Raw genomic sequence first — 144,179 nt, forward strand, 5'->3', positions numbered from 1 at the left:
AGAAAGTAGATTAAGCCTGGTGTTCTTTTGACACTGAAATGGAAAACAAACTTAAGAAGAAAAATATGCCACTTGAAAATCCTGCATAATTTTCTTAAAGTGAATCTTACTAATTTTACTTTTTGACATAATTACAAGATTTTTTTTTGTCACAACCCTATAATCTTTAAGAGGAACTAGATGCAAAACATTTCAGATGCATATTATGGTACCTTTCTAGCTCAGTTAGTCCAACAGTGACCATATCCACAATTAACTCTTCCAATAATCAATCACCTTCCTTGGCAAGGTGTGACCCGAAGTGGGATGATCATTTTTTATCTTGCTCCCTGGACAAAGTGTTCCTGGGTGGAGACACATGACTCGGTTCAGATCAACTACAGTACTTTTGTGCAGTATTCCATAATGAAACTAGGAAAAAGAAGCACTCTTTCTTTTCTGGTCACAAAATAGAATGAATGTGAGCCTGAGGCTTTAATACAGAAGGCAGAAGATTTATCAAGAAAGCTAGCCTGAGAGAGTGACAGCAACACATAAAATGAAGGAATGAAAAGGAGTTTGAGAGAAAGAGAAAGAGACAGATAAATACATATATAGAAAGAGAAGAGCTTGTGAATCTCTAGAATCAGTCATCCCTGAAGTCAGTTGAATCCTGGGGTTTTCTATGATCTGATAGACAATCCTATTTTTATTCATCCTCTTCAGGCTGAACTTTTCCCCTGGTAACAAAAAGTAGTTATAACTGATAGAGTGATCAAGCTATAGTCTCTGTCAGTTTTAGTCTTGTGAAAACCTCATTAATATCAATCACCACATCCTGGAAAAGAGGTTCAGATATTAAACAAGAAAAAACTTTAAGGTAAAATATACAATACTAAGTGGGGACCCACAGAGAATAAAATTAAATACTTTATAAATGAAATACCATAAGACCAGGTTCGATCTGGTCTTACAAATAAATAAATAAATAAAATGACAAGGCAAAATTAAGATGAACAAGGTGAGGATTAGAAGATGTTGACACATCTTATTAAAATAAACTTTTCCCAAAAATCACACATACTCAAGTTGAACCTAGGTTTTATAAAATGATATTTTATTTCTCACAGATATATTATATAAATCCAAAACCATTATGACTATTTTTCACAATGACAAAATCTTACTATTCCTAGTTATTGCAGAGACTATGACAGATACTGCAGATGCTATTCATCCTAGACATAAATAAAACCCACCCTTTTATTCTCAGCTACTTCTCTCTTTCCTGTTTTCTCCTTTCTTAGTTTTATTCTTCTATGATGTGGCAAAATTTTTAATTTGTGGAAGGTTCACATTGTTATATTTTTCTTTGCACACTTGATAATTCACTTCCTCTGAGCACTGAAAAAAAAAGAGAAACAAGAGATTCTTAGTGGATTGTATAGTGAAAAGAAACTGGAAGGAAGGCAGGCGTTGGGTAACTAGAGATTTAAACACTGCTGACTTTAGAAGTATGGTCACCATGGAGATGGAGAGCCCAAATAGCAATGTCAGGTCAGCAAAGTTAGTGTATGAGACCTTAACCACCATTTGAGAGTAAGAGAGAACTGGAGGAAATATGATATTCTAATTTGATTTTCCAAGAACTAAAGTATCATCTGAATAAAATAAATTGAAACCTCTGTCAATCTTTGATTGCAACAGTGCAACATGTACTACATATGCAGGGTGATACAAGAGAACACACATAGTGACAAATCAGAGACCATAAACATAAAAGGTATATTCTCTTCCTAACACTGACCATATTGTATGCAGAGAGAGTAAGATGAGAGAAAGTAGTCCAAAAACTCAAGTAAAAAATGCAGAAATCTAAGATCCTCGGGAAGGAACAAATAATCAAAAATTATGTCTGATAAGAAACAGCACTGATCCAATCCAGTTCTAAGTATATATGATGCTGTCTCTTAGCTCATTTTTGTATACATACACCTGGGAGATATATATGTATATATTTATATATATTTATATGTATATATATATATACATATATATATATATAGTGATATGATGAAGTATAGTCTAGAGTACCAAATTTGTTCACATTGTTGTTCCAGATCTTTAATAGTGTCTTAAGCCATTGCTATAAGCAAAAGATAAGCAAAATCAACATCTAACATGCATTTATTCTAGTCAGGACCTAGTGGATGTTACTCGGGTAACCACTAAAGGTTCAAAATATTTTTACCTGCTGACCTTTGCCCTCAGAGACTCTTACCCAAAATCTTCTTCTGGAAATTCTCTTTCTGATAGCATGCTGGATGTTTTGTTGCCATGTTACCACTTTCCACAAAGGTGTCTGTCATGGTTCCACCTAATATTTATAACTTGAGTAACAGTGTACCTGCTCAGTTGATGCACCCAAATAGATACATCCAAGGAATGGGCAAGTGCATGAGCCCTTGGATTCTAACCTTTATGAGCCAACAACCAGGTTTTATCTGGTGGTCACTGACATGTTCCATTTGAAGTCTTCCACAGAATTCCACAAATTTCCCTGATTTAATTCCCCTCACAGTGCATTTTAATTATACAATCATGTAGATCCTATCTGCACTGAATACAAAGACAATGACCACAGCAGGAGTCAGTAAATATACAGGCATTACTTCAGATAAGAATCCATATTTCCTGCTTCTCAGATAAGCTGCCTTCAGTTCTATACATTGTATGGACTTTGCCTTCTTCAACCAACTTTTTACCATCAACAGGGTGACAGCGATTAGGCTTCCAACAAGTATTATTTCTCTCAGGGATTCCCTTCAGGAAACCAGGAAGCTTATGTTGCTTTAGTAGGATGAGAACCATAGATTCAGACTTTTTTTGTAATAAAAGCTGGCAATTATGGTGGTTCTATCGTCTGCCTCAAAGGCAGGAATGCAACCTGCTTATGGATTCATTTTCCCAACGACACTCTTCAGTCACTGTTCCATTTCCATTTTTATCCACCATTGGATCCATTATTACTGGAATATCTCTCTGACATTACCCAAATATATTTAGTGTTTCAGGTCTCTTACTACATGGATTGCCTTCAATGGTGGGAGCTATTCTCAAGGACAATATTTTCTTGAAGTCACTCTATTAGTTGCTGCCATCAGGTAATTTACAAGTCAAAATATCTAATCCAGTTCTATTTCCCAAGCAAAAGAAACATATTCTGAGACAAGAGGTCAAGGATAAAACAAGGGATTTTCAGACAATAGGCATGACAGAGATAGATCATTTCAAAAATTTCATCTTAAAACAAGTCAGGGAGGAAGAGAACTAGTATGAATTCTCCAGAATATTATGGAGGTTAGAAGAGAGGAGGCAAGACAGTGCAGTCAGTGGGTTAAAGGGCAGTACTAATAACAGGGCAAGACCCACAAAGAGAGAGAGAAGTGCCAGGTACACAAAAGATCCAGGCAGGAAGTCTTAGCCAAGTAGATGATACTTTCAAACTTCTACACCACCAAAAGCATCTACCTGTTTAGTGAGACAAATCCTCTAGGAAGTCATCTGCAGCCCATGACATCTTTCGCAGTGCAGAGAGGATCAGAATATCTTTCAGAGGGTTCAGCTCCCACTCAGAAATATAATTGCTGACCACCAAGATGTCAGAAAGAACAAATCCAAGTTTTCTGTGAACTGCCTCCAGCTGTCATACAGAAATTAAAACACAGGGATTTTGAAATAGTAAAAAAAAATATGGCAATGTAAATTATGAAAGTAACAAAAAGTAGGAGCTTAGCAATAATTTTACTATTGTTACAAAAATGAACATCTGACCCCATAAACACTTTCTGGAAGAACTTCATTTGTCAGGTTCTAATATCACCGATACTTTTCATTTAGAATACATGTAATAGATTCTTTATAAATTAGAAACAAAAATTATAGTTTCTACCTAAAAACTTCTATGAACTTGAAATATTTTTACCATACACTAGAGTCCATGAGTTTCCTGTTTCTCTTTAAAAATTATTCAGAATAAGTAGAGTTGACTAAACCAATGCTTAACTCTTGCTTAGACTAGTTTGTCTCTGTAGACGAACTGCCTGGTTCACAGTATGGCTCTGTCATTTCTTAGCACTGTCAATAAACATTGGAAGTGCTGTATTCTGTGTGCCTTCGCTTTCTCATCTATAAAATGTAGTAATGACAGGATGCATCTCACAAGATTGTTATTAGCATTGAATGAGAAAAATCTATCACATATTTAGTGCTTAATAAATATTAGCTACTATTACATTTTGCAACTGGTGTCCCCATCTCCACCTCACTTTTGACTCTATTGTATTCTGCCCACATTGGCAAACAGACTAGTTTCTGTACAGTATAATTTTGAACATATTGCTACCCTTTCAAAAAATTGCTATGATTCCCCACAATACACAAATTAAGTAACATTATCTCATGCAAATATTCCTTTCTCATTTTATCTCCCTCTGAAAAGACCTGGCCACCAACCAAATTGAGCAAATTCATGCCTCCAGGCATGATGCTCCTCCATGATTTCTCCTCCATTGATATATTCACATTCCCCCTATTTGTCTCTTCACTTCTTAAAATATTTCTCCTTGAAAGCCATTTCCCAGTGCCACCTCATTGGTGAAATCTTCCCACATGACATTTTGCTCTAAACTTTGAAGGTACTTTGTTTTTTATTCATTCCATGATATCTCTTACTTAATCATATCATATAATTTTGTCAATTTTTTCTTATCCCACTCTCCAATCCTCTCACCCCACTTATGAAATGATAAACTTAGTGCAGGGGAATTGTTCTAATTATCTGGTATCTAATTAGAGATTATCATACCAGGTTGATCTTAAAGGTAATCAATAATAGACTTGATTCAATTAAATTGTAATGAATGAAAATTATTCATCAGTGTCACTGTAAAGATTATATAGATATAGATATAAAGACACATATGTCTTGTGTACATTTTGTTACGCCACCTGCAATTCCCCTCAGTGCTTGACAAGGATTCCGCTGAGTAATAAAGATGTTTGCAAAGTCTCATCTCCTTGGGAATTCGGTTGCGGGCTTTCCTTCCTTGCTTGCTTAATATGTGTAGGTTTACTATTAATATTTTATGTGTTTTCCCTGAAAATAGGGGTCTTAAGAGAACCAGGGTTAGAACATAAAAACCAGACTTCTAATGGAACAGTGATTTCAGATTTAGTCATTTGCTATGAAACTCTGAGTAACCAAAATTGTTATAAAAAAAAATACAAAAGCAGATTCTAGCTGCTGATCCCCTGTTGACTACTCTCAGATGACCTGAAACATGTAGGCAAATAATTCCAACCCCATCTGGAAGGATTAACAGGAACAGAAGAAATAAAGGGTTCCTCAATGTTTAGTTCACACAGTATAAGATGATATCATATATTTGTTACCTTAAAATGTCTAGCATTTCTTAACTACAGCAGTAGTCACACATTTATTCAACCCTACTGAGCTTGCTTTAAACTTTATGATTAGTTAAATATTAATATGTCTTATTGTTTAGTTATAGGTTATCACAAGTAAACAATTACTAGAATAATTAGAATACTTCATTGTCTAGTCTAGTAATGATCATACAAAATTTTTTGTTTTTCTCCTTGTGACCTTTTCCTGTTCTGAAAAAACATGTGTAACTGCCTACTTTTTAATGTATAAAAAGCTGGCTGGGAAAAATAAAATTTAGAACTTAGCATCCATTCCTTGAGTTTGTGTTGCTTTGTTCTCCACCACGCCGATGCCTACTCCATCACCTGAGACCACCATGACCCCTGCTAGGGCTGGACCCCGGCAACATTTACCTTTTAAAAGTTGGGAAATGAGTCCTAAGTACCTAAGAAGTTATTTTAATTCTTCTTAAACTCAGTATATGTCTATTTTGTTTTTATATAAGCAATGTCATGTTATCATAGAGACATATCCAAAAACATGTGTTTACATGAAGCATAATTTATTACCTTGAGTTTCACAGGCACACAGCTATAGATGTCTGGAAAGTCACCTACTGTAATCAGATCCAAGCAATCCACATGAGTGAGCAAAGCCATCTGTACCACGCCTATGTCAAACAGATACTTACTGTTTTTATCATTACACACAGTGTCAGTATTCTTAAGTTAATCTACTGTCAACCAGATCATAAGTTCCCCATGGAACAATTTTAGATTTGGGAAGTTGTCCCACATCCACCCCTCAAAAAATATTCTTCTGGACTATTCATAGTACCTAGAATTTCTCTGACATGGGAAGTCCCTTTCATTGCATTCCATGATAAGAAATGAAGATTCAAATAAAACCACATCATGGGAAAGGTAAGTAAAATTTATGCTACAATATTACTAACTAATTTTATAGAGGAAAAAACCAAGGGCTCTAATGAAGGTGATAGGGAGAAGAGACATTTAAGAAGGAGACAGACTGCATTAGGACTTCATAAATAAACTGTTCCTGCCTCACAATTTTAGCAAGCACCTCTTCATACACCACAGTTGTAAGATTTTAAATTTAAGTGGGCAGATAAATCAATCATTTCCTGCTTCTAACTTGATCAAATTTGTGACACACTGCCTCATTCCCACTCAAAATTGGTAAGGCCAAGAAAAGTCAAAGTGGGGCATCTTCACTCTCTGATCCTTTATTTTTCCATTCTCCAGTCTTTCTGCTTCCTCTTCCTACAAACATTTTACTTTTCTGATTCTTTTTCTTTTTCTTGCTGTTAAGTAGTAGTTAGTAATGAACATGAAGTAAAAAGCAAGGTCACAGATGTTTTTCAAATTGCTTTTTTTTTTGCTTTCTGGTGCCAGGGATCAAATTTAGGGCCTCACACATGCTAGGAAAATACCACTGGGCCACATTCCCAGCCCCTTTAAGTTACTTTTAAAGTTTCCATAAATTCCTTCCAAGGAAGATGTGTAAGCAACTTGTAGCAGATAATTTGTAGAAAAACATTACGATGCACAGACCTTGAGAATAAGCAAACAGAAGCAAAAGGGGCTAATTGGGGAGCTAACTAGGGAAACATCAGGAAAGAAAGATTAAAGGGACTAACTCTTGACAGGGTCCACTGAAGTCAGGGTAAAGCTAGGCATTATGGTCACAAGTATCTCTCTATATTTCAGAAGGGACATTTCTTTAGTAACACAGACACAATAAGGTAACTCCTGTCCAGTCACTGACCCCAGCATCCACATTAACATAGGATCAACTATAGGATGAGACCCCTGAATAGGATGACCACAATGACAATTCCACAAAGAACCAAGTAGGGTTAAAAATTCCATGCCCTGAAGAGAAGGAGGAGTTGAACTCCTGATTGCCAAAGAGTGCACAAGGGAGACCCCAATATGTGTGTGTGTGTGTGTGTGTGTATACTGATTATATTGATCAAGAAATTGAGGCAAAGAGAGATCATGAGCCAGGAGAGATTCAAATTTGTAATTACTTAAGTCCTTCATCCTACCATACCCGCAACACATTCTACAATAAACTCTAGTCAATTACCCTTAGTAGCAAAGTAGAATGAGACTCACCACATTTTATCACCTCCCTTTGAATTTTCTTGATCTTTGCTACCATCTCAGGAGAGAGTTGTTCAACAGAGCTGGCATCAAACACAAATGCCACACAGTGGATTCTGTCCTTCAGTGATGGGGAATGAATGTAGTTAGGATGCCTTGATGTGATTGGTTCCATGGAATCAAACTGTAAGGCAGAAATAAAACAATGTATTAATCAACAAATATTTATGAATATGTGCTATGCACCAGGAACTGTACAAGTGAACAAAACAGTGAACGAAAGAGACAAATCTCTAATATTACAAGGCTAACTATCATGGTCATTTTTTCAAGTAGCTAGCTGCTCTTTCACCTCATCAGATAAGCTTCTATGTGAGCAAGGGACATGCAATCTGAGGGCTAGAAAAAGGCAGTTAGTCTAGAGAAAGCATTCTAGACAGAAGAAGCAATGTGGGGAAAGATGGATATAAAAGAATTCACAGAAAGGTAGTATGATCAGGCAGACAGTAAGGAGGGGAAATGATTCAAGATGCGATGGATGTCTTTACTCTTGAACTAGCAATTGCTCTGCTGGGATGTCCCACAGGTAAGAGTAGTAAAATGCATATACAGATAGACAGGCTGTTCACCATAGGACTATTTGTAGCAGTAAAAATCTGATATATGCATAAAATATAGTGTTCCACCACTTCTCTTAAGAAAAGGAGAAGCACAAAGCTATATGTATTTTCTTAAATATTAAAGAAATAAACTATAAATCTTGCATGTTTACTTACAGAAAGAGGGAAAAATTATTTAAAGGGGCATGGAAAGAAGATAGATTCCTTGAATACAAAGGAAAGAACTTGCTATTTCAACAGTTCATAAAATAGACAAAAATTAATGCATATTTCTGAGTTTTTCCCTTTGCATCACTATCCAATCTGCAGATATGGGGAAGTTTGTCTTTTGTATGTGAAATAATGAGGAAAAACAAAAACAGAATATCACCATTTTCACACCCTCATTAATAAATGGATATAGGCATTGAGCAAGGATAAATAACATTAGAGAAGCAAGAAAACCCAAAACATGCATGTCCTCCTAGAAGCAACCACCATCTATGAAGTAGGATCCGACTCAGAATACATCTCCATATTCAATTGCCAAATGATCAGAATCTACAGAAAATAAAGGACTATGTAAAACTACCCAGAGGGATATAAAGAGTAGAGTTCAGACTATGTAGATGTCTACAGTACGTCCAACCAGATATCTTAAAACAAATTTTAAGGGGAAAAAAAAAAAACATGTAAAGACAGAATATATAGGCTAAAAGAGATGGAATACATTTGAGTTATTTTTCAGAAAATCTGTTTAAAATGCCTGATACTGGGCTGGTCTTGTGGCTCAGTGGTAGCATGTGTGAAGCACCAGGTTCGATCCTCGGCACCATATAAAAATAAATAAATAAAATAAAGGTATTGGGTCCATCAATAACTAAAAAATGTTAATAAAATAAAATATAAACAAAATGTCTGATACTTTTATAAGACTGCTGAATATTAAGCAGTATTTGATGAGGAACAAATGAACATGTTAGATGTGATAAGGAACTTTGTCTATGTTTAAGGAATGATATATACCCTTATGTACAAATTTATTTCTATGCTTATAAATGTATATTCAACTATGGATAAAGTATTAGAATTTCTGTGATTTGCTTCAATATAATACAGGAGAAAAGAAGATGAGTAAACACAGATGAAACAAAATTTGGATATGAGTCAAATTATTTGAAGCAAAGTACCTGGTATTCATTAATCCATTTTTTCTACTTTCTTGTAAGTTTAAAATGTTCTATAATAAAAAGTTTATTTATTAAAAGAACACTTCAAATGAACCTAAACAGTACCTACAAGTTAACCCTATTTTAAAGAATGAAATAAATTTGCACAAACAGAAAATTAAGTCTATGTTTCTGAATAGATACACTGAATATGTAAATATATGAATAAACTTTCAACATGAAAATGTTAATAAAATTTCAGTCAAAATAACAAATCAAGAACAAACAAACAAAACACAAGCATGTTTATTTCAAAAAGAATACATGTGAAAATTGTCAAGGAAAATAAAAGCCATAAATAAGTAATAAATGTGACTTATCCATTAATTTATCAAGAAACAATTGACTGCTATGGTAATTAAAAATTAAGCAATATGGAAAATTAAAATGATAACATAAAGGAATAGATAAATACATCAATAAACAAACCAGAGAATAAACAAACAGATCCCTATACATATTTGGTAAAGAAAAGATACAAAAGACATTCAATGAAAGATGTTGCCAAGATTGTACATTTGGTTCAAGGAAAATTAATGATTTATGCAAGATCTCAATGTTTATGAAGATGAACTTGATATTTTTAAAAAATACAAAAAGACAACATGATTCTGTAATCTAACTCTTCCTCTGACCTTGTACACTGACAGTGCTCAGCATGAACACCCTGAGAACATAAAAATGAAAGACACACACCTTCTTTAGGTGGGGCTACTAATGAAATTACTATAGAGTGGTGGCTTTGACAACAAATATTTATTTCTCACAATTCTGGAGATGGTGAAGTCTAATAGCAAGGTACCAGAAGATTTGATGTCTGGTGATGTTCCTCTTCCTGGTTCACAGACAGTTGCCTTTGGCTGTATCCTTGAAAGCAGAGAAGATGTCTCCAATTGTCTCCCAAAGGCCCCACCTTCAAACTATCACTTTGATGATTGGGACTTCAACATACGAACTTTGTGGGGGTGGGGGACACAAACTTTCAGTCCTCAGCACCCAGTGCTGAGGTGCTCAAAAAGGCATTAGAATTTCTGAAATTACTCAACTTATAAGCTTCTACACTGGCCCCAGGCTACCTACCTTCAGACTTTTGTTACATAAGAAAAATTACCTTATGGAAAGTTGAACAGAATTTATGGCTATTATGAAAGCCATGACAGAAAGTCCTTTGAATTATTTTTATTCTTTGTAAAATTTACCACCAAAAATGAACAAAGGAATTTTAGCAAGTATATTTTCAAAAGATAAGTGCTGGCGCGCTAAGTTAAAAGAGACTGATGTCATGGATAGTGCAAAAATACACATTTTAAAAATCAGTTATAATTTCTTAATGATTAGCTAAATCTTACCTGATATCTGTCAGGAATGTGGCCTTTCAAGATGTAGACTATGTCTTCCACACATAGGCCTGACTTCTCACTCAGCCCCAGAGAGTCACACAGAATAAAGGACAGGCATCGACCACCATTCCCATCCTTAATGGAATACGTCCTGTACTAAAAAGGAATAAATAAACTTCAAAAATACATTGTTTGTTGTAAACTGAGATAAAGTCTACATGGGATGAAGCTAATCTGCAAAAGGCTTTTCAAAAATAACTCCCTGAACAAAGAAGAAAAGTCTGGGTAGCCTAGAATATACTCACCTTCGTAGATATTCCAGTTGGGTCAGAGCCCACCAGAGCCTGATTGGTCACATGGCCTCGAAAAACAGATTTCACTGAGTTGATAAAGCTAGATTTCCCAGCTCCAATTGGACCGAGCAGCAGAATTCTTATTTGGTGAACCATTTCTTGATTCGGCTCATAAGTATTCATTTCAGACAGCAAGGTCCTCCTGAGTCTATTTAAACACAATTTTTTACAGCTGACTGAGGTTAGGTCACATGAGTTTACCGTAAATTTTCACAGAATTAATTTGTTTTCATATGTATATTTTTTATTATTAGCAGTTTTCTTCTTGCATACAGACATAAGACTACACTATTTTAAATCCTGTTGTAAAAGAAGAAAAAGCAAAAATAACACTTGAAACTAAATTCAGACATAAAACTTTTCAGACTCAAGCTAAAAGACCATATTATCATTAGGATTAAACATCAGCTATTAAACATGAAGATAAATAAATCAATAAAAAACTTCAAAAATCACAATATAATATGTAACTTTTGAAGTTCATGGAAGTAAAGCATTTCTAACATGTTCTTATAGGTTATTAATAGATTTTCTCTGACAACCGTTTCTTCCACAGTAGTTCTCTGAGGTAAGCAAAAACAGACATTCCATCAAGTGATTTTTTTCAAGTATATAACAGAATTTATTCTCTCTACTAATGTTCTTTGCTTTACTAAAGCAAAATTATTTCACAAATAAACTTTTAATCTATTTTTGACAATCTGCAGATTATCTGTGATAATCTGTGTTGCCATTTTTTATTGATGGAACCTATCATAAAATAAGTAAAAAATAATGAACAGAAGAGTAGAATGTTAAAAACATTAACTTACTTAATGACTCCTTCTTGCTTTCTTTTGTCCAATAAATCTAGAGGAAATAAAGAATAATGTAGATTATGAATTGTTAAATGACTGAATGAATATGAAGGAATTCACTAGGGACAAATGCATAAATCGCCTTGCCATCAGAACAGTGCAGTATGGTAAAAAGCAGATTGAGGAAATGCTGGCAAATCTCATTAACATCATCTCCTTTGCAAAGAAAGAGAGCTAGGGGCAAGTTGGGCACTGGAAGACTGGTGTCCTCAGATCCTTCTTCACCCAACTGCTCATCAGCAGTGGGCAGTTCATTCTAACATGGACCTTGCAGGTGGGGGTGCATTCTGAAGCTAGAGCAAGAGGAATGTAAAGGTGAAGGAAAGACTGGGATTGCTCTAAGGTATTTTCCTTAAAAAAATCCAACAAGTGTGAGAAGATAATGCACACAGACACTCAAATAGGAAAGAAAAAAAATCAGATTTTTTTTCAAAACCTGCTATCAACAATTGGAGCTCTAGGACTGTCAGGTCAGTAGACTTTTTTCCCTCACTCCAGTAGAAGAAAAGACAGGCCCAGTGATGTAGCAATCAGAGCACAGCAAGTGGTTGGGGTGTGCAGAGGACTTCATCCAGACCCCTGAGTTTCAGACTCAGAGGTTTTGCTTCTCAGAAAGAGACACTGTTTTAAAACTGGGAGGATTAGGTTTAGAGATACTGGCAATCCTCTGAACTACAGAAAAAGAACATTATGTGGAAAACTTACAAATATGGCCACATGTAAAGTGACAAAATAAACTTTATTAGATTACTAAAAGTTGAAATCATAGACTTCATCAGTGACTATAAAAACTGAAGAAGAATAACTATTGACACAACTTCTTGGGATTTTACAAAACATTTTCTTAAATAAATATAATAACCAAAAGAAATGTAAAACCAAAATTATAAATACATATCAATTCACAACAGGAACACCTTCTGTCAACTTTGTGATAAAAATACATTTCATTAATGACAAGAAAGAAGAAAAGTTTTGAAAATAGAGCATAGGAACAGAAAAAAATAAGGGAACAAATCTTAGGAATATAAAAACGAATATTTAATAAAGAAATTTTAAAACTTGAAAAAGGTTAATAGTTAATATGATGATTATTTTAAAATGTGAAATAAATTACTAATGTAATCAAAGAAAGTCAAATTCACTAGATGTTGTACCACCACCCACATATCAAAATAGTACATTTTAAAACTGTTAATATGAAGCACTGGAGAAGATTTGAAGTACACAGAAACTCGCATATACCATTTGTCATAACAGAAATAGGTACAACTACATTGAAAAATTTTGTCAGTTTCCACTGAAGGTGAACATAAGTATATGTTATATAACCTTGTAATTTCATTCTTGCATTCTCTGAAAATATGTATAGGTGTGAATCATATCCAAGAGTATTTATAGCCCTGAACTGGAAAACTCAAATGTTCATTAACAGAAATTAATGCATTAAAAAAATTGATGGATTCATCACAATGTACTCTGTGAAAACGAAAAGATGAAAAGGAATAAATGAATGTACAATAAGGATGACTCACCATGCAGAGATAGAGTTGGAACAGCTGAATTATGATGCCTTCACTTACTGTGCTAGGGAATACTCTCAGGGAAAGAAAAAAAGACAAGTGACCTAGATCAATCTCCTTATAAACATGCTTAAAATTTTACGTCCTGGTAAATAACCTAATGATATTTGCTTCAAGGAGGAGTACCCACCTTTTGAGTATCCTTAAAGGATGGCAAAGAATTTCATACAGTAAATAAATGAGGCACTCATGGATTTACAGGGTATACCTTACTGGACAATGCCATGTAAGGTTCCACAATCTTACCACTCTCCCATGTGTAAGGTGGCCCATAAACTTCATTTAACAATCCTGGCCATTCTTACTTTAAGGACCACGATCACCCAGTCCCCACCACTTCTGAGACACCTGCCATGCCCCATGCCTACTCAGCACTGGAGTTGCCTGGGCTGCAGCTCCCCAGTGTGTTTGGAGGCTGGTGCAGACATTTTGAATTAACCCTGAGGGCATGACCACCATCTCTGGTTAGAGCAGCTCCTGTCCTGACACACCTACAGGAGACTGGAGGCCTTTTAACAACTACCATGCTCGCATGGAGAGTCTGAGGACTGGAAGGTTTGCTTGGTGGTTGACTGTGAACAATAGATTTTTTTTTTAATTTTTAATTTTTCTTTCTTCTTTTTTTTCTCTCACTCTATTTTCTTTTATTCACCTATTTCCTCAGAGTCTCTCCCTTTTCTCATGCTAAACACCAACTTCTTTTGATCCCACTCTCATTCTTCCCTTGATCTGGTACCTCTGTTTACTCACTTCTTATCCCTTAACGGTTACATCTTACACCCCTCTCCATCCTCTTCGTCCACCACTAGAAGTTGTAGAGTTCATTGCAAGCCTATTGGCTATACTGTAGATAATAAACATACTCATCCTATCTGTTTATTACAATACTGTTAACGTCTTTATAGGGATTATCTGCTGTAGGGTTGCATATTGTTTATATTGGGTGCTGCTAATATTGACCTCCCCCTCAAAGGAGAGGTATTGGAAACCTGCAGGGCCACAATGAGCCTACAGGGGGGAAACTGCAATACCTCAGATTTTCACCACTAGGGAGGAATATACACAACACGTAAAAACATGGAAGAAAGTGTCCTTAACAAACCAAGATGCTATATTGATAGAATCCAATGACAGCATGGCAGTAGAAATGACAGAAAAGGAGTTTAGAATCTACATAATTAAAATGATCCATGAAGCAAAAGATAAGAGAGCAAACACAGGCAATGCATGATTACTCCAACAAATAGATAAAAGAACAAATGCAGGAAGCAAAAGAGCACTTCAATAAAGAGAGATTCTGGGAAAAAAAAAGAAAAGAAATACTTGAAGGAAACAATAAACCAAATTAAAAACTCATTAGAAAGCATCACCAACAGAATAGATCTATGGAAGACAGAAGCTCAGACAATGAAGACAAAATATTTAATCTTGAAAATAAAGTTGACCAAACTGAGAAGATGAACAGAACCTCCAAGAATTTTGGGATATCATGAAAAGAACACATTTAAGAATTATTGGGATTGAGGAAGGCACAGAGATACAAACCAAAGGAATGAAAATCTGTTCAACAAAATATCAAAAAATTTCCCAAACTTGAAGAATGAAATGGAAAAAAAAAAACTACAGGAGGTTTACAGAACACTAAATGCACAAAATTACCACAAATCCACACCAAGACACATTATAATGAAAATAGCTCACATACAAAATAAAGATAGGATTTTAAAGGCTGTGAGAGAAAAGCATCAGATTACATATAAGGGGAAAACAATATGGATATCTGCAGATTTCTCAGCCCAGACCCTAAAAGCTAGAAGGGCCTGGAACAACATATTTCAAGCTCTAAAAGAACATGGATGCCGAACAAGAATCTTATATTCAGCAAAACTAACCTTCAGATTTGATGATGAAATAAAATCTTTCCACCATAAACAAAAGTTAAAAGAATTCACAAATACAAAGCCTACACTACAGAACATTCTCAGCAAACTATTTCATGAGGAAGAAGTGAAAAACAACAATACAAGTCAGCAAAAGGAGGAACTACCCTAAAGGAAAAGCCAATCAAAGGAGAAACCAAGTCAAGTTAAAAACCAAAAATAAGCCAAAATGACCAGGAATACAAATCATATCTCAATAATAACTCTAAATGTTAATGGTCTAAACTTATTAATCAAAAGACATAGACTGGCAGATTGGATTAAAAAGAAAGACCCAACAATATGCTGCCTTCAAGAGATTCATCTCATAGGAAAAGACATCCACAGATTAAAGGTGAAAGGATGGGGGGGAACATATCATGCACATGGACTCAGTAAAAAAGCAGGGGTCTCCTCTGTCCTCATATCAGATAAAATGGAATTCAAACCTAAGTTAGTCAAAAGGACAAAGAAGGACATTTCATCCTGCTTCAGGGAACCATAAACCAGCAAGACATAATGATTTTAAGTATTTATGCCCCAAACAATGGAGCATCTATGTACATCAAACAACCCTTCTCAATTTCAAGAATCAAATCAACCAAAACACAATAATACTGGGAGACTTTTACACACCTCTCTGATCACTGGATAGATCCTCCAAACAAAAACTGAACAAAGAAAAACTACAGAATTAAATAATACAATCAATGATATGGACTTAATGTACACATATAGAGCATTTCATCCATCATTTAGTGAATACACTTTCTTCTCAGCAGCACATGGATCCTTCTCCAAAATAGACCATATGCTATGCCACAAAGCAGCCATTAGTAATACAAAGAAGAGAGATACTACCTTGTATTCTATCAGACCAAAATGGAATGCAATTAGAAATTAATGATAAAATAAAAAACAAAAACTACTCCTACACCTGGAGACTAGATAATATGCTATTGAATGATGCAATGATAACAGAAGACATCATGGAAGAAATAAAAAAAATTCTTAGATGTAAATGAGAATAACACCGCAGCATATCAAAATCTCTGGGACACTCTGAAAGCAGTACTAAGAGGAAAGTTTGCATTGAGCTCATACATTAAAAGAACAAAAAGTCAACACATAAATGATGTAACATTACATCTCAAAGTCCAAGAAAAAGAACAGATCAACACCAAAAGTAGTAGAAGACAGGAAATGATTAAAATCAGAGCTGAAATCAATGAAATTGAACAAGAGAAACAATTCAAAAAATTGACAAAAATTTGGTTCTTTGTAAAAGTAAACAAAATTGATAAACCTTTAGCCACACTAATGAAGAGAAGGAGAGAGAAAACTCAAATTACTAGAATTCATGTTGAGAAAGGAGAAATCACGACAGACACCATTGAAATACATAACATAATTAGAAACTACTTTGAAAATCTATACACCAACAAAATAGAAAATATCAAAGACATTGACAAATTTTTAGAAACATATGATCCTCCCAAACTGAACCAGGAAGATAAACACAATTTAAACAGATCAATTTCAAGCACCGAAATAGAAGAAGCCATCAAAAATCTACCAAGCAAAAAGCCCAGAACCAGATGGCTTCTCAGTCAAATTCTGTAAGATCTTTAAAGAAGAACTATTACCAATACTCCTCAAAGTATTCCAGGAAATAGAAAAGGAAGGAACCCTTCCAAACTCATTCTATGAAGATAGTATCACCCTGATACCAAAACCAGACAAAGACGCACCAAGAAAACTTTAGACCAATATCCCTGATGAACATAGATGCAACAATTCTGGCAAATCACTAAAAAAAAATATTAAAGATAGTGCACCATGATCAAGTTGGGTTTATCCAAGGGATGCAAGTTTGGTTCAATAAACGTAAACCAATAAAAGTAAATCATCACAACAACAGACTTAAAGTTAAGAACTATATGATTATCTCAATAGATGCTGAGAAAGCATTTGATAAAATATAGCACTCCTTCATGCTTAAAACACTAGAAAAAATAGGGATAGTCGGAACATGCCTGAACATTGTAAAGTCTATCTATGCTTATCATCGCCCACCGCCCACGGAGGCAATGATAACGCATACGCTTCTTTTTCACAGGAACAAAAAGCCCAAAAGACAAAGACCAACGAACAATGAACAACGAACAACGAACAACGACCAACAAACGACGACCAATGACCAATCCTTTATTCGAGAAAGTGTCTGGGTTATATAGCAAGTATAAGCCAATCAGAGTCAGTCTGAGATATTAGCCTATCAAGGATCAGTCTCTAGGCAGTTACAAGAATCACCTCATATACAGCAGCCAATCAGAGTTACTTCCTGAAACTTGTTTATGAGTACGGCTTATTCTGGCAAGCTGCCAGGTGCCATCTTAGAGATCAGGCCAGGGTGCGGCTCTGGGGCCCTCAGAGCCCGCCCCTGACATATGCTAAACCCACGGCCAACATCATTCTCAATGAAGAAAAACCAAAAGCATTCCCTCTAAAAACTGGAACAAGCCAGGGGTGCTGTCTTTCACCACTTCTTTTTAACACTGTTCTTGAAAATCTAGCCAGAGCAATTAGGCAGACCAAAGAAATTAAAGGGATATGAACAGGAAAAGAAGAATTCAAGCTATCACTATTTGCCAATGACATGATTCTAAAAGGATCCAAGAAACTCCACTAGAAAACTTATAGAACTAATAAATGAATTCAGCAAAGTAGCACGATACAAAATCAATATGCATAAATCTATGCATTTCTATTCATAAGAGATGAAATCCTCTGAAAAAGAAATGAGGAAAACCACTCCATTCACAATAGCCTCAAAAAAATAAATAAATAAAATAAAATACTTGGGAACCAATCTAACAAAAGAGGTGAAAGAACTCTACAATGAAAGCTACAAAAGACTAAAGAAAGAAATTAATGAAAACCTTAGAAGATGAAAAGATCTCACATATTCTTGGATAGGCAGAATTAACATTGTCAAAATGGTCATTCTATCAAAGACACTATACAAATTCAATGCAATTCCACTTAAAATCACAATGACGCTCTTCATAGAAATAGAGAAAGCAATCATGAACTTCATCTGGAAGAATAAGAGACCCAGAATAGTCAAAGCAATCCTGAGCAGAAAGAATGAAGCAGGAGGTATCACAATACCAGTCCTTAAACTATACTACAGAGCAATAGTAACAAAAATGGCATGGTATTGGCACCAAAATAGACAGGCAGACCAATGCTACAAATAGAAGACACAGAGACAAATCCACATGAATACAGTTACCTCATACTACACAAAGAAGCCAAAAACATACAATAGAGAAAAGATGGCCTGTTCAACAAATGGTGCTGGGAAAACTGGAAATCCATATGCAGTAAAATGAAATTAAACCTCTATCTCTCACAAAACTCAACTCAAAATGGACCAAGGACTTAGGAATTAGACTAGAGACCCTGCACCAAATACAAGACAAAGTAGGTCCAAATCATCATCATGTTGGTTTAGGATCAGACTTAATTAACAAGAATCCCAAAGCACAAGAAACCAAAGCAAGAATCAATAAATGGGATGGATTCAAACTAAAAAGGTTTTTCTCAGCAAAGGATGCAATCAATAATGTGAAAAGAGAGCCTACAGAGTGAGAGAAAATCTTTTCCACATGTACTTCAGGTAGAGCATAAATCTCCAAAATTTATAAAGAACTTACAAAACATTGCACCAAAAATACAAGAACCCAGTCAAAAACAGGTCAAGGAACTGGACAGACACTTTACAGAAGATGATATACAGGTGATTAATAAATATATGAACAAATGTTCAACTTCTCTGGTAATTAGAGAAATGCAAATTAAAACAACTCTAAGATTTCATCTCACTCCAATTAGAATGGCTATCAAGAACACAAACCATAATAGATGTTGGTGTGGATGTGGGGGAAAGACGCACTTTTACATTGCTGGTAGAGTTGCAAATTGGTGCAGCCACTCTGGAAAGCAGTGTGGAAAATCCTCAGAAAACATGGAATGGACCCACATTTTGGCCCAGGTTATCCCATTCCTTGGTTTATACCCAAAGGACTTAAAATTAGCATACTACAGTAACACAGACACATCAATGTTTCTAGCAGTTCAATTCACAATAGCTAGATTGTGCAACCAACCTAGATGCCCTTCAACAGATGAATAGATAAAGAAACTGTGGAATATATACACAATGGAATATTTTTCAGCCATAAAGAAGAATAAAATTATGGTATTTGCAGATAAGTGGATGGAACTGGAAAATATTATGCTAAGTGAAATAAGCCAATCCCCAAAAACCAAAGGCCAAATGTTTTCCCCGATAAGTGGATGATGATATATAATGGGGGTTGGGGAGTAGGGTGAGAGAAGAATAAAGGAACTTTAGATTTTGTAAAGGGAAATGAGAGGAAGGAGGGGGTGGGGTATGAAAGATGGTGGAATGAGACAGACATTACCCTATGTACATATATGATTACATGAATGGTATGAATCTATATCATGCACAACCATAGAAATGAAAAGTTGTACTCTATTTTTGTACAATGAATCAAAATGCAGTCTATAGAAATAAAAAATTTTAAAAAGATGCATTAAAAAAAAAGAAAGTATTTCACAAGTACAGAAAAATAAAAAATAAAAAAACTCATGTCCGAGTTGGGAAGGAAGAATCTAGACAGGCACACAGAATACACAGAATATACCAATACTGTTTCTCCCTTCTTTCAGATTTTTGATTGCCACTATCTTTGGAATTACAAGTACAGCTTCATACTGGGTAAGATATCTGATTTTTAAGTCATATTTTTTTTCAGTGCAATTCCCTGTATTAGCTCAATCTCACAAATATAACATCAACTGAAGGGGCCAGAAACAAATGAGCACATAATCTGGTGGAGTTCTGTATACACATTAAAAAATAGGAACTATTAATTAATGTTAATATGACAGAATAACAGTTGCCTTAGGCAATAAAGGAAGAACTTGTAAGGAGTGATCTAAACTAATGGTAATATTTTATTTCTTTATCAGAGCAATGGTTATGGAAGGGAGTTCTGTTTGTAGGTTTGTCAGTTGGTACACTTATCAATTGAGGACTTCTTTTTATATGTTGTATTTCAAAAAATGCTTATTTAACTGATCCAAGATGACCAAAATCATGATATATCCAAGTTAATTTACCAGCTTTTTAAAAAAATTAAATGTTTGGAGCAATCAGTACATAAAAGACTGAATCACTCACAGGGAAACAAAGAAGTAATAATAGACAAATTTGACAAATAATAGAAAAATAATAGGCAAAAAGTAATAACAAACAAATCACTCACAGTGAAACAAAAAAGTAATGATAGATAAAAAATAGACAAATTGACAAAAGTAATAATAGGCAAATTCCCCTGCAACATCAGTGCAGTGGAAATATTATGATTACCCCCCAAAAATAAAAAGTGATACAAGAATTATGAATTCTATATAGTCATTCAAATATAATCACCACAAGCAATTATCCTGGAACATGTAAATGCTCAGGAAATATCCTCCCCATTGTATCTTCTTTTAAATGGGTAGATATACATATTTCATATGATAAATGGCCAATAAACGGAGAATGCACATAGGCTTGTTAGTGATCAGGAGGATAAGAAAAATGAAAATGAGAAACCATCCTTTGACTATCAATCAGCAAATGTTCTTAAGTTTGATAATATCAAAGACTGGCAAGGAATCAAGGAAACTCATTTTCATAAAACCTTTGGGGATGGTATTGACAAATGAAACTTTTGAAAGCAACTATCCAAATGCAAATGCACATAGTCCTTAAACAGAGATGCCATTTCCAGAAAGGCACCATAAAAGTAATATTTTTTTGAGCACAAGGTTATCTACATAAAGATAGTACAGGAGCATTGTTTATAACAACAAAAACTAGAAAAAACTTAAATGTCCTTTAGTAGAAAAGTAAAGAAATTAATTACCATCTTTTGGATATGGTGGAAAACTCCACCTGGGAAGCAACCTAAATGTCCATGATTGAATGAATCAGTTTTAAAGTGTGGTATATACACACAATGGAATATTATTTAACTGTAAAAAAGAAGGTAATTCTGACATTAGTGACAACAGGTATGGACCTGAAGGTTATTATGCAAAGTGTAAGCCAAATAGCAGGACAAATACTCATGATCCTACTTATATGAGGAATCTAAAATAGTCAAATTCATAAAAGCTGAGAATAATGGCTGTGGATGTCAGGGCCCATAAAGAAAAGAGAGAGGGAGAGATGCAGACTAAAAGATAGTTTAGTTGTGCAAAATATTTAAGTCCTAAAGGTCTACTACAGAGCGTAATGCTTATAGTTCATGATACTGTGTAGTACACTTAAAAATTTAAGAGGGTACATCTCTATATACACACACACATATGTATGTACATATATATATATATACACATCTCCATGGTTGAGTGATATATATATACATATACATATACATATATTAGAATAAAAAGCTAGGTAATGCTTTTTCTTGCTACCCGCTTACCTTGTGTTTGTTCATTTCCCATGTTATGTTAATAAGAAAAATCAATGTGAGCTTTGTGAGCTTTTGGAAGTACATGGGTCTATTTGCAATATTTAATGGAAACTATATTGGATTTTTCATCAGATTGAGAAGTATGTATAATATATACATATACACACACACACACACATTTCTTTTTTAATAATCATTGTTTTTTAGCAAGCAATTTGTAGCCAGATTTCATTGTGGACTATCTATCCAGAGAACAGGGCAAGTGAAGAGGTCACTTCTCCTTAAGGAGGCAGATCAACTGGAAACCTACAAACATAAGGAGAAGAAATCTACATAGAATTGGATCATCTGATTAAACCTACCTTCACATCGAAAAACTTCGCATTCCTGAAAGGAAGCAGTACAATTTTGAGGTTGTCCAAGTTCTTCACTTACTTTTGAGCTCATAGCCACCACTTTTTCGCATAGATATATCCAGAACCCAGCAGAAGGATTCTTAAAATCCCGATGTTTTCGATTGAAGACTGTTAATGGCGCATACCTGTCATAGAACAATATCTCTGGTGTATGTGATCCTATTTTATATTCCAAAATCTCAGTCTCTTGAAGTGCAAAAAGAATGATAGGAACTTCCCTGTTTTCCTGGTAACCGTGTTGCACGTATGCTCCAGTAACATCATTTTCACTGTAAATCACTATTATTATAGGTCCTTGGTTACAGCATTTCTCAAACAAATTCTTAGTACAGAATTCATGGACACTAGCCTTATAAAGAAGGCTAAACTGCTTTCCTCCAAAATGATTTTGCAGTCTCTTTTCTTGCAACCACGTCAAACGAGTTGTCAGAGCCATACTTCTCAATCTGATGAAAAATCCAATATAGTTTCCATTAAATATTGCAAATAGACCCATGTACTTCCAAAAGCTCACAAAGCTCACATTGATTTTTCTTATTAACATAACATGGGAAATGAACAAACACAAGGTAAGCGGGTAGCAAGAAAAAGCATTACCTAGCTTTTTATTCTAAATGATTAGTTTTAGAAAATAAAATTGATTGTTTAAGCAGCAATTTACCTGTTAGAAGAGCCTGCAGGAAGAATGCTGCTCTCACCAGAAGACAAAGCAGGCACAAAATGGGAGGAGTAAAGGTTAGGCAGCAGCAGCCGTGCAGTTTCAGAGACTTAGGAAAGGAAACTGAAACTCAGCAAGCCCCGCCTAACTGGCTGCATGCCTGCTCCCCTCAGTGAAGGACCCTTAAGTGATCCAGTGCATTTAGACAATAAAGTTAGATACAAATAATATTAGGAAAACATAGACATTGATAGAAGAGGGAGGAAAACATATCAGTTCACTGATAAAAGTTTTTTTGTTTTTTTTTTTTTGTTTTTTTTTTTTTTTGTGCTGGGGATTGAAACCAGGGTCTCATGCTTACAAGGTAAGCACTCTACCAACTGAGCTATATCCCCAGCCTGATCTAAGAATTTTTTAAAGAAAATTCAACCAGTTTCTGCATAGGGACATGTAAAAATTGCCTCTGTTCTACCTCCAAATTACATCTCAAATTCATCCACTTTTCTTGTCTTTGCTATTAATTTACTCCAAACTAGCATTCTTCCTTCTGTAAATTACTACAATAACCTCCCAATTCAGTCCTCTGCTTTTCTGCTGTCACCTCTCCAATTCATTTTCCTCCCCACAGCAGATTTGTAAGATATAAACCAAATCACGCCAATTTCACACTGAAGTCCCTTTTCTAGCTTCACATTGCTGAGGGTCACAAATTTGTTTAAGGACTGAATGCAACCTGCAGATATGTTCTGTGGGACCAAAAGTTCCCTTTAAAAAGTCGAAATGTGTATGCTTTACATCATTAGACAGCCACTCTCCAGTTCTCTGTTGTCCACACAGATCCTTTACTGTTTTATATGTGACTGGTTCTAGCAAATTTAAATTACTTGCTGTGCCCAGAAAAGAATATAAGGTCTTGACCCTACTAAAAAGGATAACAGTATCAAAAATATATATTTTAACCCACTTGTGGATATTATTTACTTAGCTTTAAAAACACCCTAAATTGTTAGATACTTCTTATTTGCCTTGTATCTCACTTATATTTCAGTAACGTATGAGTAAGATACTAACATCGTTGCCAGTTTTCAAAAAAATAAACAGAATCTTGGAGTTAAATGATTAAATAAAAATCACTCAGTTACTAAATTTCACAGTCAAGATTTGACAAGAGGTATAATGGATTTACATTTGTGGAAACATTTAATTATATACTTTCAAGGTGTGCAATTTACTGCATGTTAGTTGTGCATTACTACAGGTTTAAGAAAAAGAAAAAAACCTCCACACTCTTCAAACAACATATTACCTTGTTTCCCTGTATTGTAAGGAATTTTGTAATACAATTAAACTACTTGGCCATGGCAATTAAACTAAAGGCAATGGTATCCATAAATATACTTTTAGAACGTACTCTGATCACCATCTTTTCACTTGAGTAGAAGCCCCTTCCCAAAGTCACTGCTATAAGATGAGCTATGCCTTAAAAGATGATTACTCATCAACTCATCTCTGAAGTATCTGGGGCTGACTTGTGTCCCTCCATCAAATTTTTCATTATTTTCTAATTATGGCCTGCCTTTTTCTAGGAGAAAGCAGCATGATTGTCCTTAAAACTATTCTTCTAAAGAAGATATCGGCTTACATATTATTATGGTTTGGATGTAAGGTGTCCCCTAAAGGCTCATATGTGAGACAATACAGGAAGGTTCAGAGAAGAAATTGGGTGTGAGTCTTAACTCAGTGAATTAATCCCAGATGGGATTAATTGAAGTGATAGCGGGTGGCTGGAGGAGACTGGAATTGAGGCATGGCTTTGGGGTATATATTTTATATCCAGAGAATGGGAACTCTCTCTCTCTCTCTGCTTCCTGATGATGTGAGCTGCTTCCCTCTGCCACATTCTTCCACCATGATGTTCTGCCTCACCAGGAGCCCCAAGGAATGAAGCTGGCCTTCTAAGGACTAAGACCTCTGAAACCATGAGCCCTCAAATAAACCTTTCTGACTTTACAGTTATGCTGGTCCTGTCATTTAGTCACAGCCGTGAAATAGTTGAAACATGTATCATCCAGTACGAGTCCTCATTATTTTATTGAAGTAGAGGCTAGGCAAGTTTGTACAAAGACATGAACTTCTATCAGAAACAATCACTTTCTAACAACACAACAACCTATCCTATCCACCCACACCTCAAAGGCTCCAGCACTGATGCTTAACCTGTTTCCACATTATCCTTCTAGTTTTAGGATGATATTCTACCTTGCACCATACTTGCATTTTATCTACTATGTCCCTTAGCAGTATTTTAAGAAGGAATTTGGTGACTTAGTTTGATATTAAATTTTGTAAAATTTCAAAACTCCTGGGGAGCCTCTAAAATGTGGCCAGGTGATAAATTCCATCATCCCTGAGAGTGGCAGGGAAAGATTAGAGGATCCACAAAGTTAGGGAAGGTCCCCTTCCAGATAAAAGAGAAGTTTCTCCCTTTTTAAAGCCCTCTCTCACCAAACTTTTCCATTTAAATTCCAAATGGACATTTAATTCCACTGCATACTTATATGTTCCTAAAGCATTATAGAGAATCCTTTGCTCCCATTTTCCTTCTTAACACATGAAGGAAACAAGTCTCCACATTCATGCACCCAGATACTGTGGTTCGTGAGGACAGTGCCTCAATGTTTCTTCCTCTTGATCACTACAGTACTTCCTGCTCTTTCTTTTCAGAATCCCTATCTCCTACATGAAATTGCTCCACAGCTACCCTTAGTACAGAATAAAGAAACCCCACCTTCTGTCCAGATGTTTTCCTGGTCTACCTCGTTCACATTGTGGAACCATAGTTAATCTTCAGACACCCTCATTCTCTCCCAAACAATAGGGCTATGCCTGTTCCCCTCGCCCTCTCCCCATCATATGCAGACAAACATGCCTTACACGTTAGATCTGTTCTTCTTACATACACATCATAACTATTCAGGTTGCCCTCTGCTTTTATTCTCAAAACTTACTTCAAGCTCTAATCCTCAATTTCTATGAACCTCCTATTTCCAGACCTTGTTTAAAAATCTCATCTCTTCCTTTGGATCATGGTTCCCAAACATTCACTTGAACACAACTTCACCTGTAGTGGTACTTTGAGAACATTCATTTTCTCTTGCCTATATCTAAGAAATTCTTACCCTCTTAATACCTCGAACTACCCAGGAGAGAATAATCCTGATTAAAAGTAAAGTAGATTGTTAGAATCTAAGTAACCATTGATTCAAAACATTTTTTTAAATATAAGAGCAAGCCTGTTCAAGAGATCACAAGTCCTGCAGATGGGAGCTATTTGTGCAAGTGTTAAGTTTTGAACTTCAAAAAAGAATAAACCACTTGTTGAAACCCTGCTTATGCTGTGACTTTCCCACATTTCTTTCAATGCTTAGAGAAGAATTCTTACAGGAAGAACAGTGAGGGTATGCACAAAGACGCACACATGAATCTTTATTTTTCACTGCCAGCATCAAGGAAAGAAAACTTTTTTCTATAATTTGTATGAGGGATTTAAAAAAATTAAAAACTATGTACTCATGGTTATAAACCAAAATGTACTGTACTATACAGAGAAAGGGAGCAAAAAACCAAGTCCACCCTTCCCACAGCTACACCACTCTTCTATCCATCCTGAGGCTTTCAGCAACAGATTTCCCTCCTAAGAGCCAAGGAGACAACCTGCACAAGCTTGTAAATGATTCGTCTTTAAAATGTACTTAAGTGGAAGCTTTAATAAAAAGAGGGGAAATAGACTTATAAGCTGTCTTTTTTTCTAGGTGACCTTGTTTAAAGGACTTTCACAGGCTGGGATATGCTCAAGATGTGACGGGCCTGGTGTTTCCCTCCCTGTCCTGTTTTTGTTTTTTAACCACCAGCACACTATAATATGGGAAACTGAAGCAGTCCCTTCCAGAACAGCTTGACCAGCTTTGTGAACCCATGGCATCTGAAGCTGAACTAAGGATCCACCTGAGTTTCTCTTTCCCTGCTTTTTGCTTGATGCCACTTTAACTGTGGACTTTCAAGTCAGCCTTCTGCCTTTGAGAAAGTTCAAGGACTATGGTCACTTCTGTCTACCTTATCCTGCTCCTTGGTAGTCTGCAGTAGTCACAGCCTTAGCAGAGCTGGGTTCCTGGTCTCTGCACACAGACTTTTTGGATGATTTAATTTTTCTAAGATCATAATACAAACAGTGATCAGCTGGGTTTTGGCCAGGGAGTTGTCTTTGTGGACTCTGTCTGCATGGCTTAGTAGTAGAAGGTTTTTTGTTTTGTGTTTTATAATTCATTCTAACCAATGAACAAGTACTTATTGACTAAAATAGACAAATAAATAAAAGAAATTTGAAGAAGAGAAGGCTTATGAAACTTCACAGGTAAAAACATAACTGAAAACTGTCTTTGGGATTTGTTTTTCTTTACTGATAGTCCTAATTTTGACAACTACCAAGAGGACTTCAGACTCATTTGAGGCACTTACATAAGACAACAGTCTTATTAACTTAACCCTGGTAACTTTATTTGTTCATTCCACTTTGGACACATAACTAGGATGGTTTGGAATTCAATTAAAATCAGACATGGTATCATTTGAGGAAGAAACTTTATTTTTTCACAGAGAAAAAATCCTAACTTGTTAAGAAATACAGGCTTTTTAATTTATATTCAATTATTTAGAGACATTCATATTTTCATGTGAATGAAAATTATCTCAAATATTCAAAGACAAGTGAAACTCTCCCTTTGATATTTCCATTTGCTCTCTTCAGCTTTCCATTCTCTTGGCCTTCCCTTCTATATGGAGAAATATTTTAAGTATATGTTACTCTGGAGAGGATGGGAGAGAAGAGTTACAATGGGTATGCTTGTTATTATCAGGGACTGTGCTCTAAGCTCTGGGAATACAAATACAAACAAAACCCAAATCCTGTTTCGCAAAGAACTCACAATCTATTTAGGAAAGCAGATAGCTACCTAATCATTTTATAATCAGTATTCAATGTATACAGCGCTCATACAGAGTAAAATAAAGTGCTGTAGATGAATAAGTAAGGATTTTGCATGGAAAGGTTGAGAAAGATGTCACAGACACTAAATTGTAAATGGTTCAGAAATACAGAGCATAGTTTGTGATAGGACATATCTTGGGCCACCACTTCTCAAGGGTTGACCTATGGGTTTGAGGAGTGACTGATCCTAGGAACCATCCATTCGATGTTGTCAAGGGCAGAAGGCAAATCGGGAGCAAAAGCAGAGGCTGAAGGAGGCCATGAACAGATGGACTGAGGCCGTGAACAGATGGAATGATATCAACTGTCATCTGAAAACAAAACAAATGAGCAGAAATGAAGCATATATTCAAACACAACTGTCAGGACCAGGCAGACAGGCTCCATCCACCCTAGTGAAGTATAGATTAGGATTTTTCAAAAAGCACAAGTGCTTTATGAGAGGAACAGAAAGAGGCCAGATTACCAGGCAAGTCCTCCAAGAAGTCATCTGCAGCCCGAAGCATCTGCCTCAGTGCAGAGAGGATCAGAACATCCTTCACAGGGTTCAGTTCCTGCTCTGAAGCATAATTTCCAACCATCAAGATATTAGAAAGAGGAATGCCTAGCATTTTGTTGATAAACATTACCTGTGGAAAAACATTAAAGAAGCATGTCATATTTGAAATTTGACTGAATTTTAAATATAATTCAGGAAACTGGAAAAGCTATAGCTTGATAAATTCTCTTCAGAATGTAATTATAATTCAAATAATTATTGTTTTAAAGAAGTAGAAAGTTGAACGAGCCGAACAATTGATCCAATACTTTGCCTCTGAATATGTTGTGTGGACACACACACACAGTATGACTGTGATACTTTACTATAATATCCGATTACAAACAGCATTTTTTACCTGACTCTGAGAAGTCATCTTTCTTGTCATGTTTAAAAGGTTGTTTTGAAGAACTTCATCACAATTATTCAATTTAGTAAACAAGGCTACATGTGCTACACCTGTATCGAACAGATAAATCAGTTATTTTATATCATAGCAACATATCAACAAGGTAATTAAATTGTGTGAAAGTCACTCTATATAAAGTGATTTTAAGAACTGGAGAATGAAATATTCCAAGTAAATCTCACTATGGAGCCTGAATTTCTTCTGATAGAGAAATGCTTTTTCTTCTAACATGAAAGATCCATTTTTAAATACAACTACATTTGCACTAAATGTCTTAAGACAGTCAAGGGGGGAAAAGTGGTTGCTGTACTCTGAGAACTAAAAAAACAAATTTAAAAAAAATGAGAAAAAGAGAAAGTGAGAAACACTGTGTGACCATTCATCAAAGCAAATGCCCTAATGTCCCAACGCATTCTGCCTCAGATCAGAGACTGGAGAAATAATTCGCCCTTGGCTTCTAAACTTATCAAAGTTCTGTTTTGCGAACAACTGCTTCCAAGGAAAAAAAGATGAAATCAAGGTTTCCAAGTAACAGTCAAATCTCAACATGTCCTGAGATCCTTTACCAGAGCTTTTAGAAATCTTGTGTTTCTGAGTCCCATTACAAAAATGACTGCCTTCTATAGTCTCCTTATACAAGTCCCAGATATCTAACTAGCAAAGTTATCAAATTCTTTCCATTAAATGCAGCTAAAGATTCTGGGCAGCATACATAAATCAAAGACAAAACTAAAAGGTGGAGAGAAGATACAACACTAGAAAGGTTGGGAACAAAGACACATTATGGAGGTGGCTTCCCTAGGTTTTCTTTTCACCTCATACATCCCAGATTCCCTGTTGGAGAAACCCACAACCAGGAAAGGTGAATTAGAACTGGAATTTAAAAAAAAAAAAAAAGAAAAGAAAAGAAAGAAAGAAAGAAAAGAAAAATCTGGTCTTTCTAGCCAGAGCTTTAAAAAAAGGCAACCTAGCAAGATAGAGTACTTTCTTACAATGATCACACTACCCAGCCAAGTACTACAGAAATAACCTCAGCCCTACCCCATGCAACCACTTTAGTGGTGTCAACACAGGCTATTGGGGATTTTGGACATCTACCACACTAGCAATAATGAATCACCCTTCTCTCTTTCTCTGGCAGTGTTGGGGGAGGCCAAATGACAAGTTTCAACTTTAATCACCATTTTCACAGTCTTAAAAAGTCTCCTTTCCCCTGGGATGGAGATCATACAGGGAGAAGTAACAAAGTGCCCTGTCTCCAAAAAGACCTCATGGTTAACCTGTACTCCCCACCCCACTGGTGTCAAAAGGGTCTGCTAAAACACAAGGTCTAAGTAAGATCCAGAGCCCCATAACATAACTTCTAAAGTATCCAAAATACAATTAAGAATCATTTCTCACAAGATAAACCAGGAAAATGTCTACTTGAATGAGGAAAACTAATCAGAAGATTCTGATACTAACCAGATGAAAAAGATTTTTGAATTATTTGGCTAGAATTTTAAAGCACAAAGACATACTTAACCAAATAGGAATGCACTTGAAACAAATGAAAAATAGTGTCAACAAAGAAATAAAATACATGGGAAAGAACCCAGTGAAAATTATAGACATGAAAAATAGATAACCAAAATTTTTTAAAACGGATGGTCAAAAGCAGAATAGAGAAGACAAAGAATCAGAGAATATGAAGATATATTAATAGAAGTTACCCACTCTAAAAAATAGCCAATAGAAAAAAAATAAATATACAGTAGGACTATGAAAAAAAGATCTAGAATTCATGTTATCAGAGTTTCAGAAGAAGAGAGATGGCACAGCCAAAAATAATTATAATGAAAAAAAATTTTGGCTGGGAGAAATTATTTGCAAATCATATGTCTGACAATGTACTCATATCTAGAATGTAGAAATATCTTCAAATTCGACCAGGAAGAAAAATAAAAAACAAAATTCAACAAATAATTCAATCTAAAAATAGGCAAAAGATATGAAGAGACACTACTGATGAAGAAGATACACAGAAGAAATAAGTACATAAAAAGATATTCAATGTCACTAGACAAATTAGAATGAGATACTACTATAGACCTATTAAAAGAGTTAACATTGTTTTTAAAATTAGAAACAATATCAAATACTAGAAAGAATGCAAAGAAACTGGATTTCCCATACAGTACTGGTGGGAATATATATTGGTACAGTTTCTCTTGAGAGTAGTTTGGTAAAATTTTAGAAGCTAAACATACACTTACTATATCTTACTCAGCAGTCATACCCTCAGGGATCTGTGCCAGATAAATGAAAATGTATGTCTACAAAAAATATGTATAATAATGTTTATAGGACTTATATTTGCAAAAACTAAAACTGGAAGTCATCAAAATATATGTTGATAGACAATGGTTAAATAATTTGTGGTATATCCATACAATGAAATATTAGTCAGCAATAAAAAAAGTGAACAATCGATACATGCAACATTTTAGATGGACTTCAATGAATAGTAAGCCTAGTCAAAAAGGTTGACAGACTATGATTTCATTTAAACAAAACTCTCAAATGACAAAAGATAGTAGTGGTTGCCAGTAGTTAAGCATGGTGAAGAAGTAAAGAGAAATGTTTGTTTTGGGTACCAAGGATTGAAAACAGGGGTTCTTAACCACTGAGCCACATTTCCTGTCCCCCATTTTTACTTTTTACTTAGAAACAGGGTCTTGCTAAGTTACTTAGGGTCTCACTAAGTTGCTGAGGTTGGCTTTGAACTCTTGATCCTCCTGCCTCAGCTTCCTAAGCCACTGGGATTGCATGCATGAGGAAAATCTTTATAGTGAAGGAATAGTTCTGTATCCTGATTGTAGTGATAATTACATACATGAATTATCTATACATGAATCTATACATGTGATAAAATGATTTAGAACTATGCATTTTACCTAGTAATAATGTCAGTTTCCTGGTTTAGATATTCCTTATCTACAGTCACATATCATGGGTGACCCCCCAATCAAGTCACAGAAAAACAACACATCAAAAACAACTACAGTCATTCTAAAGTTCTTAAGACTAATATTTAGGACTTTTCTTTGACAAGCCTTTGAATGAGCTCTACCTACTCTTGCCACCAAACCCAGAGCTCAGGAAATTGGTAAAGGGTATATGGGACTTCTCTGTACTCAATTTGCAACTTTCTGGACATATAAAGTATTCCAAATATGAAAAACTCTTGATAGGGTGAGACTCACCACAGTTTAATACTTCTTCATGAATTTGTTTGAGCTTTGCTGCCATTTTAGAGGAGAGATTGTTAACAGAGTTGATGTCTAAGACATAAGCCACACAGTGAATCCTGTCCTTCAGTGATGGAGAGGTGATGAAGGTTGGATGTTTGGGTGTGATTGGATTACAGGGATTAAACTGTTATGGAAACATATAATAACATTCAAAATTCAGCCTCCACCATTGAAAATCGCCACCACTAAACTCCAACATGAAATTATCCCTCCACTGCCCCAGTTATTCCTATCTCCCGCAATTAGTCATACCCCTCTCATTCCTCCTTTCCTCTGTGAACATAATGTCATTATATAATTCTTATACAAAAAGAACTTCTCCTTTGTTAAAAATGATTATTATCCACTGTATGTATCACAGGCAAGTATGAAGAATGCTTTAGGAAAAATTAACTTAAAATTCTAGCCTCTGGAAATAAATGCCATTAACCATACCATTTGAAACTCCTCTTTAAACATTTTACATGTTGAAATGGACTAAAGGATACAGATAAAAAAAGAGACAAAATATGTCTAAAAATGTAATTATAATTAAAATGCTATAATTTCTTCGAATTTTGCAGAAGGGAAATACACTGAAGTGAAACAAAAGAAATATCAACTTTCAAATTAATGACTCCTTATCATGAGACAGTAATCTTTCTAATATTAAGAAAAAAGATTACAAATCATAGAAGTTTGAAAATGTGTTGGGTTTTGACTGTTATTTCATAACTAGGCTGAACTGACTGACTCACTGATACACAAAATGGTTAGTCAGCATGCTCACTCTCCCTACCTGCTCTGTTCTCTTCCCTGAATCTTTAGATCTCCTTTTCCCTGACTAGATTGAGAGCTCCTTGAGAAAGTGAATTGTTTATTTAACTAAAGCATAGTTTATTTAACTGCTATTTTCAGCGTCTCTCTTCATGTCTGGCAAAAATTAGATTTTTAATACATAGTTTTTGAATAACTAGATGATAGATAAAGTTCCCAAGCAAGCACGACTGGGAGGCAAAGAGGTCACTATTTAGAAATTGAGGCTGATTCTGTCACACAAAATGAAATACAATAAAGGTTAACCTTTCAGAATGTTTGCAGTGTATCATCTCACTTCATATTAACAGCCATCCTATGAAGTGGACACAATTTCATACTTTTAAAAAAAGTAAGACGTGGAGAGACTAGTATGTCACTTGCTGGTGGGTACCTATCTAATTAGCAGCAGAGCCAACCTTCATATCTAGGTTCGTACTCATAAATTCTAAGCGTTTATGGTTTAATATTTCAACATAGTGAGGTTAATTATTTAATACATTGCCCATACAATTAAAAAAGAACAAGAGATTAAATTACAATCTTACTCTTGATTTACATAACTAAAGAGTGATATAAACAATATCCCCATGACCTTTTCCTGGAATCCAGAGGAGTAGAATTTTGCCTTGTGGCTTTATTTCTCAATGGTATAGACAAAAATAGCAGTCACCCTGCTTTTCTTACATGAGTGCTTATTCATTTAAAGCGGTCAATTGATAGTGGAACCACGTTATGACAGTTGAAATTGTCTTATGGGGTAAAAGTTCAATGAGTACTATTAATGAAAATGGTTTGAAACATCTTGTAATTAAAGAACCCTTACTTGATATCTGTCTGGAACACAGCCTTTTAAGATGTAGGGTATGTCATCCAGGCACAGTCCGACATCATCTGTCTCATCCAACCCCATTGAATCACACAACGTAAATGGAAGATATTGTCCATATTTTCCATTTCTAACAGAATACATCCTGTACTGTAAAAAGTCATGTGTTAAAGTTCATTGTTTAACTAACATCCAAGACAGAACAATAGGAAGAACAGATAGTGTTAACACCATGGTCCTCAAACATTTTGGTCTCAGAACCCTATCAGAGTCTTCAAAAAATACTGAGTATCTCAAATGTGAGGCTCTATCTATAGATATTGGACATTACTAGGAATTAAAATTGAAAAAGTTGTTTCTTTTTAAACAATAGATAAAATTTTAAGTACTTATCTTGTATGACATGATGTTTTGAAGTATATCTACACTGTGGAATGACTAAATTGACATATACATTGTCTCATATCATTATTTTTTGTGGTGAGAAATTTTACATCCTCTCAGCATTTTTTAAGAACAAAACATTATTGACTGTAGTCACCATGCTGTATGACAGATCTCTTGAACTTATTTCTCCTAAGCTAAACCTTACATCCCTTGTCCAATACACATCCTTCAACCCTGTCAAACTACCTTGGCCCTTGGGGACCAATGAATCTATCTACTTCCATGAAATCAACTTTTTCAGATTCCATATCTGAGTTCACATAGTATTTCTCTTTTTGTGCCTGTCTTTTACTTAATATAATGTCTTCTAGGTTTAACCACTTTGTCACAAATGACAGAGTTCCTCCTTTTTGATCCCTGATCAATATTCCACTGTGTATGTATTAACATTTTCTTTCTTCATTCATCCATCGATGTAAACTTAAATTGATCTCACATCTTGCCTATTGTGAATAATGCTATAATAAACAAGGGAATATAGATGTCTCTTTAAGGTATTGATTTCATTTCTTTTGACTATACACACAGTAATGGATTTGCTGGATTATATAGTAGTCTCATTTTTAGGGTTTTTTTTTTTGAGGAAACTCCACACTGTTGTCAATAATAACTGAACATTCCCACCAACAATGCTTAAGTGTTCCTTTTTCTCATCTTTACTAACTCTTGTTATTTTTTGTCTTTTTTGATAATAACCATTCCAATATATGTGAGGTAGTATCTCATTATGCTTTTAATTTATGTTTCCCTGATGATTAGTGATGCTGAGCACTTTTTCATATATCTGAGAGCCATTCGAGTCTTCTTTCTTTTCAAAGAAATGCTGATTCAGGTCCTTTGCCCATTTTGTAAAGCTGTATTTTCTTACCTTTGAGTTAATTTGAGTTTCTTGCATAATTTTAATATTAACTCCTTTTCAGAAGTGTAATTACTAAGTATTTCTCCCATTCTATAGGTCCTGTCTTCACTCTGCTGATTGTTTCCTGTGCTGTACCAATGGTTTTTTAGTGTGGTGCAATTCCATTTGTCTATTTTTTTTTTTTTTTTTTTTTTTTTTTTTTTTTTTTTTTACCTGTTGCCTGAGCTTTTGGTGTCTCATCAAAAAAAAAAAAAAAAAAAAAAAAAAAAAAAAAATGGCTATCCAAACCAATACCAAGAAAGTTTCTCCCATGTTTTATTCTAATAGTTTCACAGTTCGAGATTAAACATTTAAATCTTTAAACCAGTTAAAGTTCAATTTTGAATATGGTGTGTGAAAATGGTCAAACTAAATTTTCTGCATTGTTCATACAGTTTTCCTAACATGATTTATTAAAGAGACTGTCCTTTTTCTATGGTATGCTTAGGACACCTTTCTTGAAAATCACTTGGATATATATGTGTGGACTTATTACTGGGTTCTGTATTCTTTTTCATTAGTCTATGTGTTGATTTTTATGCCAGTACCACATTGTTTTGTTTACTATAAATTTATACTGCATTTTTAAGTTAGGTAGTATAAGGCCTCCAACTTTATTGTTTTCTCAAGATTGCTTTGGCTACTTCAGATCTTTCATGATTCCACTTATATTTTAGATTTCTTAGACTCCTGTGAAGAATGTACGTGTCTAGGTACATGTTATAAGGACTGTATTGACTAAGTCACTATGGGTAGTATAGCTATTTCAACAATATTAACTTTCCAATCATAAACACAATTTATCTTTCAATTTATTTGTCGTAATTTGTTTCATCACTTTTATAGTTTTCAATATAAAGATCTTTCACCTCCTTGGTTATATTTATTCCTACATTATTTTTAGTAACTGTTGGTTAGGATTGTTTTCTGGATTTTTTTTTTCAGATAATTCACTGTTAGCATGTAGAAATTCAACTTATTTTTGTTTCTTGATTTTGTATCCTGAATCTTTACTAAAATTCATTCATTAGTTCTAACAGGCATTTGGGTAGTTTTACCAGGTTTTTTATATATAAAATAACATCATCTGTTTATAGGAATATTTAACAACTTACAAATTTGTATGCTTTTTGATTTTCTATCTTGTCTAATTTCTCTAGTTGGGAATTTTAATACTATGTTTAATAAAGAAGTAGGTTGAGTAAGTAGATCAAGTAAATAGATTTAGATTTTTCTAAATCTTAAAGGAAAATCTTTCAACTATTCCACATGTGTATGATGTTAGCTGACTTTGTCATCTATGGCCTTTACTATGGTCAGGTACATTCCTTCTATACCTAAATTACAGTTTTTATCATAAAAGGATGTTTAATTTTTGTCAGATGCTTTTTCTGCATCTATTGAAATTATCCTATGGTTTTTGTCCTTCATTCTGTTAATGTCTCAGGGACACCCATGCATTCAAAAAATTCACTTTAAGAACAACTTTAACCAAATCTTCTTCCTAGATAAACACATTCAACCTGTTCCCAAGAATGTTTTTCAGAAGACCTCTGACCATTTTTTATTATTTGTTATTTAGACAGATACATTTCCAACATAGGCACAGAGACGAAGAATTTGGAAAGAATTAAAAAGAAAAAAAAGGTTTCTTAGAGACTCCAGACGCTTTATTCACAATTTTTCCATTAGAGACAGCACTGTTATATTGCTTCTAAACCAGAAAGTACAGAAACCTTCTGTGACCGACTGTAGTTCCCCACGAAGTCAAAAGCCCCCACTGTCTCATTAAATACCTAGGAATAATGTCACTGAGATTATGATCCTGGAGAGCAAGTCTTACTGGTTGCTCAGCATGAAAGGAATTGCATAAAACATTAAAGTATATTGTAAAACTTCAGGGACACCAATATGCACTTTCATAATTTTATTGACCATTAATTTGTTTCCTTTACAACTTCAATTATTCAAAGAGAAGGGTCTCCAAGCAATAAAAATTCTGCCTTATATTCCTTTAGGTTATATAGTATTTGGGTTTCATTTAGAGTATAGGATCTAACTCTTCTCTTGAAACAATACTTTTGGGATTTTCAACTTATAAAGAAGGAAGAAAAATTATTTTCTGAATAATACCACTATCAGAGCATCTATCACATTGAATAGTACTTATTTGTTTATTACCTGCTGCATTCTCAGATCCTTGAGCAAAGAGACCAAATATTATTTCATATTTAATTCTCTAATTCCATCTCAATATTTAGCAAAGAGAAACATTTCAATTAATGCTTAATGAATTGAATTTTTGCCAAAGTATCTTATCTTGGATTCTGAAATAAGGCTGATGTATTAAAATAAATCTGCTCCACAGATTCTGTATTAAAAGAATCTGGTCAACATCAAGAAAAACTATGTGATTCTTGAAAATCCTAGAAAATGCTTCAATTTATTGAGTGAAACACAAACACAAAAGCTTAATGTTGACAATGCACAACATATTTCCCATCAAATAATATTATAGTAATCATAGAAAAATGCACCCCAACTATGAAATTTTCTAGTCATTCTATTCCCTTTATTAGTTTTTGTTTGATTTTATAACTTAAGCATAATAAAGAAGTTTCTAGATAAATGTCACACCCGAATTTATAAATCTTTAGAACAATGATAAAGATATCTATATAGATATATGTTTATATTTATATGAGTACATGTTTCCTTAAATACATTTGTTTGTAAATAAGATCATTTTTAAGGAGCATAGATAAATTTATCCCTTGAAGTATGACTTACCAAAGTGAATTATTTTGTTTTCATGACCATTTCTTAAGACCGAACTTACATACTAAAAAAATCATTGTATTATATTGTATTGTTTAGTTTTGTAGTTCATTATTTTATTACTAAAAGAATAGAAAAGCATTTCAATGGAGGTAAATCATCTGGGACAGGAGTAAAAACAGACATCAAAAATAATAGGCAAATATTTCCATAGTTTTAAATTTTTGCTGTTTATACAATAAACGTCAAAAAGGCATTTTTCCTTTAATTTCTTCTTGCATCCATAAAAAATCAAAAGTGTCTCTGGATAAAATTACTCAGTGGAGACAATTCTGATTCAACTTTTACTCCTATTTCACATTTGATTCAGCATGTAACTATTGGTAGATTAGGAAGAGACTTGAGAGAAAACAGCAAACAAATGAATAAATCTACTAATTGTAACTAATAAATGAAATCCTTAGGGGATTCTGAAGTAACTTACCTGTTCAGTAATACTAATGTTATCAGACCCCACTGGGGCTTGGTGAGTTATGTGGTCATGGAAAACAGACTTCACTGAATTGAAAAAACTGGATTTTCCAGAACCAACTGGACCCAGGAGGAGAATACGGATATTTGAAACCAAGTCTGCATGTGGCTTGTAGTCTCTGAGGTCTGCTAGGAGTTTCCTTCTGTGCCTATTAAAATGTGGTAGTTAAAAAACAACAGCCAAACTTCATGAAGAACAGCTTCCCCTTTCTTCCTTTTTAAGGCTTGTTTTCATTGCTTACTTAGTACTTTGATAGTAACAGCCTCTATAAAATGATATTAAATATCTAAGATTAGGTATTCAGTGCTTAAAAAATGCATTTATCTCTAACACACACATTAACCAGCAACCAAACCCTTGTTACACTATTAACCTGAGACCACAAAAATACAAGAAATATTAAAAACACTGAAGGCGAGTTATTATTTTCAGTAAAATATATCCCATTAAGGAGAAATCAAAATAAAATTTATGTAATGTAGCTATCTACAAAAATTGGAGATATAGAGCTTAGTTTTAATATTAACTAAGTTTCCCCAAAATGAATTTTCATAAAGAGAGGTTTCAGAAGAATTACCTAAAGTGATCATCCAGATTTTACTTGGAAAACTTTGAATCTAATAGGTACAGAGTGAAACATGAAGTTAAATTGATCAATAGTCATCACATGAATTTTAGATGTTTCATAGTTGGTAATGGTTTTGTTACTGATGTTCTAAGCCACCTTGAATATCTTATGTCTATAACATTATAATTTTTGTCATTTGAAGTGATATAATTTTACATTTTTACTATTTCATTATCAGTAATACAATTAGTATTTCATTATACAATTAGTCTAAATAAAATAAGTGATAGGCTAAGAACAAAACATACTGTGTGGCTGTCATCATCATCTTTATGCAGTCTGGATCATCCTTAATTCCTATGGAAAGTAAGCAGAGGATAAGCTTTCAACTTGAATGTTCATATGTGGGTAAGTCTGCTTCCTAAATAGGACACTGAATCTGTTTGTGTAACCCTAAGCTTTTCAGTTAGGAATCAGGCCTGACAGCATAATGAGAAGAGAAGCAAAGTAATTCTCTCTGCACTTTGAATCTCTCTGAAAACTCTTTAGGCATAACTGTGCCTAAAGGTCCTAAGTCTGATTTCAGGTCAGGTCATATGTCAAAATACACCTGCTCTAATGTCTAATAGTAATTCTCTCTCTCTCTCTCTCTCTCTCTCTCTCTCTCTCTCTCTCTCTCTCTCTCACACACACACACACACACACACACACACACACAAACACACACACACACACAAACACACACACACACACACACACACACACACACACACACACACCTTCTCCTCCACCTCTATCTATATTTCTGTCTTTATCTCTGTCTCCACACATATACTTCTTAACTTTTCAAAGCAATCTGTACTCTCTGAGTAATAAACTCAAAATCTTCATGTCTCTTGGGTTTCCTTTTGGAGTTTATCAAAGTATATCATCTGGTATAATATCAGATTATTCCTCTCACTTTTCCTTGGTCTTGTAGATCGATCATAACCTATGAACAAAAGACTAGAACCAGAATGTAGGACGTAGAATTAACTAGTATAACATACCTTCAACTCGAAAAACTTCGTATTCCAAGAATTGAGAGGAAGGGTAAGATTGTATTCCTAATTGTTTCACTAACAAACGATGTAGACTAAGTAGATTTTTCTCTGGATAGACAGAGAAGTTCAGCCCATCAGATGAAGAAAATTCCAGGCAATCACTAGTAACTTTCATTAGACTGAAAAATGAAGTTGGAATTTGAATTACAGTACCCTTCCTTTGAAGTGAAAAACAGAAGGAAATGTGTGCCTTTTCAAAATCGTCAGCTATAGTAGGAATATGACCAAGCATTAGAATCCCAACAGTATCTTCCCGAAGGTAAATCATTGTCATAGTGGATCCCTGCTGACTGCACCTCTGAAACATATCTCCAATGCCATAGCCATGAACACTGCCCTTATAAAGAAGACTCAGAGAAGCATTTCCAAGAAGATTCCGTAAACTCTTTTCTTCAAGCCAGGTCAATCTGGGTGTCACTGCCATTATCCTGTATCTAAAGGGAAAACAAATGACAGGTTGAGAGACTAGCATACCCTAGAAGTTTAAGCACAGATTTCTTTTTAGTTGCATGAGATCTTTTTTTCTCTGACCCAATTAAAATACACTATTAATACCATAGGCATAAACATAGAGTATAATAGATGGGTGTAAAAAAATAATTTAGAAATAAAAAGGTTGTTAACATTTTGGGGAAGGGGTACTGGGGATTGAACTCAGGGGTAATTGATCACTGAGTCACATTCCCAGTCCTATTTTGTATTTTATTTAGAGACAGGTCTCACTGAGTTGCTTAGTGCCTCAATTGTGCTAAGGCTGGCTTTCAATTCACGATTCTCCTGTCTCAGCCTCCCAAGCCGCTGAGATTAACAGGGGTGCACCACAGCACTCGGCTTGTTAACATTTTAACATCAGTTGGTGAATAAACTGAAAAATGAGATAAATAACAAAAGAATAATCAATTAAGAGTCTACAAACCTCATTTTTGTTTCTTCTTTTTAGATATACATGACAGAAGAATGTACTTTGACATATTATACATACATGGAGTGTAACTTCCCATCCTTATGGTTGTACGTCATGTGGAGTTAACTGGTTGTGTATTCATATATGAACATAGGAAAATTATTTCTGATTCATTCTATTGCCTTTTCTATTCCTAACTCCTCTCCCTTCTCTTCTTTCCCCTTTGTCTAATCCAATGAACATCTATTCTCCGCCCCCCCCCCCCCCCCCCGCACTTTGTGGGTTAGCATCCACATATCAGAGAGAACATTCGGCCTTTGGTTTAGGAGAAGTGGCTTATTTCACTTGGCACAATAATCTTCCATCCCATCCATTTACTGGATAATTGTTTTCCTCTTTATGACTGAGTAATATTCCTTCGTGTGCACGTGTGTGTGTGTGTGTGTGTGTGTGTGTGTGTGTATCACTGTTTTTTTTTTTTATCCATTTACCTGTTGAAGGGCACCTAGGTCCGTTCCATAGCTTAGCTCTTGTAAAGTAAGCTGCTACAAACACTGACCATGTCACTCAATTATGCTGATTTTAAGTTCTTTGAGTATATGCTGAGGAGTGGGATAACTGGGTCAAATAAAAATGGTTAGATGTCATGAAGTAGGGGGCAATGCCTTAAACATATGCACAGGTCAGGCCAAGAGCGTCTTCCATCCTTGTCAAGGGGAGTGCTAACCTTACCTCCTTTCATACAACACTACAAACTTCTTAATGAACTAGGTAGCAAATACTTTAGGCTTTGTGAGTCATATAGTCTGCCACTACTCAACATTGCCAGTGTACAACAAAAGAAATCACAGACAATGTGTGCTAAGATTTGGATATGATTTGTCTCAAGATTTATGCATTGAAGTTTTGTCCTCAATATGGTGATGTTGGCAAATGGAACCTTCAAGAGGTGGGACCTAGTGAGATATTGATAGGTCATTTGGGAGCATGACTTCATAAAAGATTAAGGTGTCTCTTATGGGACCTCGGCTAGTTCTCATGAAAGGGTTTTTATAAGAGCCTGAGCTGGCCCCATTCAGTTCTTTTGGCTTCCTGTTTAGCCGTGTGATCTTTTCTCCACACATATGCTCTCACAACGTTCAATCCATGTGAGGTGGACATGACGCATTCAAGAGACCCCTCACCACAGCCAAGCATTGACAGCATCATACACTTAAACTTCTAGAACTGTGAGCTAAATTAGCGACTTTGCTTTATAAAGTTAACCTGTCTCAGCATTTTGTTATAGTAACAAAAACAGACTAATACAAAAATTTTAAAAATAGACATGGCCATATCCCAAAAAAACTTTCACTATAAAAACAGATGGCTACCAGGCATGGTGGTGCACACGATAATCCCAGTGGCTCAGGAGTCTGAGGTAGGGGGTCTGCAAGTTCAAAGTCATCCTCAGCGACTTAGTGAGGCCCTAAGCAATTTAGTGAGACCCTGGTCTCAAAATGAAAAAGGGGCTGAGGATGTGGCTCAGTAGTTAAGCACCCCTCAGTTTAAGTTTCAGTATCAAAAAAAAAAAAAAAGATAGCTGAAACACATTCCACAGTTTATCAATCCATTAATTAGAAGATAAAACTGAAAAACTTATACAGAAAATAGCTCACAAAGAAAAAATAAAATATGGAAATTGTTAACAGATAGAGAAATCCCACTGTGGCATACTAAACTATTAACAGTCATTTAAATGCAAAAAAAAAAAAGATAGAAAAATAGGATAGAGTGTAAAAATACACATATTCAAAAATATTACAGAACTAACAAGACAGGGAGGAATTATGTGACTTCTAAGACTTGGAGAAGTTAATAGAGAGAGGTAAGATGGGCATTTGAGAGCACATTTTCCTGAGGTGCGTCTGTTAACTTTAGAAAAGTCACCTGAGAAATTAAGCAAAGCTTCTGCTAGACTCATAAGCTAGGAGGGAAAATACTACTTCAGTGTGTAGCAAGGAGTGGATCTTAGGAACCTTTCCCCAGACCCAGGTTGTGGATCAGAATTCTGAAGAGTTACAGGGAAGAAGTAAGGGTGCACTAGAAACAGACTTTATCTTCCCAAAGTCCCAGACTTTGTTTGCATTAAGGTGAAAAAGAATTTAGAGTGTCAAAAATTTTCATGGCAAAATCAAAATAAATCTTATCTGGATGAAAAGAACATATTCCTATCTTCATATTATTTCTATATTTTTCAAAACACAACGCCTCACACTTTACTTTATCGTAAACAAACTGAGAAACAGGAAACATAATAGAAAACCAAGAAGAAAAAACAAACAAGAGGAACAAACCCAGACTGATAATGGGGTTATCCATAGAGATTTAAAAACTACTATGGTTGGGAGGATCTGGATAAAATGATAAAATAGAAGTATCCTTCCCGTTAATCTGTGGGGGGAAAAGTCAAGGAAAAAAAAAGAAGAAACTTTACGCCAAGCAGAGGAAGAGAAGAAGAGCTCTGGGAATTAAGAAAGAGGCAACAAGAAAAAGAAGCACACAGAAGCAGAAAGACAATTCAGAGAAAAGTACAAAGGAGTCCCCAACTCTGACTCCAGCTCCTCAGGGGCAAGGGAACCCAATGCTGCAACTACGAGATTCTCTTTGTACAGGTGGTGGTGTTACCATGGTTTGTCTGATGTGAGTAGTTTTGGGTATTGAGCCCTCCAGAGAATTCTGCTCACCAAGAAGACCTTTACATAAAAGTGGAAGAGATTCATTCCAACAGAGACACAAGAATGTGTTTGTATGAAAAAACAAAACAGCATGACTTCTCCAAAGGATAACTCTTCAGCAACTGAACCTAAAGACATCAAAATGAATAAAATTCCACAGAATCCAAAGGATTGATTTTCAAAATGAGCAGTGACTTCTAAGAGGATACAACGGCTGAATGAATTAAGGCACAGAATACAGAATATGGAAGATCAATTCAACAAAAAGAGGTAGAGATTCTGAAAAAGAACCAAACAGAAATCTCAGAAATGAAAAAATAAGCCAAACAAAAATTCCTGTGAAATTTAAATACTTGAGTAGATGAAGTGGAATAAAGAAGAGCAGGGTTTAAAGATAAGGTTGATGAATTATCACATTTTGACATTAATGAAGAAAAAAACAAAAAATTATAAACAAAACACATATAAGACCTATGGGACAAATTAAGAAACCAAACCTATGAATAATCAGTTTAAAGGGGAATCATCCTAGATGCCCACCAACAATTGAATGGATAAAGAACATGTGGTATGTATACACAATGGAGTATTATTCAGCCATTAAGAAGAATGATATCATGTCATTTGCAGGAAAATGGATTGAACTGGAGGTCATTATGTTAAGTAAAGGAAGCTAGACTCAGAAATTTGAGTATTACATGTATTCTCTCATGTATAATCTAGACTTTTTTATTGTAAACAAATGGGATACATGTTGTTTCTCTGTTTGTTCATGGACTAAAGACAAACCATTTGTGTAATCATAAATTTACATAGGATAATGTTGTTTGATTCATTCTGTTATTTTTTCCCTTCCCCCCTCCCCTCCCACCCCTCTTTTCCCTCTATACAGTCCTTCCTTCCTCCATTCTTGCCCCCCTCCCTAACCCTAACCCTAAACCTAACCCTAACCCTAACACTAACCCGTCCTACCCCCCATTATGTGTCATCATCTGCTTATCAGCAAGATCATTTGTCCTTTGGTTTTTTGAGATTGGCTTATCTCACTTAGCATGATATTCTCCAATTTCATCCATTTGCCTGCAAATGCCATAATTTTATCATTCTTTATGGCTGAGTAATATTCCATTGTATATATATGCCACAGTTTCTTTATCCATTCATCAATTGAAGGATATCTAGGTTGGTTCCACAATCTGGCTATTGTGAATTGAGCAGCTATGAACATTGATGTGGCTGTATCTCTATAGTATGCGGATTTTAAGTCCTTTGGGTATAGGCCAAGGAGTGGGATAGCTGGGTCAAATGGTGGTTCCATTCCAAGCTTTCTGAGGAATCTCCATACTGCTTTCTAGAGTGGCTGCACTAATTTGCAACTCCACCAGCAATGTATGAGTGTACCTTTTCCCTCACATCCTCGCCAACACCTATTGTTGCTTGTGTTCTTGATAATCGCCATTCTAATTGGGGTGAGATGGAATCTTAGGGTAGTTTTGATTTGCATTTCTCTTATTACTAGAGATGTTGAATGAAATAATATCAGAAAATTTCCCAAATCTGAAGAATGAAATGGAAAACCAGGTACAAGAGGCTTATAGAATTCCAAATATACAAAATTACAATAGACCCACAGCAAGGCACATTATTATGAAAATACCTAACATACAAAATAAAGACAGAATTTTAAAGACTGAGAGAGAAAAGAATCAAATTACATTCAGGGGGAAACCAACAAGAATATCAGTAGATTTTTCAATCCAGACCCTAAAAGTTAGAAGCCTGGAACAACATTTACCAAGCTCTGAAAGAAAATGGATGCCAACCAAGAATCTTATACCCAGCAAAACTTACCTTAGGATTTGATGACGAAATAAAATCCTTCCATGATAAACAAAAGCTAAAAGAATTTACAAAATGAAAGCCAGCATTACAGAACATTCTCAGCAAAATATTCCATGAGGAAGAGATGAAAAACAACCATGCAAATCAGCAATGGGAGGAACTAGCCTAAAGGAATAGCCAAATAAAGGAGAAACCAAGTCATGTCAAAAAACAAAAATGAGTCAAATGACTGGGAATACAAATCATATCACAATAATAACCCTGAATGTTAATGGCCTGAACTCATCAATCAAAAGACATAGACTGGCAGATTGGATTAAAAAGAAAAATCCAACAATATGCTGCCTGCAAGAGACTCATCTCATAGAAAGATACCCATAGACTAAAGGTGAAAGGATGGGAAAAAACATACCATGCACACGGACACAGCAAAAAAGCTGGAGTATCCATCCTCATTTCAGATAATGTGGACTTCAAGCCAAAGTTAGTCAGAAGGGATAAAGAAGGACATTTCATATTGCTTAAGGGAACCATAAATCAGCAAGACATAACAATCATAAATATCTATGCCCCAAAGAGTGGCTCATCCATGTACATCAAACAAATCCTTCTCAATTCCAGAAATCAAATAGACCTCTAGATTTTAAAAAGATGACATGAAAATAGAGAACTATTAAGGAATGGGAAAAGTATCTGGTCTAGAGGGGAAGGGGATCAGAGAGAGTAACAGGGAGAATAGATATGATCAAAGTATGTTATATGTGTGTAAGAAAATGTCACACAGAAACCCATTAATGTGTACAATTATACATGATAATAATTATGATTTAAAAGTTACTGTGGCTGGTGTGTTCAAATAATTATGTGATGACTGTATAATTGACAGTAAAATTAAAAAATAAAAATAAAAGAAATTCTGAATTTAAAAATATACAATCAAATTAATAATTAATATAATTCATTTAACTTTAGAATATGTGATTAAAGATACCTATTTCTCAACTAAAGCATTGAGGCCAAAAGAGAATGAAAGAGGACAAGGCAAAAAGGACTAAAGCACATGTTAAAATTGGTTAGGATATGTAAAACTACAGAACATGAAAAAGACAAAGCAAACATAGGGCAAATATTCACATAGGGCTATGATCCCCCAAAAGCAATCAAATCTCAAAACAGTCAAAGCACATAATTTTGAATAAGGATATAAGAAATCAGAAAAAAGATCATAATTAGTATAGCTGCCTATACATTAAAAAATAAGGTATACTTTAAAATAATCCATTAGTGAAATAAATCTTAATGAAATTAAAATAAAAATATCATTGTCAACACTTATAAAATGAAGCTAGAACATGATATAAAGTTATATATCTTTAAACAGATGTATTAGAAAATAAAAAAGGATGAAAACAAATGATATAAGTTCCTACTTCAAGAAGTCAGAAAAAATACCAGTTGACCCAAACAAGGTGGGAATAATTAGCAACTATTATAGATTCAATTCACCACATTGCACAAGACTGCTAAATAAAATGTGCTACAGTTTCAATGTGTGTTACCAAAAGCATGTGTTGGAAATTTCATCCCCAATGCAACAGTGTAGGGAGGTGGGCCTAATGAGGAATATTTAGGCCATGAATGAATTAATGCTGATTATAAAATAGTTTCAGGTCAAGGGGTCAATCCCTTTCTCTCTCTCATAAATGGCTCTTGTCTTTCCACCTTCTACCATGGGATGACATGGTGAGAAGGCCCTTGCCAGATGCAGACGCCATGACCTTGAACTCTCTACCTTCCAGAACAGTAAGAAATGAATCTCAGATAAAGAAAATGTGGTGTGTATATAGGATGGAATACTACTCAGCTTTAAAGAAGAATGAAATTATGGCATTTGCTGGTAAATGGATGGAGTTGGAGAATATCATGCTAAGTGAAATAAGCCAAACCCCCAAAAAACAAAGGCTGAATGTTTTCTCTGATATGCAGATGCTAATTCACAATGGTGGGAGGAAGGGAAGAATAGAGTTACTTTATATTAGGTAGAGGGGAGGGAAGGGAAGGGAAGGGGTATGGGGATAGGATGGATAGTAGAGTGAAACAGACAATATTACCTCATGTACATATATGATTGCATGACTGATGTGATCCTACAATATGTACAATCAGAAAATGAGAAATTACACTCCATTTACGTATGATCTATCAAAATGTATAAATGCATTCTACTGTCATGTACAACTAATTAGAATGAATAAAATAATTTTAAGAAAAGGAATAAATCTCTGTTCTTTATAAACTACCCTGCCCCTGGTATTCTGTTTCTTGTATTTTGGTTTTGAGTTTTTTTTCTTTTTCTTTTTCTTTTGTTTTTTGGTTTTTTTTTGTTTGTTTGTTTTTGTTTTTGTTTTTTTTGTTTTTTTTTTGGTGGTTGTTGTTTTGGTTTTTGATACTGGGAATTGAACACAGGGGTACTTGAGGACTAAGCCATGTCTCCAACCCTTTTTAAATTTTATTTAGAGACAGGGTCTCACTGAGTTGCTTAGGGCCTCACTAAACTGCTGAGGCTATCTTTGCTCTCATAATCCTCCTGCCTCAGCCTCCCAAGCTGCAAGGATTAAAACTGTGTACCACCACTACCAGCTGGTATTCTGTTTTAACAGCACAAAACAAACTAAGACACAAGGTCAATATGCTAAAATTACCCCTATTTCTGTGTACCAACAGCAAACAGTTTTACATTAAAAATGTTAAGTACCATTTACATTACTAAAAAAATAAACAAATCTAATAAGGCTAAAGAAATGTTTTAAACATGTATAAGGTCTCCACACAGAAAACTATAAAATGTCACTAGGCAAAATCAGATATAGCATAAATAAAGGCCTTAATGTGTTCATATAGTAATAGATTCAATGTTAAAATCTTAATGAGATTTTGTGGACATTTATAAGGTAATTCTAAAATTTTTGTGGAACTAGTGCTTTGTCAGATATTTCCTTTGTAATCTCAAAAAAAAAAACAATTTAAAAACCCAGTTTTGCAAAAAAAATTACATCTTTGAGTGACATATAAGCAATCTAATGCTGAAACTGTGATCCAGTTCAAGGTAGGTAGTTGTTTAAGCAGTATCTGACAGATATCACTGTAATTCCTTCAAATTTCAAAATATTCCTTGGTACTTCTGTGAGTTTGATGTGATTAAAGTTTAAGTACTATCAGATTAAGAAAAGACACCTATGAACACAAAAAGCACTACATATGAAAGAAAAAGATAAAACTTTCATTACATTAGAGTTTACATGTTCTCTCCATTAAAATATTCAGAGGGTAAAATGGCAAAATATTATGTGAAAGAAAATATGTTTGCAACCCAAGTGACTATAAAGATACATATTTGTAATACATCCCTGTATGCATGAGTATGTATGTATAATATAATCATAAATCAATAAGCAAAAGAGACAGCTCACCAGAAAAATGGTAAGAAATTTTAAGATACTTTGCAAATGACCAGTGAATATGAGAACAATGACCCCATTAGTAATTGGGGAAATGTGAATTAAAAACAATAATATATCAAGAAATGATAGAATTTAAAAGACTAGCAAGGTCAAATACAGATATGGACTTGAGGAATTGGAAAATTCCATGCACTACTGTGGAACATATTTTGTTAAATATTCATATACTCTATGCTATGGCTTAGTTTGAATGCATCCCCTAAGAGTTCACGTACTGGGAGATTGGGCAGTGCAGCAATGTTAAAGGTAGTAAGACATTTAAGAGATGGAGCCTAGACCCAAAATAAGGGAAGATCAATAGAAGAGTAATCTACTGAATGAAAATCAAGACAGAATTAAGTGAAGCAAAAAATAAAAATGGCAGGAAACCACAAACACATATCCATACACTGAATGTAAATGGCCTCAAACCCCAATTTAAGGACACAGATTTGCAGAAAAGATCAAAAACACAAGATCCAACTAAATGCTGTTTGTAAAAGACTCATCTTATAAGCAAAGACACCCACAAACTGAAGGTAAAAGAATGAGAAAAATATTCCCATAAAAATGGATCCCCAAAATAAGCATGAGTAGCTACTCTCATACCTGACAAAGCAGATTTCAGGGACAAATTAATCAAAAGAGACAAAGAAGGCGACTATATCCTGATAAAGAGAACAATTCAAAAAGAAGATATAATGATAATAAATATTTATGCCTTAAATGCAGTACACCCAATTATGAATTTTTTAAAAAATTTCTTGACATTAAATCTCAAACAGTTCCCAATATAATAAAACTAGGTGATTTCAAAATACCCAGTAGACATCAACAAAACATAAAATTAAGAAATATGAGGTAGGCCGGATCAGCCCACAGCCACTGGGCAAGATTTCAATGCTGGGGAAGTAGGCCCAGAGAACTGGGACCAGACTAGTTGGGCCCCAGCCCATAGTCTAGTGCTGTTGTGACTCACTATCTGTCAACATGTGGAGGAACCTCTGTCCACTAGCAGGGAATAAACCCTACCTGGAGTCCACCATCCCTAGAGGGGCAGCATAATTTTGGGGTCACTGCATTATCAAGTTCCTCCAAGACTTCAGGCCACTGAAGACTAGGAGAGAGGAAGATACATGAACAATATGAGAAAAAAAAGGGAAGAAAGTGTCCCAAACAAACCTAGATGCTACATCAATAAAATCCAATGACAGCATGGCAGAAGAAATGTCTGAAAGAGAGTTCAGAATGTACATAGTTAAAATGATCAGAGAAGCAAATGATGGATAAGACAGCAAAGGCAGGCATTGAATGGTCACACCAATCAATGGTTAAAAGAGTGAAAGCAGGAAGCAAAGGATCATTTCAATAAAGAGAGAGATTCTGAAAAAAAATTTTTTTGAAATGAAGGAAACAATAAACCAAGTTAAAAACTCCACAGAAAGAATAACCAATAGGATAGAACACCTGGAAGACAGAACCTCAGACATTGAAGACAAAATATTTAATCTTGAAAACAAAGTTGACCAAACAGAGAAGATGGTAAGAAATCATGAACAGAATCTACAAGAATTATGGGATATCATGAAAAGGCCAAATTTAAGAATTATTGGGATTGAGGAAGGCACAGAGAAACAAACCAAAGGAATGAACAATCTATTCAATGAAATAATATCAGAAAATTTCCCAAATCTTAAAATGACATGGAAAATAAAATACAAGAGGTTTATAGGACACCTATGTACAAAATTACAACAGACCCACACCAAGGCATATTATAATGAAAATACCTAACATACATAATAAAGATAGAATTTTAAAGGCTGTGTGAGAAAAAAATCAAATTACATTCAGGGGGAAACCAATGCGGATATTAGCAGATTTCTCAACCCAGACCCTAAAAGCTAGAAGGGCCTGGACAACATTTTTCAAGCTCTGAAAGAAAATGGATGCCAACCAAGAATCTTATACCCAGCAAAACTTACATTCAGATTTGACAACGAAATAAAATCCTTCCATGATAAACAAAAGCTAAAAGAATTTACAAATACAAAGCTGGCACTACACAACATTCTCAGCAAAATACTCCATGAGGAAGATATGAAGAAAAACAACGTAAGTCAGCAAAGGGAGGAACTACCCTAAAGGAATAGGCAAACAGTGGAGAAAGCAAGTCAAGTTAAACACCAAAAAAAAAAAAAAAAGCCAAAATGACCAGGAATATAAGTCACATCTCAATAATAACCCTAAACTCATCAATCAAGAGGCACAGATTGGCAGATTGGATTAAAAAGAAAGACCCAACAATATGCGGTCTTTAAGAGACTCATCTCATAGAAAAAGACATCCACAGACTAAAGGTGAAAAGATGGGAAAAAAACATATCATGCAAACATGGACTCAGCAAAAAATCAGGGTTATCCATCCTCATATGAGATAAAGTGAACTTCAAGCCAAAGTTAGTCAGAAGGGATAAAAAAGGCATTTCATACTGCTTAAGGGAAGCATAAATCAGCAAGACATAACAATCATAAATATTTATGCCCCTAACAATGACCCATACATGTACGTCAAACAAATCCTTCTCAATTCCAGGAACCAAATAGACCACAACACAATAATACTAGGTGACTTTAACACACCTCTCTCACCACTGGACAGATCTTCCAAACAAAAATTGAACAAAGAAACCCTAGATCTCAATAACACAATCAATAATTTAGAGTTAACAGACATATATAGAATATTCCGTCCATCAATGAGTGAATGCACTTTCTTCTCAGCAGCACATGGATCCTTCTCTAAAATAGACCACATGTTATGCCACAAAGTTATCTTAGCAAGTACAAAAAGAGAGAGATCCTACCTGTATTCTACCAGAACATAATGAAATGAAATTAGAAATCAATGACAAAATAAAAAACAGAAACTACTCCAACAGCTGGAGATTAAATAATATGCTATTGAATGATACATAAATAACAGAAGACATCAGGGGGGAATAAAAAAATTCTTAGAGGTAAACGAGAAAGATACAACATATCAAAATCTCTGGAACACTATGAAAGCAGTACTAAGAGGGAATTTCATTTCATGGAGCATATTCAATAAAAGAAGAAAAAGTCAACAAATAAACGACCTAACACTACAGCTCAAAGCCCTAGAGAAAGAATAACAGATCAACACCAAAAGTAGTAGAAGACAGTTAAAATCAGAACTGAAATCAACAAAATTGAAACAAAAGAAACAATTGAGAAAATAGACAAAATAAAAAGTTGGTTCTTTGAAAAGATAAATTGATAAACCCTTAGTCACACTAACAAAGAGAAGGAGAAAAAAAACTCAGATAACTAAAATTCAGGATAAAAAAGGAAATATCACAACAGACACGATTGAAATACAAAACATAATTAGAAGCTATTTTGAAAATCTATACTCCAACAAAATAGAAAATGTCCAAAACATCAACAGCTTTCTAGAGACATAAGATCCACCCATACTAAATCAAAAGGACATACACAATTTAAATAGATCAATTTTAAGGAATGAAATAGAAGAAGTCATCAAAAGGCTACCAACAAAGAAAAGTTTGGGACCAGATGGATTCTCAGCCTAGTTCTACAAAACCTTCAAAGAAGAGCTCATTTCAATACTCCTCAAAATATTCCATGAAATAGAAGAGGAGGGAACCCTTCCAAACTCATTCTATGAAGCTAATATCACCCTGATATCAAAAATCAGACAGAGACACATCGAGGAAAGAAAATTTCAGATCAATATCCCTAATGAACATAGAGGCAAAAATTCTTTTAAAAATTTTAGCAAATTGCATACAAAAACATATTAAAAAGATAGTGCACCACAATCAAATGGGTTTTATCCCAGGGATGCAAGGTTGGTTCAACATCCAGAAATCAATAAATGTAATTCACCATATCAACAGACTTAAAAAGTCAAGAATCACATGACTATTTCAATAGATGCAGAAAAAGCATTTGATAAAATACAGCACCCCTTTAAGCTCAAAATACTAGAAAAAATAGGGATAGTAGGAACATTCCTCAACATTCTAAAGACTATCTATTCTAAGCCTATGGCCTATATCATTCTAAATGGAGAAAAACTGAATGCATTCCCTCTAAAAGCTAGAACAAGGCAGGGATGCCCTCTTTCTCCACTTCTATTCAACAACGTCCTTGAAATTCTATCCAGAGCAATTAGACAAACCAAAGAAATTAAAGGGATACGAATAGGAAAAGAAGAACTTAAACTATCCCTATTTGCTGATGACATGATTCTATATTTAGAGGAGCTGAAAAATTCCACCAGAAAACTTCTAGAACTCATAAGTGAATTCAGTAAAGTAGCAACATCAACATCCGTAAATCTCCTGCATTTCTATTCATAAGTGATGAATCCTCTGAAAGAGAATTTAGGAAAACTACCCCCTTCACAATAGTCTCAAAAAAAATAAAATACTTGGGAATCAATCTAACAAAAGAGGTGAAATATCTCTACAATGAGAAGTACAGAACACTAAAGAAAGAAATTAAAGGAAACCTTAGAAGATGGAAAGATCTCCCATGTTCTTGGATAGGCAGAATTAATATTGTCCAAATGGCCATACTACTTAAACTGAGTCATGAAGAAATAGAACATATGAATGGTGAAAAACAAGGAAGTAGATTGAATCAGTAATAAAATGTCTCTCAACAAAGAAAAGTCCAATACTAGATTGTTTCTTGACTGAATTCTACCTAAACATTTATGGAAGAAAGAATACCACGTCTTCTTAGAATATTCCAAAAAATTGAAATGTAGGGAGTGTTAGGGTGGGCTCAGGTGACTGGATGGGGGCAGGGCATCAAGCAGCCTACTGGGCACTGAAGACCAACCAGACACCAAAGATAAGCCCTAGTGGGGACTCCCACCTGCCTGCCACTCAGCAGGATCCCCTGCCAATCCCAAAAGGACTCTGATCCCTGCAGGGTCTCTGGCCAACCACAGGAGGACATATCCACCCTCGAGCCTTCCCCAGCCTATCCCAGACTACAAAAAGGAGCCACCTTGGTCCTCTACCCAGTCCTCACCCTACAGGACCGGTGAACCTCACCGAAGAGCTGTCCCAATAAAGCTCTTTTTTAATGACATCTGTCCTGTTTGTTCCTCGGATACCTTCCTCTGATCAGGTTACCTCCATCTGATCTTACAGGGAGTACTTCTAAATTCGTTTTGGAAGTCCAGTATTGCCCTGATACCAAAGTCAGATAAGAACATTATAAGAAAAGAACAGGCCTATATCCTGTATGAACTTATAGGCAAAAAGCCTCAACAAAATACTACCAAGTTCAATTTAAATCACACTGAGAGACTCATTCATAATGATTAAGTGAGATTTGTTATGGGGACGTAAGTTATTTTAACATATACCAATCAGCAAATGCAATATGACCAACTCAATGGATATAGAAAAGACGTGACAAAATTCAGTATCCCTTCATGAGAAAGCTCTTAACAAATTAGGAATGTGCTGTACTTATTAAAGGAATGTATTATAACACAATAAAGGCCATATATGACAAATTCATAACTAACATCGAACCCATTGGCAATGTATTTTCCTACTGGGAATCAAACCCAGGGCCTTGCACATGCTAGGCATGCACTCTGCCACCTACCATATTACCAGCCCCTCAATGGTCAAAACTTGAAACCTTTCCCCTAAGATCAGGGGAACGAAAAGGATGCCTCTTATATTCATGAAAATCCTAACCATGGCCATGGCAAAGAAAAAGAAACAAAAGTCATCCATATAGAAAAGGAAGAAGTAAAATCAATTGTTTTCTGATGACATGACTTTATAGCTAGAAAATCCTTAAGACTACACCAAAAAATTGCTATATCCAAAAAACAAATTCAGTAATTTTTTAGGCTTATAAGTTATCACTCAAAAATCTGTTGAATTTTTATACACCAACAACAAATTATTCAAAAAGAAATAAAGGGAGGAAACAATACCATTCAGAATAGCATAAAAATAAAGGAAAATATGTAGGACCAAATTTAACCAAGGAGTTGAAAGTTCTCTACACTGAAAACTGTAGAACACTGTTGATGTTTTTCATAGAAATAGAAGAAAAGACCCTAAAATTCACATGGAAACACACTAGACCCCAATAGTTATAGCAATCTTGAGCAAAAAGAATAAAGTTGAGGCATCACATTTTCAGCTTAGAGCCTTCTTGAAAATGATGTCATATGCTCCAAACTTCATCTTTAAATTCAGTGAAAATCATTTAAATACCCAAGAACATGCTTTTTATTACATATAATAAGATAATCCTAAATTTCACATGATGTTTCAGGGGGAAAAATGAATAACTACTTTTAATAGTTTGAATAATATAAAATTATAATAGAATATTACAGTAGCACAAAGGTAAACAGCTTTGTCACTGACCAATTTCATAACCTGAGGCCCTGGGAAACAAAGCTAAATAAGTCTCACGAGCAGAAGCATTAATTATAGTGATGTGCAACTCCAGAGAAGCAAACGTGGGACGAGCAGGAAATGGAGAGAGTGAGGACTTAAACAAGTCCAATCAACATAACTGATTAGTAATTTTTCTTTCTCTCCTTTCTTTCTTTATTTTTTATTTATTTATTTATTTATTTATTTATTGGTACTGGGGATTTAACCCAGAGATGCTTTACTACTGAGCCACATTCCAAGTCCTTTTTTATTTTTTATTTTGAGACATCTTTATTCTATAAAGATTATCCATCAAAAAAAAATTTCTTGAAGGAACTAAGGAAACCATAAACAATATAGTAGAAAAATCAGTCAAAATAGGTGAAGAAGAAATTCACAGATGAGGTCACTCAAACAAGCTCTAAACATAAGGAAAAGATGTTCAATCTTTCTTGAAATATGAGACTATAAACAAACAATAACAGGGTATCATTTCACATCAAAACAAAGTCCAGCAATACCAACAGTTGACCAAGATATGAAGAGTCCAGAATGTTAACACTGTCCTGATGACTATATGCAGTTTGAGAGAAGTGTATTCATATCAACATAGGTCATGACAACATTTGAAGGTTGGGCATATGAATTTTGACACATTCACACAGTGAAATAACAGCAAAGTGATTGAACTAGCACTATTCATATTGGCATAGATGAAGTTTGAACAGTTAATTTTAGTGAAAAAAATAAATTTATGAGAAACAATAAAATACAATTTTTATAAAGTAGTAACACACTATGTAATACTAAATACACACACACACACACACACACACACACACACACACACATCACACACACAGCAAAAGTATAAGAATAAGCATGACAATAATTCACACCAAAATCTAGATGTTCCTCTCTAGGAAGGGAAGAGGAGATGGTACAGGAAAGATTCAGATTATTTCAACTTTATAAAGTAACAATTTTTCTAAGAAAAAATCTATTCTAATTAAATAAAGCAAAACATTTAAAATCTGATAGAAATGTATGAAGATGACACTAAGAGTTTCATTTTTCTCTGTAGTTGTCACTGTGTGAAATTTTCATTAAAACAAAAAAGCAAATGATAAAGAAAAAGAGAATCCTTAGCAGCAATTTCACCCTGAGATTCCCTCAAAGAAAAGCAAGCAGGCTGTTTTCTTCACATAGCTAGGAAACAGAATGGCTGGAGGTCTCCTACCTGAAGCTGAGAGTAGGATCTCAGCTGAGTGTGAAATGGAAGATTAACTGTTTTGTCTGAGTTGTGGAGCAGACACAGTGTGGAGACAGGAGGCTCTTTGGAGATCCTTTGCTTCAGAGAGACCAGGAAAGGAAACTGAAACTTAAAGCAGTAAACATTCAGCAGGCAGCATGCCAACTGCCAGTGAGTTTCTTTTTCCTCAGAAAGAAAAAGAAGCAGTTGATGAAAAAGAAACAACTTCTCACTGAGCACTTCCAAAAGATCTTTAGTCCCCAGGAAACCCTCACATAGGCAGACATGCATGAAATGGCAATGGTTAATAAAAAAATTTCAGTAGTAGCCTACATTTCTTGCACATTTACCTATGCAACTGGTACTGCACAATTACATGTCTTTTCCTACTTTCTCCTCAGAATAACCTCATACAATGAACACTATTAATATCCCTGTTTCTCAAAATACAAAAATGAGGCTTAAGGACATCAAGCAACTTTGCCCAAAGTGATTTAGACGATAGAATAGTGGAGCAGACTGGAATCCAAAACCAAGTCTTCTTTTGTTTGAACAGACGATGATTCAGCTTTTCCCATGTTCTGTGCACAGAGTTCATCTTCCAATTTATATATTGACTCAGTCAACACTGTTCCAGACCCTGGGGAAAAAGGTAATGGTGAGTGAGATAAAAACAGGCATGCTCAAGAAGAAAGCTGTACACTCAGGAGATAGATACACAGGCAATTACAGTAGTATGTTGAGAACTACATGAGGAAGAAGGACTAGAGTCTCGGGGAGCCAGGAGAACAGCAGCCTCATCCAATCTTAGCACACTAGTGAAAAGTCTGCCAGCAAATCAGATTTTAAACTGAGGCATGAAGCGAAGGCAACTGAGTGAAAGCAGACAGTGGCTGTCCTCAGGATGCTCCCAGCATTTTAATATCTGAAATGGAGTGAGCGCATCGTCATCACAAGTAATGAGGCTAGGGAGGTGATCAGAGCAAAGAGGTCTCAAAAGTCTTGTTAATTAAGTTGAATTTTATGATGAAGACAATGATAAGTTATTATTGTTAGCACAAAAAAACCAGGCAGGACGCAAACCTCACGAATCATTCCAGATGGAAGTTTCACACAGGAACAGGTGATGTAGGGATGAAATGTCATCCATGGACCCACTTTCCTGGTAGAAAATGAGCCACTGAACAAAGAAAGGGACTGGGTATATGTAAGTTATTGTGAGGGGTGGTCTAGTTGTTGGTGAAAGGCCCCAGCTCCATGCCTTGAACCCTGAGTCGGGGCTAAGCCCCGCTCCCGTCCTTGACGGATAAGGTCTCCAGGCAACCGCACATTCCTCGGACAAATATCTCTTAACAACCTTGGTAAGCACAGGGGCCCAGCAGTCCTGTTTGTCTTTGAGACAGTTAGCAGCACAGATACCACCATGCTCTCAACAGCACGCCCTGCCCGGAGGCCGTTACACTGATAAGCAGGAACCATGAAGATGTCAAGCAAAAATTTCCAGGAACATAGTACGAAAAACAACCTTACCCTTTAGGTGACCTATGTGCTGGATTCAAAATAGCCAATAAGAAACCTGTTGCTTACCACGCGCGTGAAACCTGCCCCTTTACCCTATAAAAAACCTGTACCCCAAAGCCCGGTGTGCCAGTTCACCGAAGCTCCAGCTGAGGTTATGCTGAGCACCCGCAGGCACCTGTGTATCAATAAACAGCCTCTTGCTATTGCAGCCAGTGTCTTCGCGTGATCTTCCTTGGACAGGGGGACGGAGGGTCTTTCATCTGGAGGTCCCACCAAGATTTGTGTTCTTGCTGCCCCGAATCCCTGCCCAAGGAACTTCTGGAAGAACTACTGGGAGGTAAGCTGGCCAGCTCGAGCTCCTTGTCTTGTCGTGTTGTCATATTTCGTGAATCTCTGCATGTCTGTTTCCACATCTCTTGAGCGCAGCGTTAGTATGATCACGCGTGGTCACTTTGTAATTTGGGCAGCCCGAGAAGGAGTTGACGGACTCAGACTTCTCCCCTGCCACCCTGGGAGACGTCCCAGGGGACCTAGTACCCGATTCTTCGGGATTTGTTTTTTGGCCGGAGGGACTTACGCTCTCCGACACCACTTGGTACTTTCGGTTTGTGCCGAAGACGCGCAGCGTTTGTAATCTGTTGTCTTGTCTTTGTTCTCTTGTGCCTGTTTCTTAACTTCCTTTCCACTAGCGAGACTGAAATGGGGCAATCCATGGTAACCCCCCTGAGTCTCACCCTCGACCATTGGCAAGACGTCCGGAACCGTGCCAGCAACTTGTCGGTCGAGGTCAAAAAGAAGAAGTGGGTAACCCTATGCACCTCTGAATGGCCAACCTTCAACGTAGGCTGGCCCAAAGAAGGGTCTTTGCGACTCTGTCGCATTTGAGTGACTCTCACATCTGGGCACTTTTGCGCTGCATCTGAGCAGATTCTGTGCTGCATTCGGGTGACTTGTCGCATCTGGTTAACTCTTGGCCCCATTTGGGCATTGTGTTGCGCCTGGGCAACTCTTTGATATAATTGGAAATTGTTTGTTTTTATTGACAAAGTACCAGCTAGCCAATTTTTGATTTAGCGCGCTACGTGTCTGTCTGTTTGTGTATTGTACTATATGGTCTTTACTCTTGCCTTCTATTAAATTCTTCATTGTGTTAATTCGATCTTAGGCTTGGGGATACTCATTGCAGGGTACTTTACAGTCCTTCTCCTTGTTCCTGAGAGATTTGTTTACTCCAATCCCCCTAGGCAGAGAGCTCAGCAGCTCCATTCCTCAAAAGTAGTAAGAAATAATGTTTTGTGATTTTCTGCATTCAAACCTAACCTGATTTCTCAACCAGGAAGAAAAAGGGTTAAAAAGTCCTGGGTGATCCTCCCTCCCCCTTGCCTGGCCTTGCTGAAGCCTGCATTGGAATGTAGGCTGCAACGGTCTCAGCGGGAAAGGGAGGTAACCTGAAGATAAGAAAAAAGAAAAAAAAAGGTGTCCGTTTTAAACTTCTGGGCTGCTACACAGAACTAACTCATTCTCTAGGATTCTTGTTTTGTTTTGTTTTTCTCTAATGTTGTATTTTTGAGCTCATAATTTTGATCCTGCATACCTAGGTTAATGATTTTTTTCTTTTTGATCAGTTCTATTTTTTATTCAACTAGAGTTCTTGAACATCTGTTACATTGCAATGGAGATTCACCTATAAAGTTACAAGGCCTTTGATTTTGTGTTATTTGTATGTCGTGCTGTCTGGTGTCATGTTTTGTCTGTATCAAAACTGAGCGCTCCTAAAATTAAAATTTAAAAATGGATCCAAATACTTTTAATTCACGTGATTTAAAGGTTCAATTCAAATTAGGTAAACTAATGAAAGTAAAATGTCTTTGAAAATAACTCGCAAGTCTCTAGGTGGTCAAGCTAATAAAATATTGATGTTAATAAAATGTCTAATATCAATTGTTCCTAGGACTTTTCTTCAACAGGAAAGAGACAGCAAATACTGTTCAGGACACTTGTCTGCTTTCTTGGTTTTTACAGAATAAGTGAATTAGAGTTAACATGTATGGGATTACTCAAATGTGTTTGTTGGTGACATTTGATTAATTTGCAAAATTAAAATGCTCATTGTTAAATAACATCAAGTACTCTTAACTTCTCAAATTCCATGGGGCATCATACTTAAACATTATTGGTGTTTTCATAGGTTGGTAAATAAAAGGGTTTAAACTTGCTTTGTGTCATCACTAAACTAAAAACAAGGTTACTAAGAGTTATGTCCTAACAAGTGGAATTCTATATACAAAGGGTCCCAAAAGTGTCAACTGTGTTTCAATTAGAGTACTATAAACAACAAAATATTTAATCTTATTAAAATAGAGCAATTTATCTAAATTCAGAAATTTCATAAGAGTTGTTTCAGAATGTGAACAAAAAGGGGTCAACAAATAGGAAAGAGAAAATAAAAGGTTCTGGGTTTGGAAATATATTTAATAAAAAGGAAAAGAAAATGTTTCTGGGTAAGAAAGTGCCTGTGTGATGGAATACATGAGGGTCTAAGTAAGTGCTAAGAAAGTCTGTGTGTAAGTAAAGGGCAAGTTTCAACAAGTCTGTGTGTAACTAAGTTGGTTGTGTGTATGTGAGACAGCTAAAGCTATTAAAGGTTTTTCCTAAGGTGAAATACTAATGTGTTGATATAAACCAAAGCTTAATCTATATGGTAAAATGGCAAGGATTTCTTAGAAACACTAATTTACTCTTAACTTTGTCTATTAAGTTTTATTCTTTAGAACAATTAATCTTAAAGATTGGGGTTTATCCAATTATGGTTAAACAACTGTTAGAGTATTGTACTGTGTTACAGAGTCTACATTTTTCTTAAAAAAACTAAATTTGGTAAGAAAAAAGTGTCAAGGTAATTGTGAAATGGTTTCTAGTTGTGTATTAAATGTGTTCATATTTTCCAGGTATACAAGTTTTTAAAGCAGGGAATTTATCAAGCTGCTATTCTCCAGATTAAACTTGTCTGTAATGGTAATCTTAAACTTATAAAGAGTAAATTTTATTGGGGATTTATTTCTATCATTTAATGTTCTATTATAGGACCTGCTATCAATGGGGTACGTGTAAAATTTGTTACTTTTTACACTGAGATAAAGAACTTCAAATATAAATGTATTTATAAAAGTTAGAGCCTGATTTGTTTAAAGGTTCATATTGTAGAAGGTGAAAGCATTTTGCTACACAAAAGAAAAGTTAAAAGCTCTCTCAGCCTTTCTTTGATTGATTCCTGTTTTGGATATAATGTTAGACTGTGTTAACTAATGTTCATATGGACCTAGAAATCAATATATGTAAACTTCTTAAATTGACATTTAAGAAAGAGTATAATGCACTATAGCAAAAATGGGACAACAATGACTGAGATTGGGGTCCCTGACTTCATGACTGTAGCATGCTTGGTGCCTGGGAGTGTTCCTGTGTAGGAGCACAAGATGCCTAACTGCTTTGGCAGTAACCTCCCTGGGGAGGCTCTGTACAGGAGTCCTATCAGCTCTTACATTGATATCAGGCACACAGCTCTTGGGCAGAAAGAAATTGTTTTGCTAGATAACCAGTGTTTCATCAGTTCCCTTCTCTAGTTCCTGCCCACCTTACAGTAACTTTGGACAGTGGACTTCTTTGAGAGCTACACAGAGTTCCTAACATTGCACTTTGCAGTTGTGGGAAAAAGTTATGTAGATGGTCTAGTCTCTGTAACTCTCCTGAAAACAAAGAATAATGCTTACATAGTCTTTAACTTAATAATAAGACATGTATAAATGTTGCTAACATAACTCTTTAGATGTACATTTCCATCAGAGAACAGAGCTCCATCTGATCTCAGCTTAATCTTCAAAATCTGTGTTTATAAACCTTTATTTTCTAATACTCCTTTGACCCTCACTGAACTTGAAAATTTGGTCATGCTGGTCATGGCAAAAGGGGCAAAAATTAGTTTTAGGATTAGAACATTTTACTTAAGACTTGTGAAGAGCCCTGCCTTACCTGAGATAAGGCTCTGTCTCACCCTGCTACATGTTAGAATGATTCCAAAGTAAGCCAGATTTTAACTCATTTAAAGTTGTGCTCAAAAGTTTGATGTTTGTTGTAAAGATTACTGTGATCTCAAACAGGGTATAAAATGTAGAACTCAGCCAAAATTCAAGATAACTATTATACAAGCTAAATATGTTTTTACTCTTGCTAATTTCATTTTGTAAAACTGTTACCTATTAATGTTTTGCAGAAGTAGCTGCTTCAAGAACACGCAACCTAGGTAACTTGTGATAATAAGCCATCACCTAACAGATAGTGGTAACAGATACCAGAACAGATAGTGGTAACTTCCAGAACTAATGCAGACTCCAGTTAGATAAAAGGGTAAATAACTGTAAAGTTATGGACATTAAAGTTAAAGCCCAGTACTCTTACTTTATGACTGGTGAGACTGGCTTGCTGGATGATTAAGATCAAACTTAGAGATTGGAATTAAATACAGAAGGCAAGATAGGCCAGTATTTGGATCTTTTGTCCTCAGTCAGCCTGAACCCACGAACAAGAGAACTTCTCTAAGGAGCTTTGCAACTCTGTGTCACACAACCTCCTGATCGAGGAGATTGTTGAGACTAGAGGATGAGAATCGCTCAGTGCATCTGCTGCAGAGGAGGGACATGGAAAAAGGGAGACATCCCTTAATGCTTCCAAAGGAAGTCACCTCATCAAGGAGACCCTGCCTAACCAATGGCACTGGTGGAGCTAAGAAGCTGCCCTTAAGTTCTCTACAAGTGGCCCCTGTGGGAACTCAGCTGACTCTTTAACAAGACAGGAACCAGGTCAATTTGACCAGCTTGATCTTAGACACCCAGCAAAACAGTTAAAACCAAAATATAACCATTCTTGGGCATTTAAAAGAAATAATAGTTAAATGTAACTTAAGATGTACACTTGTATTAGCCCACTAGAATAAAGACTGGAAGCTACAAATGAAAGAAAGATTCTTCAGCAAATGTGCCTGATAACTATCAAGAGAAACTGCCAGAGTCAGAAGTTTTTAGTCAGTTTAAGGCCTGCAGACCTTCCTAAGCTACACAGGTAGACTTAATCTATGTTTGCTCGTATGATTACCTAGCCCTAAGTAACAGAAGTATAGAGCTCCCTACTAAACACAGGTTATACCAATAAAGGGATATTTTACAAAATCAGATGACTTAAGTAGCTTAACTATATTTTCTGGGGACATCTATGACATTAAGAGTTAAATGTTGTGTTTACGTTCCTGATAACCTGGACAATGTTAAAGTTCCCAAATAAAGGCCTTGTCCTCTCCAGCCTTTTGCTAGGCCTAGTTATGGGAACAATTTCTCAGTTCTTCCACCTCCTGGTGAGAGACTGACTTCTGTCATTTTCATGATACTCAGTGGCATGTTCCAGATGCTGCAACATTTACTTCGTACTAATCTCATTTCAGTACTCATGTCTTTTTGTTCTTCTATCATAGAAGCACCCACCCCCAGATGACTTTACAACCTGCTCTTCCCCAACCAGACTTCTACCTTGGACCCCTCGATTGACCCGATTTTTTAAAAAAAAAAGAGGAACTCCAAACTGCTTGCCCCTCACTGCCCCCTTTCAGCTTCGAAGCAGCCAGAACGACCGACGCCCCCTTTTCCTTAAAGCAGTTAGGAGTTCCTATAGCTAAAGGGGGGAATGAAGCCAGAATTAAGGACAGGTAGTTAGTGTAGAAATAGGGAATCGGGTCAATTCGAGGAAATGAAGCCATGAAGCCATCTGCCTTTGGAAGTTGGAGACTGCCCCTGAAAAAATGGAATGTCAAGGATCTCCGGAGCCCATTGACTACCAAATTCACCTGCCTTTATCAAGGAGTGCAAGCATGGAGCTGCTAATTATTAATGCCCCCTGGGCCCTTACCTGCCTGAATCACCTCGGCCCTCCCCCTGCCCATGGTTTCTCAGTAATGCAAAACCAGGCCTAGTCACGTAGGCAGGAAGGAAAAAGATAAGGGGGAAGAAAATTGGAGAACAAAAGAGACTTTAACCTATAAAAGATGTAGGGTGCGCTCACTTCTTGGGACTTTTAGAACATCAGCATAACCGAGGCAGGATGGACAAATGGATATAGGACTCTATCCATGATAAAGAAAAAGGGGGGAATGAAAGGCCCCAGCTCCATGCCTTGAACCCTGAGTCAGGGCTAAGCCCCGTTCCCGTCCTTGACGGATAAGGTCTCCAGGCAACCGCACATTCCTCGGACAAATATCTCTTAACAACCTTGGTAAGCACAGGGGCCCAGCAGTCCTGTTTGTCTTTGAGACAGTTAGCAGCACAGATACCACCATGCTCTCAACAGCACGCCCTGCCCGGAGGCCGTTACACTGATAAGCAGGAACCATGAAGATGTCAAGCAAAAATTTCCAGGAACATAGTACGAAAAACGACCTTACCCTTTAGGTGACCTATGTGCTGGATTCAAAATAGCCAATAAGAAACCTGTTGCTTACCACGCGTGTGAAACCTGCCCCTTTACCCTATAAAAAACCTGTACCCCAAAGCCCGGTGTGCCAGTTCACCGAAGCTCCGGCTGAGGTTTTGCTGAGCACCCGCAGGCGCCTGTGTATCAATAAACAGCCTCTTGCTATTGCAGCCAGTGTCTTCGCGTGATCTTCCTTGGACAGGGGGACGGAGGGTCTTTCAGTTGGGGAGGTTGGAAGTGACTGAATGGGGGCAGGGCATCAGGCAGCCCAGGCGTGCCAAAGAGCCACCAATCAGAGGCCCACAGATAAACCCTAAAGGCGACTTGCACCCACCTGTCACTCAGTGGGATCCCCAGCCAATTCCAGAAAGACATGGGTCCCAGTAGGGTCTCCGGCCAACCACCGCAGTAAGACACATCCACCCCTGAGCCTACCACTCCCACCAACTCAGGGTACAAAAATGCTGACCCAACAGAACCCCAGCCTGACTTCCCAGGCCCTTTACGTTGGTGGACCAGTGAACCTCGCCCGAGAGCTGATCCCAATAAAGCTTTGTTTAGATGCTTGTGGTCTGATCCCCTTTTGGCCAGCATCCAATCATAACTAGTGAGCATATATATTTTTCTTGGGCACTCAGAATTTTGTGGCCTGTTCTATCAAGCAGTGAGTGTGTCAGTTTGAGGGCTTTGGAATTTAACCTTCGGGGTGGAGGGTCTGCAGACAACCTCTGGAGAGGATCTATTTTTGAAGGGGATTAATGCCTTCTAGGAACTGTCACTTTAGCGGTGATAAAACACTTCCTCCCTGTCTGCAGTTGGCATCTGGAAAAACTTTGTCTGGGGAGATGAAGGCTGTCAGTGCATGGCCTTCTTCTTCATCCCTTTTCCCAGGCCACATTATCTTGGGGATTTTTCATTTTCCATATCTAATGATTATGACTGTAAAACAGAGGAATGGCTTGATGGAAATGGAATGTCATAGAAGGGTGTGTTCATTTTCTCTTACTTTGTAAAATTACCACAAACTTAGAGACTTTAAAAAAACTGAAAGTTATATATCGACCAGTTTTCATGGGTCAGAGGCAGGTATGACTCTGCTCAGGGTCTCTCTTTCAAGGAGTTGCTACCGTGGTCTCTTTGAAGCTCTGGGAATAATCTGATTCCAAGCTCATTCGGATAATAGAAAAAATTCATTTTCTTTCACGTATGAGAAACGTTTCCTTGCTGCCTGTCATCTAGAACCATTCTAAGTTCATGGATGATGCTCCCAGTTCCTTAGCAATGGCCTTCACACTTGTTCAAGGCTCACCCAACATGGCAGCAACAGAATCCTCCAAAACCAGCAGCAGAATCTCTCTGCCCATCCCATCCCCCACCTCCCTCCTCCTCCCCATCAGATTTCCCTTAAGATTTGAGTCTTTGCCTTCAGGAAAAGCTTCATTCTTTTAAGGGTTCACCTGAATCGATCAGGCGATAATTTCTCTTTCGAAAAGTCAATAAATTAACCATACAAATGATATATCACCATATGCAGATCTCTCCCACTCTATAAAGAAAGAAATTATAGGACATCGATCATTGGTGGTGGGTGGGCCTTCATATGTAATTTTGTCTGAATTTTTTTTACTAAAAAGGGTAAACCTGGAGTGAAGAGAGATAAATTTTCAACATTTTGCATTTGCGTATTTATTTATTCATCCATCCATTAACTCATTATCCCTATATTTCTTTTTTTTAATTTGCCTGTACTTTTTTTTTATTGTAAACAAATGGGATACATGTTGTTTCTCTGTTTGTTCATGGTGGAAAGGCATACCATTTGTGTAATCATAAATTTACATAGGGTAATGTCATTTGATTCATTCTCTTTTTTTTTCCTACCCCCAACCCCTCCCACCCCTCTTTTCCCTCTATACAGTCCTTCCTTCCTCCATTCTTGCTCCCCTCCTTAACCCTAACCCTAAACCTAACCCTAACGCTAATGCTAACCCCTCCCACCCCCATTATATGTCATCATCCGCTTATCAGCGAGATCATTTCGTCCTTTAGTTGTTTGAGATTGGCCTATCTACTTAGCATATTCTCCAATTTCATCCATTTGCCTGCAAATGCCATAATTTTATCATTCTTTATGGCTGAGTAATATTCCATTGTTTCTATATATACCAAAGTTTCTTTATCCATTGATCAATTGAAGGGCATCTAGGTTGGTTCCACAATCTGGCTATGGTGAATTGAGCAGCAATGAACGTTGATGTGACTATATCTCTCTAGTATGCGGATTTTAAGTCCTTTGGGTATAGGCCAAGGAGTGGGATAGCTGGGTCAAATGGTGGTTCCATTCCAAGCTTTCTGAGGAATCTCCACACTGCTTTCCAGAGTGGCTGCACTAATTTGCAACCCCACCAGCAATGTATGAGTGTACCTTTCTCCCCATATCCTCGCCAACACCTATTGTTGCTTGTGTTCTTAATAATCGCCATTCTAATTGAGGTGAGATGAAATCTTAGGGTAGTTTTGATTTGCATTTCTCTTATTACTAGAGATGTTGAACATTTTTCCATATGTTTGTTGATTGCTTGTAGATCTTCTTCTGTGAAGTGTCTGTTCATTTCCTTAGCCCATTTGTTGATTGGATTGTTTGTATTCTTGGTGTAGAGTTTTTTGAGTTCTTTATAGATTCTGGAAATTAGCGCTCTATCTGAAGTATGAGTGGCAAAGATTTTCTCCCACTCTGTAGGCTCTCTCTTCACATTGCTGATAGTTTCCTTTGCTGAGAGAAAGCTTTTTAGTTTGAATCTATCCCAGTTGTTGATTCTTGCTTTTATTTCTTGTGCTATGGGAGTCCTGTTAAGGAAGTCTGATCCTAAGCCAACAAGTTGAAGATTTGGACCTACTTTTTCTTCTATAAGATGCAGAGTCTCTGGTCTGATTCCGAGGTCCTTGATCCATTTTGAGTTGAGTTTTGTGCAGGGTGAGAGATAGGGGTTTAATTTCATTCTATTGCATATGGTTTTCCAGTTTTCCCAGCACCATTTGTTGAAGAGGCTATCTTTTCTCCATTGCATATTTTTCGAACCTTTGTCTAGTATGAGAAAATTGTATTTATTTGTGTTTGTGTCCATGTCTTCTATTCTGTACCATTGATCTACCTATCTATTTTGGTACCAATACCATGCCGTTTTTGTTACTATTGCTTTGTAGTAGAGTTGAAGATCTGGTATTGCGATACCCCCTGCTTCGCTCTTGCTACTGAGGATTGCTTTAGCTATTCTAGGTTTCTTATTCTTCCAGATGAATTTCATGATTTGTTTGCTGTATTTCTGTAAGGTACATCATTGGGATTTTAATTGGAATTGCATTGAATCTGTATAGCACTTTAGGTAGAATGGCCATTTTGACAATATTAATTCTGCCTATTCAAGAACATGGGAGATCTTTCCATCTTCTAAGGTGTTCTTTAATTTCTTTCTTTAGTGTTCTGTAGTTCTCATTGTAGAGGTCTTTCACCTCATTTGTGAGATTGATTCCCAACTATTTCTTTTTTCGAGGCTATTGTGAATGGGGTAGTTTTCCTAATTATTCTTCCAAAGATTCATCACTTATGTATAAAAATGCATTAGATTTATGTGCATTGATCTTATATCCCACTACTTTACTGAATTCACTTATGAATTCTAAAAGTTTTCTGGTGGAATTTCCAGGTTCCTCTAAATATATAATCATATCATCAGCAAATAGGGATAGTTTGAGTTCTTCTTTTCCTATTCGTAGCCCTTTAATTTATTTGGTCTGTCTAATTGCTCTGGCTAGAGTTGCAAGGATGATGTTGAATAGAAGTGGTGAAAGAGGGCATCACTGCCTTGTTCCAGTTTTTAGGGGGAATGCTTTCAGCTTTTCACCATTTAGAATGATATTAGCCATGAGCTTAGCATAGATGGCCTTTACAATGATAAGGAATGTTCCCACTATCCCTATTTTTTCTAGTGTTTTGAGCATGAAGGGGTGCTGTATTTTATCAAATGCTTTTTCTGCATCTATTGAAATAATCATGTGATTATTAACTTTAAGTCTGTTGATATGGTGAATGACATTTATTGATTTCCTGATGTTGAACCAACCTTGCATCCCTGGGATAAAACCCACTTGATCATGTTGCACTGTCTTTTTAATATGTTTTTGCATGCAATTTGCTAAAATTTTGTTGAGAATTTTTGCATCGATGTTCATTAAGGATATTGGTCTGAAATTTTCTTTCCTCAATGTGTCTCTGTCTGGTTTAGGTATCAGGGTAATATTGGCTTCATAGAATGAGTTTGGGAGGGTTGCTCCTCTTCTATATCATGGAATACTTTGAGAAGTATTGGAATGAGCTCTTCTTTAAAGGTTTTGTAGAACTCGACTGAGAAACTATCTGGTCCTGGACTTTTCCTTGCTGGTAGGCTTTTGATGACTTCTTCTATTTCATTACTTGAAATTGGTCTATTTAAATTGTGTATGTCCTCCTCGTTCAGTTTAGGCAATTCATATGTCTCTAGAAACCTGTTTATGTCTTCAAAATTTTCTATTTTGTTGGAGTATAGTTTTTCAAAATAGCTTCTAATTATGTTTTGTATTTCAGTCGTGTCTGTTGTGATATTTCCTTGTTCATTCCGAATTTTAGTGATTTGGGTTTTCTCTCGTCTTCTCTTTGTTAGTGTGGCTAAAGGTTTATCAATTTTGTTTATTTTTTCGAAGAACCAACTATTTATTTTGTCAATTTTTTTTGTATTGATTCTTTTGTTTCAATTTCATTGATTTCAGCTCTCATTTTGACTATTTCCTGTCTTCTACTACTTTTGGTGTTGGTCTGTTCTTCTTTTTCTAGGGTTTTGAGCTATAGTGTTAGGTCGTTTATTTGTTGAGTTTTACTTCTTTTACTAAATGTGCTCCATGAAATAAATTTTCCTCTAAGTACTGCTTCATAGTGTCCCACAGATTTTGATATGATGTTTCTTTGTTCTCATTTACCTCTAAGAATTTTTTAATTTCCTTCCTAATATCTTCTGTTATCCATTCATCATATAATAGCATATTGTTTAATCTCCAGGTGTTGGAGTAATTTCTGTTTTTTATTCTTTCATTTATTTCTAACTTCAATCCATTATGATCTGAATGAATACAAGGTAGTGTCTCTATCTTCTTGTATTTGCTAACATTAGCTTTGTGGCATAATATATGGTCTATTTTAGAGAAGGATCCATGTGCTGCTGAGAAGAAAGTATATTCCCTCTTGGTTGGATGGTATATTCTATAAATATCTGTTAAGTCTAAATTATTGATTGTGTTATTGAGATCTATGGTTTCTTTGTTCAATTTTTGTTTGGAAGATCTGTCCAGTTATGAGAGCGGCATGTTAAAATCACCTAATATTATTGTGTTTTAGTCTATTTGGTTTCTGAAATTGAGAAGGATTTGTTTGACATACATGGATGAGCCACTGTTTGGGGCATAGATGTTTATGATTGTTATGTCTTGCTGATTTATGCTTCCCTTAAGCAGTATGAAATGTCCTTCTTTATCCCTTCTGACTAACTTTGGTTTGAAGTCCACATTATCTGAAATGAGGATGGATAACCCAGCTTTTTTGCTGAGTCCGTGTGCATGGTATGTTTTTCCCATCCTTTCACCTTTAGTCTATGGGTATCTCTTTCTATGAGGTTAATCTCTTGCAGGCAACATATTGTTGGATCTTTCTTTTTAATCCAATCTGCCAATCTATGTCTTTTGATTGATGAGTTCAGGGCATTAACATTCAGGGTTATTATTGAGATAAGATTTGCATTCCCGGTCATTTGGTTCATTTATTTTATTTTATTTATTTATTTTTTTGACACACCTTGGTTCCTCCTTTATTTGACTGTTTCTTCAGGATAATTCCTCCCTTTGCTGATTTGCTTCTTTGTTTTTTATCTCTTCCTCATGGAATATTTTGCTGAGAATGTTCTGTAATGCTGGCTTTCTTTTTGTAAATTCTTTTAGCTTTTGCTTATCATGGAAGGATTTTATTGTATCGTCAAATTTGAAGGTAAGTTTTGCTGGTATAAGATTCTTGGTTGGCATCCATTTTCCTTCAGGGCTTGCAAAATGTTGTTCCAGACCCCCTAGCTTTTAGGGTCTGGATTGAAAAATCTGCTGATATTCTTATTGGTTTCCCCCTGAATGTAATTTGGTTCTTTTCTCTCACAGCCTTTAAAATTCTGTCTTTATATTGTATGTTTGGTATTTTCATTATAATGTGCCTTGGTGTGGGTCTGTTGTAATTTTGTGTATTTGGAGTTCTATAAGCCTCTTGAACTTGATTTTCCATTTCATTCTTCAGATTTGGGATATTTTCTGATATTATTTCTTCAAATAGATTGCTCATTCCTTTGGTTTCTTTCTCTAAGCCTTCCTCAATCCCAATAATTCTTAAATTTGGCCTTTTCATGATATCCCATAGTTCTTGGAGATTCTGTTCATGATTTCATACTATGTTCTCTGTTTGTTCAACTGTGTTTTTAAGGTTAAATATTTTGTCTTCAATATCTGAAGTTCTGTCTTCCAGGTGTTCTATCCTATTTGTTGTGCTTTCTATGGAGTTCTTAATTTGGTTTATTGTTTCCTTCATTTCAAGGATTTCTGTTTGGCTTTTTTTCAGTATCTCTAACTCTTTATTGAAATGATCTTTTGCTTCCTGTATTTGCTCTTTTAACTGTCAATTGGTGCTATCATTCAATGCCTGCATTTGCTCTTTCATCTCATCATCCAATGCCTGCTTTTGCTCTTTCATCTCATCGTTTGCTTCCCTGATCATTTTAATTATGTACATTCTGAACTCTCTTTCTGTCATTTCTTCTGCCATGCTGTCATTGGATTTTATTGATGCAACATCTAGATTTGTTTGGGGCATTTTCTTCCCTTGTTTTCTCATATTGTTCAGGTATGTTCAGGTATCAGTGGACCGCTGAGATATTGCAGATTTCCTCTATTGACTTATAATGTCCCTGAAGATTTCTAGTATACCCCCTCTTAGCCTTCAGTAGCCTGAAGTCTTGGAGGAAGTTGATTATGCAGTACTCCACAATGAAGCTGCCTCTCTAGGGGTGTTGGCCTTCAGGTGGGGTATATTTCCTGCTAGTGGGCAGAGATGCCTCCACGTGTTGACCAATGATCATCCAAAGGGGAACTAGGCTGCGGGCTGAGGCAAGGCCTGTTTGTGCCTGTGTCTCTGGTTTTACCGTCCTTGTGGGAAAACCTCATCCGGCGGGGAAGACTCACCTGGTGGGGAGGTCTTGCTGGTCAGTTTCCCTCCTAGAGGTTCCGCTCAATCCACAACTACCTCCTGGGCTGGGCAGTCTTCCTCTGCAATGTTCCCAGGGGCCTGGACCTACCTCCTGGACCTGGAATCCTCACCCTTCACATAGAAGTCTCCTTAGGCTGCCCCTCCTCAGAGAAGCTGCCTGCAGTCCTAGAACCTTCACTCCGCCCCTCAGCTTGTCTCTGTGCGGCTCTTCCACCAAGAAGCCGCCTAGGTCCTGGGACCCTGCTCTGCACCTAATCGCCTGGCTATGAGGCCCCTCCTCTGAGCAGCCACCTGGAGCCCCATACAGTCACTCCGAGTCCCAGCGACCCATTGCACTCCTCTTCCTCCAGACAGCCATTCAGTGTTCCGGTGTGGTTGCTAGGAGTCCAAGCAACTCACTGCGCACCTTCTCCTCCTGATGGTCGCCCGTAGCTCTGGTGCAGCCGCTCCGAGACCAAGTGACCCGCCGTGCTCATCCTCCTCCTCTGGGCAGTCCTGGTTTTCAGGAGCGGTCGATCTGAGTCCAAACAGCTCACTGCGCAGCTCCTCCTCTGGGCAGCGGCCCAGAGCCCCAGTGGGTTGCTCCGAGTCCCAGCGAAATGCTGAGAGGCCTCCTCTCCAATGCTCCCAGTTGTCTGAGTTCACTGCTCCAGCGGGGGGAGGGGTGTCTCTTTGGGCAACTCTACTTCACAGAGTTCCCTGCATTCTGGGACTACCGCCCCATCTGGGATGCCTCCCCAACGGGAGAGACTCACCCGGCGGCTTTGAGTTGGTCCCAAGTCTCTCAATATTTCCTCTTCTTGAATCCTGAGTCCTGGAGCAACATGAAATGCAGCTACCCTCTAGTCTGCCATCTTGAAACCTCTCCAGTCTATGTCTTTTGATTGATAAGTTCAGGCCATTTACCTTCAGGGTTATAATTGTGATATGATTTGCATTCCCAGTCATTTGACTCATTTTTGTTTTTGACATGATTTGGTTTCTCCTTTATTTGGCTATTCCTTTAGACTGGTTCCTCCCGTTGCTGATTTGCATTGTTGTTTTTCATCTCTTCCTCATGGAATATTTTGCTGAGAATGTTCTGTAATGCTGGCTTTCTTTTTGTAAATTCCTTTAGCTTTTGTTTAACATGGAAGGATTTTATTTAATCGTCAAATCTGAAAGTAAGTTTTGCTGGGTATAAGATTCTTTGTTGGCATCCGTTTTCTTTCAGGGCTTGGTAAATGTTGTTCCAGGACCTTCTTCTAGCTTTTAGGGTCTGAATTGAAAATCTGCTGATATTCTTATTGGTTTCCCCCTGAATGTAATTTCGTTCTTTTCTCTCGTGGCCTTTAAAATTCTGTCTTTATTTTGTATGATAGGTATTTTCATAATAATGTGCCTTAGTGTGGGTCTGTTGTAATTTTGTGTATTTGGAGTTCTATAAGCCTCTTGTACTTGGTTTTCCATTTCATTCTTCAAATTTGGGAAATTTTCTGATATTTCATTGAATAGATTGTTCATTCCTTTGGTTTGTTTCTGTAAGCCTTCCTCAATCCCAATAATTCTTAAATTTGGCCTTTTCATGATATCCCATAATTCTTGCAGATTCTGTTCATGATTTCTTACCATCTTCTCTGTTTGGTCAACTTTGTTTTCAGGATTCAATAATTTGTCTTCAATGTCTGAGGTTCTGTCTTCCAGGTGTTCTATCCTATTGGTTATGCTTTCTATGGAGTTTTTAACTTGGTTTATTGTTTCCTTCATTTCAAGGATTTCTGTTTGTTTGTTTTTTCAGTATCTCTAACTCTTTATTGAAATGATTTCTTGCTTCCTATATTTGCTCTTTTAACTATTGATTTGTGCGATCATTTGATGCCTGCATTTGCTCTTTCATCTCCTCCTTCAATGCCTGCATTTGCTCTTTCATCTCCTCATTTGCTTCCCTGATTGTTTTAATTATGTACATTCTGAACTCCCTTTCTGACATTTCTTCTGCTGTGCTGTCATTGGGTTTTATTGATGTAGTATCTAGGTTTGTTTGGGACATTTTCTTCCCTTGTTTTCTCATATTGGTCAGATATCAGTGGGACTCTGAGATATTGCAGATTTCCTCTATTGGCTTATAGTGTCCCTGTAGATTTCTAGTATATCGCCTCCCAGCCTTCAGTAGCCTGAAGTCTTGGAGGAACTTGATAATGCAGTGCTTCCAAAGAAAGCTGACCCTAGCCCACTACTGGCTCTGGGACTTGGAGCTGGCTCTGTGCAGAAAGGTTCTCACTGGGCGGTCTGCTCCGAGAAGCTGGCCGTGAAAGGAACCTGCCGCCAGAGGGAGCAAGGCTGCCTGGGGAAGTCTCTGGTTGCCCTGCCCTGGTCCCTGAAGCTGCCTGTGGGTCGGAGCTCGCCGCTGGCTCCGGAACTTGGAGCTGGTTCTGTGCAGAAAGGCTCTCAGTGGTTGGCCTGCTCCAAGAATCTGGCCATGGGAAGGAGCCCACTGCTGGAGGGAGCAAGGCTGCCTGGGGAAGACTCTAGCTGCCCTGCCCTGCTCTGAGAAGCCACCCATGCCCGGGCCTGCCACCGGGCTGAGCTTCAGCCGGTGGGGGAGACTCACCCCGTGGCTCTATGTTAGTCCAAGTCTCTCAATGCCTCCCCTTCTTGAATCCTGGGTTCTGGAGCGACAAGAGATGCAGTCACCCTCTAGTCCGCCATCTTGGATCGCCGGTCTACTGCTTCTTAAAGGTGGGTCGCTTCTTAGAGGTGCAGGGTGCGGCGTGCGGCATGCAGCCTACGTCCTACAACCTGCGACCCCCGCAGTCTATGGTCTGCAATCTGGAGGTGTCTTCTTAGTCCCTCGTTCTGCGATCTGCAACCTGCGTTCTGCGATCTATCAGAGGTGCTGCTTATCCCCATTATCCCTATATTTCTATAAAAAAAAAAATTGAGCACATGTATGCCAGATTCATGCTAGACTCTAAGGATATAAATCAACATAGATTCTACCCTCATTAAAACAACCTGAAGATAAGCTACGTGAGGCAATATCTGCACCTAAGTATAAGATGAAATGCAATAAATAATTCAAGGCCGAAACTAAACCATCATTCAGGTTTTAAAATTTTTTCAATTATTGAACTGTGAGCAATAAAATACGAAAAAAATCATGTACTGAAATGAATGAACGTGTACTGAAAGAATCCCAGGATGAATTGATGTCATCTATCCTGGGTTATTAGTTGACACACCTGTCCTTCTGAATTACTTATAACATGCTTATAACATACTTATAATATTTGCTGTGTAAATCTGTTTTTAGCTGCTATAGTTAAAAATATATAAAGTACATATATGCACATTTATGAGTATATTGATATTTTCACAAATAAAACTTAGAGAATGTCATTTGTTTCTAAAGCAATAAAGTTTTGTGAAAAAATATATGGAAGATGTTTAATTACAAAAAAATAATGGAAAATGAGAACATTTGAAAAGAGGACATTCCCATTTCTTAAATCCTGGATTGATGGCAACAACAAGTGAAAATCATTCTTGATTTCAAAGCCTTTGACCCTGATTTCAGGCCTTAAAGACTGCAGTGGCAGGAAGTATGCTGTCAAATGAGATGCTCCTGTACATGGATAGAGGGGCAACCTCTAAAAGTCAGGAGCATCCCCCTCACCCTACGGCTAATGCAAGAGCCAAGCTTCTCCTCCTTCCTAACTCTTACTGTTCTTCAACCTTGAAGTCTGGTTTTCAGTATGGCTTTGCCTCAAAGGTTACATTTTCCTCCTACTCATTTTTCTTTCTCCTCTGATGGTTCTTTCCTTTTGTATTTTCTGATTCCTCAACATTTTTCCTTCCTTGGATTCCTTCCTTCTCCTCTAGAGTTGGTCTTCTCTTCTGCCTGTTATTCTCTAGCTACTTAATATTTTGAAAATAAATTAAATCAGCAGATGAATGAGAACTTAGAAACCTCTGAGACTGAACAAGAGCTTTGGCATGACTATTTTGACATGGCCCATTTTTCTGAAGGGAAAGTAGAGTAGAGAACATTTAAAGAAAACTATTATTTAGAAAAATATGCCATACCATTTCTCAATTACTTTGAATTATAAAGGAATCTGGCAAAAAAGTAAAGTGGGACTCTATAATTATTGAAGCTAGTATGTGATAAGTATAAAATGCTATAGTTACAATATTTTTCTAATACTGAGAAATGTAGAAATAACCTTTAATATGTAACTTCCATGTGGGTATTTCCTCCAAGGAAATACTTTGAGTTTAAAATTTTAACTATGGGACATTTATCAGGCCAGAGTTTATCACAGCCAAAAATTTGAAGTTACTCACATAGGCTGTTCTTCCTGAAGGGAAGTATCAAGTTTAAATAAGTTCACAGTTCATCTATAGTACAGAATAATATGAATCAATAAAACTGATGAGCTAAATATTTAATCACAAGGAAAATATTCATTTTATTATTAAATGAAAAAATCATGTTTCATGATATGTTCAGTACGATCTTGAACATAAAATAGGGAAGATAGATTTAGAGGAAATATGAATTCCTTTCTTCCAAGCCAAGTGTTTAAGTCATTATTTTCACTAAATCAATTAAGTTCAGTTCTGAACCACCTCTGCTCAGATGCTGGGACTTTATTTGGAGTTATTTGGAGTGTTCTCAGTTTTCAGAATTAGACCAAGGACATCAAAGTCCTGGAAAAGGGCAGTATATGTCTAGCAGCACATGGGGTACACATGCTAAGCAATCCATTCCAGTAGCTAGGCCCTTCTCCCTTGTTACCTGGACAGACCTAGTTCTACCTCTTTTTCTCTCTCTCTCTCTCTTTCTCTTAGATAATAAACATTCACTTTTATTTTTTTTTTTTTGCAGGACATTTTTTAGTTTGTTCTTTATAGTTATACATGACAGTAGAATGTATTTTACATTCATATATACATGGAGTATAACTTATTCTAATTAGGATCCCATTCTTGTGATTGAACATAATGTGGATTTATGCTGCTCATTTAACATAAGAAAGTTATTATTTCTCTTGATATTCCGGTAATACATTCTTGTCCTTTAAGTCAGTTGTAATTGATTATTGTTGTCTCAACAACATTAATACCTGTCTTCACTACTCTATCAATGTGCTCACATCCTGGGTAATTTGATTCAGTCTTATTACTTTCAGTACTACATATGTTAATATATCAACATGCCCAAATTGGTTTCTCCAGACCTGGCTTTTTGTCATAATCTCAGATTGCCCACTGATATCTCTGTTGCATGCCTAAAAGACATTTCCATTTTTAACTGATGTACAACAGAACTTGCTGCTGAACATGGACTCATTTTCCCCCAGTATTCTATTACCCATTTTAGTAAAAGACACCAATATCCACCCAGTTTATTTAATTAAATCTGAAACATTTTCCTTGATTTCTTGTTTTGCCCCTACACTTAAACTATAAGCAGAACTGTCACTATAATGTTATTTTTTCTCTTTAATATCTGTGGTCTAGGCTATTACCTTATTTAGCCCAAATAGTAAAAAACTCTATTCTGATGTTTCCACTATCTGTTGTTGCTTACAAAATACTCCTAAAACTTCATAACTTAAAACAACTTATAATTTCTCAGGACTCTATAATTTCTGCATGACCATGAAGTGCTTCTGTTCACATGCTGCTGGCTGGGATGTGGGAAGCTGGAAGGTCCGGGACAACCTCACTCCCAAAGCTGAAGTTGGAAGTTGTTCCTGGTTACTGTCCAAGAGTCCTCCTGGGGTTGTGGTTGATTTGCACAGACATGGCTACTTACCTTTTTTACAACTTAATGATCCAAAATTCCATATATTTTTAAAGATAAATAAAGTTTATAAGCTCTTAGCAAGACATATAAAGAGAACGTAAGAGAGGGAGGGAGAGAACAAGAGAAAGCGAAATATGAGTCACCAATATTAAGTGTGAAGGAACTGACATCACTAAAGATTGCAAATTAATGCAGATAATACTAAGAGGTTTATGGAAAGATCGGTAACAATATGTGTATGTAAAAAAGGTGAAAATTGTCTTAAAAAACAATTTAAAACCACTATTTAAAATATCCCACAAAAAGACATGAACAGGTAATTTGTTTTTAAGAAGTTATAAAAATGTCCATTAAACATGTGAAAAAGAGTTCAAACATCATCATAACTACAGAAAGGAAAAAATAGAAAGCACTGTTATACCATTTCTAGCCCACCAAACTGGACAAAATATTAAAATATAACATTCTTCTGTTAGTGAAACTAGGAAAAAAACAGGCCGTCTTATACATATTACTGGTGGAAATGGCAAATTGGTACAGTATTTCTGGAGGGAAACGGACTGATATTCAGAACTATATGCCCTTACATTTTGGTTAACAATTTCACTTTCAGGAATCAACCCTGAAGATACACCTCCAAAACTACAAAGGACTGGGATGCAGCTCACAGGTAGAGCATTGTCTAACATGCACAGACCCAGGGTTTGACCCCAGCACCACAGAAACAATAAGTAAATGAAGAGAGAAAAAAAGGGGGAGTCTTTTCTCTATCAAAGAAATTACAAAGAAGAGAAGGGAGAAGGCTAGCATGAATCCTGTGATGTTTTATTGAAATTGCAGAAATTGGGATAAACACATATGCAGATAAATACAGAAATAAATGTTGGCGCATGTGTACATGTGGATTAGTGTAAAAACATATATTCCTAGATCTGCCCACTGAGCAAGTTGAGGAGCAATGACATTACTGTAGCAGTAGGCACACTTAGTTCTCAGATCTTGGTTTCTAAATATCTGATTTCCGGTAAACAAAACCAAAACTCCTTGGAGAAATGCTTGATTTCTGGTCTGGGACAGGAAAAATGCAAGATACTTGGAATATCCTCTGATACCAGAAAGGAAGGAGGTGCTGGATAACAAATGGGGATATATCCAAAGGTACAAAATGTCCAAAGCTAGAACAATTTGAGAAATAAAATAAATAATAGCATTGGATAATAATCCAGAAAATAAAATAACTCCATGATTAACTAAGTAAATAAATGATTGAGAAAATACAGTTCTAAATTCCAAATTAGTAATGCAGAAATAATAAAGGAAGTAGAAAACCAATGTTAGATCACCTCCATAGTAATAATGTTGCAGACAAGATCACGAAATGTATGCTAAAGTTATTAAGTTAGAGAAAAATTAGGATATTTACATAATTTCAAAGAATCTCCCCCAAAATCTTTTTTTAATTTCAAAGGAAAAAAATGGCAGTTTTAAAGTGGATGAATCCTAAGACATTACCAGGATAGACACATTGATGTCATACACTTCTAGTTATCACACACTGAGAAGGGGACATCACTTCTGAGGTATCTTGCGGAAAATGCATAACCTCCACCCAATCATGAGAAAACTTCAGAAACACTGAAATTGAAGGGCACTTTACAAAATAACTTACCTGATTTCTTCAAGTGTCAAGGATGTGAAGGACCAGTAAAGACTGTGGAACTGTCACAGGAGAAAACCAAAAGAATAATTAAATACAAAGTAAGACTGGATGCTGGGACAAAGGACCTTAATAGAGGATCTAATGCCATTTGAATAAGATATGTAGTTTAGTTAATAATATTATGACAATGTTAACTTTCTGGTTTAGAAAATTATGCTATGATCTTGTGAAATATTACATTAAGGAAAGCTTGGTAAAGAGTATACAAAAGTTTTCTGTCCCATGTCTGTCATTTTTCTGTAAGAGTAAAATTACTGCAAAATAAAAATTTAAAGGAAAGACTTCTTACAAAGAAAGCCATCAACAGGTGTCTTGTGAATTCTTCAAATGTTAGAGAATAACACCAACCTTCCACAAAATCTTCAAGAATACTTCCCAGCTCTTCAGAACAAGTTTATCTACAGACACAACTTGAAAAGGACATGATGAGAAAGGGAAACTGCAAGCCAATAGTAACACATAAAACAATATTAAACACAGTATTACCAAATCAAATCTAGGAATAAATAAAAAGGATAGAACATTTCAAAGACTCAAGTTCATTCCAGTAATGTAAGGGTGTTTTTACATTATAAAAGCAATGTATTTTGATAAATTAATAAACAAAAAAATAAAAACATGAAAAATACCAATGAGGAGAAAACATCTGATAAAAGTTGACACTCATTCATAATTTAAAATAAATAAAACCTTAAACAAACTAGGAATAGAAGAACATTCTTTAAACGTATCAAAAGTATCTGATAATATATACGAATGAATGAATGAATGAATAAAAGTCTACAGCATGCATAATATAATGATTTAATACTAAAAAAAAGATTTTCCAAGAACAAGAGCGTTTACTATTACCAGTTCTATTTTACATAGTCCTGGAGGACTTGGGTGTAGTCATACAATAAGCCAAGATATGGAAATAAAAGATGACATAAAAATTAGAAAGAAATTAGTTATTTGCATAAATGTGATTGTGTATATAGAAAGAACAGAAGAACTAAAGAAACACTATCAGCACTAATATTTAAATTGTTATTGGATAAAAAGTAGTCAAAAATCAAGTACATTTTTACACAAGAACAACTAGTAAATAATAAAATGTTAAAATACCATTTATAATATCATGAATGTACATCAAAAACCTTGGAAATAGATCTATCATATGATGTATAAGAATAAAATTAAATTTGAAAATATGCCACTATCCTGGATTAGAAGACTATTATAAAGATGTTATATTCAATTTTCTTAAATGAGCAAAGGGCTTGAGTGGATATATTTCCAAAGAAGACATACAAATGGCCAATGGGTATATGAAAAGAGGCACATCATCTCTAATCATCTGGGAAGAAAAAACAAATGGAAAACCACAATAAGATATCACTTCACATCTGTTAGAATGGCATGTTCATGTATGTATGGCATGATCATATATGTATGTATATATAATATATATGTATGTATATATAATATATATATATGACAGCAAATGTTGGTACACATGTGGAAAGGTTGAAACCTTTGCACAATGTTGGTAGATACACAAAATGGTGTAAAACAGTGTAGCAGCTTCTCAAAAAATTAAAATTGGAACTTAATATATGACCCAGCAATCCTACTTCTTGGTATTCACTTAAAAGAATGGAATTCAGAATCTCAAAGGGCTCCTGATCATTGTGACACTGTTCACGTTAGCAAAGATGTGGAAACAATCTAAACATGCACCAAATAATGACAAATAGATAAAAATATGGTATGTGTATAGAACTCATTATTTCAGCATCAAGAAAGAAGAAAATTCTGCAATCTCGAACAACATAGATGAAACTTGCATGTGAAGTATTTAGTAAGTCAATCTCATAGAAATGAAGAATAAATACCTGGGACTGAAATAAAGGGGAGAAGAGAATTTGCAAGTTAACAGGCATAAAATTTTATGGAGGAAAGATGAAGTTCTAGAGATTTGCTCTATGATATTGTGTCTGCGGATAATACTGTATGCTTTAAAATTTGTTGAAAGAGTAGATCTTATCTTGTGTTCTTACCACAATAAAATAACTTTAAGATGATGCTATTTTAGCTCAATTTTAAAAAGCTATACAGTAATTTGAACAGGGAGAGCTTAATATAAAGAATTATATACAATAATTGGGGCTAGAGTAATATGAACTGACTAGAAGTAAAAAGAAAAGCTGGTAGATAACAGATATAAAGATCAGACTTCTCCTTGTGATGATAAAGAACACACAGGAAATTGTCCTGAAGGGGCTGATACCCAGACCTTGAGTATGGCACAGAAGCACTTGTGGGACTGCAGTGGTGGAAATCACTAGAAAACCACCCACTAGGGTGCTGGGAAAAACTCCTTAGGGAGAACTGTCTCACAGGAGTCCCACTACTACAAAACCTCCTCTGGAGAGACCATGAAGGCTGCTGGGTGCATTGACTCCTCCAAACTGCAGTAGGTCAGCAGTAGCATTGCTGTGCCTGCTGCAGGAGCTGGACCCACCCTTGCTTCGGAACCCGCAGAACCAGATAGCAAAACCTTTCTCTTGCAATGTCTCTCCAGTGCCCTCTACTGACGAAGTTTAACTTAACACTTAAAGGGACCTCTTCCATTTTCAAAGTGGGCAAGAAAGGCTGGAGTCTAGACCTGAGAGACAATAAATTGATAACTGGAATAGAAAGAGGAGAAGGAGGAGAAAGAAAAGGTTGAATAAGGAAGAGGAGGAGGAGAAGAAGAAGGGGGAGGAGGAAACTAAGGAGGAGGAAAGCAGATATTATTATAAAACTATTATAAGGGCTGGGGATATAGCTCAGTTGGTAGAGTGCTTGCCTTGCAAGCACAAGGCCTTGGGTTCAATCCTCAGCATCGCAAAAAAAAAAAAAAAAAAAAAAAAAAAAAACTATTATAAAACCATTATAAGTGCTATTATCTGCAAGTTTACATCCCCCTAAAATTTATATGTTGAAACCTAATTCCCAGCATGATGACCTCTGGGGCGGGCCTCTTGGAGATGATTAAGGTCATGGGAAACAGAGTTCTCATGAAGGGGATCAGTATCCATATAAAAGTCTCCAGAGAGCTGCCTTCCCCTACCACCATGTGAGGACACAGCCATCTGTGAACCAAAGAGTGTGCCCTCATAAGATGCAAAATCTGTTAATTGAATTCCCCGCTTGCAGAGCTGTGAGAAATAAACTTCCATTGTTTAAAAGATACTCAGTGTTTGAAGTTTTGTTGTAGCAGCATCAGTGGACAAGACCATAAGACAGTGTGTTCTTGAAGCAAAGAGAGAAAACTTGATCAATCAAACAAAAAATGTCTAGAGACAGACTATGTACACACACAAGCCACCCGATTGATGAAAAACACAATTCTGGTACATATTGGAGAAAAATTGTTAAATAATAAATGATTCTGGGTCATTTGATAGACATAAAGAAAAATTCATTTTGGCCCCTACTTCATAACCCAAAATAAATTCCACATGTATTGCAAATCTAAATGTGAAAGATAAAAACAATAACACTTTTTAAACAAAATATATGGACATGTTTCTAGACCCTGGAGTAACCAAAAACGTATGCAATGCAAAAATAAATAAGATGTAAATTATAAATAAATAAGAACAAGGAAGCAGCAGCTGATGCAAGTTTGACTCTTCTTGAATGGTTTTTTTTTATATTTTTTTTTTATTGTAAGCAAATGGGATACATGTTGTTTCTCTATTTGTACATGGAGTCAAGGTATACCATTTGTGTAATCGTAAATAAATTATATTAAAATATAATAAAGTGAAAAAATATCAAAATTAAAGTCATCTTATGAAAATAAACCCAACTAGGAATAAAAAGTACATCCTACTAAATTGAAGATATTTTCAATCCATTTAGTATTCAATAGAGAACTCATGTCCAGAATATTTAATGGACACCCACAAATCAACATAGACACGCAATAGAAAAATTGGTACTTTGTATATGACCAGCAGACACACACACAAAAGTACTCAACTCCATCAGTCATCAAAAAAATGAAAACCTAAACCACAATGAGATACCACTATTCACTACAGACTGACTAAAATCACAAATGACAACCATATGTTGGCTAGAATGCAGAAAAATGGAAAGTCAGATTATGGAAGTTAAATTGATTCAACTGTAATGGTTAATTTGAATTGTCAACTTAATTGGATTAAGAGATGCCCATGATTAATAAGGCTTCTGGGTGTGCCAATGAGTGTTTTTAGAAATGATTGGCATGTGGGATAAACTGAAGTGGAGACCCTCCCTAAGCATGGGCAGTACTGTTCAATAGGATGGTGGCTTGGATGAAATAAAACTTGGAAGAACAAGGAAGCAGCAGCTGATGCAAGTTTGACGCTTCTTGAATGGTTCTTTTTTTTTTATATGTTTTATTTTTTTTATTGTAAACAAATGGGATACATGTTGTTTCTCTATTTGTACATGGAGTCAAGGCATACCATTTGTGTAATCATAAATTTACATAGGGTAATGTTGTTTGATTCATTCTGTTATTATTTTTTCCCTCCTCCCCACCTCTCCCACCCCTCTTTTCCCTCTACACAGTCCTTCCTTCCTCCATTCTTACCACCCTCCTTAACCCTAATCCTAAACCTAACCCTAACCCTAACCCTCCCACCCCCATTATATGTCCTCATCTGCTTATCAGCGAGATCATTCGTCCTTTAGTTTTTTGAGATTGGCTTATCTCACTTAGCATGATACTCTCCAATTTCATCCATTTGCCTGCAAATGCCATAATTTTATCATTCTTTATGGCTGAGTAATATTCCATTGTATACATATATCACAGTTTCTTTATCCATTCATCAATTGAAGGACATCTAGGTTGGTTCCACAATCTGGCTATGGTGAATTGAGCAGCAATGAACATTGATGTGGCTGTATCTCTGTAGTATGCTGATTTTAAGTCCTTTGGGTATAGGCCAAGGAGTGGGATAGCTGGGTCAAATGGTGGTTCCATTCCAAGCTTTCTGAGGAATCTCCACACTGCTTTTCAGAGTGGCTGCACTAATTTGCAAACCCACCAACAATGTACGAGTGTACCTTTTTCCCCACATCCTTGCCAACACCTGTTGTTGCTTGTGTTCTTAATAATCGCCATTCTAATTGGGGTGAGATGGAATCTTAGGGTAGTTTTGATTTGCATTTCTCTTCTTACTAGAGATGTTGAACATTTTTCCATATATCTGTTGATTGCTTGTAGATCTTCTTCTGTGAAGTGTCTATTCATTTCCTTAGCCCATTTGTTGATTGGATTATTTGTATTCTTGGTGTAGAGTTTTTTGAGTTCTTTATAGATTCTGGAAATTAGCACTCTATCTGAAGTATGAGTGGCAAAGATTTTCTACCACTCTGTAGGCTCTCTCTTCACACTACTGATAGTTTCCTTTGCTGAGAGAAAGCTTTTTAGTTTGAATCTATCCCACTTGTTGATTCTTGCTTTTATTTCTTGTGCTATGGGAGTCCTGTTAAGGAAGTCTGATCGTAAGCCAACAAGTTGAAGATTTGGACCTACTTTTTCTTCTATAAGATGCAGGGTCTCTGGTCTGATTCCGAGGTCCTTGATCCATTTTGAGTTGAGTTTTGTGCAGGGTGAGAGAGAGGGGTTTAATTTCATTCTGTTGCATATGGATTTCCAGTTTTCCCAGCACCATTTGTTGAAGAGGCTATCTTTTCTCCATTGCATATTTTTGGATCCTTTGTCTAGTATGACAAAGTTGTATTTATTTGGGTTTGTGTCTGTGTCCTCTATTCTGTACCGTTGATCTACCTGTCTATTTTGGTACCAATACCATGCCGTTTTTGTTACTATTGCTTTGTAGTAGAGTTGAAGATCTGGTATTGCGATACCCCCTGCTTCGCTCTTTCTACTGAGGATTGCTTTAGCTATTCTGAATTTTTTATTCTTCCAGATGAATTTCATGATTTGCTTGCTGTATTTCTGTAAAGTACATCATTGGGATTTTAATTGGAATTGCATTGAATCTGTATAGCACTTTTGGTAGTATGGCCATTTTGACAATATTAATTCTTCCTATCCAGGAACATGGGAGATCTTTCCATCTTCTAAGGTTTTCTTGAATTTCTTTCTTTAGTGTTCTGTAGTTCTCATTGTAGAGGTCTTTCACCTCTTTTGTGAGATTGATTCCCAAGTATTTTATTTTTTTTGATGCTATTGTGAATGGGGTAGTTTTCCTAATTTCTCTTTCTGAAGATTCATCACTTATGTCTAAAAATGCATTGGATTTATGAGCATTGATCTTGTAACCTGCTACTTTACTGAATTCACTTATGAGTTCTAAAAGTTTTCTGGTGGAATTTCCAGGTTCCTCTAAATATATAATCATGTCATCAGCGAACAGGAATAGTTTGAGTTCTTCTTTTCCTATTCATATCCCTTTAATTTCTTTGGTCTGTCTAATTGCTCTGGCTAGAGTCTCAAGGACGATGTTGAATAGAAGTGGTGAAAGAGGGCATCCCTGCCTTGTTCCAGTTTTTAGGGGGAATGCTTTCAGTTTTTCACCATTTAGAATGATATTGGCCATGGGCTTAGCGTAGATGGCCTTTACAATGTTAAAGAATGTTCCCACTATCCCAATTTTTTCTAGTGTTTTGAGCATGAAGGGATGCTGTATTTTATCGAATGCTTTTTCTGCAACTATGAAAATAATCATGTGATTCTTAACTTTAAGTCTGTTGATATGGTGAATGTTCTTGATTGCTGTTGCGATGCCTGAGGATATCAGTCTCTCGCTTCTTCACTCTTCCAAAGCCGACTCTGCCAGTGAGTCTCCAGGGAGTTTCCAGAAGCCTTGGTCTCAGACTAGGGTCACACTATTTGATCCCTCTTGTTCTGAGGCTTCAGCCTCTTGGACTGCACAGCTACTGGTTTCTTCCAGCTCTCCAACCTGCAGACGGCCATGGTGGACTATCCAGCTTCTGGTCAGATAAACCAATCTACTAAATCCCCTTCTTATAATTATACTTCCTGTTGATTCTGTTCCTCTAGGGAACCCTGACTAATCCATCAACTATTTTAAGCAAGTGGACAATATCAATGAAAGCTGAACATGTACCTAATGACCCAGAAATTAGTTATACTTGTGTATACTCATATAATGTTCATTACAGGATGTGTACAAAGATGTCCGTAGCACAACCATTCACAATAATCCCAAACTGAAAACTACATGAATTCTCATTAACAAAAAAGTAAATATACTATAATATATTCACATTCAGTACTAGAGAGCAGAGAGAAAAAAATGAACTATACATGCAATATGTGTAGACAAATCCTACAAACACAATTGTAAGTAAAAGAAGTCAGATGAAAAATGATTGCATACTCTATATTAATTGTAAAAGTTCAAGCATAGTCAAAACTTATGTACAGTGTTAAAAAATCAGAATAGCAGTTGCCCTAGTGGGGACAGTGATGAAAAGTGAAAACAAAAAGAATGATCTGAATTCTAGGAATAATCTCATTTATTCTTTCCTGGGTGCTGGATACACAGGTGTGTTGGATTTACAATAGCTTTTGGAGCTATACAGTGATGGTTTGTATATTTTTTCTGTCATATATAATTCAACAAACTGTATTAAAAAGAGAACAGAAAAGCAAACAAAACTAAACATGATCATGTCAAATTAGTGAATGTGGAATTAAGATTCAAGTATACTAATGTCTAAGATAAGAAAAATCTAAGTTTTGGTTTAAGTCACTTGGAATAAATGTTCTGCCATGGGGAATTCTCTTGCTATACTCCTTTATTTGCAATGATTATATTTTTAAATTCTGTCATTCTATCTATTGTCATTCAAATGCAAATGTCTGATGCATTTTATCTATTAATTATGGAAAGGCATACTCTGCTAAAAACCGTCATCTATGTAATATAATATAAATTATGAAACTTTTCCACAATTACCCTGAAAAAGGACATCCAATTGGAAAATATTTCTCCAAAAACTGTTATCAGGTTGCTAGAAAGTGCATCTTATTTTAATAGGTCTCTTATAATTCCTTCCCTTTGTTCTGATCGTGCCTCTTGGACCAAATTTCTCTGTTTTGGGCATAGTATAGGGCCAGTGAGGGATTTTTTTTTTAATCAGCTATAGCCTAATATTGACTATTCTTAAACTGACAGTAGGATAACACCCAAATGTAACTTTTTCTGAATGTTATCATTTTTAAACCTGTTGTAAAAATCTTCATTGTGGGACCCATTTTATCTCTACTAACTTCCTCATTTAATCTCTACTAACTTTCCCATTTAATCGCTACTAACTTTCTGTTAAGTGTAGACCATCATTTCATTCTATCACAATATTTTAACCTGTTATCAAACTAGATTCTGCAAATGTTGAATTACACAAAAATGTATTGAATGCTTCCTACTTCGTAAAGCTACTAGTACATAGTAGAAACTCAATAATCTTTAATTCAATACAATAATCGAGAACAGAGCAAACTGAACCCAAATGTTTGTAAAGTTAATTTATATTTTTCTATCTTATCCACATATGCCTTAATTTTCTTTCTTTTTCTGAATTAATATATTCCATGTCTATAGCATTACCCAAGTCTTTACATCTATCAAAATCTACTTACAAAGAGAATTAGGTTATTCTGGCAGAACCAGGTTTTAACTAATTTATAATAGTGTTATGATCCTTACTTTCCTTTGTAAACTTATTCATTCTTCATTCATTCACCTGTTCAACCCCAGAGCTGCAAAGGCCCCAGTATTCCAGTATACTGTTTTCTGGCTATTCCTTTTTTGTTTGTTTGTTGTTTTGTTTTATTTTGTTTTGTTTTGAGGTAGAATGTCACAAATTTCCTGAGCCTGGCCTTAACCTTCCAATCCTCCTCCTTAAGCCTCACAATTAATTGAGATTACAGTCAATATACTGTTTTCTGATCTTTCAGAAAGAAGCTGGAAGGCTCAATGAAGACAGTTTATACTTCATGTATGTATAATATGTCAAAATACACTCTATGTCATGTATATATAAAAATAACAAATAAAAACAGAGTTTGGACATTTCTTTTCTTACATAATAAAATGGAGGGCTGGGATGAAATGGAGGACCATTTCATGCCTATGAGCAGGGATTTTATATATATATATATATATTATATATATATATATAAATTATTTTATATATATATATATAAAATTGAATAAAAGGGAAGTGATTGATTTCCACTCTCCATTTCCTTCATTATCATTTTCTGGAGTCGTTTTATGTATTTATTTTTTTAGAGCATTGAAATATTTTTATAACATTCAAATAGCAAATACATACTATTTCATATTTCAAAACAAGAGTGAGCCTTAATGAAATTTTATATATATATATATATATATATATATATATATATATGGCATATATATATGGTAGGTTGCATGCCCACAGTGCAGACAGATTTCTTTTTTTTTTTTTTGTAAACAAATGGGATACATGTTGTTTCTCTGTTTGTACATGGCGTAAAGGCATACCATTTGTGTAATCATAAATTTACATAGGGTAATGTTGTTTGATTCATTCTGTTATTTTTTCCCTTCCCCCCCACCCCTCCCACCCCTCTTTTCCCTCTATACAGTCGTTCCTTCCTCCATTCTTGCCCCCCTCCCTAAACCTAACTCTAACCCTAACACTAACCCCTCCTACCCCCCATTATGTGTCATTATTCACTTATTAACGATATCATTCTTCCTTTGGTTTTTTGAGATTGGCTTATCTCACTTAGCATGATATTCTCCAGTTTCATCTATTTGCCTGCAAATGCCATAATTTTATCATTCTTTATGGCTGAGTAATATTCCATTGTATATATATACCACAGTTTCTTTATCCATTCATCAATTGAAGGACATCTAGGTTGGTTCCACAATGCAGACAGATTTCTTTAGATGTTTAATGAGTACTTTTTTTTTTTAGTTTACAACCAAGTTGGGTCTGCTTTGATACTCACTCAAAGATTGAATAAAAGGGAAGTGATTGATTTCCACTCTCCATTTCCTTCATTATCGTTTTCTGGAGTCGTTTTATGTATTTATTTTTTTAGAGCATTGAAATATTTTTATAACATTCAAATAGCAAATACATACTATTTCATATTTCAAAACAAGAGTGAGCCTTAATGAAAACTATAGACATTTATATATAATACAAACTATATGCATTTATATACCAACTTTGAAGAAATCTCTATTCAAGTCTTTTCCCTTTTTAAAAATAGATTATTTGATGCCTGTATAGGATTTCATGTTATCAAATGCACAATCCTATGTGATTGTGGGAGAAGAGCTATTTTGGAACTCTCCATCTTTTCCACTCAATCTTACTATTTTACCTGTGGGTGTACACTCAGGTGGGCTAACATTTTGTTCTTAGATTTTGGTTGTTGTTTTTTGGTTTTGACATCATTTCTGTATTTATTTATTGTCTTCAGATAAAATTGTCTGATGAACTCTACATTTTTATCAGTTCTTTTTAGTTATTCACAGGAGTAGAATCCATTTGAATATAATTATACAAGCATGTATGCCAAGAACAAGAAGTTCTCCTAGGCACTGACTGGTGTTTACCCCAACACCACCAAACATACGTGGAATGCCTGCAAAGTGCTAGACACTTCCTAAGAGTTGGGGATGGAGCCTCGAATATGACAAAGTTTCTATTTTCATAAAGCTTCACTTTCAGTGTGAGAAAAAGAAAAATTAGTGAACAAATTAGCAAGATAACTTCACCTAGTGAAAGTTCTGTTAATGTAATAAAAACACACTTATATGGTAGTTAGAGAAAGAAAGAATACTTTATTTAGAGTGGGCAGGAAAGACCTCTGAGGAAGAATCATTTGATTTGAGACTTGAATAATGAGGAACTAGCCATGAAAATGATCCCAAACAGGGATTCAGGAAGAGAAAACAGTAATCAGAAATACCTATAGGCAGCAACAAGACTAATGAGCAAAAGGAAGACAGCCAAATATAGAGAGAGCAGCCAGGGGAGAAGTGGGAGATGAGATTGGTAAGATTGGCAAAGACCAGACCACATACAGACTTTCAGAACATGTCAGGGAGTTTTCATTTAATTCCAGTGTAATGGGAAGCCACTGATGATTTTCAATATAAGAATGATATGATATAGTTGATAGAACTAAAACGTCACTGTGGATGCTGGGGAAAAAAATGGGTTACAAGCTATGGAGTAGCAAGTGGATGGTGATCCAAGTGAGTTATAATGGATGGGCCTATAGTGGTGGTGACCAGGATTAAAAAAGGAATGAGAAGTTGAGATTGGGTGCCTTCAGGGTGGTATGGCTGAGAAGGAGGATCCAGAGGGAGGGAGAAGGGATGGGAAAGAGGAAGAACTGCATAATGAAATTGACCAAATTATGCTATGTGCATACATGAATATATTATAGTGAATTCTACTTTTATATATAACACCAATTTATAAAAACAGTAAACAAATAGAAGGAATATCAGAAGAGTAGAGGAAGGAGATCACAGGGAGGGAAGGGATAGGGAAAGCATTGGGGATTGAAAGGGAACAAATTATGCTATATGCATTCCTGAATGTCAAAAGAACTATGCTATTACACATAACCATAGTGCACTAATTGTAAAAAGTTTGAAAGCTTTAAACTACCAAAAATAAATGGAAAAAAAGGAGGTTAAGCCAGAAAAAGTTGCTGGTGACTTGTACATGGGACTGGAAGGAAGACAAAAACAAAGAACAAATTCTAAATCTTTAGCTGAAGCAAGTAGTTCTACACGCAAGCTACATTTTCTGAAACAAAGGGAAACAGTAAGGATCAGATTTGGTCCAGAAACCCAAAAGATCCATTTTGGAGATATAATTTTAGATGTTAAATGACATATGGTGTGTTTCTTAGTTGGTTCTTGGAATATGAAAGTTCAAGAACTCCTTAAGAGTACCTGTGCTTTCATGATGTATCTTCCCTTCCTCTCTCCTTTCCTTTGAGGTACTTTTTGAAAACTCCAATGGAATCCCTCTACCCCTACAACCTAACATGCTGTAAAAGAGCCAATATTTACACATGGTGTATTTATCTCATTTCTCTCCTCAGAGAGTAATTAAGTTGTCAGGATCAGGAATTGTTTCTTGTCCACTTTTGGACTACTTGAGCCAATGTTCACATTTATGCAAAACTGATTACCTGCACAGATATTATGCAAATAAGATAGTATTTAACAAACATTTTTAAGCCAGATCAAAGGCCAAAACTTTGACAAAATTTTTATAAATCATATAGCCATTGTTTGCCTGACTTACATTTGTTTTCTTCACTAATCTGATACTCCAATCAATCGTGCAGGTAAATGGATGGAGTTGGAGAATATCATGCTAAATGAAAGAAGCCAACCCCCAAAAAACCAAAGGTATAATATTTTCTCTAATAGGTGGATGCTTATACATAACAGGGAGCAGGGGGCAGGGCATAAGTGAAGAATGGAGGAATGTTGAATTATATAGAGGGAAATGAGGGAAGGAAAGATAGTGGAATGAGACAAACATCATTACCTTATGTACATTGTAAGATTACATGAATGGTGTGACTGTACATCATGTACATGCAGAGAAGTGAAAAGTTGTACCCCATTTATGTACAATGAATCAAAATGTGTTCTGCTATCATGTATATCTAAATAGAACAAACAATTTAAAAATGATTTAAAAAAAAAAAAAAAGAAGGAAATCGTTTCTCCCAATCTCACCATTATGAAGACAATATTGTGCCACTATGTGCCCTAGATGCCAGGGGAAGAACTACACAAAATGTTTGCCCAGCTGGGTTTAGGGCTTGTTTTGGTGCCATACCTTCTTTCTATGCCCCTAGTCCTACCTTTTGGAATGGGAATGTCTACTCTGTGCAATTACATATTGGATATATGAAACTTGATTTTGGTTTTTACTGGAGCTTACAGTCAAGAGTTTGCCTTGAGTTTCAGATGAGACTTTGGACTTGGACTTCGGGCAATGCTGGAATTATTAAGATTATGGGAACTCTTGGAAATGGAATACATATATTTTGCATTTTAAGATAGGCATGAACTTTTGGAGGTCATAGGCAGAGTATTATGGTTTGGTTATGAGGTGTCCCCCCAAAGCTCCTGTTTTCAAGCGGTGAGACAATTAGATTATAACAGCTATAACCTAATTAGTCCATTCTAGTTTCACTGGCGACTGTAGGCAGGTGGGTGTTGCTGGAGGAGGGAGTTACTGGGGGCTTGCCCTGGAAGGGCTCATCTTCCCTGAAGCCCCTTCGCCAACCCCTCTCTCTTTGCTTCCTGGTCACTATGAGCAGAGCAGCACTCCTCTGACACACCCTTCCTCCATAATGCTCTGCCTCACCTTGTGCTCACAGCAATGGAGTCAGCCAGTCATGGGCAGAGCACCTGAAATCATGAGCCAAGAAAAGTTTTTCTTCCTCCAAGTTGTTCTTTTTGTTCATTTGTTTTGTTTTGTGGTGCTAAGGATTAATCCCAGGACCTTGTGCATGTGAAGTAAGCACTCTACCAACTGAGCTATATCCCCAGCCTTATCAGGTATTTTAGTCACAGTAATGGGCAGCTGACTAACACACAAATCTTATGTTAAATAACCTTTGTAAACTAGTTTGATGAGCCTCTGTGACTTTCAGAAGAATACAAAATTCATTAAGCCCTGCCTGGGCTCTACCAGACTCTCCAGACTCATTTTTGATTACATCTGTACAAGCTCCAAAGACACAGCTCTTTGGCTTGTGGTTGTATAAAGAATAAAGCAAGTGAAGCAAGCTAATGTTGATAAAGTCACTGCTTCCTTAGCCTAACTTATAAAACCCTGGTCCCTGTGATAATTTGTGTGGAACTGAGGGCGCTGTGGAATGAATACATTGTCCATCCAGCTACCTCTGGACAAAACACCCTAAGGGAGAGAAGGTGTTCTTTTCTGGAGCAGCATCATTAGGAAGACAAGCTGCCATTTGATGAACAGCACATAAACATGATGGAACAGAGATGCCGTCTGTTTATCCTGGTGCCACTGAACACTTCCTGGAGTAGTGCCATGAGGGAGAGCAGATGCTACTTGGTGACACACCATGAGGGATGCAGGCCCTCCAGTCCAGCCATCACCACTGGACTCTCTGCTGAAGTCTCCTGTCCATCCCATTACCACTGGACCCTCCCTTCAAGTATCTGCCAGTAAATCTCATGCCTCAGTACTCCCATCTCCAGGTGTCTTCTTTGGTCTCCTGGCAACCTAGCACAAATAGGCTGTAGACAATACATTGAGTAATACCAGTAGATAAGAAAGGTTATTCCTACTTTATATGTGAAAAAATTGGTTTCAGAGAGTTTAAATAATGTTCCTGAATGTGAACAAATCCAAGAAAGATACAGTTATGTTAATAAGTTTCATGCTATCTAAAAAGTCAAGGACAAATTAATTTATGCTTAAAACTAATAGATGTTATTAAATTAATAATATCCAATATAGGCTTAAAAATTTTCATTGTGTTGTTTAATCTTATGAAAGGAATATTCACCCCTCAGTTGTCACAGCTTAATGATTAATATATGGCTTTTAATGCTAAGAGATTAAAAGAAGTTGAGCAAATATTTATTAAAAGGAAAAGAAGGATCAGTGTTTCACATAAAGGTGATATTATGTTACAATTTATATGGGTGATTAGTGCAGTAAAATTGAGCTCCTGTTTGGAAGAACACAATGCAGGGATCCAGAGCTAACAGATGTTGTTTCTATTAATGTATCAAAAGCCCACTCATTAACTTAAGCTCTCTTCCACCACCAAATCGTTATGCCTGATAATTTCCTCAGAAATATAAGAAGTTATTATTTGCCTTTCATTATCTATGATCTTAGTAAAGCTGAACTCAAATGAAGTGTGGACTTCTCACTGAGGAACTTCATTTTAACTAAGATATCTGGTCAAGACCACTGATATAATGCATTTGGGGAGAGTTTTAAGGCTTTGCTTTAAGATATTACAGAAAAGGTGCTGATGCTTTAAGATATTACAAAATAGGTGCTTATTTGAGTGCTTACAGTGAAACTGCAAATTATATCCACCTTAAGAGTTAATAAACTGCTTTCCAGAACTTTGAAAGAGCTTTGCAAATATTAGCAGACTTATGTATATAACATTCTATGAATGAAGTCATTAAAGGTAAACAATATCGCATATTAATATCACACATTTATCTTTGTGTCTATGATTATTAGAGGAATGAAATGAAAACCAAGCAGCTAAATGATACATCAAACAGTGTTTGGTAAAAGTAACAGAGTCTACAGTCTGAAATCTAATTCAGCCTTTGCCATTATAAAATGCTACTTAAATACTACTCATAAAATATAGGTTGAGAAACTGGGATGAATGGAAATATTATTTATTATATAAATTATATTATAACCATTTTTAATATCATTGGCATGAAACTTACATAGTATTTTTTGAATTAAAAATATCACTTAGACATGTTACTATATCTGGTTTCTCATTATTTAGTTCAGGAATTTCTTACTCTTATCTCAAATGTGCTCATCTTGCTTTTCATGGATTATTGGTTTTCCCTAACAAGTCAGTTTTTAAATTTATCCATTTCCTTGTTATGGTTTGGATATGAGGTGCTCCCCAAAAGCTCACATGTGAGACAATGCAAGAAGGTTCAGAGAAGAAATGATTATGGTTATAAGAACTTTAACCCAATAAGTGAATTAATCCCTGGTGGAATTAATTGAGAAGGAAGGTGGGGTGTGGCTGGAGGGGATAGGGCATTGGGGACTTGCTTTGGAGTATATATTTGTGTCTGGCAAGTAGAGAGCTCATCCTGCTTTCTGATCATCATGTGAGCTATTTCCTTCCACCACACTCTTCCACCATGATGTCCTGCCTCACCTCGACCCCCTAGGAATGGAGCCTGCTGTCTATGAATTGAGACCTCTGAAAACATGAGCCCTCAAACTTTTCCTCCTCTACAGTTGTTCTGTTCAGGTACTTTCATCACAGTGGCAAGAAAAAAATGACTAAAACATTTCTGTTTTTTCATTTTCTGAATTTTTAAGTTTTTTTTTTTCTTTATACTCTTTTAATGTAGGAGTCATTCTTATGTGATAGGAAGCCAGTTTCTTAATTGTTTTCTGCTTCCTGAGTGTATAATTTTGGGTTTCTTCCTCTGAGGTTTGGGAATGAGATTATTTTTGCCTTTCCTGCAGAACCTTCCCAAAAGTTCAGAATGATTTCAAAAGTTTTCTTTGTTGTTTATTTTCAGATTTCAATGGTTAAATGCTTAATTTAATAATTTAAAATTTTATCTGAGTAATTTAAATATCTAAGGTCTTGAATTGAGTAGCTCTTTGGGTACTTATCCTCTTGATATTACGGAGCCTCATTTTTATTTTCTCTAAGGTGAAGTTGAGTTGAGATTTTATTTCACATGCAATAGTGATTTAGGTGAGTGTACTAGATAATTTAGTTCTTCAATGTATACAAATTTTAAAGTATTTATTTTGTTATCGAATCATCTGGCCTTTGTGTGTAATTTATTTCATTACTTGAGTCTATATCTATTTAAAACTGAATTCACATGGTTGCCTCCAATTGTAACCTACTACCATATAGAATTTAGTTTACTGTTTTTTCTTTCCATACTTATGAATCTTTTATCTAACAGTGAGAAAACTGGTTCCTACTATCCATAATGTAGGGTTTATTATATGTGACTCAATGTAGTTACTCAATCTCAAAGCATGTATATAATTCAGCTCCCCATGTACCAGGTGAAAACTTGGCCCAGGATTCCTTGCTGTGCCTGATTTCCTGCTAGACGTGCTGGCTAAGGCCATGGAAGAAGGGGAGGAAGGAAATAGAAAGAGAAAATTCAAGAAGCTTGGCTGGAATGCCCTGCTCCTGTACACAGATTGTGTGTGTGTGTGTGTGTGTGTGTGTGTGTGTGTGTGTGCACGCGTGCCCGCATGCTTGCATGCTCTTTTTATCTCTTGGAAAAGCCCATGTTTGGCTAATGACACCTTCCTATACCATCTTAATCCCAATCCTGGAATCATATACAGATCTTGGGTCATTTCTCATCATATAGTAGATATGTTAGCACTTTGTCTATAGTTGGTATCAAAAGCAGATAAGGGGGAGTTTCAAGATGGCAGACTAGAGGGCGGCTGCATTTCACGTTGCTCCAGGACGCAAGATTCAAAAGAGGAGATAGTGAGAGACTTGGGACCAACTCAAAGGCGCTGGGTGAGTCTCTCCCATTGGGGAGGCGTCCTGGATGGGGCGGTAGCCCCGGAAAACAGGGAACTTTGTGAAGTAGAGTTGCTCGGCGAGACGCCCCTCCCCCCACTGGAGCGGTAAACACGGACAACTGGGATCGTCCTAGAGGAGGCGGCTCAGCACAGCGCTTGGACTCGGAGCAACCACTGGGGCTCTGGGCGGCTGCCTGAGGAGGAGCTGTGTGGAGAGCTGTTTAGACCCAGAACGACCGCTCCTGAACACCGGGAGGTTGCCCGGAGGAAGAGGAGAAGTGCGGCGGGTCGCTTGGTCTAAGAGTGACTGCATCAGAGCCACAGGCAGTTGCCAGAGGAGGAGGCGAGTGGTGAGTTGATTGGACTAAAAGCGACTGCTCCTGAACACGGGTGGCCTGCCTGGAGGAGGAGCGTGATGGGTCACTTGGTCTCAGAGCCACTGCTCCTGAATACCCGGGGGGCTACCCCGAGGAGGAGGAGGAGGAACAGGGCAGGTCACTTGGACTTGGAGTGACTGCCTAGGGCTACGGGCGGTTGGCGGGAGGAGGAGACGCGAAGTGAATTGCTTGGGCTCCTAGTGACTGCATTGGAAACCCGGCTGCTGTCTGGAGGAGGAGGTGTGTGGCGGGTCTCTGGGTATCGGAGCTATTGTACGGGGCTCCAGGTGGCGGCTCAGAGGAGGGGCTGCATAGCCAGGCAATTAGGTGCAGAGCAGGGTCCCAGGAGGTAGGTGGCTTCTTGCTGGAAGAGCCACACAGAGACACTCCTGGGGGCAGAGTGAAGTTTCCAGGACTGCGGGCAGATTCTCTGAGGAGAGGCAGCCTAAGGAGACTCGTCTGCGAAGGGTGAGGCTCCCAGGCCCAGGAGGTAGGTCCGGGCCCCTGGGAACATTGCAGAGGAAGACAGCCCAGACCAGGCGGTAGTTGTAGATTGAGGGGAACCTCTAGGAGGGGAACTGATCAGCAAGACATCCCCACAGAGTGAGTCTTCTCTGCCGGGGGAGGTTTTCCCACAGGGACTGTAAAACCAGAGACACAGGCACAAACAGGACTTGCCTCAGCCCGCAGCCTAGTTCCCCATTGGATGACCATTGGTCAACAAGTGGAGGCACCTCTGCCCACTAGCAGGGAATATACACCACCTGAGGGTCACCATCCCTAGAGAGGCAGCTTCTTCGTGGAGCTCCGCATTATCAACTTCCTCCAAGACTTCAGGCTACTGAAAGATAAGAGGGGATATACTAGCAATCTTGAGGGACATTATAAGTCGATAGAGGAAATCTGCAATATCTTAATGACCCACTGATTCCAGAACAATATGAGAAAACAAGGGAAGAAAATGCCCCAAACAAATCTAGATGTTACATCAATAAAATCCAACGACAGCATGGCAGAAGAAATGACAGAAAGGGAGTTCAGAATGTACATAATTAAAATGATTAGGGAAGCAAACGATGAGATGAAAGAGAAAATGCAGGCATTGAATGATGAGATGAAAGAGCAAATGCAGGCATTGAATGATGAGATGAAAGAGCAAATGCAGGCATTGAATGATCGCACCAATCGACAGTTAAAAGAGCAAATACAGGAAGCAAAAGATCATTTCAATAAAGAGTTAGAGATATTGAAAAAAACCAAAGAGAAATCCTTGAAATGAAGGAAACAATAAACCAAATTAAGAACTCCATAGAAAGCATAACCAATAGGATAGAACACCTGGAAGACAGAACCTCAGACATTGAAGACAAATTATTTAATCTCAAAAGCAAAGTTGAACAAACAGAGAAGATGGTAAGAAATCATGAACAGAATCTGCAAGAACTATGGGATATCATGAAAAGGCCAAATTTGAGAATTATTGGGATTGAGGAAGGCTTAGAGAAACAAACCAAAGGAATGAAGAATCTATTCAATGAAATAATATCAGAAAATTTCCCAAATCTGAAGAAGGAAATGGAAAATAAAGTCCAAGAGGCTTATAGGACTCCAAATACACAAAATTAAAACAGACCCACACCAAGGCACATTATAATGAAAATACCTAACATACAAAATAAAGACAGAATTTTAAAGGCTGTGAGAGAAAAGAACCAAATTACATTCAGGGGGAAACCAATACGGTTATCAGTAGATTTTCAATCCAGACCCTAAAAGCTAGAAGGGCCTGGAACAACATTTTTCAAACTCTGAAAGAAAATGGATGCCAACCAAGAATCTTATACCCAGCAAAACTTACCTTCAAATTTGATGATGAAATAAAATCATTCCATGATAAACAAAAGCTAAAAGAATTTACAAAAAGAAAGCCAGCATTACAGAACATAATCAGCAAAATATTCATGAGGAAGAGATAAAAAACAAAGAAGCATATCAGCAAAAGGAGGAATTACCCTAAAGGAACTGTCAAATAAAGGAGGAACCAAGATGTGTCAAAAAAGAAAGAAAGAAAGAAAGAAAATTTTAAATATGAGTCAAATGACCGGGAATACAAATCATATCTCAATAATAACCCTGAATATTAATGACCTGAATTCATCAATCAAAAGACATAGACTGGAAGATTGGATTAAAAAGAAAGATCCAACAATAAGTTGCCTGCAAGAGACTCAACTCATAGAAAGAGATACCCATAGACTAAAGGTGAAAGGATGGGGAAAAACATACCATGCACATGGACACAGCAAAAAAGCTGAAGTATCCATCCTCATTTCAGATAATGTGGACTTCAAGCCAATGTTAGTCAGAAGGGATAAAGAAGGACATTTCATACTGCTTAAGGGAAGCATAAATCAGCAAGATATAACAATCATAAACATCTATGCCCCAAACAGTGGCTCATCCATGTATGTAAACAAATCCTTCTCAATTTTAGAAACCAAATAGACAATAACACAATAATACTAGGTGATTTTAACACGCCTCTCTCACCACTGGACAGATCTTCCAAACAAAAATTGAACAAAGAAAACATAGATCTCAATAACACAATCAATAATTTAGACTTAACAGACATTTATAGAATATACCATCCAACCAAGAGCGAATACACTTTCTTCTCAGCAGCACATGGATCCTTCTCTAAAATAGACCATATATTATGCCACAAAGCTAATGTTAGCAAATACAAGAAGATAGAGACACTACCTTGTATTCTATCAGATCATAATGGATTGAAGTTAGAAATAATTGAAAGAGTAAAAAACAGAAACTACTCCAACACCTGGAGATTAAACAATATGCTATTATATGATGAATGGATAACAGAAGATATTAGGAAGAAATTAAAAAATTCTTAGAGGTAAACGAGAACAAAGAAACATCATATCAAAATCTCTGGGACACTATGAAAGCAGTACTTAGAGGAAGATTTATTTCATGGAGCGCATTTAATAAAAGAAGTAAAACTCAAAAAATAAATGACCTAACACTATAGCTCAAAGCCCTAGAAAAAGAAGAACAGACCAACACCAAAAGTAGTAGAAGACAGGAAATAGTTAAACTCAGAGCTGAAATCAACGAAATTGAAACGAAAGAAACAATACAAAAAATTGACAAAATAAATAGTTGGTTCTTCGAAAAAATAAACAAAATTGATAAACCTTTAGCCACACTAACAAAGAGAAGACGAGAGAAAACCCAAATCACTAAAATTCGGAATGAACAAGGAAATATCAAAACAGACACAACTGAAATACAAAACATAATTAGAAGCTATTTTGAAAATCTACACTCCAACAAAATAGAAAATTTTAAAGACATCAACAGGTTTCTAGAGACATATGAATTACCTAAACTGAACGAGGAGGACATACACAATTTAAATAGACCAATTTCAAGTAATGAAATAGAAGAAGTCATCAATAGCCTACCAACAAAGAAAAGTCCAGGACCAGATGGTTTCTCAGCTGAGTTCTACAAAACCTTTAAAGAAGAGCTCATTCCAATACTTCTCAAAGTATTCCATAAAATAGAAGAGGAGGGAACCCTCCCAAACTCATTCTGTGAAGCCAATATTACCCTGATACCTAAACCAGACAGAGACATATCGAGGATAGAAAATTTCAGACCAATATCCTTAATGAACATCGACGCAAAAATTCTCAACAAAATTTTAGCAAATCGCATACAAATATATATTAAAAAGATAGTGCACCATGATCAAGTGGGTTTCATCCTAGGGATGCAAGGTTGGTTCAACATCAGGAAATCAATAAATGTCATTCACCATATCAATAGACTTAAAGTCAAGAATCACATGATTATTTCGATAGATGCAGAAAAAGCATTTGATAAAATACAGCATCCCTTCATGCTCAAAACACTAGAAAAAATAGGGATAGTGGGAACATTCCTTAACATTGTAAAGGCCATCTATGCTAAACCCATGGCTAATATCATTCTAAATGGTGAAAAACTGAAAGCATTTCCTCTAAAAACTGGAACAAGGCAGGGATGCCCTCTTTCACCACTTCTATTCAATATCGTCCTTGAAACTCTAGCCAGAGCAATTAGACAGACGAAAGAAATTAAAGGGATATGAATAGGAAAAGAAGAACTCAAACTATCCCTATTTGCTGATGATATGATTGTATACTTAGAGGAACCAGGAAATTCCACCAGAAAGCTTTTAGAACTCATAAGTGAATTCAGTAAAGTAGCGGGATATAAGATCAATGCACATAAATCTAATGCATTTTTATACATAAGCGATGACTCTTCAGAAAGAGAAATCAGGAAAACTACCCCATTCACAATAGTTTCGAAAAAAATAAAATACTTGGGAATCAATCTCACAAAAGAGGTGAAAGACCTCTACAATGAGAACTACAGAACACTAAAGAAAGAAATTAAAGAAAACCTTAGAAGATGAAAAGATCTTCCATGTTCTTGGACAGGAAGAATTAATATTGTCAAAATGGCCATACTACCAAAAGTGCTATACAGATTCAATGCAATTCCAATTAAAATCCCAATGATGTACCTTGCAGAAATAGAGCAAGCAATTATGAAATTCATCTGGAAGAATAAAAAACCTAGAATAGCTAAAGCAATCCTTGGCAGAAAGAGTGAAGCAGGGGGTATCGCAATACCAGATCTTCAACTCTACTACAAAGCAATAGTAACAAAAACGGCATGGTATTGGTACCAAAATAGAAAGGTGGATCAATGGTACAGAATAGAGGACATGGACACAAACACAAATAAATACAATTTTCTCATACTAGACAAAGGGGCCAAAAATATGCAATGGAGAAAAGATAGCCTCTTCAACAAATGGTGCTGGGAGAATTGGAAATCCATATGCAACAGAATGAAACTAAACCCATATCTCTCACCATGCACGAAACTAAACTCAAAATGGATTAAGGATCTCGGAATCAGACCAGAGACCTTGCATCTTATAGAAGAAAAAGTAGGTCCAGAGCTTCAACATGTCGGCTTAGGACCAGACTTCCTCAACAGGACTCCAATAGCACAAGAAATAAAAGCAAGAATTAATAACTGGGATAGATTCAAACTAAAAAGCTTTCTCTCAGCAAAGGAAACTATCAGCAATGCGAAGAAAGAGCCTACAGAGTGGGAGAAAATCTTTGCCAATCATACTTCAGATAGAGCACTAATTTCCAGAATCTATAAAGAACTCAAAAAACTCTACACCAAGAATGCAAGTAATCCAATCGACAAATGGGCTAAGGAAATGAATAGACACTTCACAGAAGAAGATCTACAAGCAATCAACAAACATATGGAAAAATGTTCAACATCTCTAGTAATAAGAGAAATGCAAATCAAAACCACCCTATGATTCCATCTCACCCCAATTAGAATGGCGATTATCAAGAATACAAACAACAACAGGTGTTGGCGAGGATGTGGGGAGAAAGGTACACTCTTACATTGCTGGTGGGGCTGTAAATTAGTGCAGCCACTCTGGAAAGCAGTGTGGAGACTCCTTAGAAAACTTGGAATGGAACCACCATTTGACCCAGCTATCCCACTCCTTGGCCTATACCCAAAGGACTTAAGATCAGCATATTACAGAGATACAGCCACATCAATGTTCATAGCTGCTCAGTTCACAATAGCCAGATTGTGGAACCAACCTAGATGTCCTTCAATTGATTAATGGATAAGGAAAATGTGGTATATATATATATACAATGGAATATTACTCAGCCATAAAGAATGATAAAATTATGGCATTTGCAGGCAAATGGATGAAACTGGAGAATATCATGCTAAGTGAGATAAGCCAATCTCAAAAAACCAATGGACGAATTATATCGCTAATAAGTGGGATGACACATATAATGGGGGGTGGGAGGGGTTAGTGTTAGGGTTAGAGTTAGGGTTAGGGAGGGGGTCAAGAATGGAGGAAGGAAGGACTGTATAGAAGGAAAAGAGGGGTGGGGGGGAAAGGGAAAATAATAACAGAATGAATCAAACAACATTACCCTATGTAAATTTATGATTACACAAATGGTATGCCTTTTAAACCATGTACAAACAGAGAAACAACATGGATCCCATTTGTTTACAATAATAAAAAAATAAATAAATAAAAAAAAGCAAATAAGGACACATCAAGGAAAGAAAACTATAGGCCAATATCCCTGATGAACATAGATGTAAAAATCCTAGATACCATATTAGCAGCCCACATTCAAAAACACATTACGAAGACTGTACACCATGATCAAACTGGTTTCATTCCATGGATGCAAATTGGTTCAACATACATACATCAATAAATGTAATTCATGACATAAACAAAATTAAGAAAATAAAATCACATGTTGTTCTTAATCGATGTGGAAAAAGTCTTTCACAAAAGTCAGCACTCATTCATGTTAAAAACACTAAGAAACTAAGGGTAGGGAATTTACCTTAACATCATAAAGGCTATATATGACAAACAAAAGCCTGAACCGGGAACATGGAAAAATTGGAAACGTTTCCTCTAAAATCAGAAACCAAATAAGGATGTTCACTCTCACCGCTCCAATATAGTACTTGAAATTCTAGTCAGAGCAATTAATCAAAGAAAGAAAGTAAAGGGATATAAATAGGAAAAGAAGTCAAATTATCTGTTTGCAGATGACATGATCATGTACTTAGAGGACCCAAAAAAAAAAAAAAAAACCCACCAGAAGATTTCTAGAGCTTAAGGATGAACTCAGCAAAGTAGAAGAATACAAGGTCAACATAAAAAAAAAAATAGCTTTTCTAAATTCTAATAACAAACTCACTGAAAAAACAATCAGGAAAACAATACCATTCATAATAACACCCCCACACACAAATAAAGTACCTAGGAATAAATCTAACCAAAGAGATAATCATTGATCAAAGTGCCAAAAACATACGTTGGAGAAAAGATAGTCTTTCTAATAAATGGTGCTAGGAAAACTGGATGTCAATGCATATAAGAATGAAACTAGATTCCAATCTTTCACCCCACCCAAAAGTCAACTCAAAGTGAATTAAAGACCTAGGAATTAGAGCGGAAATTTGCAACTTATAGAAGAAAACATAGAGCCAATGCTCTGGCATACAGGTACAGGCATCTTCTTCTTTAACAAGACTCCTAAAACGCAAGAAATAAAACCAAAAATCCATAAGTGAATGGCATCTGTTTAGTTGAGGAAACAAGAGTGTGATGATGGGGCTTAGCCAGCCAGACTTCTGACAGAGGATTAATACTCAGAATATGCAAATAACAAAAAAAAATTTACACCAAAAAAAAAATCAATAAATGATCAATGAGCTAAACAGACATTATTCAAAAGAAATACAAATGGTGAGCGGGCAGAGTGGTGCCTGCCTGTAATCCCAGAGGCTCAAGAGGCTGAGGCAGGAGGATTGCAAGTTCAAAGACAGCCTCAGTAACTTAGTTAGGTCCTTAGCAAACTTAGTGAGATGCTGTCCCTAAATAAAATACAAAAGAGGGCTGGGGATGTGTCTCAGTGGTGGAGTGCCCCTGGGCTCAATCCCTAGTTCCAAAATAAGAGAGAAAAGAAAAGAAAAAGAAATACAGATGGCAGACAAATACACGAAAAACTGTTAAACATCCTTCCAAATTAGAGAAATGCACATCAAAATTACACTGAACTTTCATTTAAGTCCAGTTAGAATAGCAGTCATCAATAATACAAATGAAGACGCTGCTCCCAGACGCCGCTGCCATCACCCAGAGGTCTTCTCTCGGGTGCAGCTGCCCATGAGGTGCTGCCACAGGCACTGGGAGGTCTTTTTTCTGGGCTTCGCTGCGGCTGCAGACTCTGCTACCATAGACACCGCCGTGGTTGCCTTGAGGTTTTCTCTTGAGGCACAGGTGCCTCTGACGCCGCTGCAGCAGGTCTTTTCTCTGGACTCTGCTGCTCTCTGCAAAGCCAGCAGGGATGCCCACTGCCATCTACACTGCTGCTGCCATGTAGCAGAGGTCACCTGGAGGTCTTCTCTCTGGGTGCCTCTGCAGCTGCAGCCACAGCAACCTCCCTGCCACTGCCACTGACCCCCCACCTGTTGCCAACACCACCAACCCACTACAGCTGCTGCTGACCTGCTGCCTGCTGCCACCAACCCCCACCACTACTGCTTCCACCATGACCCAGAGGTCCTAGGCCAGGGAGACTCCAGGTTTGGTTGCATGCAGCAGTATCCATCTTGAGATGCCAGCCAAGGCCTGGGGGATTGGGGTGCCAACAGATTTGCTGCTGCCACCATCTTGGCATGCAATCGCCCCTGTCTGGGGTTGCTGACCAGGACTTGGAGATTCAGTGTCAGGGTGCCTGCAGCTTTGGCTGCACCTGGGGTCTTCTTCCTGGGAGATCTGGAGGCTGCCATCCAGTGGCTCTTTCTCAGGATTACTCATCTCTGGTGGTCTCTCTTCAAATTTTAGCAGCATTAAGATCTTGGGACTGCAATGTGGCCAAACCCAGGATGTCTGAAGGTCAGGTCAGTGGAATAGTGGGTCTGCCAGGGCTGATCTGGGCCAGGCAATCTTGTGAGAAGTCAGAGACAGGGCTGAGAAACTCAAATGCTGAGAGAAACAGTTTTCAATTTTCCATAGAGATTTATTTTTATTTTTTTCTTCTCTAACATCTCTCTCCACCATATTTGGAGCAAGATATTTTTCATGCATCACTTTGTTGAGGATGGTGATATATGCATGGTGTTTTGCAGTTCTGTTGTATATTATTATATATTTAATTTTTTCCTCTTTGTATATATTCTTCCTTTCACTTGTCTGTTTTCCTGGATTCCCTTTCTGCCTTTTCTCCGCCTAAAACCAATCTCTGTTGGTTCCTCCTCCACTCTTCCTTTGGATTTTTACTTCTAGCTTTGCTCTTTCTTTCTCATGAACATCATGTCCTACATTAGTCTGTTCTCTCTTTGTCCACCACTTGAAATTTTAAACCCTTTTAGCAAATTTTCTCTTTATTTTGTAGACAGTTATTGAACCCTTCATTTCTGTTTATAGCAAGAAAGCAGTAGACACCTCCGTGAGAGCTAGATTTAAGACCATATTTTGCTTACACTGGGTGCTATTGATGTTGTTCTCCCTTTTAAAAGTGGGACACTGGAAATCTTCATGGACAATATAGGTTTACAGGGTAGAATCTTTACTGCCTCTGATTCACACAACTAGATGAGAAAACACACAAGCAACATGAAAAACAAACAAAGGAAAAAAGGGCCCAAAACGAACCAAGATGATCCAATAAGGGAATTCACTGACAATATAGTAGAAGAAATGTCTGAGGAGGAATTAGAATGTACATGGTTAAACTGATCTGCAAAGTAAAAGATGGTATAAAGAGTGAAATCAAAGAGAAAATACAGGAAGCAGAAGATCACTTCAATAAAGAATTAGAGAGTGTGAAAAAAAAAAACAAGCAGAAATCCTTGAAATGAGGGACTCAATAAACCAAATTATAAATTCAGTGGAAAGCATCACCAACAGACTAAATCACTTAGAAGACAGAACCTCAGGCAACGAGGACAAGATATTTAATATTGAAAATAAAGTTGATCATGCAGACATGATGGTAAGAATACATGAACATAACTTCCAAGAATATGGGATAACATGAAAAGACCAAACTTAAAGAGTTATCAGGATAGATGAAGGTATGGTGATACAAAACAAAAGAATACACAATATTTTCAGTGAAATAATATCAGAAAATTTTCCAAACCTAAAGAATGAAATGCAAAATCAAATACAAGAGGCTTACAGGACCCCAAATGTACAAAATTACAGCAGACCTACACCAAGGCACATTATAATGAGAATAATTAAAAGCAGAATAAGGATAAAATCTTAAAGGTTGTGAGTGAAAAAGAACAAATTACATAGAGGAGGAAACCAGTTTGGATCTCAACTGATTTCTCAACCCAGACCCTCAAAGCTAGGAAGTCATGGAACAACACATTTTGCGCTCTGAAAGAAAATGAATGCCAACCAAGAATTTTATATATAGCAAGATTAAGAATCAGATTCGAAAACGAAATAAAAATCCTCCATGATAAACAAGAGTTAAAAGAATTGACAATTAGAAAGCCTGCACTACAAAACATTCTCAACAGAATAGTCCATGAACTGAAAAAAAAAAAAAAAATGAAAATCAACAAAGAGAGGAACTACACTAAAGGAATAGTCAATCAAAGGAAAAACTAAATCAAATTAAAAACCAGAAATAAACCAAAATGTCTGGGAATACAAATCATATTTCAATAATAACCTTGAATGTTAATGACCTAGACTGGTAGATTGGATTAAAAAACAAGATCCAACAATATGCTGTCTCCAAGAGACTTACCTCATAGGCAAAGACATCCACAAACTGAAGGTGAAAGGATGGGCAAAAACATATCACTCATATGGATTGCATAAACAAACAGGGGTTTCCATCCTCATATCAGATAAAGTGGACTTCAAGGCAAAGTTAATTAGAAAGGACAAAGAAGGGCATTTCATTCTACTGAAGGAAATTATACATCAGCAAGACATAATGATTGTAAATATCTGTGCTCCAAACAATGGAGCATCTATGTATATCAAACAAACTCTTCTTAATTTCAAGAATCAAATAGACTATAACACAATAATAATAATACTGGGTGACTTTAACACACCTCTATCACTACTGGATAGATCTCCCAAACAAAAACTACATAAAGAAACTATAGAACTAGATAATACAATCAATAATTTGGACTTAATAGAAATATATAAAATATTTCATCTATCAATGAGCAAATACACATTTTTCTCAGCAGCACATGGATCCCTCTCTAAAATAGACCATATCTTATGATACAAAGCAAATACAAAAAATGGAGCAATACTTGCATTCATAATTAACTGAAATTAGAAATCAATTATAAAATAAAAAATAGAAGCTACTCTAAGACATGAAGACTAAATGATACACTACTGAATGCTAAATGGATACTAGAAGAAATCAAGGATGAAATAAAAAAATACTTAGAGGTAAATGAGAATACTGATACAGCATACCAAAATCTCTGGGACACTATGAAGGCAGTACAAAGAGGAAAGTTTATTGCATTGACCTCATTTATTAAAAGAATAAAAAGTTAACAAATAAATGACCTAACATTACAACTCAAAGCTCTAGAAAAAGAAGAACAAATCAACACCAAAAACAGAAAATAATTAAAATCAGAACTGAAATCAATGAAACTGAAACAAAAGAAACAATTGAAAAAATTAACAGAACAAAAAGTAGGTTCTTTGAAAAAATGGATAAAACTGATAAACCCTTAGCCACACTAATGAGGAGAAAAAGAAAAAACCCAAATTACTAAAATACATGATGAAAAAGGAAATATCACAAGGGACACAACCGAAATACAGAAGATAAATAGAAACTATTTTGAAAATTTATACTACAATAAATAGAAAATATTGAAGACATTGACAAATTTCTAGCCATATATGACCTACCTAAACTGAATCAGGAGGTCACACACAATTTAAACAGAATAATTTCTAGTAATGAAATAGAAAGCACCATCAAAAAGCCTACCAGTTAAGAAAAACCCAGGACCAGACAGATTCTCAGTTTAGTTACAAGACCTTCAAATAAGAATAAACAATGATACTCCTCAAACTACTGCATGAAATAGAAAAGGAGAGAAGCCTTCCAAACTCATTCTATGAGGTTAGTCACCCTGATACCAAAACCAGACAAAGACACATCAAGGAAAGAAAAATTCAGACCAACATCCCTGATGAAAATAGATGCAAAAACTCTCAATAAAATTCTGGAAAATTGCATACAAAAACATATTTAAAAGATAGTGCATCACAATCAAATGGGGTTCATCTGAAGGATGCAGGGTTGGTTCAACATATGGAAAACAATAAACCTAATTCATGGTATCAATAGACTTAAAAACAAGAGCCTCATGATTATTTCTATCAGAAAAAGCATTTAACAAAATACAGCACGCCTGCATGTTCAAAACACTAGAAAAACTAGGAATAGTAGGAACATACCTCAACATTGTAAAAGCCATATATGGCTTATGTAAAAGGCCAGCATTATTCTAAACAGAGAAAAATCAAAAACGTTCCCTCTAAAAACCGGAACAAGACAAGGATGCCCTCTTTCACCCTTTTATTCAACATTGTCCTTGAAACTCTAGCCAGAGCAATTAGACAGAAGAAATCATTTAAAAGTATACAAATGGGTAAAGAAGAATTCAAACTATTACTATTTGCCAATAACTTGATTCTATATTTAGAAGATCCAAACATTCAACCAAAAAACTTCTAGAACTAATAAATGAATTCATCCAAGTAGCAGGATATAAAATTAACAGCCATAAATCAAATGTGTTCTTATACATCAGTGTCGGGGTTTCTGGAGCCTCGGGCATAGTCAAGATGGCGCCTGGCGCTGGGCCAAAAGCGGCTAGCTATACAGTAAACAACCAGCAAATTCTGATGAGTGATTAATTGATTAGAGCATGCCTCCCTCGCGTAACTGTTCTATGCCTGCAGCTGTCCGCGCGTTTACCTCGTGTACTCTCCCCTGATTGGTTGAAGTGTATATAAGCTTGGCGTCTTCCTGGGGGAGGGGGTTATGCAGAAGAGAGTGCAAGAGAGAGGTGGAAGGTGGTCGCAGAAGCAGATGAAAGCAGGAGAGTGCAGAAGCGGCCGAAGCAGGCGAGAGCAGAAGCTGAGGAACGGATGGGGAAACGGAACGAACAGAGCGGAAGAAGCTGCGGCGACGGCGGCGGCGACGGCGGCCGCGGCAGCAGCGGGAGCGGAGCTGGAAGGAGGGAGTACGCGGGAGTGGAAGGAGCTGGGAAAAGGGAAGCTGAGAGTGCGCAGAAGCTAGGGGTAAGAGAAGCGTAGGAAAGAAACCGTGCACAATAAACTTCTGAAGCTTCAGACGTATGTCGTGTCTTTCTGCGGCCAGAAAGGGACGCGATGGGACGCGATACATCAGTGATGAATTCACTGAAGGAGAAATTAGAAAAACTATTCTATTCACGGTAGTCTCAAAAAAAAAAAAATATCTGGGAATCAATGTAACAAGAGGTGAATGACCTCTACAATGAGAATTACAGAACACTAAACAAATAAGTTGAAGAAGACCTTAGAAGACAGAAATACCTCCCATGCTCCTGGACAGGCAGAATTAATATTGTCAAAATGACCATAATACCAAAAGTGTCATAGAAATTTAATGTATTTCCTATTAAAATGCCAATGACCTTCTTCATAGAACTAGAAAAAGCAATCAAGAAATTCATTTGGGAAAATAAGAGACCCAGAATAGCCAAAGCAATCCTTAGCAAGAAAAGTGAAGCAGGAGGCATCACAATACCAGACCTCAAACTATGCTACAGAGCTATAGTAATAAAAATTACATGGTATTGGCACCTAAATTGATATGTAGACCAATGGTACAGAATACAAGACACAGAGATAAACCCACATAAATACAGGTATCTCATACTAGACAAAGGTGCCAAAAACATTCACTGGGGAAAAGATAGCCTGTTCAACAAATGGTGTTGGGAAAAATGGAAAGCCACATGTAACAAAATGAAATTAACCCCTGCACGAAACTCAACTCAAAGTGAATCAAAGACTTAGGCACTAGAACAAAGATGCTGTGCCTAACAGAAGAAAAAGTAGGCCCAATCCTTCACCATGTTGGTCTAGGATCTGCCTTCCTTAACAAAACCCCTAAAGCAGAAGAAGTTAAATCAAGAATCAATAAATGATAGGGATTTTAAATACAAATAATAATTAATGCTGGCAAGGAGTACAATTTTACATTGTTGATGGGGTGTCAAATTGATACAACCACTATGGAAATCAGTATTGAAGTTCATCAAAAGACAAGGAATGGAATATGACCCAGCTGCTCCATCCTTGGTATTATTTACCCAAAAGAACTAAAGTCAGCATACTATAGTGATACATGCACGCCAATGTTTACAGAAGCACAATTCATAATAGCCAAGTTATAGAACCAGCCTAGGCTGAATAGACAAATGGATAAAGCAAATGTGGAATACATACGCAGTGGGGTTTTACCCAGCCATGGAGAAGAAAGAAATTATGTCATTTACTGGTAAGTGAATTGGAACTGGAGAACATCATGCTAAATTAAAGAGAGAGAAGAAGAAAAAAAAAGGCCAGACACAGAAAACCAAGGGTCAAATGTTTTCTCTCATATGCAGATGCTAAAGAGAAAAAAAAGGAATAAAAAAGGGATCTCACAAAAATAGAAGAGAGATCAGTTGAGTAGAGGAAGAGAATCGGGGTGAAGAGAGCAGAGGAAAGAAGGGAGAATTACTGGGGAATGAGATTGATCAAATTGTTATGTGCATGTATAAATACGTCACAGTGAATCCAAATATTATGTATAGTTATAATCCAGAATTAAATGTCATAATTGTGTGACACTTAATCATAACAGAGTTGAAATTAGCTTGACCTGTTTGCTAAAGTAAGAAATACATCTGCTTGGCCCCCATTGCTACCTAAAGCATGGAATAAACTGAATAAGTGTTGCTTTTTTACCAAGGGTCACAGACAAGATTCAGAGTGATCTGTACCCATTTGTCAACTGTTCATTGAGTAAAGTTGATGATTTGTCCCTAATCATAGACTCCTGGAGTACTTTGCTATTAGAGCTGATTATATAGCAAAAATAATTCTTCCCATTTATGTTTACCCACATGTAAACACTCAATTAAATTTTAGCTGTACTTTGTTCTAGTTCCTTTATGTCAATCTTCATAATTTTATTTAAACTAAACTAACCTACCTAAAATTCATATAGATAAGTAAGGAACTAATATTTCCATATGAAGTTGCTACTACAATATTAAAATATTCATCATTTCCCCCACCGTCTTAATGCACTAAATCTAACAGATACTTGATATATATAGAATATTTCTGAAAATACCATCATATCTCATCATTCTTGGCTATCCTGTATCATATACAGGGTCTATTTACTTGAAGCTAACCCCATATAACATAAAATTAACCATTTTAGAGTATGCAATTCTATTGCTTTTAGTATATTAACAATGTGACCTGTGTTTTGCTCTTAAGGTTTCAGATGATTGGATGAGACCCACCCATATTATCAAGGATAATCTCCTTTAATTCACCTAATTGAGCTTGTTAATTAAACTTATAAAATACTTCTCAAGGTTTGTTTGTTTGTTTTTTTAAGCAAGGGCATTTTATCAGAAATGTTCAACTGAGAAAGGAGAGAGATGAAACCTACAGTGAGTGCCTTTACTTTCTACTCCTTCCTCAGTCCACCTGTAATCCTGTCACTCAACTAACAGGCTCATGGAATACTAGTGGGGACAGAGTGGACAGAACATCTAAAGGAATATCCTTATCATCCTGTCAATCCCATTCAGCTTTTAGCAAGGACATGCCAGCACTTCAACATTTTAAGAGCACTCACTTCCAAATGCCATACACTGCTTTAAACATCATCATATTAAAATGTTTACAATAGTTCTTATTCCAACCTATGATTATCTTCTCTTCTCTTTCCCTTCTGCTCTTACATCTCCACATTAAATAGAATTTAAAACTTGCATTAGCTGTGTGATATAGAGTCTAAATACTATCGAGTAACATATCAGATTCATTAATGAAGAAACCAAACATTTAAAAATCAGTAGGGGGCTAGGGTTGTGGCTCAGTGGTAGAGCACTTGCCTGGCCCGTGTGAGGCACTGGGTTCAATCCTCAGCACCACATGGAAATAAATAAAATAAAGGTATTGTGCCTATCCACAACTGAAAATATATCTTAAAAAAGCAATGGGGTAGTACTTGCTAAAATTAATTTATAACAATGATTTTGATATTAGATTTTTACTTAAAAGGCATGCAATGACTGTTACTCTGGGTACTGCTCTTGGAAGAAAGTTATTTTCTCAGATAGTTTCTGAAGGACCATTTGTCACCTGAGAGTGAGAATATATTTATATTTATATTTGAATTCATACTGACATTAAGAACAGACCAGAATTTCATGGAGTTGTCACTCAGATTAGGAGGTTGTAGTATTCTCCTTATTGGATCTTCCCACCAAATGAGTACACCTTGTCTTCCAAGGGTTTCAGGGCCTTCCAACTCTCCCTTGACCAGGGCTAGCAGAAACTGGCAAGTGCCCATACTAACCTTATTATCCTTCCTTCTCAGAATAGATTCTTATATGAGCCTGCTGTCACCTGAGATAAAAGAATATGCTGCCTACAGGGGTCTCTCAGCCATGCTTCGAATGGATGAGAAAAGGGGTTAACTGCCAGAGGATGGTGTTGGCTATTTATCAATCAATTACCCATAAACTTATCTAATCAATAAACACACAAAAGCCAATACCCTTTTTACATAAGAGGGGGTGTGACGGTCTGGCCATACCAGCTCTGGTCTCTAACAACATGGAGTAACCCAACTCTCTTTTATTTATAGATACACAGGTAAAGGGGCCAAGATCTGGAGGAGCTTCTTCTGTGATGGACAGGATAGGGTGGAGCTAGGGTAGCCATTCTCTTAGGGGAAATATTCCAGAAGGAGATAGGGAACTACTCCTACACAGCACCACATGCTTCCCAGCAGTTCCTAGAAGCCAGACATCTATGTCCCATGGCTCAACCTAGTCTGATTTTGCTAAATAAGGATGGCTTCCCCCACTGCCCAAAATTCCTTACACCTTCTGAGAGCCCTACAGATGAATTCTGGCCAAAGGCTATCAGAAGCCTTTGGGGGAACTTCAGGAAAATTGCTTGACAAGACTTGTCACGGTTACTTGGAGCCCATTGTTTTCCCCATGCCTTTCCCTGCTGTGCAACTGGCATGATGGTTGAAGTTCCCCAGCTGTTATGGGTCATGTGATGACCCTGAGGAAGGAAGAAAAGGACCCTCGAGGACGTGGTGAACCTGGGCTGCTGCCATACTGGTGCTGGTTTGCATATTTCCCATTTTCTTTTACAAGAAAGTAAAATAACTTTTGTCTTATGTAAGACAATATTACTTTGGGAGTTTTCCCCCTGTTATCAAATCTAATCAAAATTAATACAGCAGTTATGCAAACACTCATTAACAGTCAGTTCTGAAACCTAAATTTAGTTTTAGTCAGCAACAGCAGTACTGGTTAATAAATTAAAGATTTTTAACCAAAAAGTATTAAGTAATTAAGAAGCAGACTGAATACCTGAAAGACTTTGAGGAGTCAACCCTACCTAGTTAGAAACATTCTTTTCTTTACCATCAAATTATTGTGGATAGGAATTGGATGCAATAGGCGGGGAGTTTGGCTTTGGTTTTTAACCTGGACAAAAATTTTCAGATGGTACTATCAGTTCCAAGGAAAAGAGAAGCAGAGTATTCCAGCCAAGTTTCCTGAACTTTCTCTTCCATCTCCTTCCTCCACTCTTCCCATAGCCTTGGCCAGCATGTCTAGCAGGAGGTGAGTCACAGCAAGGAATCCCAGATCAAGTTTTCACTTGGTGCAAGGGAGCTGAATTGCATACATGCTTGGGGATTGAATAAATGCATTGAATCACAAAAAACAAACCCTACATTGTGGATAGTAGGATCCAGGTTTCTCACTGCTAGAATAAAGATACCTATGGAAAGAAGAAAGGGTAAACTAAATCCTATGTGGCAATAGATTACAATTGGAGGCATCTGTGTGAACTCAGTTTTAAATAGATGTAGAAAAGAATGTGTGTGTGTGTGTGTGTGTGTGTGTGTGTGCACTTGCTCTTTATATATCTTGGAAAAAGCCCTTGTTTGACTAACCACATCTTCTTAAACCATCTTATCCCAATCCTGGGATCATTAACAGATCTTGGGTCATTTCTTGTCATGCAGTAGAAATATTAGCACTTTTTCTATAGTTTTGTCCTAATGCCCACATACATCATTTATCCAACATCCTGGATGCCCACATATTATCTTCCATTTCTCTAATGACTTTTCCACCATTTCACCTCTTGGCTAATACCACAGTCACCTCTGACATGTAGGTCATGAGAAAACAGTATCAACTCTAAAAGTCTTGGGATTTCTGATTATAATCTCTCTGGTCATAATCTCTTACCATTTGACTCAAGTTCTCTCAATCCCTTACCTCTTTCACTTATCACACCTGATTGGCAAAGCTCCAAACTGAATAAACCAAACTGCACACCATCTCCACACCTATGCCTAAGCAGTTGAACATCACTGGGGAAACATTACACCTGTTTCTACCAACTCCTGAGCACTATTCAACCCATCACTAAGAAGTGTAAGATCACATTTTCTCAAATATGAGTCCTAAATTATTCTCTTCAGTGACTAGCTGACAACTTTTCCTCTCTCCCCTAAATGTTCTCTCATTTCTTCCCTTTTCCTCAAATACTCTATTTCAAATAAATTAAAAACAATTTTAATCAAAGGAATATCATAAATAACAGATATTTTTTAAATGTATGTGATTAAAACTGATAAATATTGAGTGATCATTTTATGCCCAGCACCATTTAAGACTTGTTTTTGTATTCATTTAATTTTCATTCTTAACAGCCCTGTGAGGAAGGTGCTGTTTTTGCTGAATTTATGGATAAATAGTTAAACTTCAGAAACTTGTTCTTCATTACATAAATTATAAAATTTGAGCTCAATGTATTCATTTTTAATCAGTGAGCTCATGCTTCTAGCTCTTATATATTTGTCTTCATTCAGTTGACAACTACTTACTGAGCAACTACTATGTATCAGGGATAATACTAGACAATGGGAGCACAAAGACGTCTACATGTTGTTCACGTTGTCCAAAGTCTAAGAGTAGAAATGGGTATACTGTAAGATTAGGTTGACCGCAGATTTAAAAAGGTCATCTTAAGATCTGCTGAGTAGGGGGCAATCCAAGAAGGCAGACTAGAGGGAGACTGCACCCCCAGTCGCTCCAGAACCCAGGAGTTAAGAAGGGGAGACATTGAGAGACTCGGACTAAAATAGAGCCACGGGTGAGTCTGCCCACTGGGTAAAGCTCGGCCCGGGTGGCAGGCCCAGATAGAGGTGGCTTATCGGAGCAGGGCAGGGCAGCTAGAGTCTTCCACAGGCAGCCCTGCGCACTCTGGCGGTGGGTCCCTCCCACGCAGCCAGCTTCTCCAGGTTCTCGGAGCAGGCCCCCTAGTGAGAGCCTTTCTGATCAGAACAAGCTCCAAGTCCCGGAGCCAGCGCGGCGTACTCCGGCACGCAAGCAGCTTCAGGGACCAGGACAGGGCAGCCAGAGACTTACCCAAGCAGCCTGGACCCCTGTGGTGGGAGGCGCCTTTCAAGGCTAGCTTCTTGGAGCAGACCGCCCAGTGAGAGCCTTTCTACATAGAGCCAGCCACAAGTCCCCGAGCCAACGGAGAGCTTCGATCCGCAAGCAGCCTCTGGGATCAGGGCAGGGCAGCCAGAGACTTCTCCAGGCGACTCTGCCCACTCCGGCCGCAGGCTCTTTCCACGGGGCGATCCAAGATGGCGGCCTAGAGGGTGACAGCATCTCCAGTCACTCCAGAACCCAGGACTCAAGAAAGGGAGGCATTGAGAGACTTGGACAAAAATAGAGTCACAGGGTGAGTGTCCCCCACTGGGCGAAACTTGGCCTGAGCAGCAGGCACAGATAGGGGTGGCTTATCAGAGCAGGGCAGGGCAGCTAAAGTATTCCCCAGGTAGCCTTCCACACTCCGGCGGTGGGCTCCTCCCACATGGCCAGCTGCATGGTGCAGGCCCCCAGTGAAAGCCTTTCCGCACAGAGCCAACTCGAAGCCCTGGAACCAGTAGGAAGCTAGGGTCAGCTTTCTTCGGAAGCACTGCATTATCAAGTTCCTCCAAGACTTCAGGCTACTGAAGGCTGGGAGGTAATACACTGGAAATCTACCGGGACACTATAAGCCAATAGAGGAAATCTGCAATATCTCAGGGTCCCACTGACAACTGACCAATATGAGAAAACAGAGGAAGAAAATGTCCCAAACAAACCTAGATACTACATCAATAAAACCCAATGACAGCACAGCAGAAGAAATGTCAGAAAGGGAGTTCAGAATGTACATAATTAAAACAATCAGGGAAGCAAATGAGGAGATGAAAGAGCAAATGCAGGCATTGAAGGAGGAGATGAAAGAGCAATTGCAGGCATTAAATGATCACACCAATCAACAGTTAAAAGACCAAATACGGGAAGGAAGAGATCATTTCAATAAAGAGTTAGAGATACTGAAAAAAAACAAACTGAAATACTTGAAATGAAGGAAACAATAAACCAAGTTAAAAACTCCATAGAAAGCACAACCAATAGGATAGAACACCTGGAAGACAGAACCTCAGACATTGAAGACAAATTATTTAATCTTGAAAACAAAGTTGGCCAAACAGAGAAGATGATAAGAAATCATGAACAGAATCTACAAGAATTATGGGATATCATGAAAAGGCCAAATTTAAGAATTATTGGGTTTGAGGAAGGCTTAGAGAAACAAAACAAAGGAATGAAGAATCTATTCAATGAAATAATATCAGAAAATTTCCCAAATCTGAAGAAGGAAATGAAAAACCAAGTACAAGAGGCTTATAGAATTCCAAATATACAAAATTACAACAGACCCACACCAAGGCACATTATTTTGAAAATACCTAACATACAAAATAAAGACATAATTTTAAAGGCTGCGAGAGAAAAGAATCAAATTACATTCAGAGGGAAACCAATAAGAATATCAGCAGATTTTTCAATCCAGACCCTAAAAGCTAGAAGGGCCTGGAACAACATTTACCAAGCCCTGAAAGAAAACGGATGCCAACCAAGAATCTTATACCCAGCAAAACTTACCTTCAAATTTGACGATGAAATAAGATCCTTCCATGATAAACAAAAGCTAAAGGAATTTAAAAAAGAAAGCCAGCATTACAGAACATTCTCAGCAAAATATTCCATGAGGAAGAGATGAAAAACAACGATGCAAATCAGGAACAGGAGGCGCTAGCCTAAAGGAATAGCCAAATAAAGGAGAAACCAAATCATGTCAAAAACAAATATGAGTCAAATGACTGGGAATACAAATCATATCACAATAATAACCCTGAATGTTAATGGCTTGAACTCATCAATCAAAAGACATAGACTGGCAGATTGGATTAAAAAGAAAAACCCAAAAATATGCTGCCTGCAAGAGAGTCATCTCATAGAAAGAGATACCCATAGAATAAAGGTGAAAGGATGGGGAAAAACATACCATGCACACGGACACAGCAAAAAAGCTGGAGTATCCATCCTCATTTCAGATAAAGTGGACTTCAAGCCAAAACTAGTCAGAAGGGATAAAGAAGGACATTACATGCTGCTTAAGGGAAGCATAAATCAGCAAGACATAACAATCATAAATATCTATGCCCCAAACAGCAGCTCATCCACGTATGTCAAACAAATCCTTCTCAATTCCAGAAATCAAATAGACCACAACACAATAATACTAGGCGATTTTAACACACCTCTCTCACCACTGGATAGATCGTTCAAACAAAACTTGAATAAAGAAACCATAGATCACAATAACACAATCAACAATTTAGACTTAACCGACATATGTAGAATATACCATCCAACAAAGAATGAATATACTTTCTTCTCAGCAGCACATGGATCCTTCTCTAAAATAGACCATATTTTGTGCCACAAAGCTACTGTTAGAAAATACAAGAAGATAGAGATACTACCTTGTACTCTATCAGATCATAATGGATTGAAATTAGAAATAAATGACAGAATAAAAAACAGAAACTTCTCCAATATCTGGAGATTAAATAATACACTATTATATGATGAATGGATAACAGAAGACAACAGGAGGGAAATAAAAAAATTCTTAGAAGTAAACGAGAACAAAGACACATCATATCAAAATCTCTGGGACACTATGAAAGCAGTACTTAGAGGAAGATTTATTTCATGGGGCGCATTCAAAAAAAGAAGTAGAAATCAACAAATAAACGACTTAACACTACAGCTCAAAGCCCTAGAAAAAGAAGAGCAGACCAATACCAAAAGTAATAGAAGACAGGAAATAGTTAAAATCAGAGATGAAATCAACGAAATTGAAACAAAAGAAACAATTGGAAAAATTAAAAAAATAAATAGTTGGTTCTTTGAAAAAATAAGCAAAATTGATAAACCCTTAGCCACACTAACAAAGAGAAAGAGGGAGAAAACTCAAATTACTAAAATTCAGAATGAACAAGGAAATATCACAACAGACACGAGTGAAATACAAAACACAATTAGAAGCTATTTTGAAAATCTACACTCCAACAAAGCAGAAAATCTCGAAGACATCAACAAATTTCTAGAGACATATGAATTACCTAAACTGAACGAGGAGGACATACACAACTTAAATAAACCAATTTCAAGCAATGAAATAGAAGAGGTCATCAAAAGCCTACCAACAAAGAAAAGCCCGGGACCAGATGGGTTCTCAGCCGAGTTCTACAAAACCTTTAAAGAAGAGCTCATTCCAATACTTCTCAAAGTATTCCATGAAATAGAAGAGGAGGGAACCCTCCCAAACTCATTCTATGAAGCCAATATCACCCTGATACCTAAACCAGACAGAGACACATCGAGGAAAGAAAATTTCAGACCAATATCCTTAATGAACATCGACGCAAAAATTCTCAACAAAATTTTAGCAAATCGCATACAAATATATATTAAAAAGATAGTGCACAACGATCAAGTGGGTTTCATCCCAGGGATGCAAGGTTGGTTCAACATTCGGAAATCAATAAATGTCATTCACCATATCAACAGACTTAAAGTTAAGAATCACATGATTATTTCAATAGATGCAGAAAAAGCATTCGATAAAATACAGCATCCCTTCATGCTCAAAACACTAGAAAAAATTGGGGTAGTTGGAACATTCCTTAACATTATAGAGGCCATCTACGCTAAGCCCATGGCCAATATCATTCTAAATGGTGAAAAACTGAAAGCATTCCCCCTAAAAACTGGAACAAGGCAGGGATGCCCTCTTTCACCACTTCTATTCAACATCGTCCTTGAGACTCTAGCCAGAGCAATCAGACAAACCAAAGAAATTAAAGGGATACGAACTGGAAAAGAAGAACTCAAACTATCCCTGTTCGCTGATGACATGATTATATATTTAGAGGAATCTGGAAATTCCACCAGAAAACTTTTAGAACCCATAAGTGAATTCAGTAAAGTAGCAGGTTACAAGACCAATGCTCATAAATCCAATGCATTTTTATACATAAGTGATGAATCTTCAGAAAGAGAAATTAGGAAAACTACCCCATTCACAATAGGATCGAAAAAAATAAAATACTTGGGAATCAATCTCACAAAAGAGGTGAAAGACCTCTACAATGAGAACTACAGAACACTAAAGAAAGAAATGAAAGAAAACCTTAGAAGATGGAAAGATCTCCCATGTTCCTGGATAGGCAGAATTAATATCGTCAAAATGGCCATTATACCTAAAGTGCTATACAGATTCAATGCAATTCCAATTAAAATCCCAATGATGTACCTTGCAGAAATAGAGCAAGCAATTATGAAATTCATCTGGAAGAATAAAAAACCTAGAATAGCTAAATCAATCCTCAGTAGCAAGAGCAAAGCAGGGGGTATTGCAATACCAGATCTTCAACTCTACTACAAAGCAATAGTAACAAAAATGGCATGATATTGGTACCAAAATAGACAGGTAGATCAATGGTAGAGAATAGAGGACATGGACACAAACCCAAATAAATACAATTTCCTCATACTAGACAAAAGGTCCAAAAATATGCAATGGAGAAAAGATAGCCTCTTCAACAAATGGTGCTGGGAAAACTGGAAAACCATATGCAACAGAATGAAATTAAACCCCTATCTCTCACCCTACACAAAACTCAACTCAAATGGATCAAGGACCTTGAAATCAGACCAGAGACTCTGCATCTTATAGAAGAAAAAGTAGGTCCAAATCTTCAACTTGTTGGCTTAGGATGAGACTTCCTTAACAGGACTCCCATAGCACAAGAAATAAAAGCAAGAATCAACAACTGGGATAGATTCAAACTAAAAAGCTTTCTCTCAGCAAAGGAAACTATCAGCAATGTGAAGAGAGAGCCTACAGAGTGGGAGAATATCTTTGCCAACCATACTTGAGATAGAGCGCTAATTTCCATGATCTATAAAGAACTCAAAAAACTCTACACCAAGAATACAAATAATCCAATCAATAAATGGGCTAAGGAAATGAACAGACACTTCACAGAAGAAGATCTACAAGCAATCAACAGATATATGAAAAAATGTTCAACATCTCTAGTAATAAGAGAAATGCAAATCAAAACTACCCTAAGATTCCATCTCACCCCAATTAGAATGGCGATTATCAAGAACACAAGCAACAATAGGTGTTGGCAAGGATGTGGTGAAAAAGGAACACTCATACAATGCTGGTGGGGTTGCAGCCACTCTGAAAAGCAGTATGGAGATTCCTCAGAAAGCTTGGAATGGAACCACCATTTGACCCAGCTATCCCACTCCTTGGCCTATACCCAAAGGACTTAAAATCAGCATTCTACAGAGATACAGTCACATCAATGTTCATAGCTGCTCAATTCACCATAGCCAGATTGTGGAACCAACCTAGATGCCCTTCAGTTGATGAATGGGTAAAGAAATTGTGGCATATATATACAATGGAATATTACTCCGCAATGAAGAATGATAAAATTATGGCATTTGCAGGCAAATGGATGAATCTGGAGAATATCATGCTAAGTGAGATAAGCCAATCTCAAAAAACTAAAGGATGAATGATCTCGCTGATAAGCTGATGAGGACATATAATGGGGGGTGGGAGGGGTTAGCATTAGGGTTAGGGTTAGGGTTAGGTTTAGGGTTAGGGATAAGTAGTGTGGTAAGAATGGAGGAAAGAAGGACTGTATAGAGGGAAAAGAGGAGTGGGAGGGGTGGGGGGGGAAGGAAAAAATAATGAATCAAACATCATTGCCGTATGTAAACGTATGATTACACACATGGTATGCCTTGACTCCATGTACAAATAGAGAAACAACATGTATCCCATTTGTATACAATAATAATAATAACAAAAAAAAGATCTGCTGAGTAAAGGCAACCTTCAACCTCTCCCTACTTAACATCAGATTTATTCTACTGCCTAGAAATTCAATTACCATTCTTTCAGTGAGCCATAGTAAGATCATATTGATCCAATTTAAGACTGACATTGTCTCAGAGTAAATCTTTTAGTTATCTTGTCGCGTTCCTTCTGCCCGCAGAGAGAGACACGACACATCAGTTGTTCATCAGAGCTCTTTATTCTTCTCTCTTCCTCCTCTGATCATCCTCTGATGATCCTCTGATGATCTTACAAGGCAGTTATAGTCATATTTATATGAATCATGAGCCAATCAGGTTACAGAGGATGTGGGGAGAGCAAGATTACAATGTAGTACAAAACGGGGTAAAAAGAGGGTACACGGAAGAACAAGATTTCAATTTAATGTATCAAGAGAGTTCATGATGGGCATGGGTCACTTCGTCCAATCAGAGCAATTCTTTTTGGTACTGGCTTAGTGCCAGGGGCAACTTCCTTAAGCAGTGTTAGCAGTTTGTTGCAAACCAGGCCGCCCCGGCTCAGCGCCAGGTTGCCCCGGCTTAGTGCCAGACTGGAAGTCCTTGATGTTGCAAACCAGGTTGCCCCGGCTCAGTGCCAGTGTGGAAGTCCTTGTCAGCTGTTTGTTGCAAACCAGGTTGCCCCGGCTCAGTGCCAGTGTGGAAGTCCTTGTCAGCTGTTTGTTGCAAACCAGGTTGCCCCGGCTTAGTGCCAGGTTCCGCACTGAAGTCCTTGATGTTGCAAACCACTGTCTCGGCATTAGGGCCACACTGAAATCCTGAAAGCCAGGCTAGGATGGGGTCTGCAGCCCCCAACATCTCCCCCTTTCTTTTATTAAAAAAGAAAAGGCTTGAGACCGTGACTGTCTTAGGTTGAGGGGTCCAGCACATGTCCTTACCCGTCATTGAAGACTGTAGATCATGCTACAGCTTCTGTCTTAGGTTGGTACATGGCCACCTCCTACATTACCCGTCATTGACTACCGGCCTAGCATTATAGCCATAAATAGGGGGAGGCCTCTAGCCTTAAAGGCAGTCAGGACCAGGAAGAAAATAGATGTAAGATGCTGGACAAGGTGATGGTGCAGGAAAACGTTGTTGAAGGCACGGTTGGAGCTTTTTCTGTGGCTGGAAAAAAGAAGAGGCAAGGCCGTATCTGCAGGAGAGACTGAAGCTGGAAGATAGTTATCAAAAGAAGTTTAAACTTGGTGCTGGTGAATAATCATCATGGCTTGAATAGTGTCAAGTCTAAGTCTTATGAAATGAATTAGTTTATTAAATATACATGGCCCGAAAATCAGAATTAAGAGTAGGATGACAATGGGGCCAGTTATAGTGGATAGGAGGGTGGTGAGCCAGGGAGATTTATAAAACCAATGTTCAAACCATCCTTGTTGGGATTCAAATTCTCTTTGTCTCTTAGCTAATCTCTCAGTGACCTTTTCCATGGTTTCTCTGACTACTCCAGTATGGTCTGCATAGAAGCAACATTGTTCTTTTATTGTTACACAAAGGCCCCCTTCACGCAAGAAGAGTAAATCTAAGCCTCTCCTGTTTTGTAAAACAACCTCTGATAGGGAGGTCAGAGATTTTTCTAGTGCAGAAATAGATTTTGCCATGGCTGCTAAGTCTTCATTCATGGCTATTTGAAGATGTAATAATTGGTTCCCTTTTACAAAGGCAGCAGTCCCAGTCCCTATACCTGCAGTTATACCACCTATGCCCAGAAGGAGGGCTATGGTCATACTTATAGGTTCCCTAGGATAACGGTTTTGTCCTTCAAATGAGCTTAATATATAGTTAGATGGAAAATAGGAAATTCTAGGCCACAATTGAATTAAAATACAAAAATCGGAACTGGAGTTTAAAACTGTGGTAGATACACAAGGAGTTAGTCCTGTACTACAAGCCCAATAAGTTCCACTTGGGCCCCAAAGATAATGGTCATCTTTGTTATTACCTAAAGTAAAATTGACACTGCACAAATGTGAGTGAGAAGGGGGTATATTCCCTATACAAATTCCTTGTCCAGAGATCACTGTGATGGTAAATTTGGAGCTAGGTAGAGTGGCACATTTAGGATCAGGATTACTACTATAATTTCAATAGGTAATTAGGGCAATTCCTCCATAATAAGGAGGACTGGAAGAAAGACACAGCCAGCATTTTAGGGTTTTATTTGGATTGGTAGCGTTGAGGGCCTGATAGGCTCCCTGAACTAAATTGAATAGCCGATCTCCGGTTTCAAGAGGAGGAGTTTTAACATAGGGGTCATTAGGAAGGATGTTAACAGATAGTATGGTCGCAGGGCTAGATAGGAGGAGGTACGATCTTGGTGGGTACTTTTGGTCCGAAAACTGAGGGTACCCGTTGGTTATTAAGAATGAAATTGGGGCCAATTGGGGTTTCAGATTCTATAATATCTATTTGAAGTTGGAATAGGAACCCTGGATCTCCTTGCCGAGTATATAGGCGAACTCCCCATAAGTATCCTTGGAGCCATGCCATTTGTTGTTTTCCTTTTTGGGTAAATCTAATAGTTATATTGGACTCACCTGGGGTAGTTTCAGAAAATTGTACGTAGTCATTTCTAGGTTTTCCTTTGAGCCAATATCCATTTGAACTGGTTTCACAACCCCATGAAGCACAATAGTAGGCTTCTGGCCCCCCACATCGGTAGGTATGGGTGTGCCCAGGGCAAAAATACCAAGATCGAAATCTGCAGGGTGGATAAGAGTCTCCTTTGGTTTTCTGGGTGTGTTCCCAAGACCCTTCAGCTAACTTACAAAGATCGAAAGTTAAGTCTGGCCACCAGGTGTTTAGGGCATGATGCCCTTGAGCCAGGACTAGTTTCTTATTAGTTTCAATATTATGAATAGACCAAACTAAATTTCTGGATATATGTGGACTGCCATAGGGCATCACAGGAAAAACTAAGATAATTAATAACATGAAAGTTTTGTCTTTAGCGGATTTGGGGTATGTTGTAAGCTTCATGTTGATTCTTGGGGTGTAGGGGCAGAGTCTTGTGGAGGTATTGCGGTGATTCGTGTCAGTCGTTCTGGGACCCACACTGGAACCTGTTGATCCTGTGGAAAAACACAAACAGACTCTCAGACCCAACGGAGGACAGGGTCTGGACCCTTCCACTGTCCAGTGAGGACATCTTTCCACTTGACCCATAGTTGAGGGGTGGAATTAGGAGAACTATGACGGTCAGCAGCTGAACGCCCATTGTCATCCGAAGTTAAAAAATTTAAAATAAAAAGAACTACGTTAAGTTTATCCCTGGGGGATCTATAGGAGACCCCAATTCCCCCTTTTTGTTTTAATAAATGATTTTTGAGAGTAAGGTGGGCGCGTTCAATGACACCTTGGCCTTGAGGGTTGTAGGGAATTCCAGTCACCAATTGTATGTCAAATGTATCAGCAAAATGTTTAAAACTTTTAGAGGTATAAGCAGGTCCATTATCTGTCTTAATAATTTTTGGAATGCCCCAACAAGCAAATGTTTGTAAACAATGTTGAATAACATTGTTTACTTTCTCTCCGGTTAAAGGAGAGGCCATAATAACTCCTGAATATGTGTCAATAGACACATGGACATACTTTAGATTTCCAAATTCAGGGATATGAGTGACATCCATTTGCCAAATATGATTAGGCAAAAGGCCACGTGGATTTACTCCAAGTGATTGGACTGGAATAAGAGGTGCACAGTTTTGACAATCTTTGACTATTTGTCTGGCAATATCTTTTGTAATAGGAAATTTTCTGCGTAGGGTAGTGGAGTTTACATGAAATTTATCATGGAAAAGTTTGGCCTGCTCTGTAACTGAAAAAACATAGGTTACTTTGGTAGCTATGTCGGCTAAATTATTGCCTTCCGTTAAAGGTCCAGGTAGTTTGGTATGAGCTCTAATATGACCTACATAAAAGGGATGGGATCGCTCATGGATCAACTGTTGTAAGCTGTTAAAATAGGAGGTAATGGTAGAGTGTTGAGAAATGTAAGGCACTGTTTCTAACACAGCTAATGAATTTTTAACATAACAGCTATCAGTAAGTAAATTAAATGGTTTATCTTTTAATAATTTAAAGGCTAGTATAACTGTAGCTAATTCAGCAATTTGGGCAGAAGAGGCTGGAATAATAGTAGTATGTACTTTTTTATTAATTATTACAACTCCAGATCCATTTTTGGATCCATCAGTAAACACTATAACACCTTCTAGTATGGGATTAGCCTTCGTTGTTTTAGGGAAAATAACAGGAGTGTTTAAGCAAAATTGAATCCAGGGATGTTTAGGATAATGATTATCAAATTCTGCATTTGTAGAACATCGAAGTATAGCCCAATCTGTATCATGATTAATCAACCATTGTAATTGTTTAACAGTATAGGGAGTAATAATAAACCTAGGATGTGTCCCAAATGTAGATATGCAGCTTTCTATGCCTTTGAATATTAGCTGGGACACAGCATTGGGGTAGGATTGAAGCACCTTAGAGGGAGAACTAGGCAAATTAAGGTTACATAAGGGACCCCCCTGCCAGATAATACCTGATGGACTGTGTGCTTCCGGGATGACAATAAATGACAGGGGTTGAGTTAAATCACAGCGAGATACCTGACAAGATTTTAGACGTTCCTGAACTAGCTGAATAGCCTGTCTAGCTTCAGGTGTGAGAACTCTTATAGAATTTAAGTTAGGATCTCCCTTGAGCAAATCAAAGAGAGGCTTCAGCTCTCCTGTAGATAGTTTCAGATAAGGCCTAATCTAATTGATGTCTCCCAATAACTTTTGAAAATCATTAAGCGTCTTTAAGTGATCTATTCTTATGGTAAGTTTTAAAGGTTGTACTGTAGTAGCTGATAATTTAGTTCCCAAATAGTCTTGTAGATTTCCTGTTTGTATTTTGTCTGGGGCAATAATTAGACTCCACGATGCCAATTCTTTGGTTATAAATATTAAAGATTCCTTTAAAAGGGCTTTTTCTTTATGGCATAAGAGGATATCATCCATGTAATGATAAATTAAAAGCTGTTTAAATCTTTCTTGAGTGGATTTTAAAGCTTTATCCACATAAATCTGGCACAAGGTAGGACTATTAGCCATACCTTGGGGCAATACAACCCATTCAAATCTTTGATCAGGTTGAGCATGATTGATAGAGGGTAAGGTGAAAGCAAATCTCCAGCAATCACTTTTATGTAAAGGTATGGAGAAGAAACAATCTTTTATATCAATAATAATAGTAGGCCATCCTTTGGGCAGAGCTGAAACTAAAGGCAGGCCACGTTGAATGGGCCCCATAGGGTACATCTGATCATTAATTGCTCTGAGATCATGAAGCAGTCTCCATTTCCCTGATTTCTTTTTAATAACAAAAATAGGTGTATTCCAAGGAGAGGTAGAAGGTTGAACATGACCAGCATCAAGCTGTTCCCTGACTAGATTTTGGGCAGCCTCTAATTTTTCTTTGGTTAGGGGCCACTGAGGTATCCATCGAGGCTTATCATCTTTCCAAATTATTGGAATTTTATCTGTTTCAGTGGCCCCTAGGAAAAACCCAGCCCTGTGGTATTAGCTTTTGGAATAGGTATACTTGGAGGGGAAGTACTACCTTGATTGTGTTTGCCTAAACCTTTTCCTTCTTTATACCCCATATGTTGTAACATATTTTTAATTGGAGTACCTTTATAGATTTGATCAGTAGTTAGTTTAACATCCATCTGTTGTAAAATATCCCTTCCCCATAGGGAGATGGGTAAATTACATACATATGGCTGAAATATTCCAGAACGACCTTCATTATCTTTCCATTGTAAGGAAGCTGCACTCTGGTCAGGACTGGAAGCTACGCCCAGTCCTCTTAGGGTCTGGTTGGCTGTAACAAGTGGCCAGCCTTTTGGCCAGTCATTGGAAGAGATAATGCTTTTATCTGCTCCTGTATCTAATAACCCTGTAAATTCCTTTCCCCCTATGGTAAGTTTTAATAATGGACGGTCCCCAAGATTCATAGTGAAGCAAGCAAAAGGATCCCCAGCAGATCCAAATTCTTGAGATCCCCTAATTTTATCGCTTCTGGACCATAGGGTATGATTACTTGGTAGAATTAACATCTGAGCAATTTGATCTCCCGGAGATATTACTGTAATTCCTCTTGGAGATGAAACCATAATTTTTACTTTTCCCTCAAAATTAGAATTAATAACCCCTGGATGAACTATAAGTCCCTTTAGAATAGTTGAGCTTCTTCCTAATAATAGTCCTACCGAATTTTGTGGTATTTTGTCATTCCAATCCGAATCTATCATTTGAACTCCCATATCAGGAGTTAAGACCAGTCTGGAGGTGGCACAGATGTCCAGTCCTGCGTTCCCTTTAGTAGCTCTGGATTCCCTCCTTTCTCCGTAGGGGAGTACCATTGCCTTGGAACCTGTTGAATTACCCCGCAAATTTGTTGTGGGCCCTGGGGTAGGCCCTGCTTCCCGTTTTTTGTCAGTCTTGGGTTAGGTCCTAAATAATTACCATTTTTGTCCCTAACTGATTGGCACATATTTGCCCAATGATTACCCTTTTTACATCTAGGACATAGCCCTGGTTTTTGAGTTTTATTTGGAGTTTTATTTGGACAATTGGCTTTGTAATGTCCAAATTGTCCACAAAGAAAGCAAGTCCTGGAGGTTATTTTATATGATGGGTTGGTATTATAGGGTTTTTGTAACCCTTGTACAATGGCTGAAGCTAACACTTGTCCCTGGATAGTAGAATCATTTATATCCCTGCAAATTTTTAAATATGCAGATAAATCTTTATTTTTCCAGGGTCTAATGGCCTCTTTACACCATTTATTAGCTTGTTCATATGCTAGTTGTTTGACCAAAGGCATAGCTTGATCAGCTTCCCCAAAGATTCGACTAGCTGTTTGTATTAGTCTGTCTACAAAATCTGCATATGGTTTATTAGAACCTTGTATTACTTTAGACAATTGACCTTGTAGATCCCCTGAGCCTTGAAGAGTTCTCCAAGCCTTTATGGCGGCAGTAGCAATTTGTTGGTATACTGCAGGAGGATATTGAATTTGAGCTTGAATATTATCATATTGCCCTTGCCCTGTGAGCATATCTATGTTCCAATCAGGATTGCCCGCTGCTGCATTTCTTCTGGCTGTATCTAAACAGATCTCATGGTGAGTTGTTTTCCACATTAAATATTGTCCACCAGTCAAAGTAGCCCTAGCTAAATTTTCCCAATCTCTAGGGATTAAATTTAAAGATGAAATAGTCTCTACAAGTGACATGGTGAATGCAGCTTGAGGGCCATAAGTACCAGCTGCTTCTTTTAATTGTTTTATTAATTTAAAATCCAGCGGTTGGTGATATCTCTGATTTTGTGGATTTTCAAATACGGGAAAACAAGAACTAGTATTGGGCTCATATTCCTTCCAGGATTGTTTTAGGGGGTTCTCTGGGTAATTATATTCAGGAAGAGGCACTTTAGGAGGTCCCTTGGGCTCCGGGAAATTAAACTGTATATTGGAGCCATAGGATGGTGGAATTGATTGTGGTAATGGGCTATTAGAGGATTTTTGTATGTTAAAACTAAAGTTTTTAAGTGAAGGATATATTTCCTTACTACCAGGTGGCGCCAACTGTATATCATTGACCCTTGGTTCAGGTTCCTCATCTGATAGTTCCTTTTCTGACTCGCTTTGGTCAGATTTAAGGGGAGGAAAGGAACATAACGATCTTTGTTCTTTCACTTCCTCTAAAATGTTATTTCCTTCATTTAGAGGGGGTTGAAATTTCTCTTTTTGTGAGGTCAAACAACCTTTTACAAGAGACCATATAGCCAAGGTGCCAACAGGTAATATTTCCTGTTGATCAGCTTTAAGTAAGTCTTTACCCAAGTGTTCCCATTGTGGGACATTTAATAATCCTTTATCTAAAAACCAAGGAGATATATTTTCCACTGTCTGTAAAAATTTTTTTGCTGAGGAGGCCTTTAAGGGTGTTCCATTGATTTTTAAAAGAGCATTTAAAGGCCCCTCCATACGGGCTCTAGACACTTCTGAACCCATTGTTTTAGCTGTACTGATGGAATCAACGCGGATAAAAGAGATACCACCAATTTTAATGAATCAGATTTATTGTGTTCTCCCTGTTTTTTTGTTTCTTAGTTCTAGTTATAATGGCCACCCTCCGTGTGCCTGTTTTTAATTTAAATGGACCGCTTTTCTGCGTGTCCTCGGACTTCTTTTAAGGAGTCCTGATTGCTTGTTTGTGATTGTAGTTGCTTTACTGTGATACTTTTATTAACTGGACCGCTTTTCACGTGTCCTAATTTAATTGCTATATTGCAATGTAATGTCCTTGGACTACCTTTTTCTTTTTAATTGCTTTATTGTAATGTAATGTAATGTTCTTGGACCACCTTCTGTGAGTCCTGATAGTCGCTTTATCGCGAACTTTCACTTTAATTGGACTACTTTTCGTATGTCCTGATAATTGTAATGTAATGTCCCTGGACCACCCTTTTAATCACTTTATTGTGATGTAATATTAAGGCTGCCTTTATTACTATTTATAACATTAATCTATAAAACTTATTATAACATTAATCTTAAAAATTTAATCTTAAAAACTTATTATAACTTTAATCTTAAAAACTTATTATAACTTTAATCTTAAAAACTTATTATAACTTTAATCTTAAAAACTTACCTAGGTAGTTGCTGCTGATCTAGAGGTCGCTGGTTCGTTCCCGGGTTTCGGCACCAAATGTCGCGTTCCTTCTGCCCACAGAGAGAGACACGACACATCAGTTGTTCATCAGAGCTCTTTATTCTTCTCTCTTCCTCCTCTGATCATCCTCTGATGATCCTCTGATGATCTTACAAGGCAGTTACAGTCATATTTATATGAATCATGAGCCAATCAGGTTACAGAGGATGTGGGGAGAGCAAGATTACAATGTAGTACAAAACGGGGTAAAAAGAGGGTACACGGAAGAACAAGATTTCAATTTAATGTATCAAGAGAGTTCATGATGGGCATGGGTCACTTCGTCCAATCAGAGCAATTCTTTTTGGTACTGGCTTAGTGCCGGGGCAACTTCCTTAAGCAGTGTTAGCAGTTTGTTGCAAACCAGGCCGCCCCGGCTCAGCACCAGGTTGCCCCGGCTTAGTGCCAGACTGGAAGTCCTTGATGTTGCAAACCAGGTTGCCCCAGCTCAGTGCCAGTGTGGAAGTCCTTGTCAGCTGTTTGTTGCAAACCAGGTTGCCCCGGCTTAGTGCCAGTGTGGAAGTCCTTGTCAGCTGTTTGTTGCAAACCAGGTTGCCCCGGCTTAGTGCCAGGTTCCGCACTGAAGTCCTTGATGTTGCAAACCACTGTCTCGGCATTAGGGCCACACTGAAATCCTGAAAGCCAGGCTAGGATGGGGTCTGCAGCCCCCAACATTATCTGGTCTCTTTTCTGGAATTTACCTTCACCCCTCCTTTCAACCTTCTTGTCACTCATTGAACCTATCCACTCTTGTCCATCTAGATGGCATGCTAGTCTAGACCTATTGTTTAACAGCAAGAGTTAATCCAAATGATAGCATGGGAAGGATAGAGCTATGTGTTCAGGTTCTATCCTTACCTTATATAATCTATGTATGTCCTTACCTTGTTTTAGCCCAGTGTTTTCATATTTGTAACATAGTTTTTACCTCTTTGAGATGACTCGTCATTTTTCCTCTTTCTTTGTTCTAAACTATGTCCCAGTAGGCTGACAGCAACATCCATGGAGCATCTCACTGTGTGGCCTATTCTAAGGCCCTAATAGAAAATCAGAGGAAAGGGAAAGAAAGACGCTGGATTATTTCTCTCCTGCACTCTCCCCTTTGGTACCAGGAAGTTCAGGCAATGGGCGAATGTGTCTAGAACTTCAACCTTTTGTCAAGCCCACCTTCCTCCATGGTTCCAGCTTTCATCTGACTTTGGTGACATTTTCCTTGTCCCTGCATGCTCCCTCAAGTCATAATGGTTTGCCACTGTTGCTGGACTCCAAGTACCTCAGCAACATTTTCTGATCCCCTCAATCTTTTCAGTAGAGCTATTTGAATGGAATGTTGTTTTCCACTAAATCTCAAGGACGCAGGAAGATTAGAAATAATAGGTGCAAACTGCTTGCTTCCTAGAGTACCTTAGCACAATGTACACGGCTATTGATAGCAGGTAGTATAATGAAAGCTATTAGATTACATTTCTATGACTTTCAATAAAGCAAAATCTCACTCCAGAAGAAAATTCTGAAGCTCATTTCTTCTCACATATCTGAAAAAGATTTGATATCTCAAAAGTATCGAGATGTAGCATGAATATTTCATGATAGCCAATAGTTTTTATATACATTCACAAAATGACATCTAGGCCAGTTTAATGGGACTACCTGTAAGCATCAGTTTAGCATTGAGATAGAGATTATTTATAAAAACTTTCAGGATAAGTGCTATATATTTCATTCCATGGAATGTAAGAAATTGAATGGTATTTATTGGAATATTAGTCCTGAAGCATGCATAAGTTAAATAAACACATCCTCAAGATTCTTAAAGTGGTTTTCCAGTGATCAAGTGCCCCAAACCACACAGATTAAACAAGTTTTAGAATGTCATTTAGTAGAACAAGCCTCTACATAGCATCTAGTTAATAATAATCCCACATATTCATCTTGCACTTCTAATACATATAACTGAAAATCAGTTCCCATGTATTTTAACTCACCATAGCCTATTTTCTTTCTCTGATTTCATCCCTGATCACACTCACACTCACTACAGCTCTGTCTCTATCTCTTCTCTCTCTCTCTCTCTCTCTCTCTCTCTCTCTCACACACACACACACACACACACACACACACACACACAAACACACATGCACACACATACACACACACACACCGTGTTCTGGTGAGGCCACCAAATAGAGAAGAGTTTTAAAATAAGAAAAGCTACTGAGTGATAAAAGAATGGAGATTTTCTACACTAGTTATATTTGCTATAGAATTACACCAGGCACAATCTTTTTGAGTGCTCGTTTACATTTACATCAGTGAACATTTATAAAGCAGTGAGGGCATGAGGATGCGTTGGATAGGATGTCTTAGTCAGAGTGATTGCTATAGACTGAATTTTACACACCCCTAAAATTCATATGCTGAAATCTAATCTCCCATGTGATGATATTTGGAGGTGGAGCCTTTGGAGGTGATCAGACCATGAGGACAGAGTCTTCACAAATGGAATTAGTGTCATCAAAAAGAGACCCCAGAGAGCTCCCTCAATCCTCAGTCAAGTAAGGACACAGACAGAATGAACAGGAATCAGGCCTTCACCTGAGAGTGAATCTACAGGCACCCCGATCATGATCTTCCCAGTCTCCAGACTATGTGAAATAAATTTCTGCTGTATTAGCCACCTGGTCTATGCTATTCTCTTACAGCAGCCCCATTGACAAGGACAGTGGTGAAAGAAGGCCTCTCTGAAAAGGGGGCTTTTAATGCAAGATTCAATTTTTTAAAACAGAGCCAACCTCCACTTATAGAGCTAGATAAAGGGCACTGCTAGAAGAGGGACAAAACCTTGGAGGTAAAAGGCATGGTTTTTGTTCGAGGAACAGAAAGAAGATCAGTACTGCTCACCAGAGTGAGCTGAGGTCAAGGATACAGGACATATCAGGAAGACCTTGTTAGTGAATGCAATTTTTCTCTTAAAAAAATTAAGATTTCACGCCACATCTTTCATAAGTCCTTAACTGAAAGCAAATGACATTGAAAGCATGCGGTAGAATTTCAGACTCACTAAATTAATTTTTAGTTTATTTGGAAAATTCAGCTCTCATGATCGTAATAGAATTTAATTAAGATTGTGGAAGTAAAGCACCTTCTACCTATTCCATAATGAAAAGAATATTTTCACATATTTTTTTCTCAATGACCATGTTCTGGAAGCTTTGGGTTGTGAGAAGTCTGATTATCAAGCAAAGAAAAAGTTACAACTCTAGTTATTTATGATATATGCATTAGTCAACTTTCTGTCACTGCAATAAAATACCTGAGATGATCAACTCATTAAAAGGTTTGTTTTGGCTCAGCTTCAGAGGTTAGAGTGCATGATCATTTGATCCTGTTGCTTTGGACCAATGGTGGCACAGTACATCATGGAAGCACATGGCAGAGAAAACTGCTCACCTTGTGTCAGCCAAAAAGCAAAGAAAGAGAAGAGGGATCAGGGTCCCCAAATTCCCTCCAAGGGTACACCCCCTAATGACCTAACTTCCTTTCACTAAGCCCTACCTCCTAAAGTTCCACTCCCTCCCATGGGGTAGACACTAAGTCTTCAACACATGGGCCTTGAGGGACATTAAAGATCCAAACTACAGAACATACTATATGTAATAAGTACACATGAATATCAATACAGGGAATGATATGTAGATAGACAAGAAGGTAAATATATGAATAAATTGGTAGATGAATGAATAGATTGATCCTGTACCAAGGTCTAAAATATAGAGAGAAAATATAAAATAAATTAGGCAATCATCAATTTAGTAAAAATTGATGTAGATAAAATTGCTTAGAACAGTACCTGGCACCTGAATTGATTCAACAAAAGTTAAATTTCTCCATGCTTTTAAAAGAAGATTAATGAGTTTCAATTCCAACCAAATCTTGGGAGTCTAGATGTCACATTTACTTTAACTTCTTTTCAAAACAAAGTCAACTTAATTTTCTTTCTTAAATTGCCAGGTGTTCAGTAAAAGCTTTCTGAGCTACACTTCATGCACCACTACCTTCTCCTCTCCTCATCTGCTCTCTGAATTTTCAGAGAACCCAAGAGATGCATACAATCCAAATAAATGGTTCCTCTCTTGGTTTCTACTGCTGTTCAGCTGCTATTTATTTTCATTGCTCCTAGATACTGCAAGGGTACTGATGAACAATTATTCTCCATCTTTTGGCTCTATTGTAAGTTCACAGTATTCCTTTGACTCAGCTCTGGCATGGGCAGGCATCGTCCTTGGAAAAAGAGTGACTCAGTATATGACCTCACATCCTGAGAGAGGATATGTTGGGCCTAGGACACTAAAATATTAGTGACGAGTGCCTTAAGCCGTATACATACTATCATTCAAGGCCCCTGGTGTCCTATAGTCACAGAGATCAGTTTGCTCTGACCCTTGGGTAATTGATCCATGGCCACTATCTCTCTTTTGTGTCTCAAGGAAGCCAGTATTACTGAGTTTTTCCGTGTGGATAGAAACAACACAAGTTTATTCCATTCTCTCTTTTTTGGATAAAAGACTGACTTTGATACAGTCCAGATCCTTAAAACCAAAACATCTATTTCTAGATTTAGTTTGTGAGAGAACAACCTTCTGGAGTTTACATTTTTACCACACTTAAAAGGTTGATTCACCCATCCCATCTACTGCTTCAACCTTCTGAACAGGAGACCTTGATTATCTCTAAGGAAGCAAAGATTTTTGACATTTTCCCTCTCTTTTGTGCTTTGGAGGTGATTTATCTCCTCCAAGGTAATAGGTGGTTACCAGGAGTGTTTCTGACTGGAGCATAATTGTAGCACACTAGAATAATGTTCCCTATGACATTCCATTATATATATAAAATAAATTATATACATATATATATGTATGTATACACATACACATATACACACACCATATACTCAGCATCTTTGCAGAAAAAGTAGTTGGTGTGCACTAATTTCTTTCAGTGGCATTACAATAGATCACTCATTGAGTTTATTCCTAAGGACTAGAGACTTTTTTTGTTTATTTGATTTTTCATGAATGTATGCCAAGTAGCAAAAGCAGTGGCTACCATAGAATGGGTACACAAGAAATATTTGATGAGTAAATAAAAGTTGGCATAGTACTCTGCTGCTAAGGTTTATTTGTCTCCAAACCATATTAGGTTAGTTATTTTATCCAAATGAATTAGAAAACCTCATTTAATATTTTAACATGAACTTTATCAATATTTATTTTTGGCATATCTCTGGGACACCACCTGCATTAGAATTACTTAAGTTTTGCTAATTAGCCCTTGTAGAGTAATCGTGAAATGCCTATTCATTTTGAATGCGACGGAAGTATAGAAAGTCATGCTGAGCAAGCAGCAAAGAAGCAGTCTTAAGGAAAAGAGCTGGCTACTCCAGATGAATCTGAAAGAAAGTTATTTTAAGTGCTGAAACTCAAAGTATATACCACAGTTCTTTATGCATAATGAATCATTGAAAAGCAATTTGAAGCTAGAATGGTTTATGCAAAGTGATTCACTACAGGGTTCAAATTTTTATCATCTGCTCTTCTTGTAAAGGATGCCTGGGAATTTTAATGACCTCAAGAGTACAGTGGTTGATTTGTCAACAGCTCTAAGATTTCACCAACTGCCCAACTGTGTCAGCTGGCAATAGGAGGCAGCACAACATGCAGCGTGCAGGCAAGACCTCTGCAGTCCCAGTCAGTTGGATGAAGTTGTGTGAGACTCCCCATGCTTCAGTTTCTTCCTCTCTAAAATGTAAGTAAAAATAATGCCTATCACTCTTATGTCAAAAGAACCTATACCGCAATGTCATTATTTATATCAGGGTCTAATTTTACAGAAATCTTGTTTTTGAAATGTGACTTAAAACAATCCATAAAATCATCCACATGTTTTATAGACTTGAAGTAATTCCCTCCTCTGCTAATGAATTGAAGTTGTTTCATACATTAGCAACTTGTTCATTAAAGCTTCAGTTAATCTGAGTAGAGTCCTGGTACAACTGCTACAGAAACCTACCTGAAAATCTCAGTGGTTAAACTAAAAGAAGTATTTTCCTTGCTTATGAGAAAGCCCAATGCAAGCTGGCAGGCAGGTAGAAAGATGGCAGCCCTCTGTTGCATAAAGTTCAAGACCCAGGCTGAAGAACATTCCTCCACTTTCAACACACATCTCTGGGAAAGAAAGATGTATAGAATCATACAAGATATTTTAGGAGCCAGCCCTGAAGGAATTCATGTCGTTTCCACTCTTCAGTCTTTCCACTTTTAATTGCGTCTGGAAAGTGTAGTATTTCTCTCTGCTCAGCACAAAATGAAAACTTAATGAACATACAGCACTGTTAAACCATCATCTCCTGCCAAGGCCTCTATTATACATATAATGTTATGTTCTATATCTTTTTTTTTTCCTTTATGCAATACATTTAGTTATTTATTTATTTTTAATTTATTTTTATTGTAAACAAATGGGATACATGATGCTTCTCTGTTTGTACATGGAGTAAAGGCATACCATTTGTGTAATCATACATTTACATAGAGTAATGTTGTTTGATTCATTGTTATTTTTTCCCTACCCCCACACCTCTCACCCCTCTTTTCCCTCTATACAGTCCCTCCTTCCTCCATTCTTGCTCCCTTCCCCCATTATGTGCCATCATCCGCTTATCAGCGAGATCATTTGTCCTTTGGTTTTTTGAGATTGGCTTATCTCACTTAGCATGATATTCTCCAGTTCCATCCATTTGCCTGCAAATGCCATAATTTTATCATTCTTTATGGCTGAGTAATATTCCATTGTATAAATATACCACAGTTTATTTATCCATTCATCAATTGAGGGGCATCTAGGTTGGTTCCACAATCTGGCTATGGTGAATTGAGCAGCTATGAACATTGATGTGGCTGCATCACTGTAGTATGCTGATTTTAAGTCCTTTGGATATAGACCAAGGAGTGGGATAGTTGGGTCAGATGGTGGTTCCATTCCAAGCTTTCTGAAAAATCTCCACTCTGCTTTCCAGAGTGGCTACACTAGTTTGCAACCCCACCAGCAATGTATGAATGTACCTTTTTCCCCACATCCTTGCCAACACCTATTGTTGCTTGTATTCTTGATAAGCACCATTCTAATTGGGGTGAGATAGAATCTTAGGTAGTTTTGATTTGCATTTCTCTTATTACTAGAGATGGTGAACATTTTTTCATACATCTGTTGATTGCTTGTACATCTTCTTCTGTGAAGTGTGTGTTCATTTCCTTAGCCCATTTGTTGATTGGGTTATTTTTATTCTTGGTGTAGAGTTTTTTGAGTTCTTTATAGATTCTGGAAATTAGCATTCTATCTGAAGTATGAGTGGCAAAGATATTCTCCCACTCTGTAGGCTCTCTCTTCACATTACTGACAGTTTCCTTTGCTGAGAGAAAGCTTTTTAGTTTGAATCTATCCCAGTTGTTGATTCTTGCTTTTATTTCTTGTGCTATGGGAGTCCTGTTAAGGAAGTCTGATCCTAAGCCAACAAGTTGAAGATTTTTTCATATGTCTGTTGATTGCTTGTTATGTTCTATATCTTGATATGACTGTGAAGAAGCCTGAATGGGAGAAAATTGTACCATTATGTCCTAAGTGTCATCTCAAAATGTAATAAATTTATGGTTAAGTCTGAACTGTGTCCCAACCTCCCCAAATTCATATGTTGCATTCCTTACCCCAGTACCCTAGAATGGGACTGCATTTGGAAAGAGGATCTTTAAAGAGAAAAATAGGTTAAAATTAAATTATTTGTGTAGTCCCTAATCTAATATGACTAGTATCCTTATAACAAGAAGAACTATGAACACAGGACAAAGAGGGAAAACGATGATGCAGAAGGCAGCCACCTGCAAACCAAGGAGAGAGGCCATAGAAGAAACCCCACTGACATCTTGGATTTTATGTAGACTTCTAACCTCCAGAACTTGAAAAAATAAATTTCTATTTTTTAAGTTGCACAGTCTGTGATGTTTTCTCATGGTAGCCCTAGCATACAAATATACTCATTTTACTCTTTACAGAAAGAAATAATATTGCAGTATGTTAAGTAAAATTGATAGAGGTGGAAAGCAAATATAGCAAAAAAACAAAGTAAAGACCAAAGTAGAACAAATATGAACTTGACAGCTGTATTTATCTGATAATTTTTTTCTAAAATGAGAAGAAAATGAAAATGAACTCTACATGTATAGACTGCCATTTCTTTAAAGTATCTCTCTCTCTCTCCCTCTCTCCCTTCCTCCCTTCCTCCCTTCCTTCCTTTCTTTTCTTCTTTCTTTCTTTCTTTTCTCTTTCTGTCTGTCTTTCCTTTCTTTCTTTTTTGTACCAGGGATTGAACTCATCTCTTTATTCTCTTAATATTGCCCTTTACCAAGAAAATATCTTTTATTTTGATAAAGTCCAATTTATCAATTTTTTTCTTTTATGAACCATGCTTCTGTTGTATCTAAATTCATTATTTAAAAAAATTAAATCCACATGGATTTTCTCTTATGCTTTGCTTTACACATTTTAGATTTTTATTTTACACTTAGGTGAATGATCCATTTCAAGTTAAATTTCATATAAAGTTTAAGGTTATGTGTCAGGCTCATTTTCTTGCATATGTTTTTCCATTGGTTGCAACACCATTTTTTGTCTTTGCACCTTTGCCAAAACTGAGTTTGACTATATTCATGTGGTTTATTACAAGCAGGACAACCTATAGTATTTGTAGGACCCAATGTAAAATGAAAATACAATGTTCTCTGTTCAAAATTTAGGAAGTATTCCAAGACTGTGGCGGTACAGCATTAAACCAAGCATATGGTGCTTCTGAGGACACTATGTGACTACACAAGGCACGTATTGAAGTTGGTTTTAATGGCATATCCATTTTTCAAAATTCTTTATTATACAGATTTATATAAACTCCAAAAATCATGGTATCTGACTCCTTCAACTTTGTTCTTCTTCAGAATTAATTAATTCTTTATATAATTTTAAAATCTGTAAGATTGCTTGCCAGCATTTTGAATGGATTACATTAAATCTATAGGTCTAACTGGGGAGAACTGACATCTTAAGGTTGAGTCTTCTGATCCACAAACACTAAATATCTCCCCAATGATTTATATTTTCTAAAGTTCATTTCATTAATCTTCATAGATTTCAACATTCAGATCTATCCATATGTTATTAGATTTCTGTATAAGAGTTTTGTTTTTGTTTATGTTCTTTTAAATGGTATTTTTCTTTTTATTTCAAAATCTAATTGTCCATTTCTGGTATACAGGAATATGATTGATTTCTTTTTTAGTCTAGGCCTTGCATTCTGTGACATTGCTAAACTCTTCGATAAGTCCTAAAAATTTTTGCAGATTTTTTTCTATATACATACTCATGTCATCTGGGAAAAAAATGTCTGCTTTCTTTCTTTCTTTCTGTCCAATTTTCTCTTAATAAGTATATTCCACTATCCTACACAGACCTCTAATTCTGTAGGCTTTTTCTGGCATTACTAAAATAGATATTGTGTCCAATGTACTATCATTCAGAAATTTAATCTATGTGATTTTGCTCCTTTCAAGGGATTAGGAATGATATTAAAATAGCTTAAATTTAAACAACAGATAACTGTATCTTTGCCATCCAGTGCTTACCTCTAATTGAATATAGCACCATTCATCTTTGTTTATATTTACAGAGCAGACAATTTTTGATCTTTGAATCTGCTCTTATATATAAATTTTTATTAAGTTTTCTAAGAATCATAAGTTTTATCTCCATTTGAATATTTAAATTACCCACATAAATGTTGGTTTTGTTTGATGAAACCAGATAGCTTCCAAATAATGTACCATAATTTGCTATAGGGATATCTACTTGTATTTTCTAATTGGATGGCTGGCAATATTTTTGCCTTCTTCTTTTTTTTTTTTAGCAAACTATAAATTTATAGAAAACTCGTTATCCAGATTTCCAGATCAACGTATAATGAAAAAAGACATGATTGTTTCATTCAGATTGACTATTCAACCCAATTCGCTAACTAGTTGGTTATCAATTCTTTCTAGGTCTGGCCTCCTTAACTCATTCCGGAATATAAACACTTACTCAGATTATGCTGTAGGAATAAATTATAGGAAATTTGAGAGGAAACTAGATGATTATTCTTTTCTCAACAAATCACTTTAAGTTGAACTTTTCATATAATTGAAATAGAAGTGGTTATATTGGCCTGATAATCAGGAATCGATCTCAGTTCTGTATTTCACTTGCTTCTCCTAGAATTGCCTACCTTTCTTTCACAATATTAGACTTTATACTAATTTCTTCCTTGTTTGACTGCTTATCCTAATCCCTTCAGGCTGCTATAACAAATTACCATAGACCAGGTGGCTTAAACAACAAACATCTATTTCTCAAAGTTCTGGAAGCTTAAAAATCCTATATTAAGGTGCTAGTAGATCTGTTATCTGGTGAGAGTCTGTACCTGGTTTGTAGATGGCTCTCTTTTTGTCGTATGCTCACATAGCAGAGAGCAAAGAGAGAAGACTGCATCTTTTTTTATAATGATACTAATCTCACCACAAGGGCTACAACCTCATGACCCCATCTAACCCTGGTTACACTCCACAGGTCCCATCTCCACAGATCACCACTTTGGGGATTAGTGTTTCAGTATATGAACTTGAGAGTAACACAAACATTCACCATAGTAATGTTATAAATATTATGTGACAATATATGAAAGTTAAGAATATTTCACAGCTTTTCTAGAAATAAATAGGTTGTTGTTGTTGTTAAATAGGTAGGGTGCAGCATCATTTCAAAAGAAATGAGTGCTGAAATCTCAGATTTATAGGTCTTTGTCCAGCAAAAATGATAAGTGAATCACTGCTATAGCTGAGTAAATTAAAATAAAATGAAGTAAAGCCAGATTGTCAAAGAATATCCAGTGTACATTATTATATCAATACATAAGGAAAGTTTTAAAATATAAACAGTTCATCACTTTGGTGTCCATAAAATTGTAAAGGTAGTAAAGAACAAAAATACACTGAAAAGTCTTTTATCTCCACTGTCCACCTTTATGGAATGGAGACTAGGTTCACATATTATTATCCATATACCATTTTTAGTTATTATATAAGATTCATCTCTTCTCCCCATTTATTTATTCACTCATTTATTCATATCCATAGTGGCTCAGAAATACTTACTTTTTACTTTATCTTATAACCCAGTATTATATTTTTTATTTGTTGCTCAAATTATTTCAGTTTTGATCTTTGTGAGCTCTTTCAGTCTATGACTGGGTTCCTTTGACGCACTCCCAGACTTGATTTTTTGATTTTTTGGGTTTTGTCACTACAAGATACTGTAGGCTCATCTAATGTTTTCCCTGCCCCAGCCTGAGAAGCAACCATTTCTTCAAGGAGAACATGAATACTTTCATTCGAAAGTGCAACAGAGAAAACAATATCAGGGCCTCAGGTGAGAATTACATGCAATTTAAAGGAAAAAAACAGCAAGATATGTTCATGAACTTAAGGGAGGGTATGAGGCCAAGAATAATTTAATCTTAACAACTAAAGAGCTAAAGATAACATTAATTAAGATAAAGAAATATGGAGTAGGTAGGTTCATGGGACATGGGGGAAATCAGGTCAAGTGTTGGGTGTAATTAAAATACTAGGTATATGAATGGCAAAGTTGAATAGACAACTGAGTATTTCAGTCTGGACTTCCTAGAGGTTTGTTCTGTTTATTAAAATGTCTTATTAGTGCATTACAGTTATGCATAATAGTGAGGTTCATTTTGACATAATTATGCATGCATAGAATAGAATTTGCTTCATTTCAGTACCCATTGCTTCCTCTTTTCTTCCCCTCCTCCATTCTCCTATTACCCTTCCTCTTCTCTGCTGATCTAATATTTAAATTTTTTAATTGTTGTTTTATAGATATATATAAAGGTGGATTCACTGTGGTACATTCACAAATGTGCATAGCATAATTTTGTCAGTTTCATGCTGCATTTCCTGCCTTTTTCCATCCTTTCTCCCTCCATCTGGGAGATAAGTTCCTTTTTCCCTAGTTTCTGAAGTGTTTTCAAACATAAATTGATGTTGGATTTTGTCGAAGGTCTTTTCTGCATCTATTGAGATGATCACATGATTCTTGTTCTTAAATGTATTTATGCAGAAAATGACATTTATTGATTTGCACTTATCAGACCAACCTTGCATCCCTGGGCTGAAACCCACTTGGTCATGGTTTACTATGTTCTTGATGCGTTTTTGAATGAAATGTGCTAGTATTTTTATTAAGGATTTTGACATCCACATTCATCAATGATAATGGTCTG

At 36.7% G+C, this 144,179-nt stretch overlaps 2 protein-coding genes and 1 non-coding gene across 5 annotated transcripts; all 3 read right to left on the minus strand.

Annotated features, from left to right (window-relative positions):
• Positions 1–1,075: 1,075 nt before the first annotated feature.
• Ifi44 (interferon induced protein 44) lies at positions 1,076–23,137 on the minus strand. 3 transcript variants are annotated; one of them, XM_047559081.1, is made up of 9 exons: positions 23,081–23,137; positions 22,366–22,865; positions 11,891–11,927; positions 11,031–11,226; positions 10,735–10,881; positions 7,570–7,741; positions 5,998–6,044; positions 3,511–3,682; positions 1,076–1,383 (listed from the first exon to the last, which is right to left on the minus strand). In XM_047559081.1, the coding sequence occupies exons 2-8, from the start codon at positions 22,853–22,855 to the stop codon at positions 3,515–3,517; spliced, it is 1,257 nt and encodes a 418-aa protein (XP_047415037.1). In that variant the 5' UTR covers positions 22,856–22,865; positions 23,081–23,137; the 3' UTR covers positions 1,076–1,383; positions 3,511–3,514. The 3 variants fall into 3 exon arrangements, with proteins under 3 accessions (XP_047415037.1, XP_047415027.1, XP_047415046.1); XM_047559071.1 differs by having other exon boundaries at positions 5,998–6,098; XM_047559090.1 differs by lacking the exons at positions 1,076–1,383; positions 5,998–6,044.
• A 4,567-nt stretch (positions 23,138–27,704) lies between these two features.
• Positions 27,705–57,122, minus strand: Ifi44l (interferon induced protein 44 like). The gene is made up of 9 exons (XM_047537133.1): positions 56,987–57,122; positions 40,258–40,745; positions 39,517–39,565; positions 38,593–38,788; positions 33,983–34,135; positions 32,314–32,485; positions 29,018–29,118; positions 28,588–28,750; positions 27,705–28,432 (listed from the first exon to the last, which is right to left on the minus strand). Exons 2-9 carry the CDS (start codon positions 40,733–40,735, stop codon positions 28,422–28,424), a joined length of 1,323 nt encoding a protein of 440 aa, XP_047393089.1. The 5' UTR covers positions 40,736–40,745; positions 56,987–57,122; the 3' UTR covers positions 27,705–28,421.
• On the minus strand, positions 41,841–41,964 carry LOC124968792 (U6atac minor spliceosomal RNA). Its single transcript, XR_007105847.1, has one exon. It is a non-coding gene; the product is annotated as a U6atac minor spliceosomal RNA (small nuclear RNA).
• Positions 57,123–144,179: the final 87,057 nt, after the last annotated feature.

Source organism: Sciurus carolinensis, chromosome 1 (genome assembly GCF_902686445.1).
Source record: "Sciurus carolinensis chromosome 1, mSciCar1.2, whole genome shotgun sequence".
Lineage (NCBI taxonomy): Eukaryota > Metazoa > Chordata > Mammalia > Rodentia > Sciuridae > Sciurus > Sciurus carolinensis.

Coding starts and splice junctions, on each gene's coding strand:
- Ifi44 (XM_047559071.1), bottom strand. CDS start 22,855: ATGGCTCTGACAACTCGTTTGACGTGGTTGCAAGAAAAGAGACTGCAA. Junction 7,742..10,734: donor ACATTCCTGACAGATATCAG/GTAAGATTTAGC, acceptor TCTGCCTTACAG/TTTGATTCCATGGAACCAAT. Junction 3,683..5,997: donor GTGTGCCTGTGAAACTCAAG/GTAATAAATTAT, acceptor TCTGTATGACAG/CTGGAGGCAGTTCACAGAAA.
- Ifi44l (XM_047537133.1), bottom strand. CDS start 40,735: ATGGCAGTGACACCCAGATTGACCTGGCTTGAAGAAAAGAGTTTACGG. Junction 38,789..39,516: donor ATGATGATGACAGCCACACA/GTATGTTTTGTT, acceptor ACATTTTAATAG/GCACAGAAGGAAACTCCTAG. Junction 34,136..38,592: donor ACATTAGTATTACTGAACAG/GTAAGTTACTTC, acceptor GACTTTTTACAG/TACAGGATGTATTCTGTTAG.